Raw genomic sequence first — 144,179 nt, forward strand, 5'->3', positions numbered from 1 at the left:
GTACCCAATATTGAACAAAGAATGAAAACAATTATGCTAGCTCGCTTTAAAAAAAGTTTGCAGTGAGTCCGTCTGAACCGTGACTCCTGCCATTCTTCATGTTTGTTTTAATGGTTCTGGTATTTATCTTAAAGGACCTTCGATCAAGCTGGATTGGTCTTACTATTTAAAGTTAATTTAAATGTATTTAATTCAGTTATTCGGTGAATGTTCTCATTCAACTAATTTCGAGTATTTCTTATCGATGAAGAGGGATGCGTCGGGGTTTTCTAAGAAGAGCTTATAATAATTATTAACCTTCAGCTTCTCAATCCATACAAAAATCTCAATGATCTTTCTTTGTAAAATGTATCATCATAAAATAAATATCGCATACTTTTATGAAGAGTATTGAAAAACAGTAATCGTATACATAACCGAAACACTGTTCAAATCACATGAATCATGTTACACATGCTGCCAGTGGAAATACGCATGTGTACAGTAGTATGGAGGCTTTTCGTCGCCAGAATAGTTAGTCGTCACAATTAACTTCTTAATTGTACAGAATACATTTTACATATGTCAATATATAGATCGTTTAAGTGAACTTTCTATACGTAAGGTTTACTTTTTAAAGTCGCCTTAAATAAAGGCTGTTTTCAGAATGAACATCTGTCATTTTTACTTTCTACAGATATCCCGATCATTGTTGAATTAAGATTTTGTAATTTAAAAAGCAACAGGGGCGCAATTAAGAAGTTCACGTTTACAAATGCAAATCGTTATGTATAGAAATACATGGAGAGAATAGTTCGGCAATACCTACTAGGGGTACTAATAATGACACTATGTGTGCAATAACCTAAGCTATAGCACTTTTTAAAAATTACTTAATTCTTAAAAATTACTTAATTCTGAAATTTGCTGGCTTTGAGGTAAGATCTTTATATCACAGTTATAATTATGTACCATATAGTTGAGGTCAGCATCAAGTAATTATCGAAAGGCTTTCCATAAAACTAAGTTATTATCAAAGTTTCTTTTTTGCGCTATCATATTTATATAATTGAAGTAAAGTACGTCTGCGACACGACTGCACGCGTTCTTTAATCAACGGCAAGTGTTTACTTTCGATGTTAGGTTATCTCTATGTAAGACTGCTCAAGCTGTCTGGAAAAAGTCAAAAAAATATTTCATTGTGTAAATATGACGGATTCATTTATAAAACTGCATTTGAGGCACTGAAATTACATTTAAAGCTCAGATTTTAATTGACAAATGTAAGTAGTTTGTGTTAAGCAACACGTCTGTATGATTGGCAGGAAAAGCCTTAATAAAACAGGTACCGTTTCTCCAGATATGTTTTACTTATTTTACTAATTGTCTAGTTTTGTAAAGTGATCAACAACAAAAATTACATAAGGGTTCTCATTAGCTGGGGTTGGTCTTGCACGCGTAGGTGTCATCAGTACGTAACAGATAGAAACGATAACATGTAACCGTATTGTTACGACTGGCATGAACGCGTGACGAATTAATGCCTTATATGTATCCTTACATTTGGCCGTTCTTGAAAGTGACCCTGTATGTAGGCACATAGTTGTCCCGGAACTCCGGGTCCGTAGACGGGAGCTCAAAGTCCCCGTCAGATTTCAACAGCCGACCGCTGCAGTCTAGGGGGATGGAAATAGTTTAAATATGACAACATGGAAGAAAATATGACGCATAGTCAATGTTTTTGTTAAACCTGTTATTGACAGTTTAACGCCAAAGAATTTTAACTAAATCTGAAGAATCAGCAACTAAATGATTTTGTTATGAAAAAAGAGTTATGATAACAATTACCAACTAACAATTCTTTTCCATACTGTAGCTGTCAAACAGGAGTAAATTGCGTTTTTACGAAAAAGTTATTTAAACGAATGATACAATGAAATATTTTATATTAATTTATAATGAAATTTGCGTCAAATAATTAGACACATTTTCTTATACCGTTATCGCCGCCGACAGAAGATTTGATGCTGGAAGCGGGGAGAAGCGGTGAGAAGTTGTCTACCACTGTCGTGTAATCCAGCTGAAACCACTTTCCCTCACTTCCGACTATACTTGTGTACTCGATGAACATATTCTGCCCCCGCCACACCTCAGGTTTGGCGCTCTCGGCGTGCTCACTACATAACTCCCACACAGAATGACCATCTGAAGAAAAAGCAAATGTATGTGTACGCGGCCATAAATGACTCAATGGAATAATAGGCAGGATCCTTCGTTCAATTTCAAACATCTTGACTTTGCAGCTGTGGACGAGCAAAAGTTTTTACTGGCAACAATTGAATTACTTGAAACAATTATTGATTACAGATCCCGGACAGAAGCCGTTATTAAGACAACGTGCTCGTGTGAGCTAATTATAGGTTAACATTACTTTAGGGTATAGGCATTTTACGTACCCGAGCTCACGCCGTCCCGAACCAGCAGCCGTTTATCCTTACACATATCATCTCCAAACGTCACCATGCGTACCGTCAACTCCACCACGAAACCGTCAGGAGCCTGCAATATCAACGTCACCGGAGTGTTCTGATGTCAATGAATAGAAACATGAAATGTATGGAGATATTCAACAGCCATCTTTGCTTTAATTGATAGTATGTGTTGCTCATGTGACAACTTTTTATTTGAAGACCGCCATGATGTCGATACTTTTTGTCTGGTATATACTACTATTTGCAAAGTAAACACACATGCTCAACAATCAGTTAAGCAAAGCACAATCTCAAATCCATTTTGCTTTGAAGAGACTTCAGTAATCCGTCCCGCAACCATCTTTGTTTATGTTTAAACTTTTGGCAACTGAGCTTGTTTCTGTAATTTTGCATATACATTTTGGCTCTTTAAGAGTTTAGTTGTTCACCACGTTCACCATCTTGCGACCGTAATCTGAAGCATTGATTTAATCGACCGTTAATATATACTACAGTATGGTTATTTCCTGGTGATATAAAGCAGTTAACTCACTTAAAAATGAAACGATTCCTAGGATTTTTTTAAATTTCATATTTCCCTCTCTATGACATCTTTCTGTTTTTTTTCTTTAATTTAATGTTTATCAAACATTAACATAAAATTTTATAACATAAGAAGAACAATTTCATTATATGAAGATTAATTGCTACTTTGACAACGTACGAAGATGCAATTCACTACAAACTGGTTTGTCCAACAACTGCAATGAAACGGGGTTCATGGACTTAATAATCTCCAGAAGCTTCGCTGCTTACTTTGAAGTTAAAAGCGCATTGAGGATTACGAACCCGGCTATTCACAACGTTCAATTAGTAATCGATATGAGACATGCCGGGGGAATGCGAGCAACGAAATAACATAGATATTTCTCTCCTGACGTCAGATGGTTGATGCTCGAGTGATGTGACACCTAGAGTTGTCTTTTTGTAACATATTGACGTTCCGTTCGGAGTCAAAGAACTCAAACGTTATGTCCATCGCATTGACCTCTTGATTCTGAATAACGTTTCGTTGTGACTTCTATAGCAACGAACGCTTCCATCGGCTTGATCTAAGTGAAACTGTGGTTTCTCGCTCAAAAAACGTGTTACACTGTTGCTGAGGCCATCAGTAATGTGTTCATACCCAATCCCGACGTTTACCTCGACGTTCAGTTCCAGGCACGGTCCGGTGTAACGACATCAAGCTCTATTTTTATATTTGGCCAGTCTATATCTCACCGGTTGGGAACAAATCATGGCATTGGTAAATACATGTTATATAGCTGTGGTTGTCGTTGCCGGCAAAAAATGTTTTGTAGATTTGACTTCCTCATATACTGATATTGCGCAATGGTCGTATCGCACGGGCTGCCAAATACGTGGCAGACATTTTCTGTTTGATAACAACCTGCCAGACGAAGATGTGTCAGACGCGTCTCACACGACCGACAAGAAGGTCACTAAAACGTAAATCAGCCAAAGGTATAGCAAAAGACCGAAGACGTCGTTATCGGACAGACATAGCATTTTTCTAAGGAAACTAGCTTTATTAAAATAATGATGTATTTTCTATAACTGTATATTAATTCTTTTACAAATTAATGTACAAATGAAATCAACTCTCGGGCACCATTTACCCCGGATTAGAATATCTAAGGAATTAAGCTAATTTGTATGACTTACATGTACGAACGGTAGCCACATGAATTGAATTTTAATATGAACTTAAAGAAAAAGAAATAATTAAGATATATATATATATATATATATATATATATATATATATATATATATATATATATATATATATATGGTTTCGTTTTATTTTGTGTGAGTATATATGCCAAATTGTTGATGGCTAAAATCGGTTCACTGTTGTCGACAGGCTGTTAATATTGCATTCGTTTGAAATTCACTTGATGAATTAAGGCGAAAATCAAGCAACGAGTATTCTATGATTCAAGTTCATTTGCAGTTGTAACATGTGCAACACACACAAAAACTGGTGACAACAGGCTGTTAATATTGCATTCGTTTGAAATTCACTTGATGAATTAAGGCGAAAATCAAGCAACGAGTATTCTATGTTTCAAGTTCATTTGCAGTTGTAACATGTGCAACACACACAAAAACTGGTCTGATTTAAACTTAGTTGAGAGTTTGCTTATCCACTAACTGAAATAATGCAAGACTTTGAATTAACTTTCACAAGAGAACCTGGAGATGATAGAAGCAGTTTTCTCCGCTGCCTTCGTTGTTAAACAGGCTTCCCTTATCGTCCGGTGAAATATTAATAGTGGAATTGCAGAACGTATCGCCAACAAAATCTGCAAAATCAATGTCTAATCATAATTTAAAGGAGAACTGAATCATAAGTTCTAGTTACTTGAACCGACCAGTTTGGTTTCTATCTGCTTCTGATGTCAGCGGCACATAGATCACACACAATAATATACTTGGCTGTAATCACGTGTATAGCGATTCTCGACAACTAATCCATTTAATGATAGCTCAATTTTGACCAATCATCTATAAGGGAGGCAACGTTTTATTTTTATTTAACTGTCAATTACATTATCAGAATGAAGGTATTTTACGGCTACTTAAACGTCGAGTGTTTCATTTCCATGTTGTATCTTATATGCTATATACGCAATAAGTTTTATATAAAAAATAGTAAAAGAAGCGCAAAAACTACATGTTCGTTTGCATTTATATACAAAGTTTATAAAAACATAATAATTGGATTATATTCTACACCGATTTGAGATCGAAATAATCACTCATAATATGAATTCGAGACATAACCTACCTTCTCTCCTCGTCCTTAAATCGTTGTAAACACCCTTTGCACTATATTCCAACTTTGATACAAACAGGGCAAGAAAATATAACCACGGCATAATTCACTTAAACCCTACCTCTGCTAAAGCTTATGTCTAGATTATTTGTACAACACTGTTCTCCAGTGGCCAGGATGTACATGACACTTTTGTTGAACCGGATGCTTCTTAAGTGTAGTGCATTATAATGAAATTGCTCTCGAGGAAAAATATCGGGGAATGGCAATTAATTTTCAGCGTTGAACCTCCTATATGCTTGTTCTTTTTTGGCGAAAAATATGATATGAGTTTGGATATGTTGATGTACCCAATGACACGTTTAATTTTTGATTCTCTGCATAACGGTGACATGAATAGACTGTCCTTTACTCTCTACCATACATAAATGGCAGCCTATAGAAGAAAGTTATTTATATATTATTAATACACATGTTACTATAAATAGTTACATTTTACTATACAAATTCGTTCCCACAAAACCTATTGTCGTGTCCGCCCGTGATATTATCACGGCACGTCAGGGCGATTATGGCATAATTGGCTGACAAAGACGAGAACGTGCACACTAACGTCATTTTCACGAAATAAAAATGGTCGCGGTATACTTGGTAGGCAAACATTTAAAAATTATTAAAAGCTTTAAAGAGATTAAAATGAACTATCGGTGCAATAATAGTGAAATTAGTTTTACAAATATTGACACCTTCCGTGTTTCAGTAACGAGTACTACCAGAAACCGGATGCTTACATTCGGTACTGTAAAGGCCATTAAGCAGTGAGACAAGGAAATGGTTTGTTTAAACGTTTTGTTTTACTTTTTTCGCTGAGAAATGTTAATTATTCCTGCGAAATGGCTAGGGTCATTCAAGCCGAGATTTTTATGAAACTGCTCCAAGGCTTGATCGACCCTAGCTGTGCTCACCTATTGAAATGGACATCACAATCAGCTGATCTAAAACAGGAAATATTTGATGAATTTCAGGCTTAATCTGAAAAAAGGTTTGCCATTTTGATTTCCAGTCATTCGTTATTTTTCGCAGCTAATGTCATTCAAACCCATTTTGTTATATCTCATTTTTAACATTTTAGACTACATGCTAATTATATAACATATTCATAATTTCACAAAATCGCATTTTTAAATCCATTTGAAATCATTGACAAATGACAAAACATATGTATTATACAGGATAATACATGGTTGACCGTGGCTTTTGGTGACAATTGTCCCAGTGAAAATAATTGCCCTCGGGCAATTATTTCTTCCACTTGGGCAATTATCAACCAAAAGTCATGGTCAACCATGTATTATTCTATAAATAGGTACTATGGCAGCGTTCTATGCGAATGGGTAAACACTGCAACTTCCGGGGTGATTTTTTTTTAATTTGCATACTATTTTAATCAGTGACGTTGTCAATACTCAAAGTCAGTTCATGATCGTGGCTTTTCTATTGTAATAAGTTTTAGTTTGTTAAGGTTAAGTTCTGTACTTATACTGTTGACTGGTGACGTAGATTCATTAAAATAATTATGTTATCCTTTATGATAAATTTTACAATCAACTTTATTAATAATGTTCTAGTACGTTCTTTCAATTCCTTGTTTAGAATAAAATGTTCTTTAGGAGTATCGTAGTATGATTTTGAATATATTTGGTATATAAGAGCAAACTTCTCTGATATTAGAGAAGTATATTGGTCGACAAAATGATATATTGTGACCTCTGGCGTGTTGATTTGGTTTTCGTCTTTAAACATTTTCCACTGTAACACTATCTAACTCGATGTATATTGTGTGTGTTATGTAGTTGACATTATGATAAACTATTTTTTTCAAAGCTGATCAGAAACTCTATTACTTATGATCAAGGTAGATGTCAACCCAAAGACAAACTTATTTTCTTTATGTTTAGGAGGTCCACCTTCAGCTTTAAGCCAATTAAACCGGTTATCGTTTTGGTTTGGTCAAAGTTATCCAAAACGTTCATTGATTGGTCAAATGGTTTTTTTAACCAATCGAATTATTTAAAAGAGTAAATAGGCCGACAAATAACCTGTTGACGACTTATCCTAGTTTTATACAAACGGCTGCTCATTGTAAAATAATAGTACCGATTGTTTCCTTCCTTGGGCTCGATATATTGGTTTGTGAGTTGTGGATTGAAAAACCTTATCCGATATAATGGTGACTTGAGCAGCAGTATCAACTTCAATGGTAAACCATATATTACCTACTTTGAACGGCATGGGTGGCTGTGAGGCTGTGGCTATTTGGCAAACCACATCAGGCTTAGATATCTAAAGCAAAACCACTTCCTCACCTTGTCGGTTCCACTACCTTAGTTTTGATAAGACTTTGATGGGGTTGGATCAGACCTGTTTACGAGAAACTGATGGCCAGGCGAGATTTTGGGCAGGCCTTGTTTGCTTGAGAGGGGGCGAGGAATAACCTTCTTCTTCACCCCTTGGTCGTTTAACGATTATTGTTATGGCATTCCCTGTGGAAGTGACCAACATCCCCATACCAAAGCCACTCGACCACGCTTTCTTACCAGGATTTCCACGTTCGTATTTAAATCCGAATTTCCAGACGATATCATGTTTTACGACGCCTGCACTACCCAAGCACCCTCAGGCCAGATGAAGTCTGCCTTTAGCAATATGCCTAAGTCATCCTCTTCATCTTTAGGTATATAACCAGAACCCTCCATTGCCGACGAAACGGTTTTAGGTAGCACGTGCCTAATCCCAGTAATAAGAACCAAGTCATCAACTGCAGCAAAATGAATTCCTGCAATCTTGACCGGACAATTGACAGTTTCAGACAATGCCCACTAACTGTTATCCTCAATGTCTAAGATTTTGCAAATTTCAACGGTATTTTAACACCAAACATGAAGACAGACGGGTGATATTTGGCAAATTACAACGATTTACCACCAAATATAAAGAGAGACTGCTAAAATATCAATGAAATCGAGGAATGTCCACGTCATTCAGAAAAAGTTAATCGGCCGGTTCTCTAAAAAAACTCACAAAATGACAACCAAAGAGAATTTAATAGCAATAAAAGAATGACTAAATGCCATACACGTGATAGCCAGAAAAACTTAACATGTGGTCCGAAAGGCAACGGTTCTTTTCGAACCTCCTCAGTTCGGAAACTCCACTTCTCACCGGTCACGTGACTTGTCGGACGAAACGTCCCTTCTAGTGTTTGTCAATACTACAGCCAAAACAATGTAATATTTTTTTCTCTCTCTAAACTGTCCTTTTTATGTGTGTTCGTGTTGGAATGAATAGTCACACCCATGTATGTGTGTGATCTCGTGTGGATATTAAAATATGTATATCTGCATGTGTATTTCTTTTTACGTGCGTGTATGTGTGATTTCTCGTGCGGATATAAGAATATGTATAGCTGCATGTGTAATTCTTTTTACTTGCGTGTATGTATGTGTTCTCGTGTAGATATAATTACACGTATAACTGCATGTGTTTTACTTTTTACGTGCGTCTATGTATGAATTCTCGTTCACACACGTTTTCGAGAAATATATGAAACAGTTACAAGCCCAGAAACACAAACATTAGCGTTGACTAAACCAATATAGCGTTCCCATTTATGTATTGCTAATTATTCATCTGCTCTGCAAAAAGACGAAAAAACAACATCAAAGCAGCGATATGCCATGTTCTTTAAGATATCCAAAATGAAACAATTATGGCGACTCTAAAATCTTTGCTAAAATGAGTATGACTCAGGTACACATCCCAAATCTTATGTTAATAGTAAAACACGCAGTAACACTTTATAATAATCTAATGTAGTAACTGATTTCAGTTTTAAAAACGACTGTCCCCTGTTTTCTTCTATCAACTGTCCTACGTTAACTGGATGCAAAAGAGCTTGGGCCATTCAAATAGATCAGGTAGATGTCCCTGCCTAGTTTCCAATTCATCCAGCAGGCATTTTCTCCTAGTGCTTTCGCGGTTGAGTTTCTTTACCGTCACATATTCACCAGTTTACCTAAATGCAACCTAAATAACGCAGCGGTTTAGTTCGTATGTCTGACCACGAGTCAAATGCTTTCGAGTGCGATATTCTCCTTTTTGCAAGAACTAAAATTACGACTTGTCTTTCGGGTGAGATTGTTAATCGTATTTGACAATCATTTGTATCGTATGTGTCATTAAGTTTTTGTATGTTTGTGTGCGTGGGTCATTTGTATCGTTTGTGTCATTTAGTTTTAAAGGTTATGTATGTTTGTGTTCGTTCGTGTTTGTGTTTGCGTGCGTGCGTGCGTGCGTGCGTGTGTGTTGATTATTATGCTTATCAGGTGTATACTTGTAATAAGCGTGGAGTTGACGATATCACATTGTTTATCATGCATTGTTGATTAGTTTTGAAACTTGTTCTATTCTATGTCTGAACGTAAATCACAAAGAAAGTTGCATTAGTGCACGTCAAACAGTTTAAAAGTAGAAAACGTATTGTCTGTTCCTTATTCATTATCAATAACCAAACGTTAGAACGCTTCAAAATGTATTTCTTTTTTCATTTTGAGGTCAAATATTTGTCAAGAATTAAACTGCTATACCTTATGCAAAACGTTGCGCTGTAATGAAGCGGATTATACATGGTATATGTATTATCCCAGATTAAAACACGGACACGTCTTGAAAGAATAAGTTTTCCTTAATTTTTGTTTTCAGTAAGATTGTTTAAAAGGTTTCACCTTTAAGATAAGTTCCAATTATTTATGTGGATATTCTTTTATGGAATAAAGCTTTAAAACGACTGTCTTACAGGCATTTAAATACGAAACGCATACAACTCATATTTGTAAAACGCTTTTGGTGTTATCATGCAGCGACTCTGCTTTGTATGATTAACTGCATTTTATAACAACCATACTAAATAACAGTTTATTAAATAACTATAAAATAGTGTTTAATGCTACTAGATGTAAACATTGCTGTCTATTTTGAGGTTCAATATTTGTAAGAGTAGACCTGATACATATCTCTCAGTATGTGTATGAAAGCCTGAAATAACTACATAATATCATGAGATTTGTGTTCACAGAAATTTGAATAAAAAATAAGTTACCGTTCTTGTTTTATTTTCATTGTTTGGCGTTAGTTTAAGTTATTCCTTGAGTAAAAGGGAAACCTTTAATAAATACAATGGATAAAAGTGATGTGATGTGCTGTTAATCGTTTTGAATAAGGAATCAGTTCCATATTCCTTATAATAGTAATCTGTTTTCCTTTTTCAACATACTTGTTGGTTTTAGTTTTTTTATTCCGCTTTTCCGAATAGTGCTCCGTTGATACTAATTAGTTTAACTCCATTGTCCTGATACATGTAATACCATGCGGAGCAAAGAAAATAGAGAAAGATGAACGTATTTAATATAGGTATTTGAAGAAGATGGACTTACGAACTTCGTTATTTCGTATTCGATTTCTTTCTATTTGCATACTTTTTGTATTAGATAATTAGTCTTTATAATAGAAAAAGTTAGAAAGTGTTAATCTCTTAATTCTTGAATGGAATGAGGAATAAACAACCAACTCACAACCACTAATTCAAAAATGTTGTGTATCATATCATCAATGTTTGTTACGGCTTGAGCCTTCAATTGATTGATTGGTGTTTATTTAAGCAAAGACATATTTCAAATACAATTTGTAATGCATATTACATTAGGTTAAATGCAGAACTTCATCACTGCATGCTTAGTTTTAAAATGCAGGCACAATAATTTAAATACTGCAAAATCCTCTATGCATTTTTGGATAATTTAGAGATTTGTACACGGCGTAGCCGGACCGTTGAGCGATAATTGGCCCGAGTGACTCATAATGGCCCGAGACGTAGTTGAAGGGACATTTTGAGCACGAGGGCCAATTATCCGGAAGAAAACGTCATCGGTCATCTTCAAACCAGAAACTCCTGCATAGTAAATTCTACAAACGCTACAGGTCAAACAACGCCTCAGACTCGGAGCCTATGAGCGACACTAGCTTTTTTAGTGCTGGTTCGGTCACTGATTCGGCTCCGGACATGTGTTCAAAACAAGATCTCGAAGCCATTGCGGCCAAGATGGCACAGTCATTGAAGGTAGAACCAGTAAGTGAGTTAAAGGGGCAGTTTGAGTCTATAATCAAAGATAAATTCAAAAAGATTCACGACGAAGTCTTAGCTCTCCGAAAGGAAAATAGCGAGCTAAAAGCCAGTATAAAGGCGGCCAACGATGCCAATGACGAACTTGAGCAGTATGGTCGGCGAATGATGCTGGATATATCAGGAATCTCAGGTGATACAGGCGATAACTCTGAGAATGTCGAACAGAAAATTATTAACCACGCTCAAAAGTTGAAATTATACATCAGCCCATCGGACATAGACAAAGCGCATAGACGTGGCAAGTTTCCCGCAGGATCTACGAAATGTAGAAGAGTGATAATTAAATTCACCAACTCAAAGGCCCGTAACCGTGTCTTTAATGCAAGAAAGTCATTCGGTGCTCGAATATTCATCCAGGAATCACTTACAAAACTCCGCGAGCATCTATCATACGAGGCCCGCAAACTTAAACGGGAGAATATACTCATTAACACTTGGGTTATTGGTGGTAAAGTTTGGGGTCTCATGTCCATCCACAATGACCAGCTTAAAGAACATATTCGTGACATGGAGGCAATCCAGTCCGTGAGAGATGGAATAGTCCCTTCAAACTAATCCCAACATCATGATCAAAATAGATGTCTGATGTTTATATTTAGTGCATTATTTTTTGCAACTATATGTTTGGACTTACATTTTCTCGGTAACCTAATATAAAGCGTTCAATTAAGTTAAACTCTTACCTGAGATTATCCAGAGCCTGTGTGCAATTTTATTAACCTTGCGATATATAATCCGATCTGAAAATCATTTGAATTTCTAAATGGATATGCAGATCTAAATTACTCCAATCACTTTATTTTAACACTCGTTTTAGTTTGTTTATTTACAAAATGAAATAAATAACTCGTTTTTTCTGTCACCAAGTAATTCCTTTTAACATCCACTGCAATATATTCAACTTCTTTAACAGTTAAAACAGTTTTGTGCTTTTTAATACATGCCTTTTTCTGAAATGTGTGTATACCTTATAACGAGTCGAATCTGTCAAATTATTTTTAACAGTCACTCAAAGCTAGTGAGTCATATTATTATCTAGCTACAATACTGTCGGGGTGCGATTACAATAGGGATAAACGGGCACTGTTTTGCCAACCTTCATATGTCAATATTTTTAAATTACTGAATTTGAGTTATTCTGGGCGTCACAGGCTTTACTTTGCAGTAATTTGGTCTGATGCATTAACATGCAAATACTTTAGTAGAAAACATTTATTGTTATTTAAGCTTAAATCTAATCGATATGTTAAGCCTCAACTCTACCCCGACAGTATTTTTCACTCGGCATACAGCACGCACGTTTTTGCCATAAGATCTCATTTCTCTGTCGTAAAACCAAATTTCTATAATATGTTTAAACATAACACTTTTTCATATTTGTTTATGCCATTTAATAATTGTATAACACAGTTTGAACCCACAACCTTTTGTCTGTTTATCGGGTTTATCATGTTATTTCTTGCTATTTGTTTCGTTTTTGTTTGTTTGCTATTCTTGATAGCTCTTGTTGAAGTGTATAATTTATGTTTACACTCCTTTTTCATTGTCATATTTTTCTTCGTTCTCTCTATGTTTTAATCTGTTTGTCGCTTGATCCACTTTACATGTATACCCCATTACCGTTCGTCACACTTTTGTTGATTATTGTGTTGCCTAATAGGTAATGAGCTAATGGCGTGGCGGGCAGCAGTGGGGTTATATTATATCTGTAGGCAGCAAAAGTCTTTCAAATCTACTATTTTATTTAATCCATTTTCTATGATACTGTTACTTGAAATGTCCTTACACTACATAGTCAAGTACGAATTGGCCCATGGAAGAAATGTACTTTTGAAACTCGCAACAATACTGATCATTGATCAATATCACAGTTCATTGAATTCACACCCTCATAATAGATCAGTATTACTAACGGATTTATTCACGCCTCTCGATCTGATGTATTTATTAAAGAGTCGTATACTACTTGTTCGTTCGGGTGATATTGAAACTAATCCTGGTCCACAAAAAGATAAAGATGGGTGTGTTTCCATTTTTCACCAAAATATTAGAGGCATTAGAAATAAATTAGAATATATTAAGGACAATTTTTTAGATCACGATGTTTTATGCTTTACAGAGACAAAGTTAGATAATATATCTCAGACGATTTTTTAAAAATAGAAGGTTATACCTAAATGTTAAGAAAAGACTTTACCAACCATTCTAGTGGCTTCCTGTTTTATGTTGCACCGCACTTGCGCCCTAAGAAGATTACTTGATTTAGAGAGATTATTACCGGAATCTCTATGGATTGAGATTAATGACCTGAACATTTGCTACTTACTTTGCACTATCTATAGGTCACCTCGTTATACAATAGATTTCTGGGACAAACTCAATGTCTGTTTAGAAAAGGCATTAGAATATAAAGATAAAATGATCATAGTTAAAGACATTAATGAAGATCAATTAAACAAAAATAATCACAAATTTCGAGATGTTTTATCGTTAATTAACACGACAAACTGCATCTTTACAAAACTAATTGTCTTAGAGCGGATTTCGATAAATTGAATGAATTAATCAGAACAACGGTTTGGTCATGTTTTAATGAGACAGTTTTCATAAGACACCGCTTCTAGCAGTATAGAATTTTTGTTCATGATTCAAACTATATATTATGGAAGCGTGCAGTTGCCAACGTGAAAAATATTTTCTAATATACTATCTCCTAAGTGATGCTAATGTGTTTACCCCCTCAATATACTAGTGTGTTTAACCCCCTCACTGTGCTAGTGTGCTTATCCCCCTCACCGTGAAAGTGTGTTTACCCCCTCACCGTGCCAGTGTGTGTAACCCCCTTATTGTGCAAGCGTGTTTACCCCCTTACTGTGCTAGTGTGTTTAACCAAACTCACCGTGCCAGTGTGTTTAACCAAACTCACCGTGCCAGTGTGTTTAATCAAACTCACCGTGCCAGTGTATTGTTAAACAAACTCACCGTGCCAGTGTGTTTAACCAAACTCACCGTGCCAGTGTATTTAACTCCCTCACTATGCAAGAGTGTTTAACACCCTCAACGTGACAGTGTGTTTTTATTTTGGCACCTGGACGCTTCCATACTTCTTCCATTGTTTACAACTTTATAACAATTAGCTTAGTCATAATTATGAGTTAGTATCTCCTAATTAGGAGATAGTATACTGGAAAATATTTATTCACTTTGGCACCTGGACGCTTCCATAATCTTTCAGTGATGAATAGCAAGTGAATGATAATTATGCAATAACTTTAGTTTTGACAAATTTGAATAGTATGCCTATAGCCCAGTATATATATGTTTGATATATTGCATTCAATGGGACGAGCGCGTGGGCGTTTTTGATATTTTAATACCTAACGCCTACTAAACCTATTCCAATTGATACGAATATTTTTTTAAATAGTGGATAAGCCACTATCGGAATGACTGCGTTGGTGTTATAGTGGTATGACGTCTGCACCGACAAATAGAACGAGTCTAGTCTTGAAGGTCTATTAAACAAAATCAATTGATTCGTAGAAATGCCTTAATGCAAATGCCGAACCGCCTGGCTATGTAAATATGAGTTTGTCAGGTTAAATATTGCCCCTAATTTAACGTATTAAAGCTTCTGAGTCTTAAATAAATATTTTCCGGCCATGAATTGACGTCCGTTTGCAAAAATATTATGCCCGCTGTTTCTCACTAAGGATATTTCAAATTGACCAATTTTTGACAAGAAAGTAAAAACAAATCTGGTGGGAAAACGTCAAAACCCACTTCGAACATTTAAAACTATTTAATAAATTTGTTTTGAAGGAGGGATGAATGTCTTAAAGTTACACTACCTCTTACGTTAATTCCTGGAACCGCCCATGCACTCCGAAAACTCTTTTCACTGCCTATTAATCTATTTTACATTAATCGTACTCAGCTACAGTAATGACTCTCATTCTACCTGCTGAGGGAGAACACTAAAGACCACGTTCGAAACCGTTCAAACACACGTATTCATTTTTTTAAATTTCCAGTAGGTAGGCCATATATTGACAGACATGTCCTGCAAAAATGAGAAAGGAAATCTGAATGGGTGTTGATGTTGCCAGGGCAAATAAGTTGTGTTGATATTGTCCCCGCGCTCTTAGTGATTCCATCATTTGAAGCAGTGTCCAACATTGATTCAACACGAATTATTCAGGAGTAATGGAGCGAATTATTCAGGAGTAATGGAGCGGATAATGACATTGGCACACATTTTGAACTTGACCTGATGATAAGAAAATGTGAGAAATTGTTTTGGTACTTATATTAAACGTAAACTTAGACGATTTTATGGAGGGTGCGCCAGATGTACCCTTCCTCCTTCAGATCCGCTTGAGGAGTGTTTAACAATCACTCTCTGACCTTATTGAACTAATTGCACAACGACCATACCAAACATACACCGTGTGACCTATAACTAGCTCTACAAATAATAAGAACGTACACGTGCAAATTCGAAGACTCAACATTTGCTCATTTTTCTTCCTATAATGTATTTTAAAGTGGAGTTTTCTCGCAACATTAATCATAAATCCTCCTTGCCACCTATAAAGAAATATGATTACTCATTGTTAGACTAGAGTCATTGAATTATTGATAGCTGGAGGGTTTTTTATTGCTACAAATATTTTTTTTTTTTTAATAATATTAACTAACCAAGTTTCTTTTTGAACAGATGGGAATTGTATATTTATCAACTATATCTAACATACTTCACACTATTGGGCCATGTAAAAGATTGTCGTTTCTATATCATTAAAAACACGTTTTAACCTCTACATAATAGTAAGAGCTTAATTTTGGTCTTCTTAACGATAAAGTCGGCATGGGTGTAGTTATCATTACATGAAGATACTATACTGTTAACGTTTACTCTTATTATACAAAATACAATTAAATATTGAGCTGTAATTTATATTAGAGACGCAACAACAACTATTCTAGAATTACGTAAAATGCGCTGTTTCCAAATTCCCTGTTATCAACATTTTAGTAAATCTTGTCGTTTTATTTCGGGTTAGTGTTGTGCAAAATCAGAAAGATAATAATTTAAAAAACGAAGCCAAATAAATGTTACGAATTAGACTTCAAACAAGTGCAATTGATGAATATTGTTAACAAGAAATACAACATTTTTTTGCGAAAAGCTACTGAAACAAGCTCAGTAGCAAAAAGTTTAAACATAAACCCGGTTTAATGGCACTGGATAAACGCTAAAGACATAGAACATAAAATCACAAACAAGAAAAATGGAAGAACAGCACAAAACTCAACAAACAGCACAGTGCATATATAATATATATATATGTATATATATATATATATATATATATATATATATATATATATATATATATATATATATATATATATATATATATATATATATATATATATATAACTAGGCATGTTTATCAAGGATTGGAACGGTCAGTAAAATGTAAATTTACTGGGGGTTTAAACCATTTTAAGTGCACAAACCTCACTCTTATCCCAAAAATCCTAAATGAATATAAAACGCAAAAGGTAAATTTTATCAAGGTATGCATTAACTTGTTGAAACTTAACAATAAAACAAATAATAATAGACTTATAGTTAACCCACAAGTACTTCTATGATTAGAGATCCCAACTCTGTTTGCAGACGGAGGAATACAATTCAGAGCACCTAATGCAACAACTTTTCAAAGATACGATGCAGTCATTGTTTAAAACTATAAACATCACACACAGTCTGCCTTATAAAATAAAAGGTTTAAAACTGTGTGGTCATAGAGTTTCATAATAAAAAGCATCATTGTACTAAAACTGGGAACAAATAAAGACACTATTATTAAAAATAAAAGCGACATGTATTAGCTAATCTTTCCTTCCAAATAATTTGAAAATGTAAAATGAAGTCACATGCCAAAACACACCGAGTCAGCCAAAACAGTTTTAGCCAAAAAAGGCTTTAAAGATAACATAAATTAGCAAAATCTTCATAAAATCAAAGGACTGAAAGCTTAGTTATGTAAGGATGCAATATTCAACTCTTTATTTTTTTCAGGAAGTTAACATTTCCAACAATTATCGCTTGTATAGGGATAAACACCATGCAGCATAATCTCTTGAATAATTTCTAAGGAACTCCTAAAGATTACACAATAGTGCGATCACAATATTCAATAACATTAATATCTTGTAAACGTCTACACCAAACTTCACATTCAAAGCATTTGAGTTGAAACAAAAGAGCTAAGGTACATTACTTGATAAAGTACAGATTTCATATCATACAATGGTATTTATATCTATAAACTAAAGTTGTCGATAACCGAGGCAAAGTGCTTATTTCTTTGACTCGTCCAGAAACGACGTGTCCACTTCCTCCTCTGTGAAATGAGTGTTGTCATTGATCCACTCGTAGAAGTTGCCAACGTTCGTGAACACGCTGTAGAAGTTCCAATTGTTGCATCCCCCGGGTCCGAACGACACGACGCCTGTGAGAACCCACCGGAACTCTCCAACCGCCTCCATGAGCAGACCACCACCGGTATCCCCTGGGCAGACGTCACCCGCGCCGCGTCTCTGAAATTTGTTATTGATAGCTGTTGTTTTACTATTTTGTATAGCTTCAGCTAAACAAAGCTGAACAGTATGCACACAAAAACAGATACAGCTATATATTTACCATTAACTGGTGTATTGAATGCGAAGCTATAAAGATCACTTTTAACCAAATGTTGTATTTATTGTTTACTATAACATAAACTATAAAACTATACTGGGCCTATATTCACAAACGTCGGAAATGTGACTAATTATATTTAGCAAAAACGTCCAGTTACCATTATTTTTAGTTAATGTGGTCATATAACGTCTCTCAGTTTGAAAATAGTATTATTTCAGTTATATTGGTAAAAATACATTTATCAGTCACAGCACTTACAAGTCTTCCAGCACAGAACATGTTGTCTGTCAGTTGAATGTTTCGTCCGGCAGATGAAAGATTGTCAATACAGTCTGCTTTGGCTGCATATGGCATATAGACTTCCTGAAAAATCGAAACTCACATTCGTTATACCAATAAATCAATAACGACAAAACTTTATATCACTGGAATCCTATTTAATAAAAAATACGTTCGAGCACTAGAAGGCTTGTTCGAAATTATCATTCGAAATCAGCATGCTATTGATATGAAGCAGGTGAATCGTTAGTTTAAAGAGACTTTACACCAGATGATACAATTCACCACAAAAAAAAACATTGTGATACACCATAAATTAAACATCGGTACAATGCATTGAATCTTATTTATTGATGTATCACATTGCTTACGACACATGCATGCTCCGCAGTGTTGGCGCATTTTCGAAATTCACCTGGGTTGTCTACCACGTAAATCCCAGTAAGTTTAAACAACGCGTCGGTATGTGTATCTGTACTTATAAAACAGGTATGATTTAAACAGGGAAAGAAACCATTGAATGACTTTTTTAAAACAATTTTCACATGTTTCTCAGAGACTAGCAAATTTATTATAGAAACGAATAATGGAAACCTCAGGGACATGCCAAACTGGAGATAGTCTAAAACCAAACTTTTATATCCTGATACATGTATCATAACTAATATGAACTAAGGCGCTGCCTCTACGGGCTTGAAGTGTTATTGCCGGACACTTTAAGTTTACTTAATGACTGAGTGAAACATACTAGGAGTAAAAGGGAAATGTTAATACAACTTTTTTTAATAACAAGCAGTTCTGTTGCTGTTAGCAATTTATTTAGTGTATACGCAACAATCTTCAATAATAGTGTATGCATAATATATTATGCATTACTTTATATTTTATATGAAGTTTAGAGTTATTCTTCTTAATTAACTTAAATAAAGCTACTATGCATTTGAGATCAAGTACACAAACGCATTTGAGGAATATGTTACAAACAGAAAATAAATAAAAACAAGAGCTGTCACAGAGACAGCGCGCTCGACTATTCCGCCGCTTTTCGGTGTATGGACTGAAATTTTTTGGAGAAACATGCATTGATCACTGTTATATTAGATTTCAATGCAATACATGATGTGCTGAGATATTTACATAAATTGAATTGGAAAATATTTGAGGTGGTACGTAAAATTTAACATAACTTGTAAGTTGACAAAGGGGCATAATTCTGTCAAAATGCTCGATACAGTGACCTCCTCCTGTGTGCAAATATTTGAGGTGGTACGCAAACTTAAACAAAGTGGTAATGCTGACACTGACACTCTGGTGACTAGGATAGCTCTCCTTATTCATCGAATAGTCAAGCTAAAAATGATCACATATCAATAATGTTGCACAGAAGTATATTACAAGCAGGGGTAATTATAATTTTAACTAGAATTAGATGGGCAAAAATCTATTTAAATATGATGGTAAAACATGGCAAAACATTTAATCAATTACTAATGAACAAAATGTAGCCAAGCAGCTCTGGAAAATTGTCTGCAAAATATCTCAGTTAGAATACAGAATATATTCTTGTTTGTTTGTTACAAAAACATACACCACACCCCCGCCAAAAAAGTTGCAAAATGTTAATTATGAACAAATGTGTTGTTTAGATTTTAAGGGCAAATACAATTCTGCTTTAATTACAGAATTATCTTAACGATGCTTTTAATAAACTTTGAAATAATTTGTGTTTGCAATAACAAATCTGACAAACATCATGTATAATGATCAAAATTATCTAAATTTCAATTAATGAATATTGTAAACACCTTTGCTAAAATCAGGTAAAAACCAAAATACCTGTTACAGTTAAATATGCAGCAACACATGTTTTTTTTACAGATTACCAACAGTGACCTTTTTGTCTTGCTTTTTGATAAAAAGGTTGTTTTTTTACATCTGGTGGGAAATAAAATTGTATAAATAAATTAATGTTAAAATGTTCTAACTTTTAAAGGCCCAATATGTTATGACCTCTTATGAGGTATATTCTAAATGAAGCATGAAAATAGTCAAAACCAATTGTTCATATCATGGGACTCAAGACCCAGTGTATTAAAGATTAAACTTATCAAGGTGTTATTACAAGCAATTAACTTCTAACCCTCACATAATGTTTAGCCCACAGGGTGATCTAAAAAGAAATGATAAATTGCAATTACAATCGACATTCAACAGAGCTGAATATATATTCTAAATTTAGCACCTATATAGAATATACAATAAAAGTAATCAAGTCAGTTATATTGTTGGAACACACCCAGAAAAGAACCCTGTGAAAAACTGTCAGCTGAGCTCACTAAGCACTGTTTCATATATTTTTTTATATTTCTTGAGTGTACCAGCCAGTAGAGCAAGACCAGATTTCAGTTTCAAAAGTGTTCTCAAAAGCACAATCAATGTTTTCTGTAATGACAGCTAGATCTTCAATGTTTAACATATATATCAGTTCAACAACATACAGTGATCTTGGATTCATTGACAGTTAAAACACCATAACAACTATACACCGAACTGGTGTCTTCTTGAAAAAATCATGAATAAAAGAAACCGAATAAACCAGCAAAAACTGAAAGTATCTGGTTTTAAATGCTAAATATGGCACAAAATTAACAGAAACTCAATTGTCTGTACGTTGCTTGATTATTACATATTTGCTGTAAATGTCACGTTTTGTATTATTCACACAAACAAGTTTGACAGGGGTGACTAACATCTGCATTCTCTTGAAATATGGGATTCTGCCTTCATCAGGTTGTATGTATATAATAAACAGGAAATGACGTCAACATAAAACGCCGTCAACGTTGATAACGTTGATATAGTCACATAATGTTAGTCATAGTGTAATTTGACGGTTTCAAAGATCAAGACAAAATAGATGAAATATATTATGTTTGAATATTTTGCAATGAGTATTAAACAACTCCAAGGAAATTGACTCCAAAGAAGCAATTTGGAGGAGTCAGAAATGCACTTGCTTAGAATCTCTTCTTACTTGAAGACATTTTCCATTCTCTGGAGGTGGTATGGAATTCCAGACAGAACTATCTTGAACAGGATTTTTTGTCCATAAAGGTCCTCTCGAGCTTCAGCTTCTGCTTTTACAGAATGTTGAAATGTATTAAGAAGTATTGAGGGATAAGTCAAAAACCTGAAATTTATAAAAAAAGCAAACAAAATAGTTCATAAGAAAATGATATAATCTTATGGCCATGACCGGAAATAATTTACAACCAGCATGAAACAATGTTATTTAAGAATGAAACAAACAGAACAGATAAACTTCAAAGATTCAAACCCGCTACTGTTTGGATACATTTTCATAAAGTGATTGTGAAATACTAATAATTTACCGCATGATGTCTAATCCAATTTGAGTTCGGCTGGCTGGTCTGTCATCATCCCCATCTCCAACCTGTTGCAAACAATAACAAATTAATAAATAAGTTATTAAGGAATTGGATTACTAAAAAATGTCCACTATACCTGGTTGATGTAATTACTAAAAATCTTATTTTCATAAGGACATTCACTAAAGGCTTCGAGTTGGGTTGGTGAAGCCGGTATTTATGCAGTCAATTGTAACCATGTGCCCCCCAGGTCCGGGGAATAGCAGGGACTTTGACTTCTGGTCAAGCCAACCCTGGCTAAAATCTCCGCCCTGCGGGGATGAACAACTGGTAAAATCCCTGCCAATTGCCCCCGCACCCCAGGGACTCTTGGTAGGCCCATTCCCCGCTATATTTTGTGCAAAGACAAAACCACCGCATTCATCCGGCACTGTGGGGCCACCTGAAAGGTAACTAGAGCTATCACTGAAGGTGATTAATACCCCCTCAACGCCGGCCTGATATGAAATTGCAGTCAACTATTTGGATAGCCAACCTATAAACGACAACTTCATTTTATGGACTATTGTCATTGTAATTTGCTAAAATAGTGTAATGATTCATGTACACTGAACTCCTTCTCATTGTGCTGTACCATCGTATTAAGTTTTATTACATTCCATCCGGCTCAAATAGAATTGTGGTTCCTATACACTGCACTTCCTCTCATTATGTTCTATCACTGTATGAAGTTTTATTAAATTCCATCCAATAGTTTTCAAGTTATGCTCCGAACAAGAAAAAATAACAAAGGGCAGTAACTCTGTAATTAGCTGAAATAGAATTGAGGTTCCTATACACTGCACTTCCTCTCATCATGATCTATCACTGTATGAAGCTTTATTAAATCCCATCCAATAGTTTTCAAGTTATGCTCGGGACAAGAAAAAAAGTATTAAAGGCCATAACTCTGTAATTAGCTAAAATAGAGTTATGGTTCTTGTGCACTGCACTTCCTCTCATTGTGCTTTACCATTGTATGAAGTTCCAATTAATTCCAAATAGTAGTTTGCAAGTTATACTCCAGACAAAAAAAGTAACAAAGGGCAATAACTCAGTATTAAGCAAGAATAGAGATATGGTTATTGTACACGGCACTTCCTCTCATTATGCTCTGCCATTGCATGAAATTCAATCGAATTTCATCCAGTAGTTTTTAAGTTTTGCTCCGGACAAAGTTGCAACAGACCGACCAACAAACCGACCGACCACAGGGAATAAATATTATTAAAAGTTAGAAAAAACAACAACATGATAGTATTTAACAGTTTTTTTTTCCATTGATTTTTAATTGAATTGTCCCTGACATGAGGAAATAGTAACTAGAATATTTTTTACTTCTTATATTGATACTTATTGTTTAGGGTGGTGAAAGTTATATCCACAGATTTCCTAAACAAAGATGAAGTTTACAGATGCAACCCCACATTTGACAGTTTAGACATTATTTAGTTTTTATATTAGAAAATGTTTATGAAAATGTCCCTTGAATTACATTTTTCCTAAAACATTATTAAGTAACGGGGCTTTTTCTGCCCAATTTGGGAAAAAGACCCTAGACATTTTGGATAATTTTGCGTCGTGAAAATGCTGAAATTGGGAAAATTAACTGTTAAAAGAAAAAGCTGTCAAGTCTCCTGGGAATTAGGAAATGATTTTATATTAGTTTAATTCCCTTTAATAGAACCAAAATGGCTCGAATATCAATCCTTGGGTGTAAATATCTATTGCAATTAATCAATCATGACAGATAATATTTCATACAGATATATCTGAATGTGATGAAAATCAATGATTTCCAAGTACAATTATCAAAAAAAAACTTTACATCACATAATTTATTAGGATGTTGAAAATGAAGCAGTACATTTTAAAAGACTTTCTAAAAAAAATCTAAAAGTCGAACCCGTGGGTACTATAGAAAAAGCCCTGAGTAAGTACTACGCTTTTTGCCCCATGAAACATTTTTTTATACTAAATAAATTCCAATGAAACTGTCCAATATGTATCTAAAACTCACATTGGCAGTTAGATGGTTTATGAAAGGCTAGACACCAGATGGTCCAAAAATCAGCAAAAATATTATTTCCCAGTTCCTATTGTGAATATTTAGCATGTAAATTAGAACAGACTCATATACTGACAATATTTTTAAATCAGCAGGTATTTATATGGTACACAAACAGTTAATTTTAAATTGGTAAAACACAAAAAAAAACAGCAGAGAAGCATTGCGCCATTAGCAAAGGTTTTCACTATTTCTTTTTTCTTGCAACTGTACAATCTGGTGTCCCTTAAAGTTGAACTCCCACAGATTTAACGTTTTGACAACTTTCTTATAACGAGCCAATTTTTGTGTAAATGCATAGAAACAAGTTATATTAGACTCCTGACAAAAAAATTGATCGCAGATTTTAATATCTTATTTAAAAAAAAAATGATTTTTATTCATTTGTCTTAAACCGTTAGTAACGTTTTAAAAACATAAAACATTAATGCACCAGTCAAATGTAATCACGCCCCCCCCCCGCAGGTCTGGGGAATAGTGGGGACTTTTGTTCCAGCCAACCCCGGGTAAAATCTCCGCTCTGCGGGAACGAACTGGTGGTAAAACCCCGACCAAATGCCCCTGCACCCCAGAGACTCAATATAAGGCCCAATCTCCGCTAGATTTAGCGCTAAGACAAAACCACCACGGTCACCCGGCCCTGCGGGGCCACCTGGAAAGTAAAAACACGGCCCATTTCCACGGCTATCCCCGGTTTACCCCCGGAGTGGCAATCAGATCTTTTATCAGCAATCTTTTATAATTGGTTTGCAGATATTTACGCAAATATTTGCTCTTTCCAAGGCAAAAAAAAATAAAATGTAAAAACGGTAAATCTGAGAGAGTGCTGCTTTAAATTCAATCACTGAGAAATGAAAATACATGACATGAATAGGATAATTGCTCCATAGATCTACTAAATTGTCATTATTTATTGTCAGAATTTGAATTTATCTATTGAAGTACAATTGAGACAGAAAATTGTACGACAATTGCAGGGCTGGAACCCGGGACCCCTTTACTAACAGGGGGAGTTCTTCACCAACTGAGCTACTGAGATGCATTCACATTTTCTGACAATCTAAATAAAGAGGATGGTACCATGCCATAACCTATGTGCGATAACTTTAAGAAAGAATAAATAGTGAATTTATTTTGTTCTAGTGTAAAATCCTGATGTAAATGAATTTCACTGTGTGAGAATCAAAAGCTATATTTTAAGAGTAAGGAACTGAAATATTTTGCGATCTATCACAAACATAACAATTTAATTTTAGACCCTAAAAGTGTATAAAATAGCATTCAATTATAATTATTGAAGTCCCAGCCCTCTTAGCACTGGCATTAAAAATTTATTTGAGAGCTGGCTGAAATTTCAAACAGTAAAAAATTATCAATATGTTTGAAACAGTTAAAGATTGTTTATAAATGTCCAGAAATCATCACAAAGCATATATAATAAAAATGTTTTGAATTTTGCTATGCCTATGCTTTACTATATTAGAGCTGGCATTGTAAATGTCTTGTTAATTGTACATGAACAATATCGCTTTTTAAGTAATTCATATAGATTGTGTTTTAAGAACAAATTGAGAAGAAAATATTTCTCTACCATATTCTATCTCAAGTCAAAACAGCTGTTAGGAAGAGTAAATTGCACACCTACAAGCATGTTAAAAACTTCAGAAAAATATTGCAAAAACCGCCACTGTTTTTTGTGCTGAACTGATGATCCGGAGAAAAAAGGTTTTATTAACATTGCTTGTCGGGCGGGGAAACCCCTCTCGAACCACCCCCATTTACATAATTAAGAACTTAACTGTCATTGTTTACTTTGTAGAAAAGAGTTTTTCTAAAACTGTCTTGCATGCTTATACATGCCTTCAGCTGAATAATTTTGAAAAGAGGTTAACTTCAAAGAAATTCTGTGCGGAAATATGTGCCAGTTTAAGCACGACATGTCAATACATTTCATCTCGCCTTAAGGCATATATCCTTCTGAAAACCATTGTAAAAATAAATCACCAGTAAGACACTGTAGCTCTAGTGTTACCATGTAATTCTGACAAAAAGAAACACTGCCTTTTTTACTGAAACCTCCCCTGGGTTCATAATTTATAATACTCACATTATAATGCTTGTTAAAACCAGGTCAAACATGCTAAATTTGATGGTTGTCGGGAGGGGTTTCGGGAGGGGAAACCCCTCCCGAACCCTCCCCTCTAAACAAATTATGAATTACTAAACATTTGATTTCATTATCTGTGCTGAAGTGTTTTTCTGTAATTTCATTCATACTTTTTCGCTTAAAGTATTCGCGAGTCACCTGCCCCACTCTGCCATGACAATTTTTTTTATTCAATAAACCTTTTTAATTTTTAAAGTGGGTTGAAGTGTGTTTGGGTTATAGGACCAGCCGCTGAGTTAGCTCTGAGTAGCTTTATAGAGTTCCGGCTGCGGTGTTGTGTTTAATCACCTCACTGGGCATAATTACACTCAGGTTACCCACAATCGTGGCAGCAGTAAAAGAGCAGAAGTGCCTACATGTCGGCCTAAATGGTTAAAGGGACTATGTCACAGATCTATAAGCACCAAAAAAAGTTTTTTTCTGTAACAAATCTCAGGACACCGACTACATAATCGCGCCTAAGGAATGAATTCTACCTGGTAATCTTTTCTAATGGAAAACTATGAAATATCTCCTGAACTTAAATAAATTGTAAATACTGAATAAAATGTGATACTTCAGTAAGTAAGTTTCAATGCATTGTACTGGTTGACAGTACGTTTCCGAACAGGGCACAAATCCCGAACACCAGCTAAAACACCCGTTTGTTTACCGTGATCGATTATTCAATGATCTAGATCAATACAAAGGCTTGCCTTGGTCACATTTTTAAACATTTTTTATCCAATACTTTTAATTTAAAATACAATGAACGAAACACAATCGCACAGTTACTGTAACAGTTAGTTTGGCATGTATAGTAATGAGTCATAAATTATGACCTGAAGGTCATCTCTGGATACCGATTGCATCAACTTAGCTTGTTCATTATCCGTAAAAACCAACGTTATGGTGTCCAAACAGCAACGTATGAACGATTGAATTTACAATAACAAGTATAATTCATAGTACAACTCACCGTGAAAGCAACGTTAAATCCGTGTTATTGCATCATGATGAAAGTTTAAATATAATAGACACATTGAAGGAAGACGTCACGCGCACCTGCAATGTGCCTATATGCAAATCATTGTTTACATCAGCTGTCGTAAAATGCGCATAAATACATTTAACTTAATTATTTAGATTTCTAGTTTAAACGGTATTTTTAAAGATGTGGGGTAAAAAAATACAATTGTTATAACAAACCTTGTTCGTTTTGTTTTATTATTGCAGAGTTATGAAATATAATTTCCGGTCAAAAGAAGTACTCTTTAGACGTGTATTCATTATATGTGTACTCCACTCCTTTTATGGAAGTGCCGAAGGTGGATTGTACATGTACCTCGGGTATTTCCGTATTAATTTTAATTGGTTAACGGAGGTCAAACCCCGCCCTAAACATGTACAATTTGCTTGCCGGCATGCACGCGCTTTATATGAACAATGTATGACGAGCTTTTCTGGTTCTCATTTTCACGGTTCAGTGGTGCCCAAATTTTTTAATGCCTATCATTCCGGCAAAAAAGAAGTAGTCCCTTGCATACACGTACAAACCGTAAGAGGGCTTGTACAGACAAACGTTTCACGTTTGTCTTCAAGCCCGTATAAATGCATTTTTATAGACTAAACATGCGGATATGGAGTCAAAACTTACGATCGACGGAACTAAGTTTAAAAAGTCATAATGTAAACAGTCCATTTACTGGCGATTGATTGTGCTGAAGCGGTCAGATGCAATAGTTTATACAGTTTTTGTCCCAACGAGGAACGGCAATGGTTTCAACTGATCGAGATTCCTGTACCGGAAATGTGATTTCTGCCATGTGACCAATGCATAGATCATGTGTTTCCGATGGGATTATAATACTTGACCCAAACTCAACAGCGGAAAGCGGATTATGCAAATGAATGGACATCGCTTTTTATTCTCCTTCCAAGCGTTCAAAAATAAGTATCATGTCGATTTTAAAGATGATTTCCAGGTTCAATACGAACCGAATCATATTTTCAATAATCGTCGGTGTACACACCTCAATATTTATTTCTGTTAATTATTTTCCTTAAATCGAGGTGGAAGAAAAGTTATCGACCATGGGTCGTATTGTAGCGGTTTCCCCACCGTCGTTTCGGAGTTTTAACGAGAACTTGACAAATCTCGTTTCCGGTAAATGCACTGTACTCGAGTCGGCACTCATATACTTTTCATTTAAGCACATGGCATTCACATAAATTTCATCAACTTGTTTCGGATTTGTTATACATCTATTTTTAACCATTGACTAATGGAAGATATATATAATCCTCGGATAAAACTAAATAAAACAACAGTATAAATGAACCAATATAAAAACATTTTCAGGTAAAATTATCACCAAATACCTTTAAATTTAGAGTTTACACATTTCACGTAAACTATTTCAACAAATATTGAAATATTTTGAATGATATAACAAATAAAAACAACTTCATTGATTACCTGAAGGTTGTCTGGCAATGATCTATATTTATTTGATGTCATTCTTCCACATCCAACGACCTTTCCCGGAGAAATGTTACTCCTTCTACCTTCTAAAAACCTTCGATTGTTGTATGTCGCATCTTCAAGGCACACAGGTCTAATGTTTGACGAATATTCTATCGGCTCCTCAAGTTCGATCAATGCGACGTCGCTATCAAAGGGTGCTGTCTTGTTGAAGTTCTCGTGAATAATATACCTTTTAAATGTCTTGGTTACCTCAGATGTAAAGCATCGGGTACTGGCTGAAAAACAATAAAAGCAATCTAAACAATAAAAAATACGGCATGTCTTTTTCAATCAAATGTACAACTGACAAGAGATAACACTGTGTTTGCATGAAAATTTATTTAAAAACTTTGTTTTATTTCTTACAAAGTAGGCAGGGAAAATGAAACACGTACTTTAATTAAAAGTGTTTCGTACCGAAAATTTTAATACTTTCTGGGCATGCACGTGTATTTAAATCGCTTTGTTAGATTTGTTTGTTGGAAGGGAATCGGGCATGACAGTGAATGATAATATGATCAGGGACTATATTTACAGTGCGGTTAAACCCATATCCATTCTAGCAATTGGTATCAATCTGCACTTCAATTTTGAAGCTGTCGATGTTGGCGCAGATTGATACAGATGACCAAAGACTTATCCAGAGTTCATTGATGTCTGGGAAATATAATTTCTAATAAAACAGTGTCATGTTAATGGATCAAGGAGGCGGTTGAATGCCTCAAAAATAGCTGACAGGTGTAAGGTGCCATGTGGGAATTATTAACCAGGTTGAAAACTCTACGATACATCATTGCCAAGATAGTTGCTGTAATATGTGTGTGATGCTATTGGTTCGATTGTAGTATGCAAATACCTTTCTTGCCGACCTACGCTGCGCATTACATTATTCTGTTTCTTTGTTATACATGTATGCATTAGCAAGCATTTCAGGGTTTAGACTTTCCAGTTCTTCTGCAACCATTGGAGACCAAATTATATAACCCATTCCTTCAACGCGTTCAAGCTTAGCTTGGGGTTGTAAGCCAGTCCTCCTCCCATCCTTTAATGCCGTATAGACAGTTCTGGAGATGTATTGCCGTAGACCAGTATCTCCAATTGTTTTAGACCTTTGTCGCTTTACGAGGGATGTAATTACACATGCAGTCTTCTTTTCATGCAGTTCAGGCTTTTCATTGATCCGCTGTCAGTCTGTCTCCTATCATTGGAAACCGTCCAGTCATTTGTTGGGATGCAATTCCGTAGGCCAGTGATTCTGCCATATGTGGAGACCGTCAGGCATTTCTGGGGATTAAATACCGTACGGCAGTCCTCTCCCATCGTTGGAGGTCGTCCATGCATTTCTGGGAATGTTTATCATTGAGCAAGTCCCTTCTCTCGCTGTGGAGTGGAGGCCGTCCGGGTATTTCTTGCAATGGAATTCCATGACCCAGTCTTTCTCCAATCGTTGTAGAGCGTCCTGACATTAATGGAGATGGAATTTCGTGAACAAGTTCATCTTTATAGTGCATCCATGCATTTCTTGGGATGCTAGTTCATGTGTCAGTCAAGCATAAATCTTTGGAGGCCGCCCCGGTCGCTTTTTAGAAAGCATGGGCATATTTTTCATATTTGATGTGTCGAGCACACAGTTAACGAAAAGAAACGTCAATGGCTTTGGTTTAGATTTTAACCGCAAGACACTGTTTGTGCAAACATTATACTTATTTTCGACATTAATAAAACTTTCAAGTCGAAAAAAATGAAATGTTTTACAAACCAAAATTAAGCTGAACATTTTCGGGCGTGAACGCCTCCTTTCCTCCCGGGAAAAGGTCAATGCAGCTGGCAGCTGTGATGAGATAGTTCTGTGATATGACGGTTGCTCCACAAAAAGGTTGCAGCCTTCCATATGACTAAAACAGTATGTATCGGTAATTATTTTCATATATCTGATTAATCTCACTTTGTTTTTTTTTATAATGCTCATATTCTAGTTGTAAAATAATGTTGTTATATTCGTCTTATAATGGTTTTAGGCGTGAAAACATACTGAATTTCAAAACAGTAACAAATATCAGTTTTATTTTTGTTTGTTGTTTTGAAATCGAATTCGCTTACACACCAAAATCAAGCGTCGGCCGTCATTAATATGGGCCACAATTTCAAGGACGTAATATCCGAAGTAAAGCAAAAGGTGCCCTTGTCCGTTATAAAACTATAATGAATGTAAATATATAGCCTGGAATAAAATAGCATTATTTATCCGTTCAAAGTAAGCATTTTTAAAGATCCACCACGTGATGAGAAAATATGAATATTTCACTCGTTAAAAAATTCATGTGTATGTATATTTGATAACTAATAGGAAACTTTCAGATAAGTTGAAAGCCATATCACTGAAGAAATGTTTAAACATTGTTTGCACTTATTCCTACTTTAAGATGGAGCATTGTGACATGCCACGGGTGTTCCTTGGGGTATGCATCGTCTCCTTTTGAAATATAGGCTGTCGCTCTAGATTCCCTTGCCTGGTCATGTACAGATCTGCCACAGTCTGAAATAGCCAAGACATATCCAAAATATGACTCTTTTATAACGACAAAAAAGTTATTTTGCTCTTAGGCTATACATTTATATATTTATATATATATATATATATATATATATATATATATATATATATATATATATATATATATATATATATATATACATATTATCGATTTGTGAGAGAGATTATCTGTCTTATATTACAATAACCACATTACTATTTTCTAATGGAACGTTTGTTCAAAGTTATTATGGCCTTATAAAAATGTTCAAATGTTTTGCAAATTATGGAATCAATATATTTTGCTTGCATTGTATTGGATTTATGTATTTGTATTTTGCCATCAATACTGACAACCATATGAGACATATTGTTAATAAAACTAAAAAAAATACTAACACTCGTTGAGTGCTCCAAATTGAAAGACCGTGAGATGTGCAGTCTTCTCGCTTCCACAATTTTCGTAGTATGTAGCTTCACAGGAGTAGTCCCCTTCGTCTTCCAATTCCAAATTGGAGATTTGGAGGTAATGGTTTGAAAGGTGCTACAAATAAAAGGATTTAACAAATGGATATAAGAGGGAAAACTACAGATTGCCATTTGGAAAAATAGCTCTATGTGTCCCTCAGTGTGTGGTCGTGGGTGAGAAAAGGCCATGATAGACATGACCTTTTTATTTAACATAGGTTCATCTTCTGACCATGACCAACCTGCATACTACTATTAAGTTCCAGGGCCAAAGTATGAAATTTATGGGTGATGTACGCACTAATGACCAAAAAATATTTTTTCACTTGAAGGTCATCAATGACCTGAAATCAATAGTGGTATTCTACTAATCAAAACCAACAAGCACACCAAGTATAAATATCTTGGACATAGCCTTTCTTAAGTTATACAGCGAAACCATTGTTTTACATCAATGCCGCCTTGACCTTTGTCCTACTTGCCTGAAAATCAATAGGGGACAACTAATTATCATCATCAACTTGCATAACAAGTATGAAGATTGTGTGTGTAAGACTTCTTACGTAATTGAGTGGAAATCATTTTATCAGTTCAAGGTCATCGCTTTCTTGACCTTTGACCATTTGATCTTAAATCAATGTGCGTTTTCTACTAGTAATGCTCAACTAGCTTAATAAGTAATTTGTTGCTAGGTGCAAGCGTTGTTTAGTTATTGAGCGGAACTATTTTTATGTTTCAGGTCACCGCCATCATATCGTTTATCACCTGAAGGTCAACGCGTATAAAGTCCATCAACCCGAACGATCTTTAGTTATTGAGCGGAAACTTTTGTGCACACTTGGTCAACGCGACATTGACCCTTTACTTTGTGATCACAAAATCAATAGCAGTCACCTACTGGTCATGACCAACCTTCATACCGTGCATGACTTTCCGGGGTCTTAGCGTACTCAAGTTATTAAGCGGAAACGAAGTGTTACGTACGGACAGAATGACTAACTGACGGACTGACGCAGCTAAGGACTGATGGACAGTGTAAAAACGATATGTCTCTCCAATTCCCAATTAATGCAAAGTAAATACCAGGGCATCATACATGTTATAACCTTTTGTTAGAGCATTACACGAATAAAATTCACAGATCGGTGAATGCACTTTCACATATGCCTTGTGTTAAATGTAAAGTAGTGAACAATTAATGAAAAACTTATTGTCCAGTAGTTCGTAACTTGCTCATTCTTAATGCTGATAAGGTCAAAATCTGGAAGCACTCAACGACCAAATACAGACATATATACATGCATGATACTATTCAATGCAAATACAGTGAAACTGCGTTCCCTCGAACAAGCGGTCGCTCGAGAACCGGCGTTCCCTCGAGGTCGGAGCTTGGTCCCGACCTTTTTTCCTTCTATTTTCATATAAAATATACCCACGCTGCCTCGAAACCTAATTATGTCGAGCAGTCGAGCAATATCCTCGGTCCCAAGTACACAAATCGTGCACAAAACCTTATGGCCCCCTCGAGGTCATAATTTCACACTTTTTCCCGAACGCGTGTTCTAAAATAAACAAACAATTGCCAGGTGTTAAAATTTTCGCAAGTTGTAAAAATTGCAATGACAGTTGAAAGGCAATTTGATAAGGTGTGAAAGACCGTTTATCACTGTTAACGCTTGACCGATATTAGTTGATATGGGCATTTGAGATGATAATTATGAGAAGTTAATTGTGAGAAATTTAAATGAGTAATAAAAATATACATAAAACACTTCCATATCGATCCAACATCGGAATATCTGAAAAGAATTCCTTCTTGTCACTTGCTTTGCAAAATGGCAAATGAGAAAGAACTTACAAATTGTCGAACCCCTGAGCAATCTAGTGAAGGACCCATGACTGGGGGGATAGCTAGATAAAATACACTGAAAGATATTTCATATCAAACTGGAAAATTGAAAATCGGGTCGTTCGAAACATCGGTTCCCTCGAGGTTTTGACTCGGTCCCTGGCGACCTCGAGCGATCGCAGTTTTACTGTATGAACAAATTAAACCTTTACCGAGGAAATACATACACATGTTTTACATTGATTTACCAAAATACAAATGAGATACAGCGCACATTACAACCTAGAACATGGCTATCGAGCAACAAGCTTCCAATATATTGATTATTATCGATCTATATTGCGATGTATTGATATATTTTACTGAACCAAACAGCAAACAATACCAAACTACTAATGAAAATATTATGACTGACTTTCATTCTTGTGTTTTCTTCAAAATCTATGACCACGCCGTCCTTTCTCCAGAGTACGTCTTTAGCATTGGAGGCAGAGCATGTCAGGAAGACCATGTTGCCAACTTTCCCTTCTTCATTTCTGGGTCCCCTGAAACCCTCTAAAATTGCAAAGATGAAATAAAATCATAAGTATATATCAAGTTTTGTGATTTGATAACTTTATCAAGTGGTATTATTGGACAAAACCTATTCAAAATTTGTAAACAAGATACCCTTCTTTAGATACTCAGGTGGTCATTTTTGTATATGTTTTCATTAGGACAATATTTTCATACGCTCTTTTTTTTTTTTCGGTAGTTTTCCCCTGAATAATTTTATGAAAAACTACAGAAACGAGCTCAGTACTCAAAACGTTTAAACATTAGCCCCGTTTAATGGCAAACACGGAAACCGTTCGGGTAATTCCGTAAAATCGTACAATAAGTGGTATATGCGATCATCATCTCTACAAAATAATTTTCCTCCTGCTGAACTACCCGGGCGAGTTCCGGCGCGGGTATGGAATGATTAACTTACTATATTTACTTACTGACACGACTTTAACAACTCGGTTTATACACGGCAAATGCTTAATATTCTTAAAACCAAGACAGGATACCGTTTGACGGTAGAAAAAACGTACGTGAATTTGACTCATTCTTTTGTCTAAAATTATGTTTAAAGCCGTTTTGGGATAAGCTACTGACAGAATTGATATTTTGGAAAAACATCTGGTTAAAATGGCAAACAATACGGCTAATAAGGCTCATGCACATTACAAGAAATAGAATCATGACGACGCTTAATCGCGCACCTATTTGTCAAAATACTGAGCAAAATCTCCTCCCTATGTTATCAAGTCAGATATTTTTACTGTTCTAGGTCATGTTGATTTCATTCTCGACGTCAAGAACCAATCGGGCGCACGTGCCAGCACGATTTTCACTTTCGAATGTCCAATGTCCAATGTCGTGCCAGCATAACATTCGATTATGAATGTTCAATGTATAACATTCATTTTTGAATGTCAAATGACCAATCTCGTGCCAGCACGACTTTCATTTTTGAACGTTAGCATTTACAGTGTATCCCAAATATTTAACCATTAATTTTAGAACTAAACCCAGAGCCGAAATAGTCATAGTTAAAATTTGAAAAAGTGTGTCTTTTTCAAAGGAGGTGGGTGTGTTCTCCCAGTAAAATCCTGCTTAAATTGTACGAAAGGGTGCACGTTAATGCATTTGATTAAAAGATTTCTTCAATAGATACATTAAACAGTTTACTTGGTCAATTTTAGTCAGTGTGTTGGGGGTAATCGCACTCTTAAATCCGCTTGTGGACTTTTTAGAGAAAATTATGCTATCCGCTAAAAGGACGAATGCTTACAGAACAAACCTGCATATATCATACTATAATATATTGAACATGATGCCTAGACTATTTCAAACATGCCATTTGTGTATTGATTGTAAATTGTTCTAGTATTGTACTGATTAAATAGAGCCGATTTTTATATAGATGATATAGATTATTTTGTATACTATTGCATATGAACGTTCTCTTGAAAATGAAAAACGTTTAAACTAAGTCACTTTATTATGTTGATAAACATTGTTGCTCAATATCCTCAAGAAAAAACAATCTAAAGCAAAATACAATTGTGAATAATTATATAAAAAATGGATTGCGCTTAAATGCATTTGATAAAGCGAGAATGCACTTTTAAAAATAGAATAACATAAATGCTTTGGCATTATGCTTTGCGGTTATGCTGTATAAAGAGTTGAGAAATGACTTAAGCACTTATGTTTTATGGGGTCTGCAGTAACGTGTTAAGAACTTTGGTTACTGAAATTAGAACTGTATATTGCCATATGGGATAGTTATATATATTTGACATAGAAAAGGACACATGTTTAGTACCAATGGTTCAAGTTGTATTGACTATTTGATACTTAAACATTATTGAAACTTGACTGTTGGTTTTCAGAAGGATTTCAGTGATTATAATTCATTGTCAGTTGATATTGTTTAGTGAATGTATAAGCCATGCCTTACACTAGTCTGATAGTTTATACTTTTACTATTTCAGTTCATGTTTAATATGTTTATTATATATTTATATGATGTCGCTTACTACACGCTCTTTATTAAAAATGGTGTCAATAACATGAAAGAAGTGTATCTCTGAAGTGAAATGCTATTTCCGTCGCCCTCCTTTCCGTTAAGGAAAACGAATAAAGCGGCTGGAAAAAAGATGAGCAATCCGCACGAAAATAAATTTTTTGTATATAAAATGTTATTTACGATTTTTTATATTTCAAATTTCACTGAGAGTAAAGGAATCTCCTAGAATATGATCTAATCAATTTCCACTACCTAGGGTTGAAGACCTTTTGATACCAATATTTATATGAAAAACTTCAGAAACAAGCTCAGTAGCCGAAAGGTTAAACCTAAACCCCGTTTAATGGCCAGGGTAAACGCCAAAAACATAGAACACAAAAACTAAAATTCACAAAGAATAAACATGGAACAACATCACAAAACTCAACAAACAACACAGTGCATATAAACTATAAACAAACTAGGTATGTTTATCAAGGATTGTTAGTTTCCGCCTTTGAACGGTCAGCAAAATGTTTATTTACTAGGGGTTTAACAGTTTGTGTGTACAACCTCACTCTCATCCCAACAATCCGGAAGAAAGTAAAAACGATAATGATCATTCTTATCACTGTATTCATTAACTTGAGGAAACTTTTTATTAAACAAGGTTGTTATGCATTGAACCTTGTGCCTCTTATGCATTGTATGGCAAATGTACGTGTCCCGGTAGTTTCCAGTGTATTGATAAATCCTCCCTAACCTCTTCCACCTTAGACAAAATCGTTAGAATATTGAAAATCGTCGTGCAAAACATAACCATAACAGACAAACATTCACGACATTGACAGAAACATTTCACATTGACCATTTATCTGACTTTAATAAACGCTGAATTAGACATCTCGACGAAAAAAACATTTAAGCAAACATGAAGGCATCTGCTTGTGAAGCATGTGTTTACTGTGATTCAACGCATTGAAGCATAAATATGTTTTTAATCATCTAGAATCAATTGAACACAATACAAAGAACAGTGTAATAAAACAAATGTAGGGATTCCAGGGACTATGCACCAGATGATACAATTGAAGGGGAAAAGTAGTAATTATCACAAAATTATCATAAAATTGATATTGATTGTATCACATCGCTTACATCACATGTTTCCTTCGTAGATTTAGCTCAATCTTACAGTTCAAAATTTACTGGATTTGTCTTCCATGTAAATACCAGTTAATTTAGAAATACGAGCGTATGTAAAAATATAAGCTGTGCTGATCAAGTGCCTTTTACATGCTAAATATACATACTTTAAACTGGGAAACCATTATGCTTTATTTATAAACGGGTAACCTCAGATGAGACAACCACAAAATAGTATGCACGTGCTGATTTTGGACCATCTGGTGTCAGTCCGTTAAAGGGCTTACAACTAATACGAACACACCAAAACTACCTTCTTACTCGTTCTTAAGCATGCATAGTGGGAAACGTCGACCAAAATATATATCAATTTGGTTTATTGTTATAGTTTTTATTTATTGAAAGATCACAGTTATATGATATTATTGTTGTTATATTTAGAGCAGGTATAATAGCTTACACAAATTCCAACACTGACTGTTCTTCATCATCCTTCAGTATTACTTATTCTGAGCAGATTATGTTAAAATTAAGTAATGATGATTACTGCAATTGCTCTTATGATGGCATGCGTGATTGTCACATGGAAAGATGAATGTAATTCAAATGCCTCAAGAAACCGTATAGAAGATATAAACCATATAAGTATGATTAAAGGATTTACTTGACACCAATTGCTCATCTATCTTAAGAGCCTACCCAAGTTGCAGTCATTGACCATCGTCATGGAGAAAACATGTTCCGCAGTAAGGCTCCCTGCCCGTGCTAGGCAAGTATACTGGCCTTCGTTCTGCTCATTAAACTTTGTAATCTGAAAACGATGGCAATGTTTTATACCAAGTCAAACAGGCTAACGCTTGTCGTTCATTTAGCTGGTCAATGCGCAATAAGTAAAACACCAATGTCTAGTTCTTTCATTGTCAATAATAACATTCGTTCTTCGGATGCTGCAAACGAGACGGAGGATATGGCAGCATGATCTTTCTCGAGAAGCAAGATTCGAAAGGCGTTTGCATGAAAACTATGAAAATTAGTATTTATAAAACAACGAAAACATCGACATTTTAAAGTAACAAATTAAACAGCATTATTTCACGAAAACATACATAAACGTTTGTCATTAAACATAAATATAAAAAAAATACGTATTTTGCACTCTCAGTGCTTTGATAACCAGCAGACCTACCTCTAGAATGCCGTTGCCTCGGTCGCCATACCCGTTTGATGCTCGGTACTCCGGTATTTGCTCTCCTTTAAACAACCTACACATATCTGGGATTTTAGTTTACGTACAGGCATTTCAATATGTGTCACTTATGTGCATACGGTCTTTTATCAGAAGGCATTCGATCAAACTTCATTTACATTCAGAATGAGGGCGGAACAAAGATTACTACTATTCAGTGCTTCAATTGTTACACAGTAAAAATAACAATTTGGGTATATATCTGAAACCTTAAGATAGAGGGATATAAAACTCTTGAATCTAACTAAAGTGGATTTAATAAATACTCCAACTACACCATCAGTATAATAGAGCAATCATACATAATAATGATTAACCCGGCTAGAGCATTACCGACCACTCAATAATTAAAACGAGCCCCGGTGCGTTGCGTTAACAGTAACATCCAAAGCGGTTGCGTTCAACGGTCGTCTTACTGAAACATATCATAGCTAATTAACGCAACTTGAGATCTTCTTAAAATCAACAAACCATGAATACACGACTATATCGCCATTTTCAGGAGGTTTCACCATACACAAGACGACCGCCTGTTTTTGCCGTTTAACATTTCGATCTTGAGGCCGATGCGTGAACTCCAGGTTACCAACAGAAGACTGTAAAACACAAAACGTTATATCAAATATAGAATAAACAAAACATGTATTTACATCAATATAGTTTTATATCAACAATGAGAAAACGTGTTGGATTTCATAATGAACCAGACTTTCCTAAGACCTGTACTCAATCCAAATCCTGCATACATCTCAAATATTGTCAAATGACTCATAACACAAGTGAGAAAGAACATGACTACACATGTGTTTGAACCTTTTCGATAACAAACTTAGTAAACCTTGCAACTGAATACCATAAAAGTAACTCTTGCTTCTGCTGTCAAAACTCGATCATATACAATTAACCTGTGCCAATTCTGTCAAACTGAGTCCCATACTAGTAAGTCACGCTACTTCTGTCAAAATGAATCACATACATGTACCACATGCCATTTCCGTTAAACTGAATCCCATACTAGTAAGTCACGCTTCTTCTGTCAAAATGAATCACATACATGTACCACATGCCATTTCTGTTAAACTGAATCCCATACTAGTAAGTCACGCTACTTCTGTCAAAATGAATCACATACATGTACCACATGCCATTTCTGTTAAACTGAATCCCATACTAGTAAGTCACGCTTCTTCTGTCAAAATGAATCACATACATGTACCACATGCCATTTCCGTTAAACTGAATCCCATACTAGTAAGTCACGCTTCTTCTGTCAAAATGAATCACATACATGTACCACATGCCATTTCTGTTAAACTGAATCCCATACTAGTAAGTCACGCTTCTTCTGTCAAAATGAATCACATACATGTACCACATGCCATTTCCGTTAAACTGAATCCCATACTAGTAAGTCACGCTTCTTCTGTCAAAATGAATCACATACATGTACCAGATGCCACTTCCGTTAAACTGAATCTCATACTAGTAAGTCACGCTACTTCTATCAAAATAAATCGCATACATGTACCACATGCCAATTCTGACAAAATAGTCCACATACCAGTAACCTGGCGACTTTTCTCAAACTGAATCACTTCCACGTTTCCCTTGCTTCTTTTTTTAAACTTAAACCAATGTCTATGTTATTTCTGAATCACATACTAGCAAGTATCCATACTTCTGTCAAAACGAATCAGATACTGGAAATTATACATACTTCTGTCAAACTGGTTCACATACTGGCAAGAATTCATACTTCTGTCAAACTGAATCACATACTGGCAAGTATTCATACTTCTGTCAAACTGAATCACATACTGGCAAGTATCCATACTTCTGTCAAACTGAATCACATACTGGCAAGTATCCATACTTCTGTCAAACTGAGTCACATACTGGCAAGTATCCATACTTCTGTCAAACTGAATCACATACTGGCAAGTATCCATACTTCTGTCAAACTGAATCACATGCTGGCAATTATACATTCTTCTGTCAAAATGAATCAAGATAATTGCAAGATTTCATACTTCTGTCAAACTAAATCACATACTAGTTACCCTTGCCGTATCTGTCAAACCGAAAAACATACAAGTAACACATGCCATTATTGTATTTTAGCCACTTTTGTAGAACTGTATCACATACCTGTAACTCATCCCTTCTGTCAAACTGAACCACATGCATATAACCCTTGCAATGTCCTTTAAGCTAAATCACCAACTAGTAATACTTCTGTCTTCTAAATCACATAGTATTAAAAATAGCAGTCGTTATACACAAAAGCTAGATGTGTAATGCAATGTTACCGTAATATTGTTCATGTGATGTACATGTCAATATTCATTTGATGTTTGTTATTTTTGGTTGTTTAAGTAAACCCTCTGTAATATGTTAACGTTATTCTTTAGGTTAACGATCTTTGCACCATGGCATTACACACCCTTCCTTCTCTGCATCATGGCATAACTTACCCCTCCCTCGCTGCAAAACTCCCCCGAGTATCCCTCCATACAGTGACAGGTTTCTTTATGACCGTTTTTCACACATGTTCCACCATTGTCACATTGGTTTACCTCACACTGTGACTCTCTTCCGCATCTTTGAAAAAAATACAACATCAACTTATAGGAACAATACGAATGTACAGTTTAACACAGTCTTGATACAAGTTTACAGTGAGCCTGACGAATTATCAAATACAAGTGTCTGTGATACGTTGGTATTTTAGGGCTATTGTAACATTCTTGTATAAGCAAGCGTGTGTGCAGTAATATACTATTTTTATACATCTATAGATGCAATATTCTTGCATTTTGAGGTGGCCCATTTATTCCCCTTATTTAAATTTTCGATATATTTAGCGCCAAAACGGAGAGTTTACAAGGCATCGGTCATGCATTGACATAACGAACAGGTGGGGTGTTTAACAGTTTATCGGGCCGTTATTTCACAATTATAATTCAGAACAATATAGCAACACAGACACATAAGGTAGACGGGTTCAGGAATACACATATATACTAGCGCAATAGAGAAGTTGTACATGCTAAAGCATATCAGACCTAGAAATAACTCTCTTTCGGCTATCTTTAGTAATCAATCCATCTAAGGCAGGTAAAAATTGTCTGCTGCATATTTGCAGGAATTCTTTTTACAATTGCATGTGTCTCATTCTAAATTACATTCACTTTATGTAAGAAAAGTCATGAAGTCTGATGAAAAATCAAATGATTATAATGTGCATGTATGATAGAAAATATTATGATATCTACATTGACAATGTCAAATATAAACGATAACACAGAGTTAAAAGTTAATTCTCTTAAAACAACCTTAAATTGACATATCTCAGTAGTATATGCAAAGTAGCACGTCTGGATGTTTGCCATTGACAACGAATAACCTCCATGCAGCAAGGACAGTAATTCTGGCATTCCTTATCTTTCGGGTGTTGGCCCTTTGTATATAAACAATTGAACTTCTTATGAACAAGCCTGTTATTAGCACGGTGGTTTAAACGGACGGTGTTTATGCACATGTTATAATCGTCAGTACATAACATATACATAACATATACAAATGGCAACAAAGTGACCGTTTCGATACCATTGACATAAATTTGTAATGAGACTAAGGCCCATATGGCTCCTTACCTGTGGTCGTGTCTGACAGTGACTGTGTAGGATGGCACACATAGCGTCTTGTCCTGTAATTCCGGGGTTGTATACGTGAATTCAAAGTCCCCGTCAGAGTTAAGGAGCCGACCGCTGTATTCTTTGGTGTAGGGTAACAGTTGGAAGATGACAACACGATGTACATATGACACACAGTGTATGGTTTGTTTGAAATTTGTTATTCACAGTTTTACGTCTAAGATTATACACTCTCTAAATGCTGCAGCAAAGGATTGCCTATGTTATGATTGAAAGTATAGATATGCTCGTGCACAAAAACACATGTATGTGTGTCTGAACAGACGAGTTACTTTGAGCTTAGGTATAGATGCATATTTTCATTTGATGTTTATTTGATGTAAACAACATAAAAAATCACTCATTTAATTATATAGTATTTATTACGCGCATCACAGTCAACACGACAACATATCCTTGTTTTAAAAGTTTATTTAAGACAAACCTGTCTTCAGTTTGTTTGTTTGCTTAATTTTATAAATCAAGACCAAGGCACTTAATGACAGAGACAAACCCCGTGTTAAGTTATTGTATGATCAAGTTATATATACAATGCTATATATGCAACTGATTAGTTAGTTCAATATTATCAATAGTTAATTGAGCGGCAAGAACTACATGCTCGTTGGCATCTATAAAAACTAATTATATTTCATTCTTCACCGACTTTAGATTCAAATCAACTCCTTTAGTATGACAATAAGAATTAAAAGAGCTACAACGAACCTTCTCTCCTCCCCTTTAGACCGTTGTTAATGCCCTTTACAGTATATCCCCATTCCATGGCCAAAAGGGCAAGGAAATATAACCACACCATTATTCTCTAGCATCCAACGTCCTTTTAAGCCTAAGGCTTTATCCCAGAGTATTTTACAGCAGTGTTCTGTCGTGGCAGGGCGCCGTCAAATGCTTTTGTAAAACCGGATGTGTCCTAAGTGTTGAACATTTTTAGAAATATCTTGGCTTGAGGAATAACTTTGGATTTCAAGCATTTAATCTACTTTTTTACGTTTACGTATGTTGTTTTCTTTCTTGCTGCATTCAACGACACTTGTAGTCTTTGACCTTCTTTATCACAAGGCCATGTACTATCTTCTATCGAAGACTGAGACAAGTGTCAACAACTATTAAACAAGCGTATAAACCTTTCTTGTAAACCTTGCTTTCTATAATTTCCATATAAATATTTATAGAAGAAAATGACCAATATATCAACATCACAAGCATTCTGACCAAGTTCGATGTGGATGGGTACCGCAACCGTTGGAAAGATTTTATTTGTCCACAATTTTAATCTGCGTCTTTGTTTGTAGCCAAAGACACGTCTATGTTCGGAGCTTTTAAATTGACCATTGATACATGTGTATATATGTTCAATTTAGTAGTTTTGTATTGTCTACTATATTTGGTAGGTGTCCTAGATGCATTATAGTAAGCTACATTTTTCCTTATGATATTTGTAGTATGCATTTTTCAGGATTTGTTCTGAAAGTTTTTTAAGCTTTAGAATAAACACATAGCTTATATAATTTGAGAGAAAGTTTTTTTGAGGATTTGTATAATATGTTCTGTAACATTCTTATTTTGGTTTATTAGGGTATGCTTCTCTGATCTTAACAAGTAGAGTAACAGTTTTAATTAAAGTTCAAATTTTTCAGAAAAGGATTAGAATTAATAACTTGGATAGGGTTTTTAACCAGCCATAATACCCCATTCACTCGTGAGTTATCGCCCTGTAATTTTAGAAATTACCTAAAATCGGCTTTTCCAATCCATTTATTAACATGTAGAATCTTATGGTCAGAATGTGTATGCCAGCATATCTAGGCCAGGTTCGAATAGAAAGCCCTCACAATCAACTCGAGAAATTTTACCCTCGAATTGGCAATAACTATGTCAACACTGTCCTCTCTCTATATTGTGCTTAATGTACAACCATTTATCTACAAACTTTGATGTCATTTCTGGAAATGTAACTTCTAGAAATGTGGCTAAGCTTTATTTCTAAAATTGTAGCTTCTTGTAATAGGGCTATGCTATGCTTCTAGAAATATGGCTTCCAGAAATGTGTTTTCAAACAAACTATCAAGGTTTTGGTATTTAATCCCACTTGAATCGTGTAATAAATGAGACGCACTTGATGACATAATGTTTTATATAAGGCAGAAAAGGGGCAAGTATGTAGACCATGTTTATATTCCTGATATGTGACTTAGTAGCCTCCTTTTCCACCGGAAATGCCAATATTCACATTTTACCCAGAACGCGCAAAAGCTCATCTTTGACCATAGTTCATTAACAAAACGCGAGCACATTTGTGTAAATTAGGTCTTAAACGTTTGACTTAATGACCTATTTGTTACCAGATATTATCATATATCAATTAAACTTGATCTATACTTCATAGAGACAAAATAATGTTATGTTCTAATAAAATTTAACAACGAACGGATAGAAAATGGAAAACGTTTTAACACAAATGTGTACATATATGTTATCTACGGATCTATTTTATACTATTTTCATACATCTATATTTACACTTGACTTTGATACCACATCCTGACCAATGTTCATGAATATTACATGTTTGATAGAAAAACATGATAATAATTGTCAACTAGTTATTAGCTGAACAAGTTACAAAAGTAAGAACTGAAATAAGATTTCATTTTGTTATTATTTTTTTATTAATGAATTACAATCACCTATCTAAAATTGAGACCTTTAAAGCCCTTATGCGCGTTTTCCAATGAAAAGTCTAAACTTGGTTGAGTTCAAATATTATTTAAATGAACATGACTATTATCGGAAAAATTTATATCGTATTACAATAACCAAGTATAACCAAGTAGTCCCGTATACCTTTAAACACTAGGTCATATAGCGAAACAGATTTAAAATAGAGCCTCAGCACAGTCATTACAAGTCGCTTTTAAACAAAGGGTGAAGTGAAAGGCGGCTACTACTGATCCTTACCACCAAGGCTAGTAGCAGAATCATTTAGTTTACCCGTTTGTGTACCAAACCTTTTACGCGGCGAAACAAAGATCACTCTTGGTAGGTTAGTGTAGGGCTCATGTCGGAAAGAGGTCGCGGGACAATGGGCCTTCATTTGGTCCCTAGCCTCTCGCCTAGTGGCGTCGTTGTGTTGACCTTGGGAGTTCCCGGTGTAATGATCAAGGCCAGGACCCCGTTTCAATAAAATATGATCATAGTCGGAAACCTTACGCTGCTTGAGAGTGCTTGGGTTCAACCGTCGGGAAGCAACTATACGATTTATGTCCTTACGATACTAATTTTGAAACACAGCTTACGCCTAAAAGGTAACGATCTTTAGCCGTACGATATTTATCAAAATCGGACCAGGTACATGTCTGCTACAATTATTTATGTCGCCATGATCAATAGGAGAACCGCGATTAAAATATCAATCCAAGCGGTTGTTAAAATATATGTTTAAGTTTAAAGGAGAAAAACAACCAGGTTTTCAATATGATTATATTTAGTTAAATATTAATTATGTTTAGCCTTTTACTGAAAAAGCGTAATTGTGCAAGTCAATGACAGGCACGTATATCATCAGGAACGTACGGTTGGATTTTGGCGGTATTTTGTAGGTCACGTTACCTGTTCTCTTACGATTGCTCACTCTAAAGTGGCCTCCTCTTGAATAAGTGTTCATTTTAAGTGTGCTGTCACGTTGTTTAACCTCAATACTGACAACTTGAAAGAAATGTCTACTTAACGTTTCTTAAAAGGCACTAACACACTTGAGTTAATGAAGCAATATTTAGTGCAGTGGATGATTTTAATTACATGTATAAAGAAATAACTGTAGGTCAACTCAACACATAAATCTGTTCATGTCACCACAGGAACACGATATACAGAGAATATTAGGTTATTGCCATGGATGGAGGAAGTTTCTCCAACAAGGCCGAGGAATTTAGCCGTACGCGATTTAGGTAAACTTCATCCATCCACGGCACCAACCTAGTATTCTGTTGTTGTTTTTCTGTTACTTTGTTTGTTATAACAATTTTTTATTTAAAAAAAGGGGAACAAATAAAAAACAACCCCTTGTTGACATCGGAACACTAGGTCACAATGTAGGAAATAGTTCTCAAAACTGCTTATACAATAGGTTTATTGTAAAAGTAGTTGCACATTAACAGGTTGATATTTCAAAGTAACCATTGCTCAGTCACTAAACATTATCAAATGATGTAACAATTATTCCGCAAGTCACAGATAACACATGTCATGGTACAACATCACGAGTTAAACGCCACATGTTTAATAGATCTAATAATAATATTAAAGAATAATGTGTTGTTGGGTGTTCAAAGTTGCACCGATTAAAATATAATTAATTTCTGTTGTAAGTGAGGTTTTGTCATTCACCACAGAAATAGAATTAATTGTATGTGGATTTTCTGACCGATTTTCTTTGCCAGTGTCATTATCATGCAGAGTGATGAAACTTTCTGAGTGAATGATTGTTGATGTCGGCTGTTGGCGGACTATTAATTAGATACTTAAGCACAATTTGTTTTAAACAAAATTATACACACGTAGTGCCTCAATGTCATATTCGTGTTGTTCGAGGTATCTATAAATGGAAGATTTGTGTTTAAAACCCAGGTAATCGAGGTATGTATAAATGGAAGATGCATGTCATCAACCCGGTAATCGAGGTATGTATAAATGGAAGATGCATGTCATCAACCCGGTAATCGAGGTATGTCTAAATGGAAGATACGTGTTATCAACCCGGTAATTGAGGTAAATGGAAGATGCATGATATCAACTCGGTAATCGAGGTATCTCTAAATGGAAGATGTGTGTTATAATCCTTGTAATTGAGGGTGTTTGTTATTAACTTGGTAATCGAGGTATATTTAAATGAAAGATGTGTATTATAAACTTGATATGTGTTTTAAACCTGGTGTTCGAGGTATATGTTGATGTGAGTTGTGTGTGGTGAACAAGGTATATCTCAATGGGTGTTATGTAATATATGTATGTGCACGTTTGTGGCTATGTGTGTGTGTCATGAGTGCCTGCGTGCAGTCGAACGTCCATGCGAACATGCGTGCGTGCGTGTGTGTGTGTGTGTGCGTGCGTGTGTGCGTGTATGTTTATGTGCGTGCGTGTGTGCGTGCGTGCGTGCGTGATAACGTGCGTAAGTGCGTGCGTAAGTGCGTGCGTGTGTTCGTGCGTGCGTGCGTCAGTTCAACTTTGATTTCTATCGAGAATATCAATGTACGGAGTTCGATTAGAGTTTCACAGACATCGATGCAGAGCCCGATGCGTTTGTGCAACGAGAGCAGACAGTTTAAATTTCGTGACCAACAACAGACCAGTTCATGTCAGCACTCTTTAATGTCTGAAAATTCTACAGAGACACTAGACCATACCGCACCATAGATTCCTGGAACACTAGAAATCTCCGACTAGTGTAAAAGGCAAGTGACGGACCCCAGTTATGTCGAATCAGAGGCATATGAATACCTTTCGATTCATTCGACCATGAATGAAGTCAGAACTAGAACGTTGTACCATCGGACTACCTCTGCCCCTAAAGATGAATGAGGCGAGCGATCGCGGCTTTATAGAACAAATCCCATAAATGGGCATTTATTTTTTTTAAGAATCACACAAAAGATATCTTTATGATATTCATCGTTCAATTGGTATTTTAACAACTCTTATTATTATATTACGTAAGAAAATGTGCTTTATATAGTAACTGTTGTCATTTAAAAACTATTCAGCTGTATGAATGTAGGCTCCACTCCGCCCCCAAGGGGAGGTGTTATTTTTGACCAAAGTGTATCAATGCCTAACGTATACCAATGGCAGACCTTCCTGACGATTTAGACAACGGATAAGCGGCAAATATTTCGGAAAAAAACAAAAGTATAGAGTCGACTGATATAAATGGAACTACGTCGATGATGCTTATGAAAGTTTGTACAGTGTACATAGATTAGAAAAAAAGTATAATGATCTATCAAGCTTAAAAAAATGGCAAACGATAAATTTGACTGGAAAGCATGTTGCCGCGGTGAAAAAGATCGGCATAAATTGTTGGATTAAGAATTAAATTACGGAGTCTGATTAAAGGGACAAGACACCAGATGGTCACAAAATCGGCAAATGAAGAATTTTCTAATGAATCAATAACAACTAGTATGAGACCAATTATACATCATTTAACATGATTTAAATAATTCTTTGTCGCTGTCTCAGCCGAGTGTACCCATTTGTTAATAGCGTAAAAGGGTTTCCAAGTTTATAGTGTGTATATTTAGCATGTGAAAGTCACGTTATCAGAACAGATACATTTATGAGTACTCTCTTAAAAGTATGAGTTGAGTTCATTTGTTTCGAGTAATTGACAAACCAGGATGGAAATTGAAAAATGTCATTTATTCACATTAAATAACGTATATCGTTACAAATGAACAATATACATGGCCGAAACAAAGTTGGAGGTAAATAAAACGCCCTCCAATAAAACATATCAAATAATACAGAATGCATTATGTAAGACAAATGGTTAGATAACAGTATAGCAAATGTAAGATAACATTATAGTAAAAAATAAAAAGATAATAGAAAAGGAATATTTACCGACGCTATTTTAAATTGACCTGGATTTTCGTGGTAGAGAAACATAAAATTGGAAAAAATATGCAAACACTGCGAAAGGTGCATGTGGCGTAAGCGACGTGATACATCAGTAGGTAAAAATAAATGCCTTGTACACAAATATATTAATGTTGTGTTAGTTTTTACAAATTTCTTAGTTTTTTCAATGGTATCATCTGGTGACTTGTCCCTTTAAGCAAATGGAATTTAATATAAGAGGTGTTGATACAAGAAAGGAGGTTGTTCGAACTCTTGGTAAAAATCAACAAACGTCGAGCAGCAGCTGCCTCGGTTAAAATTTGGAGAGCAAATAAGAAAAATAAATAGAAATAACAAATACAATGAAAATAAATAAGATCGTCCTCTGAATTCGTGAAACGACAAGAATGTTACATATAATTATGAAAAAATGCCGTTGCAACAGACACTGAGCCAAACCGGGCCACCTTCCTTGCTGTCATTTAGCACTGCCGGGACCCTGTACAATGTATCAAACCCTACAGCAATGCCTTTTTGCTCGCGAATTGAGGGCAATTTAGAGAATGGCACTCCGTATTGTTCAATTGATTCCGCATGAAATTCAAATGATTTTTTTGTTTGTAATAGCCTAGACAATATATACAACTTTTGTCAACAAATTATTGCATGTTTCATTTTATATATGCTTAAATCTCGGCTTCATGTATCAACTATATAAACATTTAATGAAATTTAATGGAATGAATAACTTCGGTTGCTAAGTGTATAGCACGCTTGTTTAACACAAAGGCAAAGCGCTCGTAAAATAAGCAGACACAGACATGTCCACATGGACAGAATTTAAGTTATTTCAAAACTTTCAGCAGGGAGAATTCCGCTCAGTTGGAGATGGCCATAGGTCCAAAATCGCGAGAACGGAAGTAATAACTTCTTTATGAAGTGGATAAGCACATATGATGAAAAACTCCAAATCAAATATTGCACAGTTTTTACATTGCTGCAGTCAACTACAACGGGATATAGCCCTCACAATTGTCGAGGAAAAGTGTTTGATGGTGAATCGATAGTAAGTGGCAAAGTAATCAGGCTCGGATTACTGACATTGATCTTCATGCTAAATATGTCATTCAATGTAGAAATCATTGTTTGAATTCAGTAGTTGTCTCATCATGCACTCATTTAAAGTCAATGGAAAGCGGTATGTTATTGCATTTATAAAACTAATTTATTCAGATTTATGGCGGGTCAGTTATAATAGCTATACAAATTAATATATCGCCAGGGAAACCAGACGAAATCACAGGAATAATGACGTTGTTAATACATCAGTGGTGGACCATTATAAGCTTAATCACATCTATCCCTTTTAGACCATGTAATACAGCACTTTACTTCACCTGAACAATTGGACGAAGTTAACGAGGGGACATATTTGTTGCACGCGCAAATACCATCAAATTAATATTTCAACACTTCTTTGGTTGGTGAGCTCTTTCAAAAGGTTTAAACACGGTATTTAGGACATTTTCCAAGTCATGCTTCCATAGATTGAAGTCAAATCTTAGGTGATATTAGTTTTTCCTCTATCGATCACCTAATCGAAGGTGAAGGTCGCTTGTTTTACCGCACTTCCGATTTATTTGTCATATGTTTCCGTGGGTATAAATATCTTGTTTAACTGCCACAAAAAGCAATATTCATGCATATGTATGGGCTAAAACCACATGTACTTGAAAGGTAGTAATGTATGTATCATTTCTAACTGGTTTTATTACACTTACTTGCGCATACTCTGCGAAGGTTTACCAGGCCTGGCATTTTCCGCAGACATGGACTCGTTTTGCAATAAGTCGATTGTCTAAACATTAACTGTTCTATGTATGACCGTCTTGGGTCTGGTACTGGTGATACTGGTGTCTGGAAATGCCTTGCTTGTGAAAACATAAATATCACTTCATTTTCACTACAATGTCTTGATTCATATGAAACATCAAGCCCGTACGGACCACTTAATGCATCCAACTGTGACAACAAATCGTTTTCTCTGGTTCCGTCCTCCACTCCAAAATCAAAACAGCAAAACCGCCTCTTACAACTTATAAGTATAAAATCAAAAGATCAGTCAAAGTCCTGGTAGTGAAAAGTCGATCAATTGTAGACAAAAAGAATGAATATGACAATCTTATTCACTCCACCAAACCTGAAATAGACATTTGAAGCGAATCCTGGCTTAAACTAAAACACTATGATAATGACATTTTCAATCCAGACCAAGGTTATGTACAATTTCCTAGAGACAGGGTTGGCCAAACAAGGGTGGTTGTATCCATTGCTGTCAGAAATAATTTCATTGCCAAGATATGAAAGATATCCAATCAGACAATGGATCAAAATAAACCTATTTGTTAGCAGGTCACTTCTCATCGGGGCATATTATAAACCCCATAAGCATGACCAGCATAGTTGGGATGAACCTCTCAATAAAGCCAGCAAACTTAATTGTAACATCTGGGTCGCTGGAGACTTTAACTTGCCCAAGATTGATTGGGACCACCAGTGTCTGTCCACTGACTGCAAACATCCCCATACTATAAACAAATCTTGGAAACAATTAATGACTACAACCTTACTCAATCAGTCACTCGACCAACTCGAGAATCAAATATTCTTGATATTTTCCTTACAACAAATCTCACTCTTATCAAAGGGTCAGTATTCCTCCCGGCATTAGTGATCACGATATTGTCCAAATTAAAGTCATCACTTCTGTCAGAATCCTTTTCCAGAAACCACGGTCTATAGCTCTCTATAAGAAAGAAAATTGGGATGGGATGAAGCAGGAACTGGATGCTTACCATCAGTAAATGCTTGAAAGTGGTAAATATTCCTCCATTAATGCTTAACATCTATTAGATAATTTTCTTTCCACTCTCACTTCTCTTATTCTTTTTTATCCCTTCTAAACTCTCTCTAGGACCAGAAATAATCTTCCCTGGGTCAATCAAAAACTTGCAAGAAAGAGAGATAGAGCCTACCGCAAACAACGTAAATCAGGGAAAGCTGAAGATAGAAAGAGATTCCTTGTTTTAAAACATCTACTCGGAAAATCCATCAAAATATCAAAATATCCTACCAAAGTAATATTGAACACATTCTCGACATTGCATCTTAGGATCAAACTTCCAAACCTAACACGAAAAAACTATTTACGCTTCTCAAGCATTCCAAACAAGATTCAGCCACTGTCTCACCCTTACGTAGCCCAAAATCTCCCAATAGTCTCAGGTCCCTTTGTAGCATGAAACTCCATGACATCCCTAACACAGACAAACCTCAAAATACAATGCCAGACATAATAGTCACAGCAAAGAGAATTGAGAAACTCTTATCAAACTTGAATCCCCACAAAGCATCGCGCCCTGATCAGATTAAGCCTGTCATCCTGAAAAACCTTTCTACTTCACTGTCACCAATTCTAAAACATCTCTTCCATGAGTCCCTTGACTCTGGAATTCTACCCCAAGTTTGGAAGGATGTGGCTCCTGTCTATATAAAGGGGGAACGCTCAGACCCCGCTAACTACAGGCCCATTTCACTGACATGTATTCTGTGCAAAACACTAGAACATATAGTCGCATCCTCTATTTTAAAACACCATACTAAGCTCATGCCTTTTAAGAACTCCAACATGGCTTCAGGGAAAAGCGCTCTTGTGAATCCCAGCTCCTTATGCTGGTAGATGATCTTGTCAAATCCCTCCATAACAAAATACAAAGTATCTTATTTTGATCGACTTCAGCAAGGCTTTCGACAAAGTCAGTCACGAGAAACTTGCTCTCAAACTTCATGGTTATGGCATCAAAGGCCCTTCTCTAAAATGGATTAAAGGGTTTTTTGGATAATAGACGTCAGACTGTTGTTGTCAACTGACCCTCATCAGAACTCCTACCTGTCTCATCTGGAGTCCTCAAGGGATCTGTACTGGGGCCACTTCTCTTCTTAGTCTACATTAATGACCTTCCTCAGAATGTTCAATCCAAAGTCAGACTATTTGCTGATGATACTGCCATTTACTTAACTCTGTCAACAGCAACACAATTCTCCAAAACTTGGAGCCATGTATGGAACATGGAATTTAACCCATCTAAATGTCAAGTCGGTCACATAACAAGGGCCAAAACCCCAATTCAAACACAGTACACTCTTCACCATTGCTTACTAGAATCTGTATCCTCAGCAAAGTATCTTGTTGTTGATCTGTCCTCAGATATATCGTGGGACACACACATAAATCGCATGTTTAAGGAGGCAAACAACACATTGGGCTTTCTGAGGAGAAACATTAAGGTACACTTTGAACCACTGAAATCTTCTGCCTACAAAGTTCTTGTCCGCCCACAGCTTGAATATTGCTCCACAGTTTGGTGTCCTTTCACTGATAACCACATATACCCACTCGAATCTGTCCAACTTAGGGCTGCCTGATGGGCCAAACATGACTTTGGACAAACATAAAGTGTCACTGACATGATGCAGTCCTTACAGTGTCGTAGGCTTGATCATAGAAGAATAGATAACAGGCTTTCTTTTATGTATAAAATAACACATAACCTAAGAGCAATCCCTATTTCTGGCTACCTTATCCCTGTGACAAGACCATTTCGACATTATCACAGCTCCTCTTACAGATTAATATCTGCCACCACCGACTACTACAAATTCTCTTTCTTCCCAAGAGCTGTCTTCCATTGGAACAACCTCCCACCAAACATATTGGCCTGCCCTACCCTGGAGCAGTTCAATCAGGCTGTCTGCCAGATTGAACATGTCTCGCCATAGGGAGCTATCAAAACACTTTTTACTTTTTAAACCTAATCTGTACCTCCTTATTGTAACTTTGTTTTTCTTTTACAACTTTTACTTACATTCTTGCAGCTTGACGCGCAAATGTCTAGGTCCCCAGTAGGGGTTTGACATTAATGGGAGATAGATAGACTGCACGTATACTCTGCGATTGCGATTCCGGAAATCGAAATGTTTTTTTTTTGCTTTTGATTCAGAAAACAAAATTAAATCTTATATATATATATAGTGTATCTTGAATCAGTGTTTTCCTTTTTTATCACTAAACGCCTCTTTTTCCCACGAGAGCTCGTCCCTGGGTCCTAATACCAATGTATAAATATATGAAATTCTTTTCTTTACGCTCGCTCATTAAAATTGAAAATGTATATAAAGTGCCAATAATACGATTTTTACAGTGGTTTTACAGGGCCGAAGTGTCGTCAATGGCAAACTAAGGGAAGTCTTAGATTAAAAATAGGAGGGAGCATGCTCCCGGACCCCTCTGGACTACCTCGGTTTAAATGTGCCTCTGGCTCATTTAAGTCCTTGATACTTCTGTCTGTTTCATCGTACCACAAAATGCTTTCGAGCGGAGATACTTGTAATGGCATCTTCATAATTTGTCAGTGCATTATACCTTTACTGAAAAAGACTCATATATCAAGATTGCAAATAAGTTTATCTGTATAGAGGTCCAATTAAGCGATGTTGTGAATCGACTTTATATTTGTTTGTTGTCATTTATTTAGCTCACCTGATCACAAAGTACTCAGCGTGAGCTATTGTGATAGGGTGATTGTCCGTCGTTCGTCGTCATCTGTCGTCTGTCGTCTGTCGTCAACATTTTCTTCAAAACAACTTCTTCTTCTAAACCACTATGACAATATCAACCAAAAATCACAGAAATGTACCCAAGGTGGTCTTCTTCACTCTTTCTTCAATAAAAGTAGTTCCATGCAGAACTCAGATTGTCATGGCAACCAAAAGGAAAAACTTCGAAAATTGTATTCTCAGAAACCGCTGGCCAGATTTCGACATTATTTTACAGAAATTTCTTCATCCCATGTTGATTCGCAAAAAAAACATGACCACCATTTATATAAATAAAAGTTGTTTCGATGCATTATAAGCAATACAAGAACTAACTCATAACTACTACAATGATAATTTAACAACCGATGTCAACAAGAAAGCGATGTCTGTGATTGACAAATGCAGTGAGCGAGAGTTTCACATGACTGGGCTGCCACCTCCTGCATGCGCGTGTGGAGAGAGTCGGCTACTACCCTACACTGGCCAGGGGCTGCCGCTGATTCAGCCATCCAATAGTGCGTTAAGCTTGGGTCCCTAGGTGGCAATATGGTTGGTGCCAGCGCGGAGGCGAGGTCAATTGGAGCGAGTTTAGCCGACATCGACATGCATTTGTGTATACACGCCTCATGGGTATCAGTGATACTTGTAATTAAGATTCCTTGTAAAGAACCTGTTATTGCGTACCACTGGTCGAACACTATAAAAGAAAAAAAAAGAATATATATTGTTACGAAAATATACACATTGATAACTAGAGTTAATACAGGAGTGGTGACTTTCCGTGCAAGATACACAACACATCATGAATTATTTCAGGTGGGACACCATAATATATATATATATTGTAGTAAAAGGAGGAGGAGCAGGAGTATTCAGTCCAATCTCCACCAAATATCAGTATGAAAGACCAAGGTGGCTTAGTAGGTATAAAAATCATTCAAGAATATAAATATTATCATGGAGAACCTTTCCTCCCACCTCAGATAAATAGATCCAAAATTTTAGCCAGGCTGGAAATTCTTATCTTGCCCATAAGCCACGATAAAACAAGTATCCGTATGGAACTCCCTTTTTATTGCCTTCACACAATTACCGACGCACAAAGTCGTCTGTAGTATCATGGAAACCTTGTCTTGTGTCAATAATTAAAGTCCAAATTAAATGTTTCTCGCTAAAAAGGGTTTTCACGCTGCATTCAAGAAATAATGCTGCACTCTCCTCAGAACTATTTAAAGAACGATTGACTGTTTACATAAACTGAAGCACTGCGTGCATATCCATGACAACCACAAATATGACAAATCCATACGCACATTATTTTCACTGCGCACAAAGAGTTCTAGCAAATTTATATATGGTAATTTATTTTGTTCAACTAAGGTGGGTGAAAAAGCATCTACCATTGCCGCTCGTGTCAAGTTCATCCCAACCCTCGCGCAGGGTGTTCTGCGGAATATCGTTTCACCCTACGCTCGGGTTGGGATGAACCTATTTTACACTCTCAGCTTTTGAAGATACATATAATCTCACATCACAATTTCTTTCATTTAACACAAATTGATTATAACCCTAACAATCTACGAAACATTGAAAAAGTTTTAAGACTAAAACACTAAAAAGAAGATAAGAAAACTACAGTCGATTAACGCACACCCCCCCCCCCCCCTCCGCCATTTTATTTTAGGATAAATGTTATGTAAATGAAAGTTTGCAATGTGTAGTTTTATGAGTATTACCAGTAGAAATCCTTGGTGGCTGTTTGTTCTCACAAATGAGGAAGGATTTGGTCGGACAGTCAATGCAGTTAGAGTGCTGCTCAATCGTCACGTGACCAAGCTGGTCCATGCTCAGGTATGAACAACACATGTCGATGGGCTCTGCAAAAAGGGTATATGGTGACGCATTGGTATGTTTAGCATTTTTGTCTTAAATAATTCAATGTGCAGTTAACACAATCAAACGACAAACGTGACTGATAAACAACGATACCTTATATGGATTTAACGTTTTTATCTAACTATTAAAAAAACTATTTGAACTAAGGCTGATAGGAAACCTCTGATCCTGTATAGCTCTCCGGTAGCGAAAATATTCTGAAGGCTACAATCGGAAACGATGTTGTTAACTTCCTGCGCCGAGCCATCTCCGAGGGAGCCGATGGAACCGCCCTTTATCCAACACACGGCCGCTGACTGGGCGGTCGCCACTTTCTGTGGGTCCGTTAGAAGAAAGTGAGTCCCGTTACACGGCCTCCATGCATCGTCCGTCACAGTAAACGGTTTACATACTGTACAATTGAACAATACGGGGCTCAATTATTACATGTATCTAACTGTTCTAGCTAAATTATACCCATGTAAAGTTATATTTCAACCATATAGGAATTGTTTCCACTACCAGATCCTCTTTCCTTGTGACTGTTTCTTTTATAAAATGTATAAAGGGTATGGTAGGCTACGTGAAATAGAGTTGTGTTTACTCGGGCACTTTTCCGCGGCGCAGTATTTGCTGTCAGATGTCGCTCCGGGGCAGGCGTCACCGAGGGGCTGGTCGGGCGAATAGAAGCAGGTTCGGTTGCGCGTACTGAGCCCTAGCTGATCACCACACGTTATTGAGCAGTCAGACCACTCACTCCACGACAGCCACACACCGTCCACTAAACAATTGACAATATATAATCTACTTGATAAGTATGTTATTCGGTGTCCACGCTGAGAATTTAACGTTGCCGACAGTTGGAGCCAATGCGTCTACATTATTGTGATCATTAATGGTTTGGATACTTTACGTAATTGCATGATAATAACGCAGTGTTCTGGTATACTATAACCCTTTTTTGCTTAACACTTTCTGTTTGAACAGTTTAATTGCGAGTACATATATTATTTCCTTTAAAGTTCAATAAAATGATAAGAGATATATACAGTCAGTTTGTGAAACCACTGGCACCAGATTTACAACCTCATATTATTCATTTTTATTCACACAAAGTGCATATTTATGAGAGAAAAAAATCAATATTTTTTCACATTTTTGGCATCGTTATTTTTAGTTTCAAATTGTAAGTAATTTCAGTTTAAATAGCCGGTGCAATTGAATGAAACACATACTTTATATCGAAATGTGCTTACTCGACATTACTCTGTGGAGTCGATTTATTTACATCCGGCATGTTCGTCTATCTATGATAAAATTATGTGTAAATTGACCATCTCACCAGGACACTGGTTGACAGTGCAGTTATTTTCTTCAGTGGCCGCACCCATGCAGGGCTGTCCGTGATCATGCTCGTCCGGAAAGGAGCAATTACGCGTGCGCATTACTAGTCCGTCCCCGCACGTTACTGAGCAGGTTGACCAGGGACTCCATGGCAACCAAACACCGTCGACTAGAGATGGATAATGCATGGGCTCTATCTTGCCTTAAACCTCACGTTCATATACAGTATAAAGTGATGTGTATTTGCACAAGAGAAATACATGTATGGTACAAAAAGGGCATTCATTTTCACAAGATGCATCCACTTACAATAGTAAGTGTTGTGCATTGCTATTTTGCTATAGAGGACGATCATTTACGATTCTTTTAGGACGCTTATATTTACAATAGAATCTCACTTGCATGACAATACGCGATATATTTACTATTTTCATAAGACACGCATTTGCAATAAAAACTCACGTACATTTTTATAAGAGATATACATTACCAGTTTCACAAGAGCCATACGTTAAAAATGAATAATTTCATACATTTCACAATAAACAGGCATTTACAATAGATTCTCTCGTACATGTTCACAAGACGCAGGACTTTACAATAAATCCTCTCATACATTTTCACAAGAGACAGGCATTTACAATAGATCCTGTCATACAGTTTAACAAGAGGCAGGCATTTACAATAGATCCTGTCATACAGTTTAACAAGAGGCAGGCATTTACAATAGATCCTGTCATACAGTTACACAAGAGGCAGGCATTTACAATAGATCCTGTCATACAGTTACACAAGAGGCAGGCATTTACAATAGATCCTGTCATACAGTTACACAAGAGGCAGGCATTTACAATAGATCCTGTCATACATTTTCACAAGAGACAGGCATTTACAATAGATCCTGTCATACAGTTACACAAGAGGCAGGCATTTACAATAGATCCTGTCATACAGTTACACAATAAACAGGCATTTACAATAGATTCTCTCGTACATGTTCACAAGACGCAGGACTTTACAATGAATCCTCTCATACATTTACACAAGAGGCAGGCATTTACAATAGATCCTGTCATACAGTTACACAAGAGGCAGGCATTTACGACAGATCCTGTCATACAGTTTAACAAGAGGCAGGCATTTACAATAGATCCTGTCATACAGTTTACCAAGAGGCAGGCATTTACAATAGATCCTGTCATACAGTTTAACAAGAGGCAGGCATTTACAATAGATCCTGTCATACAGTTTCACAAGAGGCAGGCATTTACAATAGATCCTGTCATACAGTTTACCAAGAGGCAGGCATTTACAATAGATCCTGTCATACAGTTAAACAAGAGACAGGCATTTACAATAGATTCTGTCATACAGTTTAACAAGAGGCAGGCATTTACAATAGATCCTGTCATACAGTTTAACAAGAGGCAGGCATTTACAATAGATCCTGTCATACAGTTAAACAAGAGGCAGGCATTTACAATAGATCCTGTCATACAGTTTAACAAGAGGCAGGCATTTACAATAGATCCTGTCATACAGTTTAACAAGAGACAGGCATTTACAATAGATCCTGTCATACAGTTTAACAAGAGGCAGGCATTTACAATAGATCCTGTCATACAGTTACACAAGAGGCAGGCATTTACAATAGATCCTGTCATACAGTTTAACAAGAGGCAGGCAATTACAATAGATCCTGTCATACAGTTACACAAGAGGCAGGCATTTACAATAGATCCTGTCATACAGTTTAACAAGAGGCAGGCATTTACAATAGATCCTGTCATACAGTTTAACAAGAGGCAGGCATTTACAATAGATCCTGTCATACAGTTTAACAAGAGGCAGGCATTTACAATAGATCCTGTCATACAGTTAAACAAGAGAAAGGCATTTACAATAGATCCTGTCATACAGTTACACAAGAGGCAGGCATTTACAATAGATCCTGTCATACAGTTACACAAGAGGCAGGCATTTACAATAGATCCTGTCATACAGTTACACAAGAGGCAGGCATTTACAATAGATCCTGTCATACAGTTTCACAAGAGGCAGGCATTTACAATAGATCCCGTCATACAGTTTAACAAGAGGCAGGCATTTACAATAGATCCTGTCATACAGTTTAACAAGAGACAGGCATTTACAATAGATCCTGTCATACAGTTACACAAGAGGCAGGCATTTACAATAGATCCTGTCATACAGTTACACAAGAGGCAGGCATTTACAATAGATCCTGTCATACAGTTAAACAAGAGGCAGGCATTTACAATAGATCCTGTCATACAGTTTCACAAGAGACAGGTATTTACAATAGATCCTGTCATACAGTTACACAAGAGGCAGGCATTTACAATAGATCCTGTCATACAGTTAAACAAGAGGCAGGCAATTACAATAGATTCTGTCATACAGTTACACAAGAGGCAGGCATTTACAATAGATCCTGTCATACAGTTAAACAAGAGACAGGCATTTACAATATATCCTGTCATACAGTTACACAAGAGGCAGGCATTTACAATAGATCCAATCATACAGTTACACAAGAGGCAGGCATTTAAAATAGATCCTGTCATACAGTTTAACAAGAGGCAGGCATTTACAATAGATCCTGTCATACAGTTTAACAAGAGACAGGCATTTACAATAGATCCTGTCATACAGTTTCACAAGAGGCAGGCATTTACAATAGATCCTGTCATACAGTTTAACAAGAGGCAGGCATTTACAATAGATCCCGTCATACAGTTAAACAAGAGACAGGCATTTACAATAGATCCTGTCATACAGTTACACAAGAGGCAGGCATTTACAATAGATCCTGTCATACAGTTTAACAAGAGGCAGGCATTTACAATAGATCCTGTCATACAGTTACACAAGAGGCAGGCATTTACAATAGATCCTGTCATACAGTTACACAAGAGGCAGGCATTTACAATAGATTCCCTCATACAGTTACACACGAGGCAGGCATTTACAATAGATCCTGTCATACAGTTTAACAAGAGGCAGGCAATTACAATAGATCCTGTCATACAGTTTAACAAGAGGCAGGCATTTACAATAGATCCTGTCATACAGTTTAACAAGAGCCAGGCATTTACAATAGATCCTGTCATACAGTTACACAAGAGGCAGGCATTTACAATAGATCCTGTCATACAGTTTAACAAGAGACAGGCATTTACAATAGATCCTGTCATACAGTTACACAAGAGGCAGGCATTTACAATAGATCCTGTCATACAGTTACACAAGAAGCAGGCATTTACAATAGATCCTGTCATACAGTTTAACAAGAGGCAGGCAATTACAATAGATAATGTCATACAGTTACACAAGAGGCAGGCATTTACAATAGATCCTGTCATACAGTTTAACAAGAGGCAGGCATTTACAATAGATCCTGTCATACAGTTACACAAGAGGCAGGCATTTACAATAGATCCTGTCATACAGTTACACAAGAGGCAGGCATTTACAATAGATGATGTCATACAGTTAAACAAGAGACAGGCATTTACAATAGATCCTGTCATACAGTTACACAAGAGGCAGGCATTTACAATAGATCCAATCATACAGTTACACAAGAGGCAGGCATTTACAATAGATCCTGTCATACAGTTTAACAAGAGGCAGGCATTTACAACAGATCCTGTCATACAGTTACACAAGAGGCAGGCATTTACAATAGATCCTGTCATACAGTTACACAAGAGGCAGGCATTTACAATAGATCCCGTCATACAGTTTAACAAGAGGCAGGCATTTACAATAGATCCTGTCATACAGTTTCACAACAGGCAGGCATTTATAATAGATCCTGTCATACAGTTACACAAGAGGCAGGCATTTACAATAGATCCTGTCATACAGTTTAACAAGAGGCAGGCATTTACAATAGATCCTGTCATACAGTTACACAAGAGGCAGGCATTTACAATAGATCCTGTCATACAGTTTCACAAGAGACAGGTATTTACAATAGATTCCCTCATACAGTTACACAAGAGGCAGGCATTTACAATATATCCTGTCATACAGTTTAACAAGAGGCAGGCAATTACAATAGATCCTGTCATACAGTTACACAAGAGGCAGGCATTTACAATAGATCCTGTCATACAGTTTAACAAGAGGCAGGCATTTACAATAGATCCTGTCATACAGTTTAACAAGAGGCAGGCATTTACAATAGATCCTGTCATACAGTTAAACAAGAGACAGGCATTTACAATAGATCCTGTTATACAGTTTAAAAAGAGGCAGGCATTTACAATAGATCCTGTCATACAGTTACACAAGAGGCAGGCATTTACAATAGATCCTGTCATACAGTTACACAAGAGGCAGGCATTTACAATAGATCCTGTCATACAGTTACACAAGAGGCAGGCATTTACAATAGATCCTGTCATACAGTTTAGCAAGAGGCAGGCATTTACAATAGATCCTATCTTACAGTTACACAAGAGGCAGGCATTTACAATAGATCCTGTCATACAGTTACACAAGAGGCAGGCATTTACAATAGATCCTGTCATACAGTTAAACAAGAGACAGGCATTTACAATAGATCCTGTCATACAGTTACACAAGAGGCAGGCATTTACAATAGATCCAATCATACAGTTACACAAGAGGCAGGCATTTGCAATAGATCCTGTCATACAGTTTAACAAGAGGCAGGCATTTACAATAGATCCTGTCATACACTTACACAAGAGGCAGGCATTTACAATAGATCCTGTCATACAGTTTCACAAGAGTCAGGCATTTACAATAGATCCCGTCATACAGTTTAACAAGAGGCAGGCATTTACAATAGATCCATCCTGTCATACAGTTTCACAAGAGGCAGGCATTTACAATAGATCCTGTCATACAGTTACACAACAGGCAGGCATTTACAATAGATCCTGTCATACAGTTACACAAGAGGCAGGCATTTACAATAGATCCTGTCATACAGTTTCACAAGAGACAGGTATTTACAATAGATCCTGTTATACAGTTTCACAAGAGACAGGTATTTACAATAGATTCCCTCATACAGTTACACAAGAGGCAGGCATTTACAATAGATCCTGTCATACAGTTACACAAGAGGCAGGCATTTACAATAGATCCTGTCATACAGTTACACAAGAGGCAGGCATTTACAATAGATCCTGTCATACAGTTAAACAAGAGACAGGCATTTACAATAGATCCTGTCATACAGTTACACAAGAGGCAGGCATTTACAATAGATCCAATCATACAGTTACACAAGAGGCAGGCATTTACAATAGATCCTGTCATACAGTTACACAAGAGACAGGCATTTACAATAGATCCTGTCATACAGTTACACAAGAGGCAGGCATTTACAATAGATCCTGTCATACAGTTACACAAGAGGCAGGCATTTACAATAGATCCAATCATACAGTTACACAAGAGGCAGGCATTTACAGCAGATCCTGTCATACAGTTTAACAAGAGGCAGGCATTTACAATAGATCCCGTCATACAGTTTAACAAGAGGCAGGCATTTACAATAGATCCTGTCATACAGTTTAACAAGAGGCAGGCATTTACAATAGATCCCGTCATACAGTTTAATAAGAGGCAGGCATTTACAATAGATCCTGTCATACAGTTTCACAAGAGACAGGTATTTACAATAGATTCCCTCATACAGATACACAAGAGGCAGGCATTTACAATAGATCCTGTCATACAGTTTAACAAGAGGCAGGCAATTACAATAGATCCTGTCATACAGTTACACAAGAGGCAGGCATTTACAATAGATCCTGTCATACAGTTTAACAAGAGGCAGGCATTTACAATAGATCCTGTCATACAGTTTAACAAGAGGCAGGCATTTACAATAGATCCTGTCATACAGTTAAACAAGAGACAGGCATTTACAATAGATCCTGTTATACAGTTTAAAAAGAGGCAGGCATTTACAATAGATCCTGTCATACAGTTTAACAAGAGGCAGGCATTTACAATAGATCCTGTCATACAGTTTAACAAGAGGCAGGCATTTACAATAGATTCTGTCATACAGTTACACAAGAGGCAGACATTTACAATAGATCCTGTCATACAGTTACACAAGAGGCAGGCATTTACAATAGATCCTGTCATACAGTTACACAAGAGGCAGGCATTTACAATAGATCCAATCATACAGTTACACAAGAGGCAGGCATTTGCAATAGATCCTGTCATACAGTTTAACAAGAGGCAGGCATTTACAATAGATCCTGTCATACACTTACACAAGAGGCAGGCATTTACAATAGATCCTGTCATACAGTTTCACAAGAGTCAGGCATTTACAATAGATCCCGTCATACAGTTTAACAAGAGGCAGGCATTTACAATAGATCCATCCTGTCATAAAGTTTCACAAGAGGCAGGCATTTACAATAGATCCTGTCATACAGTTACACAAGAGGCAGGCATTTACAATAGATCCTGTCATACAGTTACACAAGAGGCAGGCATTTACAATAGATCCTGTCATACAGTTTCACAAGAGACAGGCATTTACAATAGATCCTGTCATACAGTTTCACAAGAGACAGGTATTTACAATAGATTCCCTCATACAGTTACACAAGAGGCAGGCATTTACAATAGATCCTGTCATACAATTACACAAGAAGCAGGCATTTACAATAGATCCTGTCATACAGTTACACAAGAGGCAGGCATTTACAATAGATCCTGTCATACAGTTAAACAAGAGACAGGCATTTACAATAGATCCTGTCATACAGTTACACAAGAGGCAGGCATTTACAATAGATCCAATCATACAGTTACACAAGAGGCAGGCATTTACAATAGATCCTGTCATACAGTTACACAAGAGGCAGGCATTTACAATAGATCCTGTCATACAGTTACACAAGAGACAGGCATTTACAATAGATCCTGTCATACAGTTACACAAGAGGCAGGCATTTACAATAGATCCAATCATACAGTTACACAAGAGGCAGGCATTTACAGCAGATCCTGTCATACAGTTTAACAAGAGGCAGGCATTTACAAGAGATCCCGTCATACAGTTTAACAAGAGGCAGGCATTTACAATAGATCCTGTCATACAGTTTAACAAGAGGCAGGCATTTACAATAGATCCCGTCATACAGTTTAATAAGAGGCAGGCATTTACAATAGATCCTGTCATACAGTTTCACAACAGGCAGGCATTTACAATAGATCCTGTCATACAGTTTAACAAGAGGCAGGCATTTACAATAGATCCTGTCATACCGTTTAACAAGAGGCAGGCATTTACAATAGATCCTGTCATACAGTTAAACAAGAGACAGGCATTTACAATAGATCCTGTTATACAGCTTAAAAAGAGGCAGGCATTTACAATAGATCCTGTCATACAGTTTAACAAGAGGCAGGCATTTACAATAGATTCTGTCATACAGTTACACAAGAGGCAGACATTTACAATAGATCCTGTCATACAGTTACACAAGAGGCAGGCATTTACAATAGATCCTGTCATACAGTTACACAAGAGGCAGGCATTTACAATAGATCCTGTCATACATTTTCACAAGAGACAGGCATTTACAATAGATCCTGTCATACAGTTACACAAGAGGCAGGCATTTACAATAGATCCTGTCATACAGTTACACAATAAACAGGCATTTACAATAGATTCTCTCGTACATGTTCACAAGACGCAGGACTTTACAATGAATCCTCTCATACATTTACACAAGAGGCAGGCATTTACAATAGATCCTGTCATACAGTTACACAAGAGGCAGGCATTTACGACAGATCCTGTCATACAGTTTAACAAGAGGCAGGCATTTACAATAGATCCTGTCATACAGTTTACCAAGAGGCAGGCATTTACAATAGATCCTGTCATACAGTTAAACAAGAGACAGGCATTTACAATAGATTCTGTCATACAGTTTACCAAGAGGCAGGCATTTACAATAGATCCTGTCATACAGTTTAACAAGAGGCAGGCATTTACAATAGATCCTGTCATACAGTTAAACAAGAGGCAGGCATTTACAACAGATCCTGTCATACAGTTTAACAAGAGACAGGCATTTACAATAGATCCTGTCATACAGTTTAACAAGAGGCAGGCATTTACAATAGATCCTGTCATACAGTTACACAAGAGGCAGGCATTTACAATAGATCCTGTCATACAGTTTAACAAGAGGCAGGCAATTACAATAGATCCTGTCATACAGTTACACAAGAGGCAGGCATTTACAATAGATCCTGTCATACAGTTTAACAAGAGGCAGGCATTTACAATAGATCCTGTCATACAGTTTAACAAGAGGCAGGCATTTACAATAGATCCTGTCATACAGTTTAACAAGAGGCAGGCATTTACAATAGATCCTGTCATACAGTTAAACAAGAGACAGGCATTTACAATAGATCCTGTCATACAGTTACACAAGAGGCAGGCATTTACAATAGATCCTGTCATACAGTTTAACAAGAGGCAGGCATTTACAATAGATCCTGTCATACAGTTACACAAGAGGCAGGCATTTACAATAGATCCTGTCATACAGTTTCACAAGAGGCAGGCATTTACAATAGATCCCGTCATACAGTTTAACAAGAGGCAGGCATTTACAATAGATCCTGTCATACAGTTTAACAAGAGGCAGGCATTTACAATAGATCCTGTCATACAGTTACACAAGAGGCAGGCATTTACAATAGATCCTGTCATACAGTTACACAAGAGGCAGGCATTTACAATAGATCCTGTCATACAGTTAAACAAGAGACAGGCATTTACAATAGATCCTGTCATACAGTTTCACAAGAGACAGGTATTTACAATAGATCCTGTCATACAGTTACACAAGAGGCAGGCATTTACAATAGATCCTGTCATACAGTTAAACAAGAGGCAGGCAATTACAATAGATTCTGTCATACAGTTACACAAGAGGCAGGCATTTACAATAGATCCTGTCATACAGTTAAACAAGAGACAGGCATTTACAATATATCCTGTCATACAGTTACACAAGAGGCAGGCATTTACAATAGATCCAATCATACAGTTACACAAGAGGCAGGCATTTACAATAGATCCTGTCATACAGTTTAACAAGAGGCAGGCATTTACAATAGATCCTGTCATACAGTTTAACAAGAGACAGGCATTTACAATAGATTCTGTCATACAGTTTCACAAGAGGCAGGCATTTACAATAGATCCCGTCATACAGTTTAACAAGAGGCAGGCATTTACAATAGATCCTGTCATACAGTTAAACAAGAGGCAGGCATTTACAATAGATCCTGTCATACAGTTACACAAGAGGCAGGCATTTACAATAGATCCTGTCATTCAGTTTAACAAGAGGCAGGCATTTACAATAGATCCTGTCATACAGTTACACAAGAGGCAGGCATTTACAATAGATCCTGTCATACAGTTACACAAGAGGCAGGCATTTACAATAGATTCCCTCATACAGTTACACACGAGGCAGGCATTTACAATAGATCCTGTCATACAGTTTAACAGGAGGCAGGCAATTACAATAGATCCTGTCATACAGTTTAACAAGAGGCAGGCATTTACAATAGATCCTGTCATACAGTTTAACAAGAGGCAGGCATTTACAATAGATCCTGTCATACAGTTACACAAGAGGCAGGCATTTACAATAGATCCTGTCATACAGTTTAACAAGAGACAGGCATTTACAATAGATCCTGTCATACAGTTACACAAGAGGCAGGCATTTACAATAGATCCTGTCATACAGTTACACAAGAGGCAGGCATTTACAATAGATCCTGTCAAACAGTTTAACAAGAGGCAGGCAATTACAATAGATAATGTCATACAGTTACACAAGAGGCAGGCATTTACAATAGATCCTGTCATAAAGTTTAACAAGAGGCAGGTATTTACAATAGATCCTGTCATACAGTTACACAAGAGGCAGGCATTTACAATAGATCCTGTCATACAGTTACACAAGAGGCAGGCATTTACAATAGATCCTGTCATACAGTTAAACAAGAGACAGGCATTTACAATAGATCCTGTCATACAGTTACACAAGAGGCAGGCATTTACAATAGATCCAATCATACAGTTACACAAGAGGCAGGCATTTACAATAGATCCTGTCATACAGTTTCACAAGAGGCAGGCATTTACAATAGATCCCGTCATACAGTTTAACAAGAGGCAGGCATTTACAATAGATCCTGTCATACAGTTTCACAACAGGCAGGCATTTACAATAGATCCTGTCATACAGTTACACAAGAGGCAGGCATTTACAATAGATCCTGTCATACAGTTTAACAAGAGGCAGGCATTTACAATAGATCCTGTCATACAGTTACACAAGAGGCAGGCATTTACAATAGATCCTGTCATACAGTTTCACAAGAGACAGGTATTTACAATAGATTCCCTCATACAGTTACACAAGAGGCAGGCATTTACAATATATCCTGTCATACAGTTTAACAAGAAGCAGGCAATTACAATAGATCCTGTCATACAGTTACACAAGAGGCAGGCATTTACAATAGATCCTGTCATACAGTTTAACAAGAGGCAGGCATTTACAATAGATCCTGTCATACAGTTTAACAAGAGGCAGGCATTTACAATAGATCCTGTCATACAGTTAAACAAGAGACAGGCATTTACAATAGATCCTGTTATACAGTTTAAAAAGAGGCAGGCATTTACAATAGATCCTGTCATACAGTTTAACAAGACGCAGGCATTTACAATAGATCCTGTCATACAGTTACACAAGAGGCAGGCATTTACAATAGATCCTGTCATACAGTTACACAAGAGGCAGGCATTTACAATAGATCCTGTCATACAGTTACACAAGAGGCAGGCATTTACAATAGATCCTGTCATACAGTTTAACAAGAGGCAGGCATTTACAATAGATCCTATCTTACAGTTACACAAGAGGCAGGCATTTACAATAGATCCTGTCATACAGTTACACAAGAGGCAGGCATTTACAATAGATCCTGTCATACAGTTAAACAAGAGACAGGCATTTACAATAGATCCTGTCATACAGTTACACAAGAGGCAGGCATTTACAATAGATCCAATCATACAGTTACACAAGAGGCAGGCATTTGCAATAGATCCTGTCATACAGTTTAACAAGAGGCAGGCATTTACAATAGATCCTGTCATACACTTACACAAGAGGCAGGCATTTACAATAGATCCTGTCATACAGTTTCACAAGAGGCAGGCATTTACAATAGATCCCGTCATACAGTTTAACAAGAGGCAGGCATTTACAATAGATCCATCCTGTCATACAGTTTCACAAGAGGCAGGCATTTACAATAGATCCTGTCATACAGTTACACAACAGGCAGGCATTTACAATAGATCCTGTCATACAGTTTAACAAGAGGCAGGCATTTACAATAGATCCTGTCATACAGTTACACAAGAGGCAGGCATTTACAATAGATCCTGTCATACAGTTTCACAAGAGACAGGTATTTACAATAGATTCCCTCATACAGTTACACAAGAGGCAGGCATTTACAATAGATCCTGTCATACAATTACACAAGAAGCAGGCATTTACAATAGATCCTGTCATACAGTTACACAAGAGGCAGGCATTTACAATAGATCCTGTCATACAGTTAAACAAGAGACAGGCATTTACAATAGATCCTGTCATACAGTTACACAAGAGGCAGGCATTTACAATAGATCCAATCATACAGTTACACAAGAGGCAGGCATTTACAATAGATCCTGTCATACAGTTACACAAGAGGCAGGCATTTACAATAGATCCTGTCATACAGTTACACAAGAGACAGGCATTTACAATAGATCCTGTCATACAGTTACACAAGAGGCAGGCATTTACAATAGATCCAATCATACAGTTACACAAGAGGCAGGCATTTACAGTAGATCCTGTCATACAGTTTAACAAGAGGCAGGCATTTACAATAGATCCCGTCATACAGTTTAACAAGAGGCAGGCATTTACAATAGATCCTGTCATACAGTTTCACAAGAGGCAGGCATTTACAATAGATCCCGTCATACAGTTTAACAAGAGGCAGGCATTTACAATAGATCCTGTCATACAGTTTCACAACAGGCAGGCATTTACAATAGATCCTGTCGTACAGTTACACAAGAGGCAGGCATTTACAATAGATCCTGTCATACAGTTTAACAAGAGGCAGGCATTTACAATATATCCTGTCATACAGTTACACAAGAGGCAGGCATTTACAATAGATCCTGTCATACAGTTTCACAAGAGACAGGTATTTACAATAGATTCCCTCATACAGATACACAAGAGGCAGGCATTTACAATAGATCCTGTCATACAGTTTAACAAGAGGCAGGCAATTACAATAGATCCTGTCATACAGTTACACAAGAGGCAGGCATTTACAATAGATCCTGTCATACAGTTTAACAAGAGGCAGGCATTTACAATAGATCCTGTCATACAGTTTAACAAGAGGCAGGCATTTACAATAGATCCTGTCATACAGTTAAACAAGAGACAGGCATTTACAATAGATCCTGTCATACAGTTTAACAAGAGGCAGGCATTTACAATAGATCCTGTCATACAGTTTAACAAGACGCAGGCATTTACAATAGATAATGTCATACAGTTAAACAAGAGACAGGCATTTACAATAGATCCTGTCATACAGTTACACAAGAGGAAGGCATTTACAATAGATCCAATCATACAGTTACACAAGAGGCAGGCATTTACAATAGATCCTGTCATACAGTTTAACAAGAGGCAGGCATTTACAATAGATCCTGTCATACAGTTACACAAGAGGCAGGCATTTACAATAGATCCTGTCATACAGTTTCACAAGAGGCAGGCATTTACAATAGATCCCGTCATACAGTTTAACAAGAGGCAGGCATTTACAATAGATCCTGTCATACAGTTTCACAAGAGGCAGGCATTTACAATAGATCCTGTCATACAGTTACACAAGAGGCAGGCATTTACAATAGATCCTGTCATACAGTTTAACAAGAGGCAGGCATTTACAATAGATCCTGTCATACAGTTACACAAGAGGCAGGCATTTACAAGAGATCCTGTCATACAGTTTCACAAGAGACAGGTATTTACAATAGATTCCCTCATACAGTTACACAAGAGGCAGGCATTTACAATAGATCCTGTCATACAGTTTAACAAGAGGCAGGCATTTACAATAGATCCTGTCATACAGTTACACAAGAGGCAGGCATTTACAATAGATCCTGTCATACAGTTTAACAAGAGGCAGGCATTTACAATAGATCCTGTCATACAGTTACACAATAAACAGGCATTTACAATAGATCCTGTCATACAGTTAAACAAGAGACAGGCATTTACAATAGATCCTGTCATACAGTTACACAAGAGGCAGGCATTTACAATAGATCCTGTCATACAGTTACACAAGAGGCAGGCATTTACAATAGATCCTGTCATACAGTTACACAAGAGGCAGGCATTTACAATAGATCCAATCATACAGTTACACAAGAGGCAGGCATTTACAATAGATCCTGTCATACAGTTTAACAAGAGCCAGGCAATTACAATAGATCCTGTCATACAGTTACACAAGAGGCAGGCATTTACAATAGATCCTGTCATACAGTTTAACAAGAGGCAGGCATTTACAATAGATCCTGTCATACAGTTTAACAAGAGGCAGGCATTTACAATAGATCCTGTCATACAGTTAAACAAGAGACAGGCATTTACAATAGATCCTGTTATACAGTTTAAAAAGAGGCAGGCATTTACAATAGATCCTGTCATACAGTTTAACAAGACGCAGGCATTTACAATAGATAATGTCATACAGTTAAACAAGAGACAGGCATTTACAATAGATCCTGTCATACAGTTACACAAGAGGAAGGCATTTACAATAGATCCAATCATACAGTTACACAAGAGGCAGGCATTTACAATAGATCCTGTCATACAGTTTAACAAGAGGCAGGCATTTACAATAGATCCTGTCATACAGTTACACAAGAGGCAGGCATTTACAATAGATCCTGTCATACAGTTTCACAAGAGGCAGGCATTTACAATAGATCCCGTCATACAGTTTAACAAGAGGCAGGCATTTACAATAGATCCTGTCATACAGTTTCACAAGAGGCAGGCATTTACAATAGATCCTGTCATACAGTTACACAAGAGGCAGGCATTTACAATAGATCCTGTCATACAGTTTAACAAGAGGCAGGCATTTACAATAGATCCTGTCATACAGTTTAACAAGAGGCAGGCATTTACAATAGATCCTGTCATACAGTTAAACAAGAGACAGGCATTTACAATAGATCCTGTTATACAGTTTAAAAAGAGGCAGGCATTTACAATAGATCCTGTCATACAGTTTAACAAGACGCAGGCATTTACAATAGATAATGTCATACAGTTAAACAAGAGACAGGCATTTACAATAGATCCTGTCATACAGTTACACAAGAGGAAGGCATTTACAATAGATCCAATCATACAGTTACACAAGAGGCAGGCATTTACAATAGATCCTGTCATACAGTTTAACAAGAGGCAGGCATTTACAATAGATCCTGTCATACAGTTACACAAGAGGCAGGCATTTACAATAGATCCTGTCATACAGTTTCACAAGAGGCAGGCATTTACAATAGATCCCGTCATACAGTTTAACAAGAGGCAGGCATTTACAATAGATCCTGTCATACAGTTTCACAAGAGGCAGGCATTTACAATAGATCCTGTCATACAGTTACACAAGAGGCAGGCATTTACAATAGATCCTGTCATACAGTTTAACAAGAGGCAGGCATTTACAATAGATCCTGTCATACAGTTACACAAGAGGCAGGCATTTACAATAGATCCTGTCATACAGTTTCACAAGAGACAGGTATTTACAATAGATTCCCTCATACAGTTACACAAGAGGCAGGCATTTACAATAGATTCTGTCATACAGTTTAACAAGAGGCAGGCAATTACAATAGATCCTGTCATACAGTTACACAAGAGGCAGGCATTTACAATAGATCCTGTCATACAGTTTAACAAGAGGCAGGCATTTACAATAGATCCTGTCATACAGTTACACAAGAGGCAGGCATTTACAATAGATCCTGTCATACAGTTAAACAAGAGACAGGCATTTACAATAGATCCTGTCATACAGTTACACAAGAGGCAGGCATTTACAATAGATCCTGTCATACAGTTACACAACAGGCAGGCATTTACAATAGATCCTGTCATACAGTTACACAAGAGGCAGGCATTTACAATAGATCCAATCATACAGTTACACAAGAGGCAGGCATTTACAATAGATCCTGTCATACAGTTTAACAAGAGGCAGGCATTTACAATAGATCCTGTCATACAGTTTCACAAGAGACAGGCATTTACAATAGATTCCCTCATACAGTTACACAAGAGGCAGGCATTTACAATAGATCCTGTCATACAGTTTCACAAGAGACAGGCATTTACAATAGATCCTGTCATACAGTTTCACAACAGGCAGGCATTTACAATAGATCCTGTCGTACAGTTACACAAGAGGCAGGCATTTACAATAGATCCTGTCATACAGTTTAACAAGAGGCAGGCATTTACAATATATCCTGTCATACAGTTACACAAGAGGCAGGCATTTACAATAGATCCTGTCATACAGTTTCACAAGAGACAGGTATTTACAATAGATTCCCTCATACAGATACACAAGAGGCAGGCATTTACAATAGATCCTGTCATACAGTTTAACAAGAGGCAGGCAATTACAATAGATCCTGTCATACAGTTACACAAGAGGCAGGCATTTACAATAGATCCTGTCATACAGTTTAACAAGAGGCAGGCATTTACAATAGATCCTGTCATACAGTTTAACAAGACGCAGGCATTTACAATAGATAATGTCATACAGTTAAACAAGAGACAGGCATTTACAATAGATCCTGTCATACAGTTACACAAGAGGCAGGCATTTACAATAGATCCAATCATACAGTTACACAAGAGGCAGGCATTTACAATAGATCCTGTCATACAGTTTAACAAGAGGCAGGCATTTACAATAGATCCTGTCATACAGTTACACAAGAGGCAGGCATTTACAATAGATCCTGTCATACAGTTTCACAAGAGGCAGGCATTTACAATAGATCCCGTCATACAGTTTAACAAGAGGCAGGCATTTACAATAGATCCTGTCATACAGTTTCACAAGAGGCAGGCATTTACAATAGATCCTGTCATACAGTTACACAAGAGGCAGGCATTTACAATAGATCCTGTCATACAGTTTAACAAGAGGCAGGCATTTACAATAGATCCTGTCATACAGTTACACAAGAGACAGGCATGTACAATAGATCCTGTCATACAGTTACACAAGAGGCAGGCATTTACAATAGATCCTGTCATACAGTTTCACAAGAGACAGGCATTTACAATAGATTCCCTCATACAGTTACACAAGAGGCAGGCATTTACAATAGATCCTGTCATACAGTTTCACAAGAGACAGGCATTTACAATAGATCCTGGCATACAGTTACACAAGAGGCAGGCATTTAAAATAGATTCCCACATACAGTTACACAAGAGGCAGGCATTTACAATAGATTCCCTCATACATTTTCACAAGAGGCAGGCATTTACAATAGATTCCCTCATACAGTTTCACAAGAGGCAGGCATTTACAATAGATCCCCTCATACAGTTTCACAAAGGGCAGGCATTATCAATAGATTCCCTCATACATTTTCAAAAGAGGCAGGCATTATCAATAGATTCCCTCATACATTTTCAGAAGAGGCAGGCATTATCATAGATTCCCTCATACATTTTCAGAAGAGGCAGGCATTATCAATAGATTCTCTCATACATTTTCAGATGAGGTAGGCATTATCATAGATTCTCTCATACATTTTCAGAAGAGGCAGGCATTATCATAGATTCTCTCATACATTTTCAGAAGAGGCAGGCATTATCAATAGATTCCCTCATACATTTTCACAAGAGGCAGGCATTATCATAGATTCTCTCATACATTTTCAGAAGAGGCAGGCATTATCAATAGATTATCTCATACATTTTCAGAAGAGGCAGGCATTATCATTGATTCTCTCATACATTTTCAGAAGAGGCAGGCATTATCAATAGATTCCCTCATACATTTTCAGAAGAGGCACGCATTATCAATAGATTCCCTCATACATTTTCAGAAGAGGCAGGCATTATCAATAGATTCCCTCATACATTTTCAGAAGAGGCAGGCATTATCATAGATTCTCTCATACATTTTCAGAAGAGGCAGGCATTATCATAGATTCTCTCATACATTTTCAGAAGAGGCAGGCATTATCATAGATTCTCTCATACATTTTCAGAAGAGGCAGGCATTATCATAGATTCTCTCATACATTTTCAGAAGAGGCAGGCATTATCATAGATTCCCTCATACATTTTCACAAGAGGCAGGCATTATCAATAGATTCCCTCATACATTTTCAGAAGAGGCAGGCATTATCAATAGATTCTCTCATACATTTTCAGAAGAGGCAGGCATTTACAATAGATCCTGTCATACAGTTTCACAAGAGGCAGGCATTATCATAGATTCTCTCATACATTTTCACAAGAGGCAGGCATTATCAATAGATTCCCTCATACATCTTCACAAGAGGCAGGCATTATCAACAGATTCCCTCATACATTTTCACAAGAGGCAGGCATTATCAATAGATTCCCTCATACATTTTCAGAAGAGGCAGGCATTATCAATAGATTCTCTCATACATTTTCACAAGAGGCAGGCATTATCAATAGATTCCCTCATACATTTTCACAAGAGGCAGGCATTATCAATAGATTCCCTCATACATTTTCACAAGAGGCAGGCATTATCAATAGATCCCCTCATACATTTTCAGAAGAGGCAGGCATTATCAATAGATTCTCTCATACATTTTCACAAGAGGCAGGCATTTACAATAGATCCTGTCATACATTTTTTTCTAGAGGCAGGCATTTACAATATACTCTTGCATACATTTTCACAAGAGGCAGGAATTTCCAATGCATGAATATCCTTTCATACAGTTTCACAAGAGGTCCTACTGCAGTAACAGTCATGAATGGATCTTTTCCATACTTCTCCAGTAACATCAGTCCCAGAATAGTTTGTGCGACATTTTAAATTAAGAAATGAGATTTCAATCAGACGACTTTATCTATTCGTAATATTCTACATTGTAGTTGTAAGAGTATACATTTGCAATAGAATACAACGTATATTTTTAGAATCGGACGCATACAGCAGAAACTTACTCTGACAAATCTCCATTGAACAGTTCTGAATAACGACGTCATTTCCGGGACAAATGCGTCCTTTCGGTGAATCAGGATCGAAGTAGCAATCTCTGGTGCGAGACATAGTTCCATTTCCGCACGAAACGGAACAAGCGGACCACGCCTGCCATAACAACCATATCCCGTCCTCTGCAAGCAAGCATGGACTTCATAGAAAGATTAAGTTGTGTGTTATTTTATTATCTGTTTTCTTACAAATATATAATTGGATACTCGTCACTGCCACTGAGAACAATGCAATGCAAGTCGGTATATTTTCCTTTAGGAAAAGTGCAGTGTAAGGACGGTCTTGTTTGGCTTAACATTCCGTACAAACTGAAATTGTATGTTTGTTTAAGAAGGTACCTGGACATCCAGTTGCTGAACAACTTTTCAGTTCCGTAGACAGACCCGGGCAGTATTGACCTTGATGACCTGGCATCGGAAATACACAGTTGCGCATGCGCAGTGTGATGCCTCCCCCACAAGTGACCGGGCATTGACCCCAAGGACTCCAGTCCGCCCACAGTCCGTCCGCTGTAGAATTGTTAATGCGAGCATTACAATCAAACCTGTGGCTGACAACTAACACGAACACAGTTTGTTGCTTTTCAAAAGAAAATCTTTAGCAATGTCGTTATACTGCACATATACTATGAGGGGTATGGGATATATTTAGGAATGTCGTTATGCTGCACTTATACTATGAGGGGTATGGGATATATTTAGGAATGTCGTTATGCTGCACATATACTATGAGGGGTATGGGATATATTTAGGAATGTCGTTATGCTGCACATATACTATGAGGGGTATGGGATATATTTAGGAATGTCGTTATGCTGCACATATACTATGAGGGGTATGGGATATATTTAGGAATGTCGTTATGCTGCACATATACTATGAGGGGTATGGGATATATTTAGGAATGTCGTTATGCTGCACATATACTATGAGGGGTATGGGATATATTTAGGAATGTCGTTATGCTGCACATATACTATGAGGGGTATGGGATATATTTAGGAATGTCGTTATGCTGCACATATACTATGAGGGGTGTGGGATATATTTAGGAATGTCGTTATGCTGCACATATACTATGAGGGGTATGGGATATATTTAGGAATGTCGTTATGCTGCACATATACTATGAGGGGTATGGGATATATTTAGGTATGTCGTTATGCTGCACATATACTATGAGGGGTATGGGATATATTTTATTTTAAGTGTGCTTCATTTGTTTGATTTACTTTATGTTTTAGACAAACGGTGTTTGGATGAATTAAACATAAAAGTATGTAGATAAATGTCCTGTTACATTATTATACATGTATAGACTAATGAACGCGTATATGAATAGCCAAAGAAAGCGATATTTGAATTAGAATTGTGATAAGTACTTGCTTGTCATTACTTTGACAAGAGCCTGTACTGCATGGTGTGGTTTCAACATCCGGACCGGTGCAGTTACTTCCCATTGGGGCTGCGGTGTAGAAGAAACATTCCCTATAGCGCTGGCGAGTTCCGTTAGCACAGGATACGTCACACTCTGTCCACGGCTGCCATGACAACCATACACCGTCCGCTAGTCAGTATCAAAACAAGTTTCGTCAAACAATGATGAATCAAGTCAGATGTCGCGTTGAATAACGTCTTAACCAAAAGATTCATGGAAATGATACATGTTACTTAATTGTTATTTTAGTTCCCTTTAGGGACATTAACAATACAGAGTGTGTGGATAACTGAAGCCAAAAATAAATAAAGTAAAAAAAAACATTTTTCTTTGGAATTAATATAATCTTCGCAACATTTGCTTGTATAATAAGAAGTTTAGCAAATGTAAAAAGAGACGTTGAGATATATTTTGACATTCCGTTTACATTCAAACTTAAAAAAAATATTGCAAAACTATGAACTTGTCCTTGCGGAAAAAAGTTTAAGACTTATGCGAAGAAGTAGAAACTTAAAAATACAAAAAAAAATATCACTTTTCAATTTTCAACCAATTTCTGCATTGTTACGATCGTTCATTAATGTTCTGAAACATATACCCGCTATTGATACAGATATAAACACACCAGATACTTTGGTAGCTGCTGTATATACATGTTTACCTGGACATGCCCCGTTGTTGCACAGTTTGGTCTGCTCGACGTTACCCGTGCACACGCGACCACTCGGACAGGCGCGTGATCGTGTGACGAGACCGCCCCCGCACGAAACCGCACACGCTGACCAACCCGCCCATTCAGACCACTGACCCAGCGCTGAATGTTAAAGAAGTCATTCTCATTCAAACTGATGTAGTTTGTTCAATATATAAATATATCATTTTGCACTCATCATTGTTGTTTAAAATTGAACAAATTAAATGTTCTGTTTACTAACTAAGCTTGCCCGGGCACGTTTGATCTGCGCATGTGGCCATTTCCGCTGAGTCGCCTGTACATGGGTCCCCGTGTCGGAACTCGACCGGAAAGACGCACTGTCGGGTCCGCAGTCGTGCCCCGCCCCCACACGTCACCGTGCAGTGCGACCATCCTGACCATTCCAGCCACGCTCCGTCGACTGTGAATAAATATATGCTTTCATGAATGTTTCTGTATGTTTCATTGTAACTCATTATAATCGTTCTTAAATAACAAACAAAATTTGTATTAACTAGCGATCAACTTATTGATGAGACATTTGATACGTTGATGCAGAACGTTCTAAGGACACCAGTACTGGTTTCAACCTGATAAACTGACTCGAGAATGGCTAATATCACTTGCAGCTATCGTCATAATTCAGTAGACCTAAACATCAAAATCAATGGTGCTAGAGTCATTGTACTTGAACATGTTCCAATGAGCGGCTTGAGGGCGTCCCAAGGGAGAAGTAGACAAGCACGGTTATCCCCCAGGAGGCAGCATGTACGAATGGTGTTTTCGTAGCCAGTCGCGCACGTCACCTGGCACGCCGCATACTGCTCCCAAGATGCCCACTCTGGTGCAGGATGCGCTGTACCGTACAAACAAGCATGTAAAGTCATCCTAATGCAATGTTATGGAACGCCACATCGCCCAATAAACTACTACGCTTCGTTATGAATGAAGTGTAACGGAAAAAAGTACCGTGGTTGCCGACGATGGGAACGCCGTTACTGTTTTTTTCGTAGATATAAGTAGAATACCTTATTAACCAAATAGCACTACACTTTTAGAACATAGGATCTAATTTCACCGTTCAATGAACAAAAACCCTGAAATATTACAACATATAACATTTACGGCTCTTCATACTAGTATCAAAATTGGTTCTAGTGACAAAGTTTCCTCCGTTATATATGGAAGCCCCGGCTTGAAAACTCTCTTTTTAGTTATCACTATATGTACAAATTTTACTTGCAAAACAAAATTTGGATTAACGTATATTTATTGTTGTTCATACATCATACTCAGGTCATAAAATGTTCATTGTTTCCTCTAATATCTCAAAAAATAGGGTTGGTAGATAAGCATAACTTGTTTTCTTTTTCTTTTTTTAGAACAGTGATTCCGTACCAAAACGACCTATATCAAGGTATATTGCTATTGTAAAATGTTTTAGATATAAAATGGTCAAATTTTAACATTTTTTATGAAATTCGGAAAAAAATCCTCACCTCGCCTAAAAAGGGTAGAGTCGGGAGGACAAAATAGGGTCGGCCGTGTTAATGGAAACAAACAAAATATACGCCTAAAACGCTCTTAGGAATGATTACAAAACATCATTTACATCAAAGCGGCCAATCTATTACGTGCACTATATTTTGGTTATTGGTGTACGTGATTTAGTCGATTTGTACATAGGACCGTGATGACATACTCAGTGATCATCATCTGCTGTTTTTCTCTTAGATTTTTTTATTTATAAGTCATGATCTAATCTTAAAATGGCAAATCAAAAGAGTCACATACAGTCTCTTCTTTGAAAATAAAATGAAATCTGTGAAATTATATAATGTGTTAGCGTACCATGGAGACTGGTAGTAGTAACTGTCGTGGTTGTCGTCGTTACTGTTGTAGCTAGAAAATCGAGAAAGGTAAAGATGAATAAACACTTCCTTGCAAAAACATACAATGGCTGAGTGTAACAGATGGGTAGACCAATGCATTGGTGTTCCGATGAAAGTTCCTGTAAGTATATTGTTTAATGATCAAGAACATAGCATGCTTGAATTTTAAAACGGCAAAACGGTCGTTTTCAAAAACAATTAATTGACGCATGTCAATAATTAATTGTTAGCCTACAATGGACAAAACTCAGCTTTAATTCTTGTGTTTGCAATTTGCTAGCGATCTCTTAAAATAAAAAATAAAAATTACTTATCTACTTCATAACATCATATAAAGCTAAGCACGTGCCACTTACGACATTTGTTGCAGCTGACTGGACACGTGACTTCGGCAACGATGTCGTCATTACAGATGTTAGGGTTCGCCGCACAACCGTGTGGATCTAGATCCGCGCATGCTTCACTTGCAGTTGTCGCGGCTAGTGCATGGTGAAGTAAAAGGTATTGTTACATGATCTTCTACAGTTACAATAACTAAAAAGTTGACCTCTAAATACAGTATACATTTTAGTGACATTTTTGTTGCACTAAATGAAAACGTCAGAGTCATGTCACACTGTGTATACGTGCTATTACACATATATACAATAATAAAATGCATGCTGGATTGGTCACATTTTTCATGCGTTTATGCAATATGAACGCAGTAGGGTATGCGAGTAAATTCCATGAAGACCACTAGCGCTTTTCAGTCATTTGCTCGCTTACCCTACTGCGTTCATACAGTATAAACGCAAGAAAAAATGAGAGCATCACTTATATTTATATTTAAAGAAAATAAACATTGCGATTAAACATAAGCAGTATCCTCTGCAAATGTGTATTTGTTCTTAAAAAAGTTTAACCGAACATCATTCGTTCGTATACAAGAATAGCTGACTGTTGTAACAACGTATATCATAGGTTAAATGACGTCGCGCAAATCTAATCAGAGCGCAATATTGAAATAAACAAAGAATGTCTCCTTGCGTGTTATACAATATGAAAGTCAAGTTTTATCTATACAAAGGACGAGGCGAACGTCAATATAAAGCTTTATATGTTTTGGTGAACCAGGGAATATGTGAGTCTTACATGTAGTGGAAGCTCTTTGGTCATCAAGGACGAAACGTTGGCGTTCGTCCCTCTGTTGGCTTTGTTTCATCACTACAGATGGACCTTAATATTAAGTGCAGATACATTTTGGTTGCAATATCCAGCGACAACGCAGCATAAGGTAGCCAGGGTATGCAGTATTGATGGCATTGAGACATTTTAGTCACAGGAATTGTAGCTGCAACACTGTCACCGCCAAAACACATCTTATTAGGCAGTGCTCTAATTCCAACAACCAATGAGTTATATATCACATGATCCAAAAGGTACAGCAAATAACTCGTGAGTTGTTGTTTCTATTGTTTTGTCGTGTTTTTACGTATACACAAAGAAGTATACTTAGAAGAGTACAGTTATGTTTGTAGACAGTGATGCACTTTTTTTTAAGCTTTCATGTATGCTTTCTGTTTTCGTGTTGGTGCAAATGTTGCTTCTTTTATTATCGATTAAATAAAATTCCAATTTGACGGCTTACCATCGGCATCAGGTTTTGTGGCAGCAGAGTTGATGAGAAGAACGCCCAGCAAAGCGATGAATGTTAATGCTGGTTTAAAATAACATACATTGTGAATAATGAGTATGGCCTTGCAAATGCTCGACATTTTATACACAAACATGTAGATATCGATTATATGCACGTTTGCAGAATCTTTAAGACTTTAAAGAGTAAAATGCCAACGTTCTGATTTTAAATACAAACAAAGCATTCTTCTTGAAATCATGATATATATATATACAGTCATACTCTACCAATTTTTAATTTAATCTATATTTATATCGTACTTTACAGCGATTGTAAAGAAAGTCGCTAAGTCACTCTCGTTAGAACAGTGTTTTGCGAAAGAGTGGTCTTGTTCTACAGGGGGAATTTGGAGTACCTGGAGAAAACCCCCACTTGTCCGGCTTGGTGACAGCAAACTAAACTAACATACCCCCGCGCGGGGAAACAACCCCGGGACGCCTTAATCCCTTGCAATTGCGTTATCCACTGCGATAACTGGACAACATTATCATTTTTCACACTACGATTCATATTAATTCATAAACATTTAAGGATGGCTTCAGTTTGCAATGGCATTCTTGCAATTGATTATTAAACGCAAACATATGTTCTAAATTGTACATAAAGATATGGTTCTTAATAACGATATAATTCATCATATTAATGGTATTGATCTAGATATGTTTGTAACCGATACTGGAACTTACATCCGTGTGAAAGAATGTTATCCATTATAGCAGTTACATATGTACGATCTATGCCCTCTCAACACATTAAAGAGTGTAAGTAATAATTGGAACAATAAGAACAATCATCCTGTGCTTCACATTTCAGATATACCTTTCCCGTCATGCCTTACACACTGTTATCTTGTTCTTGACCTTTCGTTCAATGTTGATCCATATGTGATGCGATAACTAGTTAAAATGTTCAAGTCATTTCTTTGATTTGTAAAGAATACATCATATACAATACAAATACATAAAGCATATAGAGTTGTGTTTTCTTATTGACAGTCATTATTCTTTATCCTTTTGTTCTATTATTACATTTACAAAGAATGCTATATTTTCTATTTTGTCACCGTTTAGACTTTGCATAATATTGATTAAGTTTTGGAAGTCTTTCATACCTGTGTACCACGAATAGATATAAAATTGCCTTTCTTGTCTGAATTTGTTACAAAATTTGAAAGAATACATAAAATACATCTAAGAAGAAAATTAATTAACAATAACCACAAACTCGATTTTCGCGATACCCAAATGTCGACAAGTATCAATAAACAATTTATGGCTAGAAATCGAAATCTTGCTAACGATTTCCCCACACAAAATGGTAAATTAATACATAAATATCTTTCTGGGTTTAACTAAGTTTTGAAATGTTTAAGATCAGCTTATAAGTGTTTACATTTGTATTTATTGTGTTTATATAACTTGAAATTGGGTTGGTAATTGAGTATGCAATATCACATATTTTTTTACTGTATGTGAACGCATAATAGACGTGCACATGACGGTAAGCATGACACATCTTAAGTCATTTCTTAACTTAAGTCAATTTCCTAAAATCTTCGTCGCCAAATTAAAAGGAAAGTAAAAGTGTTGTTGTTGTTTTTTTACATAAAGTATATGCTTCAAAAGCAAATAAAGAAAACAAAATTATTTGAGGTATTATGAAGCGAGTATATCATATGACGAGCGAGAAACTTGTATTAAGAAAAGGTCAGGAAATGACCTAAGATGTTTTATTAATACCGGCAAAGCCATTTTTTTTCTTTATGAACACTAGCTGTTGTGTTCTGAATCAGTTAATCATTATGGTCTTTAGTTTAAATGAAATTAACACGCCGCATCATCACACGGCAGTCATTCGGTTTCAGACTTTGAATTTCGGTTCAGCCAACCCCGGGTAAAATCCCCGTCCTGCGGGTACGAACTTGAGGTAAAATCCCCGCCAAATGCCCCCACACCCAAGGGACCCTAGATAAGGCCCATTCCCCACTATATTTTGCGCGAGGACAAAACCATTGCATTCACTTGGCACTGTTGGGCCACCTAAAAGGCCCATTTCCCCGGCTAACACCGGTATACCCCCGGACCTTGGAGGGGGGGGGGGCGTGGTTACAATTGACTGGTGCATATCAGCCGGCACTCCAAATGATACCAAGCAAGAGACAGGCGTTCAGCATCTATCCTACCAAAGTGAGTTATAAGTAATCAAGAAGATGTCACAGTATGCAGATCTTTGTCACAATCAGAAAATATTTCCAAGACCAGAAGAGAAAACTCATACCTAAGATATGTTGTTGTTTTTTGCAGTAACTCGAAGTTAACTTGGATCATTAGAAACTGAGAAGAACGGGGAGGCTGAAAAGGGACGAGTTGACATCGAAGTACTGGTATAATATGAACTGAATACTGGTCTAATAAGAACTGAAGATAGGCCAAAAACACCTGGACCCTGTCAAAAGACGCATCGAGAGGTCCCACATGGGTCGAATGATGGAGTTCGAGGAGACCTTCAGGAAATGCCGTCAGTTGGAGCCATCTTACCAACTCACAGTGCATTAAGCTCCAAAGAAGTTCTCTGTTTTGAAAATAAAGATGAAATGACTTGCTACTGTTTGAACTACTGTAAGCTTAATTATCGCACCCACTTCTCGTTTGAACACTTCGACCGACTTGAAACCTTCACCATTTCTACTCCCACTACCTCGAACTGATGGCATAAAGGTCCTTTAGAGGCAATGTGGTTTCCGAAGGTTAAATGACAGACACGTCTTAAAATAATATCATAAGAAAATGACCCATTTCAAAGCCCATTAAGGAGGGGCATAGTTTCTGCGGGTTTTCCAACTACTTCCAGAATTCAAAGCGCACTATGCACCCATGGTCAGACCATTGAATGACCGGTTACTTGGAAACTCTGGTAGTAAACAGAATTCGACGAAGCCTAGGTTCAGCTGGGGGATGCTCAGCAGACAGCGTTTGACGACATCATTGAGAATCTGTCCTCAGCTCCTGAGTCCTCTGTCAAAGGTGATGACAGGTTGTGGCAATCGTAAACCGAAGTCTAAAATTCTCCGAGCAGAAGTACTATTTCGGTATTCTTAATTCTTAAAACATCTTAAGATGAAAACACGCTCACTTAGTAACATAGCACTGCCAAGCTTGATGCGTGTGGTCAAAGATAGGTAGAAACTTTCGCGAACTTTGAAATGAAGATAATTTAACGTTTAGAGAAGGCAAACATTGCCTTTCGAAGCATGTTTAATATAGACTCTGACCAGCCTAATTCCCGGTGTATCCATCGAAGGGCACATAGAGGCGACCGGATACGTCAAAATTACTTCACCTGCACCGATAGATCGTCTTTGCATAAATTGAGTGTCGTTGATAATGTCCAGGAAGGCACGAGAACATTATGATCATTACAGATCATTTGTTCCTGTTGTACACAGACCATTTCTTCACCAAACCTCAAAGCAACTGTATGTGTTCATTTCGACATATACTTTGTCAATTATGGCCTGCTGGGAACGTTTCACAGTGGTAGCGGACAGAACGTCTAGTATCGAGTAATACAGAGGCTCTGAAGGGAAGCTGGCATTAAGAGACCCCGCATATACGGACATTGTGGTCAGTAGAATAAGAGCCTTTCGCCGAACGACCGGAAGTTTATTGGAAGTCATTCAATCCACCCCCTGTACTTGTGTATTGCTACACCGCTCATGAATCGTCGAGGTATTCACAATAGTAGTTCAGTTTTGAATACCGACCTCCGCATGGGCTCGACTGAAAGACCAGTAATTTGCTGGAACTTCTCCGTTAGACAACATAAAGCAGCTATAGCCTCGTCGTAATGCCAAAAGAGTTGAAATGTTCACTAAGGCCAAAGGCCAGCTAACAAGCCATTTCTTTTGACCGCCGTCGTCTTCGTCATTCCAAGATATGTGCAGAAAATATAGTGCTGGACAAGCATAGTTGGTATTAAAGGGAGAACAATCTTGCTGACTTCTGGAATGAGCATGTACATATTGTTGCATTTTAGAAAGACCCAAATATTTCCGTGATTCATGAAAACATGAAGATTGTAATTATGTGGAATATATGTCCATAACTTTAGTATTACTAAATCTGTTATCCAACTGGAATACAAAAATACTAATGTTCTTCACTTGTTTAAGCACTGTCGAGGATGAAAATTTGTAAGAGAAAGAAAATGTAACGCAGTTTTATGTGTGCATTATCAAAATTCAATGTACTAACAGTATCCGAACAGACATTTAATCTATGTTTATTTGTTACGATATATTTGTCTTTGTGTGCTCAAGCCTAGTCAACGCGTAGATATTTCATTAGGAATGGCACTTTGAACATCTAACAATACGATCTCACTATTATCAATTTGTGCGTGTAATTTCACCTTATAATAGTAGATGTGCACCTGAACTGATTGCGTTTGGTCGTGGAAGCTCCATTCGCTTAAAGTAACTCGCTCATGGTTTGTAAAATGCATTTTTATAAATACGATAAAAGTCTGGAAAATCATAAAGAGTGTTAAAACTGAAATACCAAAAGCTGGAACCCTTCAGCTAATGTTGATATGTGCTTAAATATCGTCTTTGAAGACCACAATTTTATCATTAGCGCTAGTAACGCGATTGAGAATAATTATGGCAGTGTTGTTGCGTGATTGGGTGATTGGCATTATCACATGATGTTATCAGTGTATCGTTAACGGTCAACATATCCACCACCTATGTGGTATGGACTAGCCGGATGTTTTCTACTATTTTTCTCGACCCGGCAAATTCGAACCCCACTAAAACCAAAATACTGTTTTATGCTTTAGCTCTATTTTTTCTGCAACTTCAATATCATAGAGTAAACTTAATGTAAGTGTTTTCAGATGCATTACCGGAAAAAATATTTTTGGTCCAAAAACATGAGCGAGTCACTTTAACAATCGCTTAATTTGTATTTAACTTTGTTTGTAACATATGATGGTGTCTGGGTATGTATTACCGTCAACAGAATAAGATTACTTATGTATTTTAAGGACACCACTATTCGCTTGACAATCGCTTGATAAGCATCCATTTTCAATACAATATGGTATAGTATACCTGGTATAGTATGTTGGAGTCTTCCCGTCTTCTTGAACGCTAAACACAACTCCAGCAAATAACGTAAAACGTAAATCGTATTTTGTTTTTTGTTAATTATTTTAAATTTACAATTTCGACTTATTTAATTTCAGAAGAAGTGAAAGGTAAGACATTTGAAAACATTCTTAAAACTGCATTGTTTCATTTGTAAACACGTTAAAAAATCTATGTGTTATCGTCTATATTTAATTATTTATACTTTACATTGATTTATGGACGACACTGAATCCCACAATGTTATTTATCATTATTCAAACAAGTTTGACACACGACAGATAATACTTGTCACTACCATTTGATTCAAATTATTAGAATTTACAGCTTAAGCGTTTAAATTGCATATATCGCTATGAAATTATAATTTTGTATACCCATGCGTACATCAAAATGTAAATGTCGTCTGGATAATAAGACAACCACGAAAGCAGACGAGAAATATTAGACTCTGTAACCTGCGCTGAGGTAGAATGCCTCTTAGTAACTTAAATGTATTAAAGACGTGATCATTTAAGAAAAAAACGTAAGCATTTAACCTTGCTGGACAGGTGCCTAGTCAGTAGGTTTAGTTTTAAAGATTGGAATTAATTTCACCATGACTGTGCATTAAGGCAAAAACAGCTTTGAGGACAAGTAGGAATTGACCAATAGCATATTAGGCAGAAGAAGGCATGTTGTTACAGACAGTATCATGATTTGTTTTTCGAGACAGTATCACGACTTATATATTTTTCCAGAGAGTATTATTACTAGTTTGGGGTTCTAGAAGGTATAGTGACTTATCTATTTTTCCAGACAGTATCATGACTGATTTGTTGTTCTAGACAGTATCATGACTGATTTGTTGTTCCAGACAGTATCATGACTGATTTGTTGTTCCAGACAGTATCATGACTGATTTGTTGTTCCAGACAGTATCATGACTGATTTGTTGTTCCATTCATTATCATGACTGATTTGTTGTTCCAGACAGTATCATGACTGATTTGTTGTTCCAGACAGTATCATGACTGATTTGTTGTTCCAGACAGTATCATGACTGATTTGTTCTTCCAGACAGTATCATGACTGATTTATTGATCCAGACAGTATCATGACTGATTTGTTGTTCCAGATAGTAACATGACTTATTTGTTGTTCCAGACAGTATCATGACTGAATTTGTTGTTCCAGACAGTATCATGACTTATTTGTTGTTCCAGTCAGTATCATGACTTATTTGTTGTTCCAGACAGTATCATGACTGATTTGTTGTTCTAGACAGTATCATGACTGATATGTTGTTCCATACAGTATCATGACTGATATGTTGTTCCAGACAGTATCATGACTGATGTGTTGTTCCAGTCAGTATCATGACTGATTTGTTGTTCCAGACAGTATCATGACTGATCTATTGTTTCAGACAGTAACATGACTAATTTGTTGTTACAGACAGTATCGTTACTAATAGACAGTATCGTGACTTATTTGTTGTTGACTTATTTGTTGTTCTAGACAGTATCGTGACTAATTTGTTATTCTAGACAGTATCGTGATTAATCTGTTGTTCTAGACAGTATCATGACTGATTTGTTGTTCTAGACAGTATCATGACTGATTTGTTGTTCTAAACAGTTTAATGATTAATTTGTTTTTCAAGATAGTATAGTGACTGATTTGTTGTTCTAAACAGTATCATGTCTGATTTGTTGTACCAGACAGTACCATGACTGATTTATTGTTCTAAACAGTATAATAATTAATTTGTTGGTCCAGACAGTATCATGACTGCTTTATTGTTCCCGGCAGTATCATGACTGATTTGTTGTTCTAGTCAGAATCATGACTGATTTGTTGTTCTAAACAGTATAATGATTAATTTGTTGGTCCTGACAGCAGCATGACTGCTTTGTTGTTCCCGGCAGTTGCTTGACCAATTTGTTGTTCCAGTCAGCATCATGACTTATTTCTTGTTCCAGACAGTATCATGACTGATTTGTTGTGCCAGTCAGTAAAATGACTGGTTTGTTGTTCTAGACAGTATCATGACTGATTTGTTGTTCCAGTTAGTAAAATGACTGATTCGTTGTTTTAGACAGTATCATGACTGATTTGTTGTTCCAGGCAGTAAAATGACTGGTTTGTTGTTCTAGACAGTATCATGACTGATTTGTTGTTCCAGGCAGTAAAATGACTGATTTGTTGTTCTAGACAGTATCATGACTGATTTGTTGTTCCAGTCAATAAAATGACTGATTTGTTGATCCAGACAGTAAAATAACTTATTTGTTGTTCCAGACAGTATCATGACTGATTTGTTGTTCAAGACAGTATCATGACTGATATGTTGTTTCAGACAGTCTCATGACTAATTTGTTGTTTCAGACAGTATTATGACTGATTTGTTGTTTCAGACAGTATTATGACTGATTTGTTGTTTCAGACAGTGTCTTGACTAATTTGTTGTTCCTGTCCCTGTCATGACTGATTTATTGTTCCAGACAGTACAATGGCAGTACCATGACTGATGTTTTGATCCAGACAGCATCATGACTGATTTGTTGTTCAAGACAGTATCATGACTGATATGTTGTTTCAGACAGTATCATGACTAAATTGTTGTTTCAGACAGTATTATGACTGATTTGTTGTTTCAGACAGTGCCATGACTAATTTGTTGTTCCAGTCACTGTCATGACTGATTTATTGTTCCAGACAGTACAATGGCAGTATCATGACTGATGTTTTGATCCAGACAGCATCATGACTGATTTGTTGTTACAGACAGTATCATGACTGATTTGTTGTTCCAGACAGTACCATGATTTATTTGTTGCCCCAGACAGTATCGTGACTGATTTGTTGTTCCAGAAAGTATCATCACTGATTTGTTGTTCTAAACAGTATCATGACTGATTTGTTGTTCTAAACAGTATAATGATTAATTTGTTGTTCAAGATAGTATAGTGACTGATTTGTTGTTCTAAACAGTATAATGATTAATTTATTGTTCAAGATAGTATAGTGACTGATTTGTTGTTCTAAACAGTATCATGACTGATTTGTTGTACCAAACAGTACCATGGCTGATTTGTTGTTCTAAACAGTATAATAATTAATTTGTTGGTCCAGACAGTATCATGACTGCTTTATTGTTCCCGGCAGTATCATGACTGATTTGTTGTTCTAGTCAGAATCATGACTGATTTGTTGTTCTAAACAGTATAATGATTAATTTGTTGGTCCTGACAGCAGCATGACTTCTTTGTTGTTCCCGGCAGTTGCATGACCAATTTGTTGTTCCAGTCAGCATCATGACTTATTTCTTGTTCCAGACAGTATCATGACTGATTTGTTGTGCCAGTCAGTAAAATGACTGGTTTGTTGTTCTAGACAGTATCATGACTGATTTGTTGTTCCAGGCAGTAAAATGACTGATTTGTTGTTCTAGACAGTATCATGACTGATTTGTTGTTCCAGTCAATAAAATGACTGATTTGTTGAGCCAGATAGTAAAATAACTTATTTGTTGTTACAGACAGTATCATGACTGATATGTTGTTTCAGACAGTCTCATGACTAATTTGTTGTTTCAGACAGTATAATGACTGATTTGTTGTTTCAGACAGTGCCATGACTAATTTGTTGTTCCTGTCACTGTCATGACTTATTTATTGTTCCAGACAGTATAATGGCAGTATCATGACTGATGTTTTCATCCAGACAGCATCATGACTGATTTGTTGTTACAAACAGTATCATGACTGATTTGTTGTTCCAGACAGTACCATGACTTATTTGTTGTTCCAGACAGTATCGTGACTGATTTGTTGTTCCAGACAGTATCACGACTGATTTGTTGTTCCAGATAGTATAATGACTGATTTGTTGTTCCATTAAGTATCGTGACTGATTTGTTGTTCCATTCAGTATCATGACTGATTTGTTGTTCCATTCAGCATCGGGACTGATTTGTTGTTCCAGTCAGTATAATGACTGATTTGTTGTTCTAGTCAGTATCATGACAGTATAATGACTGATTTGTTGTTCCAGCCAGTATCATGACAGTATAATGACTGATTTGTTGTTCCAGCCAGTATCATGACAGTATCATGACTGTATCATGACTGATTTGTTGTTCCAGACAGTGTCATGACATTATCATGACTGGTTAGTTGTTCCAGACAGTATCATGACAGTATAATGACTGATTTGTTGTTCCAGCCAGTATCATGACAGTATAATGACTGATTAGTTGTACCAGTCAGTATCATGACAGTAAAATGACTGATTCGTTGTTTCAGCCAGTATCATGACAGTATCATAATTGATTTGTTGTTCCAGCCAGTATCATGACAGTATAATGACTGATTTGTTGTTCCAGCCAGTATCATGACAGTATAATGACTGATTTGTTGTTCTAGTCAGTATCATGACAGTATAATGACTGATTTGTTGTTCCAGCCAGTATCATGACAGTATAATGACTGATTTGTTGTTCCAGCCAGTATCATGACAGTATAATGACTGATTTGTTGTTCCAGCCAGTATCATGACAGTATAATGACTGATTTGTTGTTCCAGACAGTATCATGACAGTATCATGCCTGATTTGTTGTTCCAGCCAGTATCATGACAGTATAATGACTGATTTGTTGTTCTAGCCAGTATCATGACAGTATAATGACTGATTTGTTGTTCCAGCCAGTATCATGACAGTATAATGACTGATTTGTTGTTCCAGCCAGTATCATGACAGTATCATGCCTGATTTGTTGTTCCAGCCAGTATCATGACAGTATAATGACTGATTTGTTGTTCTAGCCAGTATCATGACAGTATAATGACTGATTTGTTGTTCTAGTCAGTATCATGACAGTATAATGACTGATTTGTTGTTCTAGCCAGTATCATGACAGTATAATGACTGATTTGTTGTTCCAGCCAGTATCATGACAGTATAATGACTGATTTGTTGTTCTAGTCAGTATCATGACAGTATAATGACTGATTTGTTGTTCTAGCCAGTATCATGATAGTATAATGACTGATTTGTTGTTCAAGCCAGTATCATGACAGTATCATGCCTGATTTGTTGTTCAAGCCAGTATCATGACAGTATAATGACTGATTTGTTGTTCCAGCCAGTATCATGACAGTATAATGACTGATTTGTTGTTCCAGCCAGTATCATGACAGTATAATGACTGATTTGTTGTTCTAGTCAGTATCATGACAGTATAATGACTGATTTGTTGTTATAGTCAGTATCATGACAGTATAATGACTGATTAGTTGTACCAGTCAGTATCATGACAGTATAATGACTGATTTGTTGTTTCAGCCAGTATCATGACAGTATCATAATTGATTTGTTGTTCCAGACAGTATCATGACAGTATAATGACTGATTTGTTGTACCAGACAGTATCATGACAGTATAATGACTGATTAGTTGTACCAGACAGTATCATGACAGTATAATGACTGATTTGTTGTTTCAGCCAGTATCATGACAGTATAATGACTGATTTGTTGTTCCAGCCAGTATCATGACAGTATAATGACTGATTTGTTGTTTCAGCCAGTATCATGACAGTATAATGACTGATTTGTTGTTCCAGCCAGTATCATGACAGTATAATGACTGATTTGTTGTTCCAGCCAGTATCATGACAGTATAATGACTGATTTGTTGTACCAGACAGTATCATGACAGTATAATGACTGATTTGTTGTTCCAGCCAGTATCATGACAGTATAATGACTGTTCTGTTGTTCCAGCCAGTACCATGAAAGTATCATGACTGATCTGTTGTTCCAGTCAGTACCATGACAGCATAATAACTGATTTGTTGTTCCAGTTGTTGTATTCCGAACTTTTTTTTAAATCGACTGTATAGAATATGGAATGTTTACACATATTTACCCTGAATATGTTCAATTGTTTCAAAACGACATATGCAATACACACATTTGTCTGAATGAAATGAAATTAAACCAGTAATACACTAGTTCGTGCAAATTTAATGTTTATTTATAACGTTGCCGATCATGCCCACACATTGGTTTTGATAATTGTTTAACCAAATAAACGAATTTCTGTCGTATTATCATTCTCTTCAAGTAAATTATCGCTACGATAAGGCTTATACGCTAAGTTCTATGGTTAATGATTAGTCTGAGACAAGAGTTTGGTTAGGAACTTATTTACTTAGCCGGTAGCTTCGCCATTTAGAAATACAGAGATGTGAATGTATACATGTATGTTATATGTGTGTGTAGTATTGTGATAAGGTAGCATCAATATTTAGAATACAAACATGTTAATGTATGTGTTATATGTGCGTGTAGTATTGTGATGAGTTAACCACAACACTTAGAAATACAGCCATGTGAATGTATATGTTACATATGTGTTTAGTATTGTGGTGAGGTAGTCTCAACATTTAGAAATACAGATATGTGAATGTATATGTTACATATGTATTTAGTATTGTCATGAGGTAGCCTCAACATTTAGAAATACAGATATGTGAATGTAAATGTTACATATGTGTTTAGTATTGTGGTGAGGTAACCTCAACACTTAGAAATACAGATATGTGAATGTATATGTTACATATGTGTTTAGTATTGTGGTGAGGTAACCTCAACACTTAGAAATACAGATATGTGAATGTATATGTTACATATGTGTTTAGTATTGTGGTGAGGTAACCTCAACACTTAGAAATACAGATATGTGAATGTATATGTTACATATGTGTTAAGTATTGTGGTGAGGTAACCTCAACATTTAAAAATACAGATATGTGAATGTATATGTTACATATGTGTTTAGTATTGTCATGAGGTAACCTCAACATTTAGAAATACAGATATGTGAATGTATATGTTACATATGTGTTTAGTATTGTCATGAGGTAACCTCAACACTTAGAAATACAGATATGTGAATGTATATGTTACATATGTGTTTAGTATTGTCATGAGGTAACCTCAACACTTAGAAATACAGATATGTGAATGTATATGTTACATATGTGTTTAGTATTGTGGTGAGGTAACCTCAACACTTAGAAATACAGATATGTGAATGTATATGTTACATATGTGTTAAGTATTGTGGTGAGGTAACCTCAACATTTAAAAATACAGATATGTGAATTTATATGTTACATATGTGTTTAGTATTGTCATGAGGTAACCTCAACATTTAGAAATATAGATGTGTGAATGTATATTTTACATATGTGTTTAGTATTGTGGTGAGGTAGCCTTAACATTTAGAAATATAGATATGTGAATGTATATGTTACATATGTGTTTAGTATTGTGGTGAGGTAGCCTCAACATTTAAAAATACAGATATGTGAATGTATATGTTACATATGTGTTTAGTATTGTGGTGAGGTAACCTCAACATTTAAAAATACAGATATGTGAATGTATATGTTACATATGTGTTTAGTATTGTGGTGAGGTAGCCTCAACATTTAGAAATACAGATATGTGAATGTATATGTTACATATGTGTTTAGTATTGTGGTGAGGTAACCTTAACATTTAAAAATACAGATATGTGAATGTATATGTTACATATGTGTTTAGTATTGCGGTGAGGTAACCTCAACATTTAAAAATACAGATATGTGAATGTATATGTTACATATGTGTTTAGTATTGCGGTGAGGTAACCTCAACATTTAAAAATACAGATATGTGAATGCATATGTTACATATGTGTTTAGTATTGTGGTGAGGTAACCTCAACATTTAGAAATACAGATATGTGAATGTATATGTTACATATGTGTTTAGTATTGTCATGAGGTAACCTCAACACTTAGAAATACAGATATGTGAATGTATATGTTACATATGTGTTTAGTATTGTGGTGAGGTAACCTCAACATTTAGAAATATAGATATGTGAATGTATATGTTACATATGTGTTTAGTATTGTGGTGAGGTAGCCTCAACATTTAGAAATATAGATATGTGAATGTATATGTTACATATGTGTTTAGTATTGTGGTGAGGTAATCTCATCACTTAGAAATACAGATATGTGAATGTATATGTTACGTATGTGTTTAGTATTGTGGTGAGGTAATCTCAACACTTAAAAATACAGATATGTGAATGTATAATTTTACGTTTTGTGTTTGTAGTATTGTCATGCGGTAACCCAAATATATAGAAATACAGATATGTGAATGTATATGTTATATATGTGTTAATGGTATTGGGATGCTGTGAATGTCTGCTAGGTCCCACTGTATCATTACGCAAAGAAGCTCGCGAATTGTTTTCGAATTAGAATGGGACATCTACTTCCACAGTTATAAGTTTGTCTTTTTGTGATTGTTTAAAACGCTCAAAACTCAACGTTTATTGTTGCATTCAAGATGTAGTTGTTTTATTTTACGTAGTGTTTTGTATCTAATTTTTTGTCTAGTATGTTAAACGACTAAATCACATCATATGTATTATACAGTGATGTGCAAAAACGTACAATTGCTACTGCGTGGCTCAGTGTACCCGTGAAATTTGTCACCTCGTCATAAAGCATACCTTATAACGTATAAATGTCAGCCCATCATTTTTTCAACACCTTGATACACAGTCAGCTATACAACCTGTTATTCAAGCATCTGACCACCCAATGGATTTATATAATTTGCACCTATCTTGTTACAAATTAAATTTTACCATCTAAATACATATTTACATATTTTGATCATATTATTCCTGATTATACACGCAAATTGAAAACCTTTCATAGTTAAGGCCTGTCATTTTCCTTTTGAGGAACAACCGTGAACACAGTTCTGATGCAGATATAACAGAAAGCTGTTCTGTATCTTACTTACTAGTGTTGCTTGTACTAAAGTCTGGATATATACGATATAATGTGTTAGGTTGTTCATGTGCATTGAAAGCATCTCATATAATAAATCTGTGTGATGACGTTGCGAAGTTGTCATGAATCTACATTTCATTTAATTTATTCATTTTTTATTAAAATATTTTAATTCGTATTGTTTCATAATGAGTTTATAATGGACAAAAAGCATCACTTTGCAATTTAGATGTTTTACGATTTTGAAAAATAACTACTACCACGGAATTTCATTGACTGCAGATGGATTTATTTACGATGACATTTTTTGTAATTTTTGATCGTAACATAAAGCGCGACTGAGCCAGTTGTCTATAACGTTTATCAAAGGCAGTGATATATTGGTGTCGTGTTAAGGCACTTCTGTTTCCCCATTTATCTCAAAATTACGTGCGAATTTCATTTCAAGAGTCGATTATATCATGTTAGTTCATAATAAATACGTTAATACCAAAATACATTGTGATCAATTGTATAGGTTTGAACGTAAAAGAATATGAAAAAAATACTCAAAGGGTTCGATATCGAACGGTAAATTTGTTAAACATTCGGCCTCTTCAACATCAAAAAGAAGGAATTTACGAGCAGACATAAATCCTTACGACCACGCTGTAAACCTTTTCTTTGAACAGCCGGAATACAGAAAAACGCCTTAGCTTGAAACTGCACTAATTACTGATGGATTAAGCTCGAGTTAAGTGGAGATATGTTCATGGAATGGAATTATTCTATAAGTGTTGCCATGGTTATGTGTACTGTCGCGTGCGTGTCACAAAGACCGCAGAGTATGACGTTACTCGGGAAAATAACGTTTCTAGGAAACAGAACGAAATTGCTTACGGAGGACGAGTAAGTCGAATTTACTTGTTTATGTTTTGTTAACCGCTCTTTTATGCAAATATCTCAAAAGTGATAAAATTATATTGATCATTGATCTTAGTACGATTTAAAAGATGCACTCCGGTTTTAAAGCATTGATTTAAGAATATAACATATTACCAAAAGTCGTTCGTCCAAGAGTTCAGATAAAAAAAACACTAATCGACTTGTATTGTTTAATAATAAACTAATCTAAACTAAGCATTGGTACTACTGTTGGTTGGTTTGGACGCATGCTCCTGTGTTTCACGCTGCTTAAGGTGCATGGACATAGACACGCCCCCATCTTAGGGGCAAGTTTAAAATAACTGACGGGGAACATACTATTTAAATACCTATTTCTACCAAAGAATTTCAATTATGTCTTGATGTAAATATTATTTAGCGTCTATACATTGCCAGTAATATTTGCACTAAAAAGTTATAAATCTACCCGAAATAAACGGGTATTATAGTGTCTTCTCAATGGAATTAGCTAATAATTCCAAAGGAACAGACTTTCATCCCATTAAATGAAACATTTGTCTATACAAGTGAGGTTGTGGTGCTCGACTGGAGGTATATAAAACCAATAACATGCGGGCTTTATTTCATATTTTATTGTTTGTTGAGTTTCTGATCTGTTATCCGTTGTCATTATTACAAGTATCACAAACACTCGAGCCCACTCAAGTGGGTGTATGGGGCATACACTAGTGGCCTTCAAAGCGCCTGCATGATTTATTAGTGTTTTATTTGACTGAGGAAAGTCCCCAGCATTGGGACCTCAGCTTTCTGACAAACACCGGCTAGCCTCCCCCGAACTCGCTGGCCACCTCATTACAAACCCAGGCAAACAACAAACGCGGTGTGTTTCTCTGCTTTTCAATGATGATCTAAACGATTAAACAGTGTCCATGTGTATGAAATAGATACAGTCTTGGTTGTGCAGTTTCAGAATAACTTATGTTATTTAATATTGCCCTGTTAGCTTTAAGCAAATGAAACAGATTGTTCTAATAAAAGATGCAATGAAGGACCTAACAATTTGCCAAAACAAACCAAGTAATACGAACAAAAATACTACTTTTTGGCGTAAAATCCTTGATTTTGTTTGCGACTGTAACTTCAGTTGGTCTAATCAGACAGCCTGTTCCACTTGTCGCCCCTGTGAGGCTGGCTGGCTACGTGCGGGTAACGCATATTTGCCCCCATCACCGCCAACCATGCAACGAAAAGTGTCGGTGGGCATTAATTACCCGTTAAATAGACTTTTTAAACACAGCAGGCTTTGATTTTGTACTAACGACAAAAACAAGCCTTCAGACGGAAGGGAATCAAACAGGAATTGAACAAACAGAGATTTCAAATGAGCAGCCTGACGCAATTACCGTTGAAAACAGAAACGTTTTGTTTAATTGTTCAAACAAACAGCGCTGCGTTTGGTGCTCGTTCACATGGACCTACGGAGGTTTCCGGGAGATGTTTGTACATCTACGTATAATATAGCATTATAAAAAGTTAGTTTTAATAACAAACAAGATTTAAATATATATTTCAGTCTAAAACAGTGTTCATTTTTTGTGTTTCAATTCTAATATAATTAATGAAAAATAATGCCAATAACGAATAACTGTACAGTCACCATCCATTCCATCCGGCTGATACCATCACTATGTTTGTACATATTATATAACAACAAGTGGTGCGTTACCTATCTTTATTTCAAAAATTAAATCTTATATTCGTAATTGAATATATGATATATGGGCTAGCTTAGCATGTATCCTTCCGTTTTTTATCGAATTTGGTCTCAGTCCAGAAAGTGTTCAGCAACTTTCCTTTAAAATATATTCGGCAATTTATAACTACAAGTTCATTTATGATGTTATTTTTATGTATTATGTATATTTCATAATGTTATCAAGAAACCTAGTTTGGGCCTTTAGTTAGCATTCTGGACTGTGCTGAAAACATTATAAATGGAAATTATAACCGCAAATGACAAAACATAATGAACTCGTCAAACGGGCTGTAAAATGCTTGTCTCATGTGCCACGGCTATCAGGGAGGTTAATAAAGAGAGATAAATTTAATAAGTAAATAAATTGACACTAATTAGATGATAGGACTAGGAGTTATGCAGCGGTGTCATTGTTTTTCTTGAATTTGGAAAACTGAAAAACAAAGAGGATAAAATGAAATCTTAACTATGATATAAAGTTGCGAAAACTGGCGGTTATATTTTGTGCATGTTTTTGCTTGCATAATTCATAATAACATTAATAATAACAACATCATATAGGTAGAGCTACTAGTCGTATAAGTGGCAAGGTTGTTATTGTTGATTGTTAAAAGAGTTATTCAGTTCAAACTAAACATGTTTTCCTCGTCTAAAGATTAGTGCGTAATTTTCTGCTGCGATATTAATGGATATGATTTGTAAGTTTATATTGAGGAAATTAATTTCATCGACAACAAAAACAAAACAATAAGTACTCGTGTGGGTGCACGTGATCAAATAGCTTACCACGGTTCTCGTGCGGTGCTTAAGATAAATGATAAGTTAGGCTGTTTCCACCAACCAGTATTGACTACCACGTTAAGACCATACAATGACAAGATTGGTGTACGGACGCATGAATAAAGTCGAGATGGATGCTCATTGTGGTGTACGGACTCATGAATAAAGTCGGGATGGATGCTCATTGTATCGAAAATAAGCCAAAAACCCTTCTTAGTGCAAGGTACTCGTCATTATAGTATGCGTACTCATCATTATAGTATGCGTACTCATGCGTACTCATCATTATAGTATGTGTACTCGTCATTATAGTATGCGTACTCATCATTATAGTATGCGTACTCGTCATTAGAGTATGCGTACTCGTCATTATAGTATGCGTACTCATCATAATAGTATGCGTACTCTTTTATAGCATGCGTACTCGTCATAATAGTATTATCGATTGTACATCAAAATTTGAGATCAATTGCCTGCCATGAAATAAACACTGCTCTTATTATATCAAGTAACTGCTTTTTTCATGTAATAAATATAGATTGCGCATAAACTAAAAAGAAAATCACTCAGCTCAATATTATAACAATTGTCAATCATGTAGAAAAGGTAAGCATATCATGAAAAAAAAATATAAACTAATAAAATGAACAGAATATAATTGAAAGAAAAACTATTTAAAACAACTGCTAACAGTTCACCTTAGATCGTACATATTATAGCAACTAAATCACATCACATCATATAATATCAATTTACCATCATGTTGTAAAGATAACCGGTATTTTTTATTACAAAGAATGCGCTAAACCTGAATAAAATACCTTCATTAGTTTATTGTTACGATTATAACGTTAGTATTGCATGTACGAAACACCGTTACAACGGACAACCAAAGGTTTCAAACACTGCAAATAAATCAAAATTCTTGGGGGGGGGGGGGGGGGGGGGGGGGGAAATGCATTTTTTTGTTGACATCGTTCTTATTTTAATTACATTGCGGTCAGTTTTCTAATGAGCCGGGCGGTTTATTCGAAATGTATGTCAATAGTGAGATTTACACGTCGATTGTCAATATCAGACTGATGGATCCAAAATTTGACTTTTTCCGACTTGCACGAGCTTGAAATTGGCAAAGACCGCAACCAAAATAAACATTGACTAAACATGTTTTATCTCAAAGTGGTGCCGTAAATTGACCACGCTATATCCCACAACGGTCTGGTGTTGAATTGACCACGCTATACCCCACAGCGGTTTGGTGCCGAATTGACCACGCTATATACTACAGCGGCCTGGTGCCGAATTGACCACGCTATATACTACAGCGGCCTGGTGTTGAATTGACCACGCTATATACTACAGCGGTCTGGTGCCGAATTGACCACGCTATATACTACAGCGGTCTGGTGCCGAATTGACCACGCTATATACTACAGCGGCCTGGTGCCGAATTGACCACGCTATATACTACAGCGGTCTGGTGCCGAATTGACCACGCTATATACTACAGCGGCCTGGTGTTGAATTGACCACGCTATATACTACAGCGGTCTGGTGCCGAATTGACCACGCTATATACTACAGCGGTCTGGTGCCGAATTGACCACGCTATATACTACAGCGGCCTGGTGCCGAATTGACCACGCTATATACTACAGCGGTCTGGTGCCGAATTGACCACGCTATATACTACAGCGGCCTGGTGTCGAATTGACCACGCTATATGATACAGCGGTCTGGTGCCGAATTGACCACGCTATATACTACAGCGGCCTGGTGCCGAATTGAACACGCTATATACTACAGCAGCCTGGTGCCGAATTGACCACGCTATATATTACAGCGGTCTGGTGTTGAATTGACCACGCTATATCCCACAACGGTCTGGTGTTGAATTGACCACGCTATATCCCACAGCGGTCTGGTGTTCAATTGACCACGTTATATACCACAGCGGACTGGTGTTCAATTGACCACGTTATATACCACAGCGGTCTGGTGTTGAATTGACCAAGCTATATCCCACTGCGGTCTGGTGCCGAATTGACCACGCTATATACCACAGCGGCCTGATGTTGAATTGACCACGCTATATCCCACAGCGGTCTGGTGCCGAATTGACCCCGATATACCCCACAGCGGCCTGGTGTTCACTTGACCTCGTTATATACCACAGCGGTCTGGTGCCGAATTGACCACGCTAAATCCCACAGCGGTAGGTGTTCAATTGACCACGCTTTATACCACAGCGGTCTGGTGTCGAAGGCCATCAACGATCAAGGCACGACGGGGGCTGTTGACAGCTTCATTGCGCGGGGTAAATGGAGGTCGACCCTTGCTACCGCCATCACGTGCCGCATCATAGTAACACACATCAACCACCATGAACAATGAGTGTACTGCAAGATAAACTAAATAATAAAATTATGACAATGATAAATGGATCCATTGCATAATGAATGTGGAAGAGAGGTGATTTGGGAGCACAGCAGTATTGGACTGATTGAAACTGTTCATTGACAGAAACAATAGGTGCAACTCGGCTTTTACAGCTTCCAAACGCCATTAAACAACAGAACATTCTTTAAACATTCAAAGTGTCACTTATATCTTTAAAAAAGCAGTATGTCAGTTGAACACATCTAGAAACTAATATTTTCTTTTCCATTTCAACTACACTTACGTCCCTCCGCTTTAGTGCAACACATCCGTACGGGAATCCGTTGACCATCCCTCCGCTAGTGTGTAGCACTATCACACGGGAACCCGTTGATCGTTCCTCTGCTAGTGTGTAGCCCTGTCACACGGGAACCCGTTAACCGTCCCTCTGCTAGTGTGTAGCCCCGTCACACGGGAACCCGTTAACCGCCCCTTCGGGTGTGTGTAGCACTATCACACGGGAATCCGTTGACCATCCCTCCGCTAGTGTGTAGCACTATCACACGGGAACCCGTTGATCGTTCCTCTGCTAGTGTGTAGCCCTGTCACACGGGAACCCGTTAACTGTCCCTCTGCTAGTGTGTAGCCCCGTCACACAGGAACCTGTTAACCGCCCCTCCGGGTGTGTGTAGCCCCGTCACACGAGAACCCGTTGACCGTCCCTCTACTAGTATGATGCCCGTCACTCGGGAGCCCGTTCACCGTCCCTCTGCTAGTGTGTAGCCCCGTCACACGGGAACCCGTTCACCGTCCCTCTGCTAGTGTGTAGCCCCGTCACACGGGAACCCGTTCACCGTCCCTCTGCTAGTGTGTAGCCCCGTCACACAGGAACCCGTTCAACGTCCCTCTATTAGTGTGAAGCCCCGTCACACGGGAACCCGTTCACCGTCCCTCTGCTAGTGTGTAGCCCCGTCACACGGGAACCCGTTCACCGTCCCTCTGCTAGTGTGTAGCCCAGTCACACGGGAACCCGTTTCCCGTCCCTCTGCTAGTATAAAGCCCCGTCACACGGGAACCCGTTAACCGTTCCTCTATTAGTGTGTAGCCCAGTCACACGGGAACCTGTTAACCTTCCCTCCGCTAGTGTGTAGCCCAGTCACACGGGAACCCTATCACACGGGAACCCGTTAACCGTTCCTTCGCTAGTGTGTAACACCTCCGTACGGGAACCCGTTAACCGTCCCTCTACTAGTGTGTAGACCCGCCACACGGGAACCCGTTAACCGTCTCTCTGCTAGTGTAAAGCACCGTCCCACGGGAACCCGTTAATCTTCCCTCCGCCAGTGTGTAACACCTCCGTACGGGAATCCGTTAACCGTCCCTCCGCTAGTGTGAAGCACATTCACACGGGAACCCGTTAACCGTTCCACCGCTAGTGTGTAACACTGTCACACGGGAACCCGTTAACCGTTCCTCCGCTTATGTGTAGCACTATCACACGGGAACCCGTTAACCGTTCCTCCGCTAGTGTGTAGAACTTTCACACGGGAACCCGATAACCGTCCCTCCGCCAGTGTGTAGCACCGTCACACGGGAACCAGTTAACCGTCCCCCGCCAGTGTGTAGCACCGTAACACGGGAACCCGTTAACCGTCCCACCGCCAGTGTTTAGCACCGTCACGAGAACCCGTTCACCGTCCCTCCGCCAGTGTGTAACAGTGTCACACGGGAACCCGTTAACCGCCCCTCCGCTAGTGTATAGCACTGTCACACCGGAACTCGTTCACCGTCCCCCCGCCAGTGTGTAACAGTGTCACACGGGAACCCGTTAACCGCCCCTCCGCTAGTGTGTAACACCTCCATACCGGAACCCGTTCACCGTCCCTCCGCCAGTTTGTAGCATTGTCACACGGGAACCAGTTCACCGTTCCTCCGCTAGTGTGTAGCATTGTCACACAGGAACCCGTTCACCGTCCCTCCGCCAGTGTGTAGCACCGTCACACGGGAACCCGTTAATCGTCCCACCGCCAGTGTGTAGCACCGTCACACGAGAACCCGTTCACCGTCCCTCCGCCAGTGTGTAACAGTGTCACACGGGAACCAGTTAACCGCCCCTCCGCTAGTGTATAGCACTGTTACACCGGAACTCGTTCACCGTCCCCCGCCAGTGTGTAACAGTGGCACACGGGAACCCGTTAACCGCCCCTCCGCTAGTGTGTAACACCTCCATACCGGAACCCGTTCACCGTCCCTCCGCCAGTTTGTAGCATTGTCACACAGGAACCCGTTTACCGCCCCTCCGCTAGTGTGTAACACTATCACACGGGAACCCGTTAACCGTCCCTCCGCTAGTGTGTAGCACTGTCACACAGGAACCCGTTAACCGCCCCTCCGCTAGTGTGTAGCACTGTCACACGGGAACCCGTTAACCGTCCTACCGCTAATGTGTAGCACTCTCAGCGGGATTTCCGTAACCGCCCCTCCGCTAGTGTGTAGCAACTCCAAACGGGAACCCCTTAACAGCCCCTCTGCTACTGCCACGATATGGCCTGATTTATACCACAGCGGTCCGGTGATGAGGCAGAGCTGGATGGTACAGTTTATATCTTCATTACTCCGACGACAGCAAGGTTAACAGAGGTTGACAGGTGTCGCATCATAATGACAAATATCAACCGAATGTATTAAACATTTGGCTTGATTTGTAACAGCTTTTTTATTTTCTTGTACTTCTAAATCATATCGTATGACTTAGAAGCTTCTTTGAAAGTAGAATACCGCCTAATTCGATGCGTAGGCGTTGACAGTGTTGCTTATTAATCTGGTCATTGAAGTCTCAATCTAACCGAGAGTCATATTCTCTTCCATTGAGTGTATTGTGTGTTTCCGAAGGATCTGTATATCAGAATAAAGATGCATCAAGTCGTATGCAGTAGTATGTGGATATACAAGATGTATTGTTGCACGGGATACATAATTCGTCGACATGTAACTGAAAATTGCAATAGACCTTGTTCGGCATATAAGATAATCAATATGACTGTGTTTATGATTATTTTATGAGTTTCCGATTAATACTGTCTATGTTCTTTATAATCAAAATACCATAGTAATTAATTCATCCCAAACAAATTTCTCATATAAACTCAGATACTCTTATCCTTAATTATGTCTTTAAGCATTACACATAATCATTATTACATACTTTTCTCTGAAACAGTAGACAACTAATGAGAGAAGCGTTGCGTACTATGCAACCTTGCGAGTATAGAATATATATACTGTCGAGGCAGACGCGCTGAAAACTGTACATTTATAGTATTGATAAATGACATGCTTGCACGTATGAAATATCATGATGTGTGTACAATATAATAAATGCCTTAAACAGAGCTCATCGCCAGTATTTATGTAACTGCGGTAAACGAACGTAAGGAAAAGTAAGTTATAAGATCTAAGTGAAGGAGAATACGGGGAGGAGCGTGAGGTTATTGACGTGGCTCGACCAATGAGCGACACCGCTACAGGTAATCCGCCTGACACTAACACACAATAACAGGTGTCAATTGAGCTGCGATCGGTTATAGAAATAAATGTGATTTGAGAAGGGCTATCGACGAGAGCTTCATAACCGTTGTGAAATAGATATGACAGTGTGACAGTGGGCCAGTTACTGAGTCGACAGGGCTGGAGTTGTTAATACGATAGTTTTGAAGTGATCGGGGAATCGACAGAAGAAACAACGGATCATCACCTGCCTAAGGAATACTACTTTACAACAAAATAAATATTCGTTCTGATATATTGTGGCTTCGCTACATTCACCGTGTTTAATGCATATGAAAATAAAATTGGAATGCTAATTGCCAAATAGTTTTCGTTTGAAGAATTTATATTCTTTCAGTGGTATTTAAATTTTGAAAACGTTTCTTAACTTGAATTAAGGCTTGCATTGTATGAGTATAAACCTCGTCAGATGGAGTACAATTACTGAAACGTGTATAATGATATCATGGAGCATATGATATAAAGCTGACCAATACACATCCGCCTGTAATAAGTGTCATTAACCAAGTGCTCGTGGAAATCAAAATCAGTGATACGATCAGTTTCGGCTCGTGTTTTCTGCTAGTGCTGTCATGGTGGTTTGAGAGGCAGCAGGTGGGCCCACCAATGGCACGGCGATATGGGAGCTAGCGGGGCGACGCGATTCCTCACGGGGCTCGCCTTCCTCCTGTTCTGCGTTTACGGCAACTTCCTGTAAGTAGTGATAGTTGACACAGGCCAGTTGTTCAAGTGTTATAGCTCCTAATAGAACTGCAATTGCTGCCAGCTATTTTTAAATATTATTTTTTTCAATATTGGTTTAAATACATCCAATTAATTCTTTAAAAAAAAATTAAAAAAATGAATATATTTAATATAATATATATTAGACAATGTAACAAACACCGTACCTTAAATTAATTATTACATGAATATAATCTATAACAAAAATAGAAAAAAATACCACAGAAAACACATCACATGAGTTAATTATGTTATGAAAAAAACATTGTTTAATTCAATTAATAATGTAGGAGAAAAAGTGTATAAGCTTGATTATCAATGTTATATGATGTATGCCCCCCCCCCCCGGCTTATTTAACATAGTGCCGCATGGTCTGCACCGTGCTCCAGCATCCTTTCCAACGTCCATACACCTTCTGCCAGATTTCCTGTTGTAAACCTTCCATTACCTGGAAATAGAATAAGTACAATAGTCTGTTCCGAAAATATATTGTCATTTAAAGCTGTCATACTGAACATTCAAATCAATTATTTCGCTTAATGTGTCAAATGAGTTGACATGTTTATGTATTAAGTAATACCTTCTGCGCATCTTTATTTCTGTCTTTGTCCATAACGAAACAAGTGATCACACTTTCTGAAAACAAAGACAAGAATCTGTTATTTACAATAACGATCAAAAATATGTTTTATCTGTGAGCTGTTAACATGTTACGAGCACTTGTTTACCATCGCAAAATCTTTACATTGGTTTTAATTTTAGTGCAAAATCACTTAGAGCCTCGCTCATTTGTCATAATATATTACTGACACGGAATGATAGGCATTTGCCTGTTAAAGGCTATGGAATATACAAAAATAACAATACCGTAACTTAATGAAATGAATTATTACACGTGTATCAATCATTATATGAAATTACTAGGTAGTTTGTGTCACACAAAATATTGTTTCAACATTTGTTCTATATCTGTAAAGCATGCACTAAATTGTAGCATGACAGATAGTGGAATGTAGTCTAATATATAACGCTGACGACAATTTTAATTACAATATTATACAACTGGTATGAGAACAAACAATAACACTACATTTTAATTTTTTTTTTTTAAATAAATCATATTCCTAGTCACAGTCTTTGTAGGGCCTAAAAAGTACTTTTACTCTGGGTGACCCGACCCTCCCTACGAAATTGGCCTCGACCCCACCGTTTGTATAGTTTGTTGTTTAATATCGAAATAAAATTACGGGTGTGTATTTTAGTGCGTATTTAAAAAAACTAATTACTTTAACCATTCTCCAAGAATAATAAAAACATTCTTACATAAAATCTAATAAAAAAAATAATAGAAAAGTCTACCTACCCTTCCGGTTTTTAAAAAGGATTTAACCAAACCATCAACTTTTGCGTTTTATCTTTATTAAGGAGTGTTGGGCTAAGAGTGAGGTTTGTGCACATAAACTGGTTTAAACCCCCAGTAAATTTACATTTTACTGACCGTTCCAAGGCGTTCTTGATAAAAAAAATACCTAGTTTCTTATATATAGTATGTATGCAATGTGCTGCTTGTGGAGTTTTGTGCTGTTCTTCTATGTTTCTTGTTTGTGATTTTATGGTCTATGTCTTTGGCGTTTACCCAGTGCCATTAAACCGGGTTTATGTTTAAACTACTTGCTACTGAGCTTGTTTCTGCAGCTTTTTGCATAAATATTGGTATAATTATCAATTTAAATGTAACAGAGACAAAAAACATAATAAAAAATAAAAGAGCTAGAGTCTGTGGGTGAAAACAAATCTCGGAAGAAACAATTATTTAAGTGTTCCAAAAAAGCAGAAAATAGCATACATATTGTCACATCCAAGATCTAAAAATACTCGTCATTCGTCTATTCTTGAACAACATAGCAGGAATGTAAGATAAATGATCTGCTATTTAAAACGACGACTCTAGGATTGTCGCAAGTATTTAATCACTGTAAAATAATAATCTTATCTGTCGAATTAAGACATTGCATAGACTGTCACTTTCTAAATGCTGTCTAATTACTGTACAGATAAAACTGAAATCTACCTAGTGAATATAAATATTCTGAATAAATACTTGTCGTTAAACGAAATTCAATAGCAATTGTTTCTATACGTAATTAGTAAAACGAAAAGATCAAAAGATACGCCTGGGTGGGTTCCCGCCTGATACTATATGATAGTGGAGCATAATTCCAGCACATGACGTCTGTGAGAGAGTGACAGGACCTGCCAACGATCAGGGAGTGTTCAGTGACTTCATTGAGCTGGCTAGCTAATTGGTACCAACATATCTTACACTACCAGGGCGTGTCCAGTTGCTTCATTGAGCTGGCAATCCAAGTTGTACTAACATATCGTACACTGCAAGGAAGTGTCCAGTGGCTTCATTGAGCTGGCTAGCCATGTTGTACCAACATATCTTACACTGCCAGATAGTGTCCAGCGGCTTCATTGAGCTGGCTAGCTAAGTTGTACCAACATATCTTACACTGCCAGGGATTGCCCAGTGGCTTCATTGAGCTGGCTAGCCAAGGTGCACCAACATATCTTACACTACCAGGGAGTTTCAAGTGGCTTCATTGAGCTGGCTAGCAAAGTGGTACCAATATATCTTACACTAGCATGGAGTGTCCAGTTGCTTCCTTGAACTGGTTAATCAATAGGTATCAATACATCTTTCAATGCAAGGTAGAGTTTAGTGGTATCTTTGAGCTGGCTAGCCAATTGGTACCAACGAAATGTTGCCTGCCAGGTAGAGTTAAGTAGATTCCTTGAACTGGCTTAGCAAGTAATATCAACACATCGTACATTGCCAGGGAGTGTACAGTGGCTTCACTGAGCTGGCTAGTCTAGTGTTACTAATTTATCGTGCATTGCCAGGGAGTGTACAGTGGCTTCCTTGAGCTGGCTAGTCTAGTGTTCCTAATATAACGTTCATTGCCAGGGAGTGCACAGTGGCTTCCTTGAGCTGGCTAGTCTAGTGTTCCTAATATATCGTACATTGCCAGGGAGTGTACAGTGGGCTTCCTTGAGCTGGCTAGTCTAGTGTTCCTAATATATCGTACATTGCCAGGGAGTGCACAGTGGGCTTCCTTGAGCTGGCTAGTCTAGTGTTCCTAATATATCGTACATTGCCAGGGAGTGCACAGTGGCTTCCTTGAGCTGGCTAGTCTAGTGTTCCTAATATATCGTACATTGCCAGGGAGTGCACAGTGGCTTCCTTGAGCTGGCTAGTCTAGTGTTTCTAATATATCGTACATTGCCAGGGAGTGTACAGTGGGCTTCCTTGAGCTGGCTAGTCTAGTGTTCCTAATTGATCGTACTTTGCCAGGGAGTGTACAGTGGCTTCCTTGAGCTGGCTAGTCTAGTGTTACTAATTTATCGTACATTGCCAGGGAGTGTACAGTGGCTTCCTTGAGCTGGCTAGTCTAGTGTTACTAATTTATCGTATATTGCCAGGGGGTGTACAGTGGCTTCACTGAGCTGGCTAGTCTAGTGTTACTAATTTATCGTACATTGCCAGGGAGTGTACAGTGGGCTTCCTTGAGCTGGCTAGTCTAGTGTTCCTAATATATCGTACATTGCCTGGGAGTGTACAGTGGCTTCGTTGAGCTGGCTAGTCTAGTGTTCCTTATATATCGTACATTGCCAGGGAGTGTACAGTGGCTTCCTTGAGCTGGCTAGTCTAGTGTTCCTAATACATCGTACTTTGCCAGGGAGAGTTAACTGTTAGGTGACTTCTTTGAGCTGGCTATTCTAATGTTCCTAATATATTGTACATTATCAGGGAGAATTTAATGGCGTCAACGAGCTTTCTCATCAATTTATATACTATACTCACACAGTTTGACGTCATCAACATGTGATATCGATTTGATAATGGAAATAAATATTAAATGACTTCATTGTTATATTACTTTGAACACTCACAATGCAGACTATTGCGTTTAAACTCCGGCTAACTGTCATCATTATACATTCATTTTACCTTTCATTTATGAATATGACGTATATTAAATCATAGCCAACTATTTAAATTCAGAATATTTTGCACGATTATTAATAATTAATTAATTATACTAATGGTAATAGTGATAGTAATAATAATAATAATAATAATAATAATAATAATAATAATAATAATAATAATAATATAATAATAATAATAATAATAATAATAATAATAATAATAATAATAATAATAACAGGTATAGTAATAATATAGTAGTATTTTAAATCGGCCTGCTAGAGACGTAACGCGAGCATATGCTGCAGTAAAATTACATCATTAAAAACCACCTTGAAAAATGCTCTGAAATATTGAAACGCTACCATTTTAAACCTAAAAATAATTTATATTTTTCATGCACCATTAAACAAACACAGTCAATTATCGGTACGAATTTACTATTAATGCATCTATATCATAGAAAATAAAGCAGCGTATTATAGCGCAGAATGTTTTATTTTGTCGATAAGGTCCCATATTTTGAATCAAGTGAAACTCGATTGATACTGATCGGTGTTCGAGCGATGCTGTTAAGATGGCAGTAATGATAGCGACGCCGGTACCAGCCATTGTGAACAATAATCAGTATATTAAAAAAATCTTAGATTCTGCAATTTTAATAATTGATATATTTAGTTTGAATTTAAATATACCTATGAATAAAAACTTTCAGTCGTTTCATAAAACTTATGATTTCTTTTTTGTATGCATGTGATTTTATATTTATGACATAGACTGAACGAAATATGGCAGTTATAAAATGTTTCACATCTGTATCCATCTGTATGTGTTATGAAATGAGGGTTAAATGATCTCCACGTCGGATGATGACGGCGATGATTTTGGCAATGACTATATTTATATTTCGCTGAGCTTTGACTGTAGTCGTAGCTAATATGAATACATGGTATTATTACGAAAGCTCAATTTAGATACAATGCACCTGTCCATGTCTGTAATATACTGAAATATCGGTTACAACACCTCCATTAATTCTGTTTAAAAATCTTCACTCATCTGACTGCTTAACGGAGCGGTGGTGTTTTAGTTAGCCCGCCACATAATGGTAGCGCCGTTAACGTCAGTCCACGTTGACAATGCCGTCAATCTGCAGAGTAACAAACTCGGTCGTTCTATCCAAGGGCACAGGGGAGGGCCATTGAGAATCAGGGGAACATATGGCTATATTATAATTGTACATATTCATAACCATCCACTTTCATTCATGAACTTGTTGCAGCTAAATAATCCCGTTTACATTGTTGCAAGTCAGCCTCGTTTCGTCATGTGATGGTGTATTGCACTCTAAAAGAAACAACACCATCACCGCAAATGCTCGTGAAAAAATAACAAGAAATGTAATTGTTTACTGTTGTTCGAACTAATACTCAACCATCATACTTAACCATCCATCATAGTTTGTGGATAACACTAGGTGTAAACCTATTTCAAAGGAACAGGCCATGGAAATCCAGTGGTAAAGTGTTGTTATGACTTCCAAGTTCCAGATATATTTTCAACTGTTATTGACGTATGATCGGGGCCACGTTTTACCGGAATGTCGTTGCGCTGACCCTACAAACGCCGGTTGCGGGCTGGAATGTCGGGGCGCTGACCCTACAAACGCCGGTCGCGGGCTGGAATGTCGGGGCGCTGACCCTACAAACGCCGGTCGCGGGCTGGAATGTCAGGGCGCTGACCCTACAAACGCCGGTCGCGGGCTGGAATGTCGGGGCGCTGACCCTACAAACGCCGGTCGCGGGCTGGAATGTCGGGGCGCTGACCCTACAAACGCCGGTCGCGGGCTGGAATGTCGGGGCGCTGACCCTACAAACGCCGGTTGCGGGCTGGAATGTCGGGGCGCTGATCCTACATACGCCGGTCGCGGGTTGGAATGTGCTGTATAATCCCGAAGACAGTATCTGATCATACTAAACTGGCCAACTCCGATCGTATCGATATACGAACTATATTTGGGTGTCTTTTGGTAGCTAAATAACAGAGGTGCAAATCTGACTGATACTGTCTGCATGTGATTGTCTGCGATTGCAGCAAACCTTGTCCTCCTTGCCAGCATGTTTTTCGAACTGAAATCATCGCTTGTCTATGATGAGTTGACAGTATGAACTCGTTGGATTGACACCTTAACCGCAATTAATGATTTGCGGTAATTTGGTTAAAACAAATATGTAGAATATCGCTGTACCGACGGCAAAACAGCCGTCGGAATCTGATATGGAGACATAGTTTCCCCCGACGACAAGACGGTCAGTCTGACGAGCTGGGGACGGACAGTTTTCGTGAATGATACAAGCAATTAAAAAACCATAATGACAATATTTCAACACTACTTTTTCTAGACGCGCTTCAGTGCAAACCCTTGACAGATCTGTCGAATCATTGTGTGATTAAAGGCAAATAAAACAAAGAATGTTTTTCATTTAATTTGATTTCACAGTACATTAGTACATCAGTTCGAGTTCAAAACGATAAAAGTGAAAAAAGGTGTAAACATATTTGTTCGATCTCGTCACAGAATTATCAACAACATCAATGATGGAAATTACGTATTTTGTTATTAATTTACCACCACATTAATTCCCTTACGGGTATATATGTTAAAACCCATGTTTAATCGATACATTTCGCACAGTAACTCGGTGGAAACAGGCAAAAACTTCATGAAGAATAATTGACTTGATCATTTATCTGAACTTAAGCTATGTTGACGTGTACCCTGATAGTTTGGGCTTTTTTTATTGGGTAAATATTTTGGATGTATATATCTCTAAGACGAAGACATCATTAAAGCTGCAGAGTTTCACTAACGCTTTCCATTTTCAGAGCGCGGTCGTCGGTGGTTGCGCTGGGTGCGAACATCATCTGTAACAAGATCCCCGGCCTCGCTCCCCGCCAGCGCGCCATCTGTAGGAGCCGGCCCGTGGCGATGGCGGTGATCGGCGAGGGTGCCCAGGCTGGCATCGCGGAGTGCCGCCATCAGTTTCGAAACATGCGCTGGAACTGCTCGTCGGCCACACAGCACAACTCGCTATTCGGCTTCCAACACCAGATACGTAAGTACAAAGTTGATGTAACGAAAAAACTGATATATGAATTTATATGTGACTTGTATGTTTTGAAGGGTATCATTTTTTGAACAAAATAAGCTTCGAAAATTAAATCTAAATGGTGAATGTAACTATCAAGATCAAGATAACGTATAATTAGTTCCTATTGTGACAATGGTTATCAATGAGCACGGATAAACGTGTACTAGTGTTGGCTAACGTGTGATGTCCTGCATAGAAAAGTACTCAAACAAATAGATCATGTTATTAATATGATTTTACTTATATGATGTTACTAATTTGTGATTGAACACCATGCTATTCGGCCCCGACTGTCCACCCATTGACCTGTATGTCACAACATCTTAAAACAACATGTCACAGTTCTGCTGTTGTTGTTATGACCCTCTTGTACCGCTAACATGATCCAGCATAAAGAAGTCTCTTCCGCGTCGTTAATGTTTTATAATACAGGAAAATCATTTGTTTGTTTTATAAACACTCCTTACCTCGACGATTTCAATCAGCATCTATTTGCGGGTTATTTCATAATAGTTTGAAATCGTTGTATACAATAACTAGTTTATATTGTTGAAAACATTTTATTCAGGCAGTAATTTTGTGAGCTTGACGAGATAATATATACTTATAGATAAAGTAACAACTTTGAAGGTCATATAGCATTATAAGGACTGAGGTGCCACCCTAGGTCAATTCACATCAGGGTCTGACTAGCCGGTCTTTATAATGCCGTATGGTCCGAAGTGATGTGTAACATTTCTTATATTATACAAAACATTTTAAGTTATTCAATATTTTGACAGCGCTTTTGATGTGTATTATGGAACGTCTGTCCACTATGAAAATCGGAAAGCCACACTAAACAGTTTTATGGCGTCAGCGGTCCATACAATATTGTAGATGGTGTCGGAACGGCGAAAGATATTTTATTATATTTTATTTATATATAGAGAGAGAGAAAGACAGACAGAACAAATGTTTAGAAATTAACTCTTTAAAAAGAACTGTTTTTGTCTACCAATTTGTTAAAGCATATCTTGATCACAGGTTTTAACAAATATTAGGACTTGGGCTCTTATTTCATGTTTTGCAATTTTTCATAAGCGGCTATGTTTGATCCGGCTGTATCATGTTCCTAAATGTAAGGATTCAGTCCTCCAATCGTCGCCCATCTTTTTGATAATGGCCCGTATGATGAAGGCCGTATATCGAGGGCCTTATTTCGTCCATAGCTCTTTATTCATTACCAAATATCAATTAACTGCTATTAAATCGTTCGACCTGTTTAATTTATGACCAAAGTGATGACCGATTGATAATTACGTCTCATTTATAATTTATCATTGTCAGTAAGCCACCTGTTCCGTTAATTGATAATGAAATAGTTGATTGGTTTCCAATCATGGATTAAGTATTTTAGTACTCTGCTAAAATTGTTCTGGTTTGAAAGACGGCATTACTTGACACCTAGCTCAGTCTCTAACATAACAAACTCAAAAATAATAATTCGACAGACAGACAGACAGACAGGCAGACAGGCAGAGAGACAGATAGACACATTTTACGGTGTAATTTGAATACTTATGTAAGCGGGCAACTTTAACAATAAAGCGGAATGTTTCTGACCTCAAGGTACATTCGAACAAACTGACCATAAACCAAGGTCCATATGGTAATGGTAGGCGGTCCAATGCTCTTCATCTTCAATCATACACCGTGAGTCATCGGGCATGGTCTTCACCAAACATAAATCGCATATATGTATTTTAAATATTTGAACGTCAAAATGCACATTAAAACCTTTTGATGAATAACTTAACAAGTATCAAACTACATAAATCTCTTTTCAATGCCGTATCTTCTGTTTGATTATCTTTTTGACAACATACGTATATGACTTAGTAAGTGGCTTTTCGGATAATTAAGAAAATGTATTTTACGTTTCCACCTATGAATTATACCATGTCAAACGCCTTGCTATAATCGATTTTGTTTTATCAATGACAGAACTGAATAGGCAGAAGCTACGTTTTCAATAATTGTCAAATTAGATTGTCATTTTGTACTTTGGTATTCATTCTTTCGCTTACGTTCATACCAAAAATATCTTGATACATTCTATTTCGTACGCTTTTATTAGCATTCTTTTCACAGATTAAAGAGAACCATATGTAATTGAATACAGCTTTAGTTTGAAATTAATTTCTCAAACTATGAGTACTGAAGATCATACAGTGCAATATTGACTCGAGACCAAAATTAACTCTATGGTATTTTATCTATAACTATTTTTAACTCAATCTTTTGTATTATGGCTAATATGCACCTACACATTTATAAAAAACACACTATTTTAGTGTTGATTTATCATTTTGATTTTTTATTCGTTTTCTATTTTCCTATGACTAATTTAGTAAAGTTAGATAGTGAGTTAGTAAGATAGATAGTTAGTTAGTTAGTTAGTTAGTTAGTTAGTTAGTTAGTTAGTTGGTTGGTTGGTTGGTTTTGTGCGTGTTTTTGTGAGTTTAGTTTACTCTGCTATATTTTATTATTTACCTTTTGTTGCCGTCAAGTAATAGTTAAAATGCAAATTTCTTCTCGTTTGGTGGCTGTAGAAGATCGTTTATCTTAAAAAAAACTTTAATAGAAAGTGTCAGCCTTGTAGAATGATGGCCTGCCAATGGGTAGTTCGCTATTCAAGAGAGTTGACAACTTACTTTATAGTCTTCTTTACCACTTGGTTTGTAATTTCACCGTGCGTTTTCGGTCGTTATTGATGTAATATATGCAATACGCAATACTTCGTTGAAGTGATTGAAATTGTACGTAAAATTTGTCGGTTTTACAATAAGGTTCCGTCAATAAATTGTACATTGCTTGTGATGATAGGCCCAGACTTGTGCAAAAATCGCGACAACTGAAATTACCATAAACTATCTGAAAGAGAAATTACATATTTGAGTTAGTTATTAAAAAGGATTCGATTTTAAATAAAATTCGAAAAAGGAGACGACGTTTTCGTCTGTTCTAAGTGGGCGTTTGAAATGTGCCATTATTCTCCCTAAATATTGCAGCTTTTCATATATATTTAATCCAAGTTATGTCAAAAAGGGTATAAATACAAACGCAAAAGAGTATTTTACAAACGATCATTTTTCATAGTTTGACTTGAATACAAAAGGATGTGTCATATAATAATGGTGGTATTTGTTGCCGGTTTACGAGTGTCAGGTGATTATCTCTCCCCTATTTTACGGCCGCCTTATGCTTACAGGGGCAAGTACGAAGATCTATCTTTTATTTAAATGTGCATTGTATTAAGAAGATCGTCATTATGCATAATATAAATGATAGCATCGGTGCAAAGCCGATATAAGGTTCCCCGTTCCCGGTCGTCGGCGGCATTGTCTGATGGCCGTGGGTCGGTGGTTCCCCGCGTGCCGGTGGTGACCCGACATTCCGACAGATATGAACTAATTGAAATATTGAATATATAACCAGCCTATTGTAGGCCATGTTTGCACAGAATGAAATGAGTAAAATTGCTTTTAAGTTTAAAGAAAGCCCCGGGCTGTTTGTGAATCTGATACCGCTGTAGACTCAATTGTCAACATAGGTACAGTCTATTTACCAACATGCCTTAGTATAGATTCTAATTGTAGAGTCCATTATATTCATAATTTGTGGAAATAATAGCATTAATATCTTTTGAATAGGTATGGAATGAAACAAAATTACGGAAATGCACACGATGAGAATGCATTCTCGTGGTTTCTTTTCAGAGCGTATGACTTTTTCAATGTAGACCGCATTCTAGATACAGGTTGAAGCACACAGGAATGTTCAACGTCCGTTAAAGACAAATATATAAAGATCATCATATCTTACTACCGTTTATGTGACCATAGCATGCTTGTTCATTTACCATCGAAAAAGTTTTATCGCCAAGTATATATAATACTGATACGATGTAATACTTTGAACACGAGTAATAAGAAACAATATTAACCTTTCAGCCAGCAAGGAGGCGGCGTTCTGGTCCGCGATAAGTTCGGCCGGTGTGGCGTACTCCATCACGCATGCGTGCAGCATTGGATCGCTTGACGAGTGTGGCTGCGATAAGAGCCGGATGGAGCACAAGGGATGGCGTTGGGGAGGATGCAGCGCGGACATCCGGTACGGGCTAAAGCTGGCTCGGAAGTTTCTTGACGCTCGAGAGATAGAGGAGACAGCCCGGTCACTGATGAACAGACATAACAATAAGGCGGGCAGGAAGGTACGAACACTTTCATACATTTGTAATAATGCAATAAATATACAAGGTGGGCACGTGTTCGCATACTTGTGATAGCATTTACACGGACGGGTAGGAAGGTACGGAAACGTTCTCACATTTGTAAATACTCTGGACGGAAAGGTCTGTACCCAGGTTGTTTCTCAAACGCCATTCACTGAGAGCACCGGATAAAGACATGCAGCAGTGTGTGTTTTTTAAATTGAATACTGTCTTTGTTAGGCCAAGTCATATTATTTTTCTAACTTGAATTATATGAGAGAATATGCCTTTATTCTGGAGTCACTGAAAATGTGAGATAGCTTTTAAAACAATGAGACACGTTTGTAAGAGACGTTTATTCTTGGCTCTATGCTGGTGGGCCGGGTGGTAAAATATAATCTGTTCCAACTTATCTCTGCAAACATATGATTACAGGCCCCGAATGGCGCTTTTTGAGCCCCTTTCTGTTAACTCAACGGTTTATAGACACAAGACACCCTTAAATACACTAAGCAGATAACGATCTATTCAGTTATGATACAATCAGCTCGCATCAATTAATTTAAACTACGGCAAGGTAACATCTTCTTCAATTTCTGTTATTCATGTAGAGTATTATTAACAATTGGAACAGGAAAGATAGCAGTAAGATTGTCTGCTTTTGAATTCATTGAATGATTTCGTTTATTTGGGTTAGCTCTATAAAAAGTTAATTATATTTACAATAGCGTGTTTGTGGCTTGGCGGTGTAGCGTGTGATGAGATGTTCAGCTGGGCCGGCAATCCGGTCCCAGGATCTGTACTTCAAACGTTCCCTCTCCCGGAGCTGTGTCAGAACTGCTCTTGTTGTGTATGTGCAGACTTCAATTCAAACGCTCTCCAGTTTAGTTCCGAAAAGAAATTCATCTTTTAATCTGACTGCTATTTTAAAATTAAAACAAAATACTTTCGTGACGTTCTTTCATTCTGCTCTTGATACTGTCAATGCCGTCGTCCACTGTTGTTCCCGAAAATGTATTCGTTTCTAGACACGATGTTGTCGCAGGGAAGACCTGTTTTGCACCCAAAGGCAGTGGTGTATGGGCCAGCTGGTTTGCTTATAATTTAACTGCTGTCCGTTTGTCAGATATGGAGATGAATGGCCACAACTGTCGAACATCCATGAAGAAGGTGTCTGTCCTTACATTAGTCTTACAATTCCATTGCCCGCTCAGTGTGAAGAGACTGTCCACAAGCATCTTTATGGCTGTTTCGTTTTTGGCAGTTATGGTTTGATTTGCACTTTGGGCCATTTTGTATCAATATGTTATATTATTCGGAAATTCAGTAGGGAAGTCGAAATGATTATACCATGTCTTTATTTATAAAATATATTGTTTGCTAAGAATAAGAAATCCATATTTACGCTTCAGACCTGATATCACCATTCAATGAATTGAGCTAGGTGATAGAAAAAGAAAAACAAAATCATGTCGTCTTTGGTGACAAGTTAACTCCTACAGATGGGTGTTTAGTTGGAGAAGTGATTGGCCTCGGAATAAATACGGAAGAAAACACAATCAATCGCATACATTTAACGAAATATCGAGCCACGTGAAAACAGAATATAGGTTCACAAACGTGGGTTCGATTGTGTTTTAGTTTAGAAATGCAGCAAAACAAAACTACACTGTGTTTGATGACTTTATAGCTGTTTGTCGCGGGGTATAGAATTGATATGACAATACAACCCAATTAGTTTTAGAATTTTGTTATAATGAATGAAATAACAAAAAAAAGGTGTATAATCTTCTATTTACAAACGTTACAAGCCATATAATTGCAATGCATGCGTTTTATATGAACCGAACCGGTACAGCTTAACTCAACACCATGTTACGCCTTTTACTGACACATTCATTCATAAAGTTTAATTGAAAACCATCAGTGGTCAACTGAAGGACATGTATAAAAGGAAGAAGAAGCATCTGTTTACATGTAGGCGTTTTAAAAGTAATCAAGTCAACGTATAGTTTAGGAACGTTACGTTGAACGGACGGTACTTTTATGAGTTTCTGTCTCGGTGGTAGATGTTAGAAGTTTCCACTTACAACAAGACTGTCTAAGGAAGCGACTTCAAAGTGTGTTTCGTGTTTTAGCGCCATATAACACTGGTTTTATGGTGGGTTCCGGAGCCTGGGTCGTTATAGCCGTGTTCGCTATCCCGCCTTTGATGCTTTCCGCCTTCAAAGACAGCCTTACTAATTGTTTGCATCTTTTTATTAATGATATGAAGTGCAAAACATGACATCTGATGTGTTATTAAATAAGTTGTCATGTTCTCGTGCGTTGCGCCTGTTGGAAACAGACTGGTTTTGTATGTTGTATAAAACCATAAACAGACTGGTTTTGTATGTTGTATAAAACCATAAACAGACAGTTTCATTTGTTTAAAGAACAGCTTTTATAGTCTCATATTTTTCAAGTGTAAAATACGTATAAATAGCACGGTTTCAAATGGTTTAACAATTACGTTGATGTCCGTGACAATTGATTACGGATTAGACTTAAACTAAAAGAAGGCATAAGGTAAAAAGTCACATAGATATTACACTCTCCGTCAATGCATGGCAAGTGAGCCCACGTACGTAATTTAGAAGGGAACTACTGTACAATGTTAAAGCTAAAAGCGAACTTGAAATTGAATCACTTTTGAAATGTTGGGTAATATATGAGTTTTGTTTCATGGGGATATTTTAGGCCTAGCCCGAGCAGCGCTCGTGTGACATTGTAGACAATCTGTTAACATGATCGCCTCAAGACCAGGGTTCGAATATCCGCCGTCTTTGTTGAAGATAAAGCTAACAAGATAAACGAACACTTCGATACTCATCTCGGCGATACAGTTAAGGCAAAAACTAATTAATTATTTCACATGATTAACTATGAATTCAGTGCGTTCATTCAATACACATATATCATATCTGGTTTGGCATATCGTATATAGTGCACACGTTTACACATTGCTGACAACGCGCACCTGAAAAGATCCCATATTGTCTTCCACTGACAAGTAACAAATCTTTAACAAATGCCGAACAAATTACTGTATACAACTACTACTAATATTACATTGAAACTATTTGACACAGTCAGTTATGTTGCTATACTGCATTGATTTAAAAACGACAAAAGATATTTAAATCTCAGGACTAAAAAGTTTCCGGCGTGTGCAAATACATGATTGACATGCGTTTGTTTTTTTAAAAACCAGGCTGGTTAAACCTTCTATTAAACCTATATATACGATCGATAGGGGGCACTGGCATTGTTCAACATGGACCGGAATTGTTTTTTCGCCCAGTGTTAAACTTCTCCGCAGCTAACTCGACCGTCTTCAATCTACTATCTCACCTCGTTTCACACTTTTGTTGCTTTAATATAAACATGGTCTTATGCAACCATTATACATGTATATGTGAATGTTGTTATTGATTGTAGTCTAAACCATGTACCTCGGCATGCAAGGAGTGCAATACAGATCACCTTGGTCCAATGTCCAACACCACCTGTTATCTCTCAGCATCTTTCCTCCCTTTCCCCCACTCTCTCTCTCTCTCTCTCTCTCTCTCTCTCTCTCTCTCTCTCTCTCTCTCTCTCTCTCTCTCTCTCTCTCTCTCTCTCTCTCTCTCCCCCCCCCTCTCTCCCTCTCCCTCTCCCTCTCTCTCTCTCTCTCTCTCTCTCTCTCTCTCTCTCTCCAACTCTCTCTTTCCACCTCCCCTACTATCTCTCTTCCATTACCATACTATCACTTTCCTCTTCCCCACCCTGTCTTTCCTCACCCCAACTCTTATTTCCCCCACTCTCCACACTCTCTCTCTTTCCTCATCTCCACTCTCTCTTTTCTCTCTCTAGCTCTCTCTCTCTCCTCCCCTACTCCCTCTTTCCTCACCCACACCCCTCCACTCATCTCTTTCCTCATCCACACTGTCTTTTACCTCACCCCCCCCCCCCCCCGCCCATACACACACACGCTTTATCTCTCTTTCTACTCTATTCTCTCTTTCCTCACCCCGCTTCCCTCGTCCCCTATCCTCTCCATCCGCCTGTGCCGAGGCGCGGCTCACCGTCTCAGGCGGCCGTCTCAGGTGTCTCGCGATGTGCGCGGCCTTTGTACGCCGCTATAATGTGGGTCCGGATAGAGTTTCCGTTATTACCTAAAAAACTGCGTGCCTGCTTTCATATCAGGGTATCAAAATTGCAAATCTGTGCAACTGCTGAAGATTAATGCGTCGATGCAAAAGGAAGTTATATTAAAATGAAATATGTTTTAGCGCTTTTCACAGAACTTGCAAGGTGCATTCACATTGCCTTCATGATCGACATGTTCCACTCTTGGACGTACACAATTAGTATGAACATAACGTTGAGGTCAAGCACGTGTAATCAGTCCTTTATCTTAATTAATGAATTCTTAGGGATTGAGTTCAAAAATGTATAGAAAACGAGGTTTTACAATCATAAACTCATAATGAATGTAAACGATACCTTTATTCAGAATATATGAGGAGAAAAGCACCATTTATTTCACTAAAGGTATATTACGTTATTTTCTAGAATCAACCCTAAATTTTAGATAAAATGAAATGAATTTTCACTATACACTATTTTTTTAAATGAATGAAGAATTTGGAATTTATTTATCAATTGACTTTCCAAACCCCGTCTCCTTTCTCGTTGTGTGTGTGATTTATATTAGCAACATATTTCAAACATCATAATGATGTTCCTAATTTGAAGTGAAGTGTAACAATCAGAATATCTCTATTTATTTTATCACGATTCAAACACCATCGCCATACCAATATATCAACGAAATGTCACAATAAATGAAGAATTGTCCTAATGAGACATATGACAATGGTTTTTGCATTTATTTCTTATGTCAAAATAAAGAAGCAGCTGTTTTCCTTTAAATTTGGATTGCTATTGACAAATATATTTCACCTTATTACCAACGTTAAGTGTAATAACAATTTGTAAGCACAAAAAAACATTCAAGATTTATGTTTTATTGTTTTATTACGTTGAAATGACATCAACAAATCCTTGAACAAACATAGTGTATGTTTTAACCGTCAGGCGGAATTTGGCAGATATTTTCAAATTAAAAGAAGTAGTAATTATCTTGTTTTCGATTTCCGAATCTGATATTAAAAATATAGATCTATGTCAACAAAGACATCTTAATCTTTACTTTGGTTTTCACATTTGTAATTATTTACCATCTTGAGTCTTTCCTTTTCATAATGAGACATTTAAGAGTAAAGCACACGAAGTTAAGACATATATAGTGGTATAAGATAGCCATCTTCTCATGTTAAGAGCATTGCCAGTCTCGGAGTAGTTGTAAAGTTACCTCGATCTTCACTTTGCTTACTCGTTAAAGACACACATGATTCGGAAGGCGTGAATTATTCCAATCGTTAGGGACATATTTGAAGAGGTCGGGTGTCAGCTCGCACCGACCGACCTCAAGTCGGTCCTTTTCGACACAGAGAGGCCCTCCTTAAATGTACTTGTTTTATTGATAAATGTTCGTTGAGTTAATGATGAATCACAGTAGTGTATGTTGTCGGCGTTAATGCCATCTTAACCCGTGTGTTTAACCCATATCAGAGATTCGATATACGGGACAGATAGGACAGCCATATCAACCACTTGTAGCCCCCGCTCCAACCTGACAATACTTTTCAAATGTGACTTAAATACCAATGTTGATCTATAGAAGCACACTGGGGTTACGGCGAGATGACAGATAGAGATAGATGGCGCTGCAGTGTCGACAGGCATTTCGCATTTCAATATTTAATAGATAGCGTTCTTGCTATTTTCCATATGAGTACCTGCAATATTGCACGATATAATTATAAACTAGCTGAAGTGGTAAACTAACTAACCTATTCACCATAAATACTTTTATGAATGCATCTTACATTATCAATTACATTTTTTAAATCACAAAATTGTAATAACATCATTTTTGCTAAAGGAATAAATTCACTTTTTTTCAAAGTGTGGGGTATTTTTAAAGTTGCTTTTGTTGGGTTTGGATCTGGTTCAGATGCAGAATGATATAGATGCAGCACTCGGCTAAATCACGATCAAGTTTATGTTAAAGGCGAGCTAGATCTAAGTTACTAACTATAAGAGCTCGTGATGGCTTACTCGTTTCGGAAACCACATCAGTTTTCAACTGTCATCGATGATAGGTGCCAAACATTGATTAATATGTCAATAGCAAATGCCAATTCGGTGTCATCATTTCAATGAATATGTCCTTAACGACTGTTCGGTTATCTTGTCATTAAATAACTACATTGGACAGGACAAACAACCCGATAGTTATTACTTTGGAGATTAGGTTTCCTAAAATTCACCGTAGGATCATTAAATATAATTTAAGTCATTAGCGGTCACTACATTACATTGACGTTATATTAACTCAAAATATTTACAATGATAAATGTTGGTATTCTTTGAAAATCAATTTACCCTCGCGTCGTAAGGCTTATGGCCACAATTGGGTTTAAGTGAATTGACTTCACGGGCTTGAAGTTTATTATCGTCTCTTATCAGAGCCCAAATCCGCAGATACCCCTATCTGTCAAAGTAAATTTATTTTGATGGTGTCAAATGGCGGATAATTGTTTAAAGTTATAGGGTCTCGTCAGCGGGTAAATCCAAACAAGTCTCTCTCACGCAAGCAGTTCTGAGAGCCTTCCATCACACCAAGTAGTCCCAACATGACAAGGTTTTCACAAAACTTACCACTCGATATAATTTTCTCAGGTGCTCGACGCATAAAGTAATGCTGGGGTACATGCACCATCTCCAGACATACTCTTAACACAAGGCGAGAATGGCGAGAAGTGTGCCCCCATTCCATTCCATAAAGCCCGATGATTATAAAGGGTATACCCTTGTGAGGCTTGTTCGAGATTGAGGTTAAAAGTGAAAAGATGTAACACTCGTCCTCTTTTAATCTGCTGTTATATAAATTGCAAACGTGCTAGTATATAGCATTTTCAAGAATTTTGGGATTCAGTCTGTTTTCTCACTGCTAAAGCATAAAATAGCACCTGCGGGTAATCGTTGCCATGTCCTTATCAAACTGATGTGAGCAAATCCACTTTGAAAACGATGACACGGTTTGAATGGCTTATTTGTCTACAGCTAAACGGCATTATCACGGTGCCAGGGGTCTAACTAACCCACCAGCTCTTCACTTGGAGGGTACTTGTTGTTTCTAGGGATCAGATTGGGGAACCTTTAGGCGACTATTGAATATAAATCTCCATTCAAGTCATTTTCAGGGTTTCTTGTGAGTTCCATTGTACAACAATGTGCTGTAATATATTAACGAATATTGACATTAAATCCGCGATACAGTCATATAAAAGTACATCCCAAAAATACCTTAGTAGCTTATGAGCATTGCTGAATGATTCTGCAAAATTTGCCACTCTACATGCATTAGGATATGAGTCAAATAACTTGCAATCACATACTGAGGTGTCAGGCAGATAATAGCCGTTGAGTAGTGACACAGCAATGGGCTCCCACCCGCCACCGATACGGGCGGCTTCACTGTCGGCGGACTTTCCTCTCAAGTCCCTTTGTAAATGTCTTACCCGACGACACAATTATGACATATATGGCAAATTGGCAGTAAAAAAAGATCAACTTGCCGCTTAACATACTAAAGTAGGGCTAAATATATAGATTCTACAGCGACATGTTTATGCATCGCGAATCTCGCAGGTGTTGGAACTAATGGGGCAGTGACCCCACCCCCCTCTCCAGCCCGGAGGAGGAATGCATGCGGACAGCGAGTATTATTTCGGTGAAGCAGTAGACATTGCCAGACCATTGATGGACCCTTGCCGGTATATGGGCCACACAACCGCATGCCATATACAGGTCTGGCTAACCTAGTCGCTTCGACACCGTTGGGAGGCATCTTTCATCATGTGGGTTTTGGTTCGTTGCACTGAAATCCATTTGTTTCATTTCAACGTTCACCGTTAATCATTCAGTAAAGCTCGTTTTCGGTCTATACATCATATTTTCTACCTATATCTATATATTGCACAGTGTCGTGTAGTCGCGGTCAAATACATAATATTCAAGCAAAATTGAAACCAAACTGAAATTAAAAGAAATTTTGTTGAAATAAAACAAACTCTATTTACACAGCATGTTTCAATTTGCTTACATTCCTTGGTACTATCAAATTAAAATAGCAATGTAAGGTCCTGGTATTTTCGAATCAATTTGAAGTGTTTGGTCACATTTCCAGTGACCCCGATACCTTCAATCATGCAGGGAGTGAAATTCCGGGCCGCTCATGGTTTAGTTAAAGAGTAAGTTTTCTTACACTTGTTTAACCGTGCACATGAGTAAATGTGGAACTTGATTTTCAATGACAAACATTCAGGTTGGGTTTCAAGTCTTGCTTACAGTCGTATTAAAGAAGATAGTAGCAGACGGAGAAGTGTCTGTGGTGTGTTAGAGTGTGTGGAATGTAACCTTACTCGGCTGTGTTCCTTTACCCGCATGTTGTAATCGAAGCTCGATCTCTGGATCCCGCTGGCCGTCCTATTGTGTGTTGATCACTTCAAGTGCATTTTAATTACTTTTCTTATCGGAGAAATTGTTTCTGTACAAGATAAAATCTTGCATTCCAACTTTGATTTATTATTTATTCTGTCGCTGGAAAGTAATAGCACCAAATGCATTTTTGCCATTGTTTTTGTATGTCAATAAGTTGACATGTAATTAATTATGTAAAAGGTTATACTGTAATCTCTCATGACACAACGATTTAAAACGTATACAGAATGTCATAAAAACTACATCTTATCTTAATTTGTATTCATTTTGTATATCCTTCTACGCCAACTGCTTTTTCCCATCTTATCTAGATTGACATGTAGAACATTGAGAACGATCGAATAGTGAATATAACTATTTTATAGTATAGTAAGCCTTTCTTGGTGAGTGTGTCGTTCAATATGGATAGTCTAATTGTGTTGTCTCCAATTGACTGGTGCCATTAAACTCAGAGCTATCATTGTGTCTAGTATTATTTAATCTAACAAATCAACCTAATGGCAACGCACCGTATGTGATATATGAGTAGTGTCCAATCAAAGAGATAAAAGGCACACTGTCTGGCCCAATGAGAGACTATTGCTTTCATACGTGTGTAAATATTCAAATGAGCTTCGAGATAAATAACATGTTGTTTTTGTTTCAGGCTGTGAAGGACAATATGGGCACAGAATGCCGCTGCCATGGTACCTCCGGATCATGCACGCTGAAAACCTGCTGGCGGAAGTTGCCACCCTTTCGGAAGATAGGTGACTACTTGTTAGACCAATATAAGGACTCTAAACCTGTAGAACCATGGCTAGGCGGCCGCTTACGGCGCCCTAAGAAACTCCTTCTTAAAAAATCCAAACAGCAGAACAGAAAACCTCGGAGAAGAGACTTGGTTTATTTAGAAAAGTCTCCAAACTATTGTGAGTACAATATACAGACAGGGTCCCTCGGCACAGTGGGGCGGAGCTGTAACAAGACATCTAGCGGGAATGACGGGTGTGACCTGATGTGTTGTGGGCGGGGCTATAACACCCACCAGTACACGCGCTCCTGGCAATGTAACTGCGTCTTCCACTGGTGCTGTAACGTGAACTGTAAAAACTGTACGGAAAAAACGGCTCGAATACACGTGCAAATAGGCGCAACGGAGCCTCCCGGCTGGAAAACGGGGGTAGTTATAACGATAGCTTGTCTGGAACAACTGAAAATGAAGCAAAGTCTGTGTATGTTATTTCATTGACTTGTTGTGATGCGATTTTATAACGATGACAAAGAGCTATCAACTGTATGTCATTCGATGTGCTATCCATGCAACGAATGTGTGCAAGTAGAATTTACTCGTATATGGCTACAGTGAATAGGTCTGCGAAGGCAAGGCGGAAACCCTTGTCCGGTGCCTGTTTAAAGGGGGAGTTTTCGGTACTTTTCATAAAGCTGCTCTCTCCTTTATAGTGCATATCAAATCCATAGTGATGTTTGTCACGAATGTCTGTGTGTGTATTTAATGCCCGACCAGTGTCTTTCATTCATTTCGAGTTTCGAAATCAACCTGCAGAACGCATATGGACGTCATTGTAGGTACCGCTGGACGTTATATCGTCCGTGTGCGAGTATACATTGTTTATATAGTTGTCCTATTTATATTTCGTAGGAATGATTTATAAAGTTTATCATTGTATTTTAATTGGTGTCGAAAACATGTAGAATTTGTTGTTGTCTAATAACAAGTCTCCGACTAGATTTCGAAACATTAAAGGGATAGTCTGTCAATTTGTTGGTGCATTAACAAATACAATTATTTATTTTGATGAAACGCGATACCACATCAAGGCGCTTTTTATTTCTATTGCTTTAGCTGTATTTAAATTAACGAATAAAAGTGCCAGTCTCGTACCGACTATGAGGTTCGATTATTAAAAATCAGAATTACAGGGCTTTCAAATTTCGATCAAACTCAGAGAATATCATAATGAGAAATAAAAATAAGTCAGAACAAAAATATTAAGAATTAATGCAATGCCTTTGGGGGTCGCGCAGTTGAGTCCCTAGGTCCGTGTGGATTAGGGTGAGACGTCAGAACACTGCTGTGAGAAAAACAAGACATTTTCTTTATACCATACTGACAGTGAGGCCCGTAATTAAACTACTTATCATTATGCATGAAAATTATCAATTTGTCGTAGAAATATAAGCCCATATATCACCTCGGTTCGTGGCGAGCTGTACTCAAAGTGTACGCCAGCTGTAACATGACCTATCTGCACGTCTGATAAACTGTTCCCCTTTCTGCAATTTGTGTTCATAGTTGGCTGTTATTTTTAATCTGTTTTGCATTAGATATCCCATGCCTGGAAGCGTTTGTGCATGCATTCAATTTTCATAAATGCCAAAACTAAATGCTTTTGTTTTATACGTTGTTTTTTCCTATCAGTTGTGGTGTATTTTTGAATGATTAAAACAGTAAATGTTCAATAATTACAACGTGGCAGTAATCCACGAAAATAAAAATTTAATTAATAGAAACTATAAAATTGTCTCGGATCTCAGAATAATCGTTTTTCTTTGCTCCGTGCCAGGAAACTTTGTCTAATGCCCTTACTTACAAATCTTTCTGAATTTCATAAACCTGTTTTAATTCCGTATTATTCATATCTGCCGTCAATAAATGTGGCATTAGACAATTTTTCTGCAATTGTGATAAAATTGTAAATACATTGTAATAATAAAATCCATTTACATTTTACTTGTCTTGTTGTTTGCGTTCAAGGGGGATGAGTAACAACACTTGAGCAATCTTTAGTGCTTAATTCCAAAAGAACAAAAAATGAAACGCATTCCATTTACATTTATAATAGACAACGACTGTTGAAAACTCTTGAATTAAAGTATCTTTCAAAGAGAGCATCAGGGTCGAGATTTATAACTTCGAACGAGAAACACTTGAAATCGAATATAGCATACAAAGGAACATATTGGCTTTGTTCTTAATTGAGCTTTTGATTTTACGTTTATTAGTCGGACTCTTCTGTCACTGTGCTAATATCACCCAGATTAAAATTCCTCCCCGATGCCCGTATATTTATGACTTTTGTGAAATCAGACATACGAGAATCGGAAATTTAAATAAAGCTCTTTAAAAACAGTGATAGCGGTAAAATAGAACACATCAACGCGTCCACTACATTCGTGTTTGCATTTTTGTGAGCCAACGATAATCGAGGATATCTCATTTGTTCTGTTCTAATCATTCATTTTAAGTAGATCGATTCTAACGAATGCCTCAAAACATAGTTCATAGAGTATATTTCAGTCAGTCTTTCCTCACCGAGGCTTACTTGTTAAACTAGTGTCATTAGTTAAAGGTAGCATTTACTTTGAGCCTGCTGTTTTGTGTGGGCCAATAAGCATTGAGTTTTTTTCAAGGTTTCTGTTAACTAATTTTTCGTAGATCAATTAAGACGAATGCACCAAGAACACCAAATAAGTAAGAGCTTAATTTTGACGATCTACAGAAAACAGACCAGACTTCCTCGGCCTATCTCTAACATATACCTAGATAGTCCAGTGTGGTGAGCCCTGAACTAATACCAGCATGTCAAATACAGAACTTATAAAAACTACTAAAACAGTCAGTTCGTTGCCAGCGACCATTCCCACTATCGGATATCAACAGCCGAATATCTGAAAATTACTCCATACGCATTGTTCCACAAGTTCATACATTTATTTAAACGTATCAAATAGAAGTAGATTACAAAATAATGATTCTGGAAAAAAAAATAAAAAAAATAAAGTATATCCTTCATTGACATACGTATTTGCGTGTGACATTGTGGATATAATAATTTTCTCCAAGACGTTCTTATTCCAATTAAAGTGGTTTTGCGTCACTGAAATTAAAATAGAATACATTTTGAATGCATTTTATTCCTTTGCAAAAAGGAACACGGTGCCAAATGTGTTAGCGTGAGTGTTAACAACTTAATAGTTCGTTTCACATCTGTAGAACGTATTAATAAGTATTCTCAAATGATTAAAAAATAACTTGCATCTGTGATCTGCGTGTGTCCAACAATATAAGTATCTAACAGACATTGCGTTTGGCACCATTATATTTATGTAAACAACTTGAAAACTGCATATTGTGATTGTGAACCCTCACTAAGTGCAGATAAAACACATGCATTCGAGAATATAAATAGGTGCGTACTGGTTGGGGGACATGGATCCCGGCTGGTTTCTTGTCCGACATTATGCTCGCGAGTTATTCGTAGTTTTAAAATAAAATTTACATTGATCGTCTTCGTATTAATATCTTTATTAAGATACAAACTAATATAATTACCGACACAAGCATGAATCGAGAGAGAATGGACTGGAACCATTTGTGACGAAGCATTGTCTGATGTCGCCCTAGTCAACCGACCGCCACCCCGGCCTTGGTGACAAATCAAATATGGCAGTAACTTGGGACACAAGAAAATGAAATTACAGTATCAATAGACGTCTGAAATCGTCTTCTTTAGCTCGTATGTAAGTATCACTTTAGTCTGAATGGAGGCCCAAATTGAAGTGCCATTGATGCCAAGTGCAGGCCGCATAGACTCGATTATTACAACTACGTAATACAGTAAAAGACTTATTAACACCATTTAGCTTGCATTCTACTCTTCGTCCGCGCTTTGTGGAAAATAATTAATTTCCTTTCAAGTTCACAACGTGGGAAGGCCGACTGAATCAAACACATGATGTTTACACTTCCACTGATATTGTTGATATATTTAGTATACCTATTATTCTCATTTAATAAAACGCTAATCATAAATAAATTAAACACTTATACGCTAACCAAGACATATTTTAGCAACAATATGATTGTAAGAAAACATCAACCGGGCCCCCGTCCCGCGCCTTTGTTGAACCTAAGGGCCATTGTAGTACGACTTTGTCATTCCCCGACCGTTTGTCACAGCGCATCACTGACTAAGCCGTCACATTTCTTGCAGAGGTAGGACATCTTTCATTTCATCGTCAGTCCGTGCGTCCGACTTTCATAACTATAATACCGTCCGTTCGTACGGCGCCTTTCATAATTGTGTTCGTCCGTTGGTCCGCCTTTCATATTACCTTCCGTCCGTCCGTATGCCTTTCATAATACCGTTCGTCCGTGCATCTGCCTTTCATAATTATAATACCGTCCGCCCGTACGGCGCCTTTCATAATTGCGTTCGTCCGTTGGTCCGCCTTTCATATTACCTTCCGTCCGTCCGTATGCCTTTCATAATACCGTTCGTCCGTGCATCTGCCTTTCATAATTATAATACCGTCCGCCCGTACGGCGCCTTTCATAATTGCGTTCGTCCGTTGGTCCGCCTTTCATATTATCGTCCGTCCGTCCGTCCGTCCGTCCGTCCGTCCGTCCGTCCGTCCGTCCGTCCGTCCGTATGCCTTTCATAATACCGTCCTTCTGTGCGTCCGCCTTTGAAATACCGTCCGTCCGTTCGCAGTCTTTCTTTTACCACCACCTAGACAAACATGTTTGTAATTATATACCCTCTTTTTTAAAAAAGTGCTTGTGATATTGTTATATAATTTTATCATACAGGTGAACATTTGTTTAAATTCTTTTGAACTCATTAAACAAATAAAGCATAAAAAGAATATTTTTAACGCGTATCTTTCTTGGACTAAAGAGTAATTTGATATTTTTTTCTGTTTTCGTATATTATTTGTTCGTTTCTGTCTAGCAAAATTGCCGTGCTATTTGAATATTTATTGTAAATCATAAAATAAATATATCCATTGCATTTTTTGATTGTAGCAATTTAAATTTATGATTAATGTTCAGTGAAAGTGGGATTGGAAAATGAATTGCAAATTCATGCGGTTCATTCAAGTTTGTTTTTTCTTGCCATATAGCCCTTACATTAGCAAAGCCACATAAAGATAGTCTATCTACAATATTTTGTCAATTTTGTAAAATTAATGGTCCTTTTATGACTTTTATTTTCGGATATTTGGGGGATATGTTGAGTTTAATAGCCAGTAGATGAAATTAAAGACCTACACGACATTAGACGTGCTACATTTGATATAGAAGTTGAGAAAGTAATGGTGATATTGTTTAAGATATAAGACCAAATTTAGATAAACATCTTATGAAAAAAACATAACCGGTAAAATATAGTTGTCGGATTTGACAGGCCTGTTTATGGGCAAAGATTGGCGGATTTCAGTATAGATTAATAAAAATCAGTCATATGCACCCTTGAATCAACCTATAAATCCCAATCAATATGTACAAGTCTGGTGGTGCATTCAAAGTAGAACTAAACGTTGTTGCATTTGTACTTTAACATAAGTGATTATCTTTAATATGTAGTTGTTCCCAATTATTGGAACCCAGCGCTAGGCGGTAACGGGTTCTGTTGAGGCCAACATAACCTTATTTAATGCTTCTTTCACTTTTTTAGAAGCTGATGGTAAAAATATTGATCTTGTTTACATTCACAACTGATTCGATTGGACAAGCCGGCCTGGTAGGTCTAGATAGGCTAAGGTAGTTTCAGAGATGCTGAGGTAGGTCCGGATGGTCTCGGGTATAGTAGGTCCAGAGAGGTTAAGGTAGGTCTAGAGTGGCGGACCTTACAGGCTCAGGTAGGTCCAGAGTGGCTCAGGTAGGTCCTAATGGGCTCAGGTAGGTCCTAATGGGCTCAGGTAGGTCCTAATGGGCTCAGGTAGGTCCAGAGAGGCGGACCTTACAGGCTCAGGTAGGTCCTAATGGGCTCAGGTAGGTCCTAATGGGCTCAGGTAGGTCCAGAGAGGCTGAGGTAGGTCCAGAGAGGCGGACCTTACAGGCTCAGGTAGGTCCAGAGTGGCTGAGGTAGGTCCAGAGAGGCGGACCTTACAGGCTCAGGTAGGTCCTAATGGGCTCAGGTAGGTCCAGAGAGGCTGAGGTAGGTCCAGAGAGGCGGACCTTACAGGCTCAGGTAGGTCCTAATGGGCTCAGGTAGGTCCAGAGAGGCTGAGGTAGGTCCAGAGAGGCTGAGGTAGGTCCAGAGAGGCTGAGGTAGGTCCAGAGAGGCTGAGGTAGGTCCAGAGAGGCGGACCTTACAGGCTCAGGTAGGTCCTAATGGGCTCAGGTAGGTCCAGAGAGGCTGAGGTAGGTCCAGAGAGGCTGAGGTAGGTCCAGAGAGGCTGAGGTAGGTCCAGAGAGGCTGAGGTAGGTCCAGAGAGGCTGAGGTAGGTCCAGAGAGGCTGAGGTAGGTCTAATGGGCTCAGGTAGGTCCAGAGAGGCTGAGGTAGGTCCAGAGAGGCTGAGGTAGGTCCAGAGAGGCTGAGGTAGGTCCAGAGAGGCTGAGGTAGGTCCAGAGAGGCGGACCTTACAGGCTCAGGTAGGTCCTAATGGGCTCAGGTAGGTCCTAATGGGCTCAGGTAGGTCCAGAGAGGCTGAGGTAGGTCCAGAGAGGCTGAGGTAGGTCCAGAGAGGCTGAGGTAGGTCCAGAGAGGCTGAGGTAGGTCCAGAGAGGCTGAGGTAGGTCCAGAGAGGCTCAGGTAGGTCCAGAGAGGCTCAGGTAGGTCAAGAGTGGCTCACGTAGGTCAAGAATGGCTCATGTATATCCAGAGTGATCCAGTTAGGTCCAGAGTGGCTGAGGTAGGTCAAGAGTGGCTCACGTAGGTCAAGAGTGGCTCAGGTAGTTCCAGCGTGGCTCAGCTAGGCCCAGAGTGGCTCACGTAGGTCCAGCGTGGCTGAGGTAGGTCCAGCGTGGCTCAGGTATGTCCAAATGGGCTGAAGAAGGTCCAGAGTGGCTCAGGTAGGTTCAGAGTGGCTCAGGTAGGTCAAGAGTGGCTCACGTAGGTCAAGAGGGGCTCAGGTAGGTCAAGAGTGGCTCACGTAGGTCAAGAATGGCTTAGGTAGGTCTAGATGGGCTGAGATAAGCCCAGAGTGGCTCATGTACGTCCAAAGTGGCTCACGTATGTTAAGAGTGGCTCAGGTAGGTCAAGAGTGGCTCACGTAGGTCAAGAGTGGCTCAGGTAGGTCCAGAGTGGCTCACGTTGGTCAAGAGTGGCTCAGGTAGGTCCAGAGTGGCTCACAAAGGTCAAAAGTGGCTCAGGTAGGTCCAGAGTGACTGAGGTAGGTTCAGAGTGGCTCATGTAGGTCTAGAGTGGCTGAGGTAGGTCCAGATGGGCTGAGGTAGGTCCAGACTGTCTCAGGTAGGTCCAGAGTGGCTCAGGTAGGAAAAGATAGGCTCAGGTAAGTCCAGAGACACTCAGGTAAGTTCATGTAAGTCGAGGTAGATTAAGACTCAGGTAGGTTCAGGTTGGTTCATGTAGGTCCAGGTGGGCTCAGGTAGGTCTTGGGAGGCTTTGATAGATTCAGATAGGTCCAGTTGGTCCAGGTAGGCTGAAAAAGGTTCACGTAGGTCCAGGTAGGTTTATGAAGGCTCATGTATTTCCAGGTAGGCTCAGGTAATTGCAATCAGGCATACATAAGCTCAAGTAAGTACATGTTTGCTCAGGTAAGTACATGTAGGTTCAGGTAGGCTCATGTAGGTCCATATAGGCCCAGGTAGGTCCAGGTCTCGACCATTGTACCTATGCAACACTGGATGTATTGCTTGTACTGGAGAGAAAATAAACATGTAGTAAGAGACTGCTCTTCCTTGTTTGGTTTGGAACTGTTTCCCAAACTACGTTAGAACTATCTTGGCCTCATATTATTAGCATAGCAGCTGTGAAATTGAGCAGAAACCTAGCTGGGAAAATCGCGATGTTTTCATTTCACACCACTAATAAATACGATTTGTTCAACATTATCTGTTGACAATCTACATTCCTTGGTTAAGTAACAGGGTGTCGACACCATCTCATTTATTATATGAAATTGATCATATATAATTTACACGCTCCATAAACCATCGCGACAAATTGATAGAGACATTAAGCGGCGTTGTAACCACGGAAATAAGCGGTCCCCTGTCGTCGGCGGTGTGAGGTTACGGTGGGCGGGCGGCGGTGGGACACTTCAAACAGGACGCCGTGATTGAGATGTTTTAACAGACAGAAAGAGTGCACCCGGACACAGTATACTGCAACCTAGCTCTGAGATCGGTTAATAGTTACATTAGAGGACATACGAAATACAACCCTTTAATACATGTATAGCAGTCAAGTTATGACCGCCAATAAATGTGTTCAGGCCAGTACCAAAAAGAAATACGAAAAAGCCCTGAAAACATTTTTGATGACGTTGTATTAGAAACTTTTTGCATTATTGATTGGGCTGAAGTCATATTAGAAACTATGTGCATTATCGATAGGGTTGAAGTGATGCTAGAAGCTATGTGTTATATTGATCGTACTGAAGTAATATTAGAAGATATGTGCATGATTTATTTGACTGAGTCATATTAGAAGCAAAGTGCATTATTTATTGACTGAATTAAAATTAGAAGCTAAGTATATTTTTGATGGGACTGTAGATATATTAGAAGCTAAGTACATCATTGATGGGACTAAGTGCATTGTTGATGGAACTGAAGTCATATTAGAACCTTAGTGCATTATTGATAGGACTGAAGTCATATTCGAAGCTAAGTGCATTATTGATAGGGACGGAAGTCATATCCGAAGCTAAGTGCATTATTGATGGGACTTAAGTCATATTAGAACCTTAGTGCATTATTGATGGGACTTAAGTCATATTAAAAGCTAAGTACATTATTGTTGGGACTGCAGTCATATTAGAAGCTAAGTACATTATTGATGTGACTGAAGTAATATTAAAAGCAATGTGCATTATTGATGGGACTGGTATCATAATAGAAACTATGGGCATTTTTGATGGGACTGAAGTCATATTAGAAGCTATCTGCATTATTGATGGGACTGAAATAATATATAAAGCTTAGTACATTATTGATTGGACTAAAAGCAAATTAGAAACTATCTGCAATATGGATGGGACTGAAGTCATATAAGAAGATAAGTGCATTATTGATGGGACTGAGTCATTTAAGAAGCAAAGTGCATTATTGACTGAAGTAAAATTAGAAGTTAAGTATATTATTGATGGGACTGAAGTTATATTAGAAGCTAAGTACATTATTGGTGGGACTGATTTCATATTAGAACCTTAGTGTATTATTGATGGGACTAAAGTCATATTAGAAGCTAAGTGCATTGTTGATGGGAGTGAAGTAATATTAGAAGCTAAGTGCATTATTGATGGGACTGAAGTCATAATTGAAACTATGTACATTGTTGATGGGACTGAAGTCACATTAGAAGCAATGTGCATTATTGATGAGACTGATGTCATGGTAGAAACGTTGTGCATTGTTGACGGGACTGAACTCATAATAGAAACTATGTGCATTGTTGATGGGACTGAAGTCATATTAGAAGATAGAGGCATTATTGATGGACTGAAGTCATATTAGAAGCTATCTGCATTATTGATTGGACTGGAATAATGTTAGAAGCTTAGTACATTATTGATGGGAATAAAGCCAAGTTAGAAACTATCTGCAATTAGATGGGACTTAAGTCATATTAGAAGATAAGTGCATTATTGATGGGGCTGAGGTCATATTAGAAGGTCTCTGCATTATTGATGGGACTAAAGCCAAATAAGAAAACTATCTGCAATATGGATGGGATTGAAGTCATATTAGAAGTAATGTCCATTTGGGCTGAAGTGGTTTAAGAAACGCGGTGCCTTTTTGATGGGACTGAAGTGGTTTTTGAAACTGTGTGCATTATTGATGAGACTGAATTTATATAAAAGCTACTAGTATATGCATTATTGGCGGGACTGAGTTTGTATCAGAAGCTGTTTGCAATATTGATTGGACTAAAGTCATATTTGATGCTAAGTGCATTATTGGTGGGACTGAATACATATTAGAAGCTAACTACATAATTGATGGGATTGAGGTGGTACCAGAAGCTATGCGCATTATTGACGGGACTGAAGTTGTATCGGAAGCTATGCGCATTATTTATGGGACTGAGGTTGTATCGGAAGCTATGCGCATTAGTGACGGGACTGATGTTGTATCAGAAGCTATGCGCATTATTGACGGTACTGATGTTGTATCAGAAGCTATGCGCATTATTAACGGGACTGATGTTGTATCAGAAGCTATGCGAATTATTGACGGGACTGATGTTGTATCAGAAGCTATGCGCATTATTGACGGGACTGATGTTGTATCAGAAGCTATGCGCATTATTGACGGGACTGATGTTGTAAGAGCAGCTATGCGCATTATTGACGAGACTGAGGTTGTATCAGAAGCTATGCGCATTATTGATGGGACTGAGGTTGTATCAGCAGCTATGCGCATTATTGACGGGACTGATGTTGTATCAGAAGCTATGCGCATTATTGATGGGACTGATGTTGTATCAGAAGCTTTGCGCATTATTGACGGGACTGAGGTTGTATCAGAAGCTATGTGCATTATTGAGGGGACTGAGGTTGTAAGAGCAGCTATGCGCATTATTGACGAGACTGAGGTTGTATCAGAAGCTATGCGCATTATTGATGGGACTGAGGTTGTATCAGAAGCTATGCGCATTATTGACGAGACTGAGGTTGTATCAGAAGCTATGTGCATTATTGGTGGGACTGAGGTTGTATCAGAAGCTATGCGCATTATTGACGGGACTGAGGTTGTATTAGAAGCTATGCACATTATGGGTGGGACTGAGGTTGTATCAGAAGCTATGCGCATTATTGATGGGACTGAGGTTGTATCGGAAGCTGTGCGCATTATTGATGGGACTGAGGTTGTATTAGAAGCTATGCGCATTATTGATGGGACTGAAGTTGTAATGTAAGCTATATGCAGGATTGATGAGCTAATGAGGTTATTTAAAGTATGTGCATTATTGCATAATTGACGGGACTGAGTTTGTATCAGATGCTGTTTGCAATATTGATGGGCTTTAAGTCAAAATTGATGCTAAGTGCAAGATTAAAGGGACTGAAAACATATTAGAAGCTAAGTACATAATTGATGGGACTGAGGTGGTACCAGAAGCTATGCGCATTATTGACGGGACTGAGGTTGTTTCATAAGCTATGTGCATTATTGATGGGACTAAGGTTTTATCAGAAGCTATGCGCATTATTGATGGGACTGAGGTTGTATCATAAGCTATGTGCATTATTGATGGAACTGAGGTTGTATCAGAAGCTATGCGCATTATTGATGGGACTGAGGTTGTATCGGAAGCTATGCGCATTATTGATGGAACTAAGGTTGTATCAGAAGCTGCTTGCAATATTGATGGGCTTAAAGTCATATTTGATGCTAAGTGCAATATTAATGGGACTGAAGACATATTAGAAGCTAAGTACATAATTGATGGGATTGAGGTGGTACCAGAAGCTATGCGCATTATTGACGGGACTGAGGTTGTATCGGAAGCTGTGCGCATTATTGATGGGACAGAGGTTGTATCAGAAGCTATGCGCATTACTGACGGAAATGAGGTTGTATAAGAAGCTATGCGCATTATTGATGGGACTGAGGTTGTATCAGAAGCTATGCGCATTATTGAAGGGACTGAGGTTGTATCAGAAGCTATGCGCATTATTGACGGGACTGATGTTGTATCAGAAGCTATGCGCATTATTGACGGGACTGATGTTGTAAGAGCAGCTATGCGCATTATTGACGGGACTGAGGTTGTATCAGAAGCTATGTGCATTATTGATGGGACTGAGGTTGTATCAGAAGCTATGCGCATTATTGATGGGACTGAGGTTGTATCGAAAGCTATGCGCATTATTGATGGGAATGAGGTTGCATCAGAAGCTAGGCAAGTTATTGACGGGACTGAGGTTGTATCAGAAGCTATGCGGATTATTAATGGGACTGAGGTTGTATCGGAAGCTATGCGCATTATTGGTGGGGTAAAGAGGTAATTGAAGCTATGTGCGTTATTGATAGGGCAGGAATGGTATTACAAGCTAAGTGCGTTACAAATGAGAGTGAAGACATATTAGAAGCTACGTGCATTGTTGATGGGACTGATGTTGTATCAGAAGCTATGCGCATTATTGACGGGCCTGAGGTTGTATTAGAAACTATGCAAATTATTGACAGGACTGAGGTTGTATCAGAAGCTATGCGCATTATTGACGGGACTGATGTTGTATCAGAAGCTATGTGCATTATTGACAGGACTGATGTTGTATCAGAGGCTATGCGCATTATTGCCGAGACTGATGTTGTATCAGAAGCTATGCGTTTTATTGACGGGACTGAGGTTGTATCAGAAGCTATGCGCATTATTGATTGGACTGAGGTTGTATCAGAAGCTATGCACATTATTGATGGGACCGAGGTTGTATCCGAAGCTATGCACATTATTGACGGGACTGAGGTTGTATCAGAAGCTATGCGCATTAGTGACGGGACTGAGGTTCAAAGCTTTGCGCATTATTGATGGGACTGAGGTTGTATCAGAAGCTATGTGCATTATTGATCGGACTGATGTTGTATCAGAAGCTTTGCGCATTATTGACGGGACTGAGGTTGTATCAGAAGCTATGCGCATTATTGATGGGACTGAAGTTGTATCAGAAGCTATGCGCATTATTGGTGCGATAAAGATGTAATAGAAGCTATGTGCATTATTGATCGGACTTATGTTGTATGTTTACCTATGTCCATTATTGATAGGGCAGGAATGGTATTACAAGCTAAGTGCGTTACAAATGAGAGTGAAGGGGTATTAATTGCTACGTGCATTGTTGATGGGACTGAAGTGGTATCGGAAGCTGTTTGCAATATTGATAGGTGGTAATGGTATTGAAAGTTACATGTATATGGTTTACCTGTGAACTGAAGTGGTATTGGAACCTGTATGAATTATTGATGGGGCGTAATGGTATTGAAAGCTATGTGGTTTACCTGTGTACTGAAGTGGTATTGGAACCTGTATGAAATATTGATGGGGCGTAATGGTATTGAAAGCTATGTGGTATACCTGTGTACTGAAGTGGTATTGGAACCTGTATGAAATATTGATGGGGCGTAATGGTATTGAAAGCTATGTGGTATACCTGGGGACTCAACTGGTATTGGAACCTGTATGAAATATTGATGGGGTTTAATGGTATTGAAAGCTATGTGGTATACCTGGGGACTGAAGTGGTATCGGAAGCTATGTGCGTTATTGATGGGGCGTAACGGTATTGAAAACTACATGTATGTGGTTTACCTATGGACTGAAGTGGTATCGGAAGCTATGTGCATTTTTATGGATCTGAAGTTGTAGAAAAAGTTGTGTCCATTACTGATGGCGCTGAAATGGAATTAGAAGCCATGTGCATTTCTATGGATTTAAAGCAGTATCAGAATCATGTGCAATATCGATTGGGCTGAAATTGTATTAGAAGATATGTGCATTCGAAACAATGAACATTATAAATGGGGGTGGAGGTGACGTGGTATTAGAAGGTATGTGCATTGTTGATCGGACTGAAATGGTTGTAGAAGCTATATGCACTATTGGTGGGACTTAATTGGTATATGAAGCTTTGTGCATTTCTGATAGCGCTGAAATGGAACGAGAAGCTACGTGCACTTTTGATGGAATTGAAGTGGTATTGGAAGCTGTGTGTCTTAATGGTTGGGCTAAAGTCATATTAGAAGCTGTGTGTACTATTGATGGAATTTGAGTGATATAAGAAGTAAGGTGCATTCTGATGGGGCTGAAGACACTTTAGAAGCGTTGTACACTGTTGATGGATTTTTAGTGGTATTAGAGGTAAAGTGCATTCTGATGAGGCTGAATTCATATTAGAAGCTGTATGCACTGTTGATTGAATTGGAGTGGTATTCGAAGTAAAGTGCATTCTGATGGGGCTAAATTCATATTAGAAGCTGTATGCACTGTTGATGGAATTGGAGTGGTATTCGAAGTAAAGTGCATTCTGATGGGGCTGAATTCATATTAGAAGCTGTGTGCACTGTTGATGGAATTGGAGTGGTATTCGAAGTAAAGTGCATTCTGATGGGGCTGAATTCATACTAGAAGCTGTATGCACTGTTGATGGAATTGGAGTGGTATTCGAAGTAAAGTGCATTCTGATGGGGCTGAATTCATACTAGAAGCTGTATGCAATGTTGATGGAATTGGAGTGGTATTCGAAGTAAGGTGCATTCTGATGGGGCTGAATTCATATTAGAAGCTGTGTGCACTGTTGGTGAAATTGGAGTGGTATTCGAAGTTAAGGGCATTCTGATGGGGCTGAATTCATATTAGAAGCTGTGTGCACTGTTGGTGAAATTGGAGTGGTATTCGAAGTTAAGGGCATTCTGATGGGGCTGAATTCATATTAGAAGCTGTGTGCACTGTTGGTGAAATTGGAGTGGTATTCGAAGTTAAGGGCATTCTTGATGGGTCTTGAGAAGTATTTATAGCTATGTCTGTAACATTTTTATCGCTCTAACACCTGACGCCTTTTATAGTAAAATGAACTTTAGAAAGCGTTAATGACTTAATTTTTGGAATTAACTATTCGGAAGATTTGTTCTCTGAATAAGCATGCAGAAAGTCCAGTGAGCGTTATTGATGGCTTCATAATTCGAATACAATCTGTTCTTTATGACATGCTTTGGCAAAGCATTCCCAGTCATATTAGCCGAGGTTCCCTCCGTACGCTATACGCATCTCACCGTAAAATATTTGTATTGCCATTCAAGTATCTTTACAACTTCTTTAAATTGATGACAGGTTTATGTTTTTGATTGCAAGAAAGTAACTTTAAAACTGATAGTTAATAAAAAAGCCATCTATATGAAAAAGCAAGCAGCACATTTTGATGCGGTGTGGCGTTAAACAGGATTAGAACGTCTCATTTCAAGGCGTCCGTTCCCCGGTAGGGGGCTTACCGCGCCTCTGTATGCGAACCTTTCTTACCGTATTACGCGCCAAGAGGGGATTATACCCAATATTATTTCAACATCCTTCGAGCGGAAGATGATAAATTAAATACTGATTTAAACGACACTTAATCATATATCGAAAATCGCCAAGGCAAAAGTCAGTTTTCTCCTTAAGAATAATTTGTGGGCGATGTTAATGCAGTATTTTAATATTTTTTCCATTAATCTAATTAACATCCGTATGCTAAAATGCAAATAATTAACCTTTTTCTCAACTTTGCACGCTTTTTTAGTTTGACTTAAAACGTTTGATGGATTGGCATACCTCGAAAGAAGAAAATATGCATCGTCCTACTGCAACTGTGCGTCAACCTTCTCGAGTCATGCTGATCAGGAGACAGCAGGTCACGAATCGAACAATAATGAAAGTACAGCTCCATCACTCAGACGATTATAGTTAATATGAGACTAATGCCTTGTACATTTACGTACATTATTTGGACTGTTGTATTAAACTGCGCACGGTCCACAATTCACATTTCATTTCTTCTTAAGTAGTCCATGAGTTACCTCCTCAAAGTAAAACATCACTCATGATATAATATTTATCGCTTTATTCTCTTTCTTGGTTTATTTTTCAGTACAATTTCATTTTTCATAGCCACGGATAAATAAGTCGAAATACTGGTCATGAACATTGACCCTTTTTTAACATATAAGTTATAAGCCATATTCAAACTAGACCTAAAAACAAAAGACAAATTTGAATCGGTTAGGAAACGTTAATTGTCTCTTCGTAGTATTTTACGTTTTTTTTTCAGACATTTGACCTACGAACCCAGGATTTGGCGGGACATTCACTACCAATATTGACTAATTGGGCCTTGATTTTATCAAGTTTAGAGGGGATTGGGTACGACTGTGGATGTGTTTTTGTTCCTGATTTATTTTTCGTACTTTTGTAACGTGCGACGTCAAACAAACACCAACAGATCCCTCCCTCCCTTCAGGGAAAAGCATGCTCGACCCTAAAGGTGTCCACTGGTCTTTATAAACAGTGAATTCTCAATCCATGCAGAGCCCGGGCTTTGCCTATTTGCACATTACCAACCAAGTAAACATACGTACTATGAAGGTACTTCCGTCTATAACGGAATGTTATACTATGAACGCACATCCGCCGCCTACTACGGACCGTTTCATCATTATGAACGCACATCCGCCGCCTACAGCGGACCGTTACATTACTTTCCCCTCCGAGAAGACTCGTCCCGAGACTTGGTCCGGGAAACTCAAGGGTAAGGCAATTCCGTTCCGGCAGTTGTCAATATCCCACCGCTGCCATCATTTGTAACGTGCAACGTCAACAAGGCCAACATATCACTTCAGAAAAAAGCATGCTCGACCCTGAAGGGGCCTATGGTCTTTATATACAGTAAATTCTCAATCCACACAGAGCCCGGGTTTTGCCACGTATAGACACTGTAAGTGTCCCATGTTCTGGAAATAATTTGGTTCCAATACCCCTCAACCGCAGAACTTCCAAACACAATTGTTTCTACCTAGAGGGGTGAAAGCATAAAGGTTCTTCTTTAATTAATGTCACATAGACCTTTATCGCATTCACCCCGCGATCTGTTCACCTTACGAACGATCACTCTTCCTTCAAAACATTTTTTATTCCATTTTCGTTAAAAATAAAACTAATGTTCGTCAAAGAATCCCTTATATTCGTCTTGACCCATTCCAACGCAATGTATAGAGGTCATTTTCGTTGCACCCCTGTATTTTTTTCCCTGTTTTCAAGCGATCTAGCCGGGCGAAATAGTTAAATTACATGAAAACCATGTATTATAAGGCAAATTTAATAATTTACTTATTTAAGTTTGTGTTGGTTTCGATTCTGATTTGTTTTGTGTTTCCTTTCGTTTAAGTAATATTGATCAATAAAATGAGACTTCCTTGAAATTGATCAATATGACTCACCATCACAGTTATCTGCCCCTCTACGGCTCAAGCTCTAGACTGGTTGACCAAGATCCGGATGTTACCTCTCACACAACAGTGCACATGGTTGGGTAATTAGTTCTGAACATTAGTGACAGAATAAAAATGCCGCCAGCAATGTTTTCTAGTTGGGAAGTCCTAGACAGAATGGAAATAGTGATTTAATTAATTCCAATAACAATTTCATGAAATGTGGAGGTTTTTAAACAAAGACTTTTTATACG

The 144,179-nt window shown here is 37.5% G+C and overlaps 4 protein-coding genes across 6 annotated transcripts in view; 1 reads left to right on the forward strand and 3 right to left on the reverse strand.

The window, feature by feature from the left end:
* The window catches only part of LOC128217682 (uncharacterized), a 25,686-nt gene extending 20,229 nt beyond the window's left edge, over positions 1–5,457 (reverse strand). Inside the window, exons 1-5 of one of the 2 annotated variants that reach the window (XM_052924991.1) lie at positions 5,305–5,457; positions 4,710–4,819; positions 2,436–2,538; positions 1,978–2,184; positions 1,541–1,655 (exon numbers count right to left, since the gene is read on the reverse strand). In XM_052924991.1, coding sequence (XP_052780951.1) covers positions 1,541–1,655; positions 1,978–2,184; positions 2,436–2,538; positions 4,710–4,819; positions 5,305–5,395 — 626 coding nt within the window. In that variant the 5' untranslated portion in view covers positions 5,396–5,457. The remainder of the gene's footprint in view (positions 1–1,540; positions 1,656–1,977; positions 2,185–2,435; positions 2,539–4,709; positions 4,820–5,304) is intronic. The other variant, XM_052924992.1, reaches the window with a different exon arrangement.
* Positions 5,458–17,001: 11,544 nt separating this feature from the next.
* LOC128217683 (venom prothrombin activator notecarin-D2-like) lies at positions 17,002–43,085 on the reverse strand. Its single transcript, XM_052924993.1, has 13 exons — positions 42,905–43,085; positions 42,140–42,260; positions 40,958–41,084; positions 38,955–39,079; positions 38,424–38,499; positions 37,937–38,048; positions 33,965–34,104; positions 31,632–31,776; positions 31,117–31,235; positions 30,459–30,594; positions 28,652–28,935; positions 18,510–18,614; positions 17,002–18,148 (listed from the first exon to the last, which is right to left on the reverse strand). Exons 1-13 carry the CDS (start codon positions 42,993–42,995, stop codon positions 17,909–17,911), a joined length of 1,821 nt encoding a protein of 606 aa, XP_052780953.1. The 5' UTR covers positions 42,996–43,085; the 3' UTR covers positions 17,002–17,908.
* Positions 43,086–54,842: 11,757 nt separating this feature from the next.
* On the reverse strand, positions 54,843–82,706 carry LOC128217681 (SCO-spondin-like). 2 transcript variants are annotated; one of them, XM_052924989.1, is made up of 16 exons: positions 82,582–82,706; positions 81,848–81,916; positions 81,352–81,435; positions 80,574–80,696; positions 80,177–80,227; positions 79,014–79,181; positions 78,567–78,746; positions 78,293–78,445; positions 77,590–77,760; positions 76,533–76,703; positions 76,146–76,316; positions 57,692–57,862; positions 56,954–57,130; positions 56,531–56,761; positions 56,211–56,351; positions 54,843–55,171 (listed from the first exon to the last, which is right to left on the reverse strand). In XM_052924989.1, exons 1-16 carry the CDS (start codon positions 82,604–82,606, stop codon positions 54,843–54,845), a joined length of 2,415 nt encoding a protein of 804 aa, XP_052780949.1. In that variant the 5' UTR covers positions 82,607–82,706. The 2 variants fall into 2 exon arrangements, with proteins under 2 accessions (XP_052780949.1, XP_052780950.1); XM_052924990.1 differs by lacking the exon at positions 81,352–81,435.
* Positions 82,707–105,108: 22,402 nt separating this feature from the next.
* Positions 105,109–128,780, forward strand: LOC128218529 (protein Wnt-7b-like). Its single transcript, XM_052926215.1, has 4 exons — positions 105,109–105,959; positions 112,871–113,100; positions 117,132–117,391; positions 126,693–128,780. The coding sequence occupies exons 1-4, from the start codon at positions 105,886–105,888 to the stop codon at positions 127,275–127,277; spliced, it is 1,149 nt and encodes a 382-aa protein (XP_052782175.1). The 5' UTR covers positions 105,109–105,885; the 3' UTR covers positions 127,278–128,780.
* The last annotated feature ends 15,399 nt before the right edge of the window (positions 128,781–144,179 follow it).

Source organism: Mya arenaria, chromosome 14, assembly GCF_026914265.1.
Source record: "Mya arenaria isolate MELC-2E11 chromosome 14, ASM2691426v1".
In the NCBI taxonomy this organism is placed as follows: Eukaryota; Metazoa; Mollusca; class Bivalvia; order Myida; family Myidae; genus Mya; species Mya arenaria.

Excerpts from the sequence above, each read along its gene's own strand:
- LOC128217683 (XM_052924993.1), bottom strand. The coding sequence starts at position 42,995 with ATGGTGTGGTTATATTTCCTTGCCCTTTTGGCCATGGAATGGGGATAT. Across the intron at positions 30,595-31,116 it reads TCACAATGCTCCATCTTAAA|TCATATGGAAGGCTGCAACC; the intron begins GTAGGAATAAGT and ends ATACTGTTTTAG. Across the intron at positions 28,936-30,458 it reads AAATGTTCAGCTTAATTTTG|CCAGTACCCGATGCTTTACA; the intron begins GTTTGTAAAACA and ends ATTGTTTTTCAG.
- LOC128217681 (XM_052924989.1), bottom strand. The coding sequence starts at position 82,606 with ATGGATAACATTCTTTCACACGGAT. Across the intron at positions 80,697-81,351 it reads CCAAAGAGCTTCCACTACAT|CCGCGACAACTGCAAGTGAA; the intron begins GTAAGACTCACA and ends ACCATGCACTAG. Across the intron at positions 80,228-80,573 it reads AGTCAGCTGCAACAAATGTC|CTACAACAGTAACGACGACA; the intron begins GTAAGTGGCACG and ends TCGATTTTCTAG.
- LOC128218529 (XM_052926215.1), top strand. The coding sequence starts at position 105,886 with ATGGGAGCTAGCGGGGCGACGCGATTCCTCACGGGGCTCGCCTTCCTC. Across the intron at positions 113,101-117,131 it reads CGGCTTCCAACACCAGATAC|CCAGCAAGGAGGCGGCGTTC; the intron begins GTAAGTACAAAG and ends TTAACCTTTCAG. Across the intron at positions 117,392-126,692 it reads ACAATAAGGCGGGCAGGAAG|GCTGTGAAGGACAATATGGG; the intron begins GTACGAACACTT and ends TTTTTGTTTCAG.